The following is a 144179-nucleotide window of genomic DNA, read 5'->3' on the forward strand; positions in this document are numbered from 1 at the left end:
GAATGGTGTCACTTTTGGGTATTTTCAGCCATATAGACCCCTCAAACTGACTTCAAATGTGAGGTGGTCCCTAAAAAAAATGGTTTTGTAAATTTCGTTGTAAAAATGAGAAATCGCTGGTCAAATTTTAACCCTTATAACTTCCTAGCAAAAAAAAATTTTGTTTCCAAAATTGTGCTGATGTAAAGTATACATATGGGAAATGTTATTTATTAACTATTTTGTGTCACATAACTCTCTGGTTTAACAGAATAAAAATTCAAAATGTGAAAATTGCGAAATTTTCACAATTTTCGCCAAATTTCCGTTTTTATCACAAATAAACGCAGAATTTATTGACCTAAATTTACCACTAACATGAAGCCCAATATGTCACGAAAAAACAATCTCAGAACCGCTAGGATCCGTTGAAGCGTTCCTGAGTTATTACCTCATAAAGGGACACTGGTCAGAATTGCAAAAAACGGCAAGGTCTTTAAGGTCAAAATAGGCTGGGTCATGAAGGGGTTAATCTCCCACTATTTTTTTTTTTTCAGTGAGAATTTAAAAAAAAAACAAAAAAAAAAGGAACTGTCCTACAATTACTATCTCCCTGCAGTAATCTCAGCAAGGTATTGCAGGCAGCAATAACAAGGAGTGGACTGCTGCACAAATTAAATCAAAAGTGTGGACAAACAAACAAGATAGCTGTGCAGAAAGGACGGAACAACAGGATTTGTGCTTTGAAAAAAGCAGTTGGTTTGCACAGCGACGTACACACAGCAATGCAGCTATCAGGGAGCCTTCTAGGGCAGCCCAATGAGCTACAGCGCTGAGGAAAAAAAAATGTAGCCTCCGCTGTCCCTGCAAACAAAAGGTGATGTTGGACAGTGGAAATCGCTACAGCACAAGCGGTTTCGGGGTTAATGGACCCTGCCTAATGCTATCCCTGCTTCTGACAAAGCGGCAGCAACCTCTCCCTATGCTCAGATCAGCAGCAGTAAGATGGCGGTCGGCGGGAATGCCCCTTTATAGCCCCTGTGACGCCGCAGACAGCAAGCCAATCACTGCAATGCCCTTCTCTAAGATGGTGGGGACCAGGACCTATGTCATCACGCTGCCCACACTCTGCGTCCACCTTCATTGGCTGAGAAATGGCGCTTTTCACGTCATTGAAACGCGACTTTGGCGCAAAAGTCGCGTACCGCATGGCTGACCCCACACAGGGATCGGGTCAGGTTTCATGAAACCCGACTTTGCCAAAATTGGGCGACTTATGAAAATGAACGACCCGTTTCGCTCAACCCTAATCAGCAGTAGTCGGTCCCGTCAGACCTGAGGTGAACTCCCATGCTAATGAGTAGAGTTGAGCGACCTTGACCTTTTTAGAGTCGAGCCGGGTTTCGCGAAACCCGACTATCTCAAAAGTCGGGTCGAGTGAAATCGGCCGATTATGACGTAAAGTCGGGATCGACCGAAACACGAAACCCAATGCAAGTCAATGGGGCAGCATAGTCGGCAGTGAGTGGGGGCCAGGAAAACACCTGGAGTGCCCATTTTAATGTCAAAACCATCCATTCTTCTTAATGAAGCTTGTCAAGCGTAATTTACCTTATAATAATTGGAAGGCATTTGAAATTGGGGGTCATTTGGCTAAAGTTGTGGTGGGTAGGGCTGGTTCAAGTAATTAGTGGGCCCAGGAAATCTGGACCACGTCACGGCAGTGGAGCAGGGAGAGGTAAGTATTTCAACTTTGCAAGTGCTGTGAACCTGAGCAAGCAGGGGGGGCCCACTCGTTGGCATTGGCACTGGCACAGGGCCCCTCAAAGTACAGCGGTGTGTTTGCACGGCGGGGGTGCCTCCCACCGGCAGCAACACTTTTGCGTACTATGAGAGGCCCTGTGCCAGTGACGTCGCCAACTAGTATTCCTCCCCCCACCTGATGAAGGAACCTGCACTTTCATCTGCACCTTCCTCTTTGTCCCCGTGTAAGGTGGTATGGTATGCGGGAAGAGCAACCTGACTTTCAGCAGGGTCACAATGTTGTTGTGTAGCGTGCACGGGGAATGTTGCGTTATGGGTCAATGTACCAGCAGACTCATCTATCACTGGCTGGGCAATGGGCAGGATGAGGAGGAAACACAGATATAGGCCCAAAGAATAAAGTTGGCTAAATGCAGTTCAAAATTGGTAACACAGGAATAACCAGGGGGCATTGCAGTGGAGGACAACTGGAATGAGAGGCTGACACAGAGAGTAGGCCCAAATCAGTAAGTAGTCGAAATGCAGTTCAAAATTGGCAACAGTAGTAAACAGGCGGCACAGCTTTGTTCAGTGGAGGAGAACAGCAAGGAGTGGCAGACACCGATAGTAGGCCCCAACCCAACTAGTAGGCCAAATGCAGTCTAACATTAACAACTACTTAACGAGCGCCTGAAAACGGAATTTCAGGACAGGAAACCAGGAGAACAGCAAGGAGCGGCAGACACTGTTAGTAGGCCCCAAACCAACTAGTACGCCAAATGCAGTTGTTCCATTTAACCACAATTTAACGAGAGCCTGAAGATAGAAGCTCAGGAAAGGCAACCTGGAGAACACCTTGGAGTGGAACACACCATCTCTCTCCACCCCATACCCATTTTGTAGGCCTAATGCAGTGTAGTTTTCTACAACTACTAAACGAGAGTCGGAAGACCGAAGCAATGGCAAGGAAACCTGGGGAACACCTTGGAGTGTAACACACCATCTCTCTCCACCCGATACCCATTTTGTAGGCCTAATGCAGTGTAGTTTTCTACAACTACTAAATGAGAGTCGGAAGACCGAAGCAATGGCAAGGAAACCTGGGGAACACCTTGGAGTGTAACACACCATCTCTCTTCACCCGATACCCATTTTGTAGGCCTAATGCAGTGTAGTTTTCTACAACTACTAAACGAGAGTCGGAAGACCGAAGCAATGGCAAGGAAACCTGGGAAACACCTTGGAGTGTAACACACCACCTCTCTCCACCCGATACCCATTTTGTAGGCCTAATGCAGTGTAGTTTTCTACAACTACTAAACGAGAGTCGGAAGACCGAAGCAATGGCAAGGAACCCTGGGGAACACCTTGGAGTGTAACACACCATCTCTCTCCACCCCATACCCATTTTGTAGGCCTAATGCAGTGTAGTTTTCTACAACTACTAAACGAGAGTCGGAAGACCGAAGCAATGGCAAGGAAACCTGGGGAACACCTTGGAGTGTAACACACCATCTCTCTCCACCCGATACCCATTTTGTAGGCCTAATGCAGTGTAGTTTTCTACAACTACTAAACGAGAGTCGGAAGACCGAAGCAATGGCAAGGAAACCTGGGGAACACCTTGGAGTGTAACACACCATCTCTCTCCACCCGATACCCATTTTGTAGGCCTAATGCAGTGTAGTTTTCTACAACTACTAAACGAGAGTCGGAAGACCGAAGCAATGGCAAGGAACCCTGGGGAACACCTTGGAGTGTAACACACCATCTCTCTCCACCCCATACCCATTTTGTAGGCCTAATGCAGTGTAGTTTTCTACAACTACTAAACGAGAGTCTGAAGACCGAAGCAATGGCAAGGAAACCTGGGGAACACCTTGGAGTGTAACACACCATCTCTCTCCACCCGATACCCATTTTGTAGGCCTAATGCAGTGTAGTTTTCTACAACTACTAAACGAGAGTCGGAAGACCGAAGCAATGGCAAGGAAACCTGGGGAACACCTTGGAGTGTAACACACCATCTCTCTCCACCCGATACCCATTTTGTAGGCCTAATGCAGTGTAGTTTTCTACAACTACTAAACGAGAGTCGGAAGACCGAAGCTATGGCAAGGAAACCTGGGGAACACCTTGGAGTGTAACACACCATCTCTCTCCACCCCATACCCAATTTGTAGGCCTAATGCAGCCTACTTTCCGACAACTACTAAATGAGAGCATGAAGATCGAAGCTCAGGAAAGGCAACCTGGGGAACACCTTGGAGTGTAACACACCCTCTCTCTACACCACGGAAGGGCTGATTCTTAGGAAGGAAGGCTGTCGGAAAGAAGCAGGGCGCGTCCGAGGGTGATTATATTCTTATTAGGTATATACTCACCCTCGGACGCGCCCTGCTTCTTTATTTGTAATGAATGTTTATTTGCAATGTGGTTTTGACTTACTCTATTTTTTTGGTAAATAATGATTTTATTATTTTCATTGTTTTGCATCTTCTTGGCAATAATATAAAGAAGACGCGACAGGACAACACTCGGTGGATGCCATATCTGTGTTTTAAATTGAAAAAAACTTTCAGTTAACTACTTGCAGGAGAAAGTTATTGTAGCTGGTGGCCATTTTTAGTACTGTACCAGATTTTTGTTGTATGTGTTTGTTTTTAATGTTAAAATATCTGCATTTGATATCTCTCCAGTATTTTCTTTTTTATAAGCAAAATACTTATTTTTATATTTTCTGATGTTGGTTCAAGGGGTACACGGGCAGCAGTAGACAGGTCAGTGGAGGCCTAGTGGAAGGATGGACCGCAGACAGGCTTTGAAGGCCTAACATAATAAATTGGGCTGGCTGTAGGCAATTTAAAATTGGTTCCAGGGGAACACGGGCAGCAGTGGCCTGGTCAGTGTAGTAGTAGTGGAAAGAACGGGCCGCAGACAGGCTTCGAAGGCCTAACATAACAAAAATTGGGATGTAGGCAATTTACAATTGGTTCCAGGGGAACACGGACAGCAGTAGACAGGTCAGTGGAGGCCTAGTGGAAGGAGGGACCGCAGACAGGCTTCGAAGCCCTAACATAATAAATTGGGCTGGCTGTAGGCAATTCAAAATTGGTTCCAGGGGAACACGGGCGGCAGTAGACAGGTCAGTGGAGGCCTAGTGGAAGGAGGGACCGCAGACAGGCTTCGAAGCCCTAACATAATAAATTGGGCTGGCTGTAGGCAATTTAAAATTGGTTCCAGGGGAACACAGGCAGCAGTAGACAGGTCAGTGGAGGCCTAGTGGAAGGAGGGACCGCAGACAGGCTTCGAAGCCCTAACATAATAAATTGGGCTGGCTGTAGGCAATTTAAAATTGGTTCCAGGGGAACACGGGCAGCAGTAGACAGGTCAGTGGAGGCCTAGTGGAAGGAGGGACCGCAGACAGGCTTCGAAGCCCTAACATAATAAATTGGGCTGGCTGTAGGCAATTTAAAATTGGTTCCAGGGGAACACGGGCAGCAGTAGACAGGTCAGTGGAGGCCTAGTGGAAGGAGGGACCGCAGACAGGCTTCGAAGCCCTAACATAATAAATTGGGCTGGCTGTAGGCAATTTAAAATTGGTTCTAGGGGAACACGGGCCGCAGTAGACAGGTCAGTGGAGGCCTAGTGGAAGGATGGACCGCAGACAGGCTTCGAAGCCCTGACATAAAAAATTGGGCTGGCTGTAGGCAATTTAAAATTGGTTCCAGGGGAACACGGGCAGCAGTAGACAGGTCAGTGGAGGCCTAGTGGAAGGAGGGACCGCAGACAGGCTTCGAAGCCCTAACATAATAAATTGGGCTGGCTGTAGGCAATTTAAAATTGGTTCCAGGGGAACACGGGCAGCAGTAGACAGGTCAGTGGAGGCCTAGTGGAAGGAGGGACCGCAGACAGGCTTCGAAGCCCTAACATAATAAATTGGGCTGGCTGTAGGCAATTTAAAATTGGTTCCAGGGGAACACGGGCGGCAGTAGACAGGTCAGTGGAGGCCTAGTGGAAGGAGGGACCGCAGACAGGCTTCGAAGCCCTAACATAATAAATTGGGCTGGCTGTAGGCAATTTAAAATTGGTTCCAGGGGAACACGGGCAGCAGTAGACAGGTCAGTGGAGGCCTAGTGGAAGGAGGGACCGCAGACAGGCTTCGAAGCCCTAACATAATAAATTGGGCTGGCTGTAGGCAATTTAAAATTGGTTCCAGGGGAACACGGGCAGCAGTAGACAGGTCAGTGGAGGCCTAGTGGAAGGAGGGACCGCAGACAGGCTTCGAAGCCCTAACATAATAAATTGGACTGGCTGTAGGCAATTTAAAATTGGTTCCAGGGGAACACGGGCGGCAGTAGACAGGTCAGTGGAGGCCTAGTGGAAGGAGGGACCGCAGACAGGCTTCGAAGCCCTAACATAATAAATTGGGCTGGCTGTAGGCAATTTAAAATTGGTTCCAGGGGAACACGGGCGGCAGTAGACAGGTCAGTGGAGGCCTAGTGGAAGGAGGGACCGCAGACAGGCTTCGAAGCCCTAACATAATAAATTGGGCTGGCTGTAGGCAATTTAAAATTGGTTCCAGGGGAACACGGGCAGCAGTAGACAGGTCAGTGGAGGCCTAGTGGAAGGAGGGACCGCAGACAGGCTTCGAAGCCCTAACAAAATAAATTGGGCTGGCTGTAGGCAATTTAAAATTGGTTCCAGGGGAACACGGGCGGCAGTAGCCAGGTCAGTGTAGTAGTAGTGGAAAGAACGGGCCGCAGACAGGCTTCGAAGGCCTAACATAACAAAAATTGGGCTGTAGGCAATTTAAAATTGGTTCCAGGGGAACACGGGCGGCAGTAGACAGGTCAGTGGAGGCCTAGTGGAAGGAGGGACCGCAGACAGGCTTCGAAGCCCTAACATAATAAATTGGGCTGGCTGTAGGCAATTTAAAATTGGTTCCAGGGGAACACGGGCAGCAGTAGACAGGTCAGTGGAGGCCTAGTGGAAGGAGTGACCGCAGACAGGCTTCGAAGGCCTAACATAAGAAAAATGTCAATACAATGGTATTGACAGTGCCAGGCATTGAAGGATGTCAGCGCATAGACTAAACATTGGTGGAGCTGTGAGAGAAAATTTTGCAAGTCGTAGAGCACTGTTTGACCTGGGGGGGGGACTGTCTTGTGGCCGGCGGTACAGGCCCAGGGCTCCTCATATTACAACGGTGTGTCTGATGTTGGGTGCGCACCACCACCGCCAGACACTTTATTGTACTATGAGGGACCTAGTGGCAGTGCCGTCGACCAAAAGCGGGCACACCCACCTCTTCAGACAAACAGTACTCTCACGGGTGCTGGCGCCAAGTGGCGATACCACGGCCCCGTGTGGGGACTTTGGCCATTTAGGGAGGTGTTAACATGTCAGATGCTGGACAATCAGGTGCTGCAAATTACGAGATTGGAAAAGTCGTTCAGAATAGTCCACAGGCAAGACCTTTACATAGGAAAGCTAGGTGTCAGCCGGGCAAGGTGGGGCAAAAGATTTCGAAATCCAGTTGTGGTTCATTTTAATGAAGGTTAGATCATCTACATTTTGGGTAGCCAGACGAGTCCTTTTTTCTGTTAGTATTGAACCTGCAGCACTGAATACTCTTTCTGATTGGACACTAGCTGCCGGGCAAGCAAGCTCCTGCAATGCATATTCTGCCAATTCTGGCCAGGTGTCTAATTTTGATGCCCAGTAATCAAATGGGAATGACGGTTGAGGGAGAACGTCGATAAGGGATGAAAAATAGTTAGTAACCATACTGGACAAATGTTGTCTCCTGTCACTTTGAATTGATGCTGCAGTACCTGTCCTGTCTGCGGTCATAGCAAAATCACTCCACCACCTGGTCAGAAAACCCCTCTGGCTAACGCCACTTCTGATTTCTGCCCCTCTAACACCTCTGTTCTGCTGGCCCCTGCAGCTCGTGTTAGAACGATCACGGGCGCTGTGTGCAGGGAATGCCAGAAGCAAACGGTCAATAAGAGTTGATTGTTTGGTTGCTAATATTAGTTCCAAGTTCTCATGTGGCATTATATTTTGCAATTTGCCTTTATAGCGAGGATCAAGGAGGCAGGCCAACCAGTAATCGTCATCGTTCATCATTTTTGTTATGCGTGTGTCCCTTTTGAGGATACGTAAGGCATAATCCGCCATGTGGCCCAAAGTTCCAGTTCTCAAATCTGTGGTTGTGCTTGGTTGAGGGGCAGTTTCAGGCAAATCCACGTCACTTGTGTCCCTCCAAAAACCAGAACCCGGCCTTGCCGCGCCAACAATTTCCACTGGCCCCGGAAAAGCTTCCTCATTAAAAATATAATCATCCCCATCATCCTCCTCGTCCTCCTCCTCCTGTTCGCCCGCTACCTCGTCCTGTACACTGCCCTGGCCAGACAATGGCTGACTGTCATCAAGGCTTTCCTCTTCCTCAGCTGCAGACGCCTGATCCTTTATGTGCGTCAAACTTTGCATCAGCAGACGCATTAGGGGGATGCTCATGCTTATTATGGCGTTGTCTGCACTAACCAGCCGTGTGCATTCCTCAAAACACTGAAGGACTTGACACATGTCTTGAATCTTCGACCACTGCACACCTGACAACTCCATGTCTGCCATCCTACTGCCTGCCCGTGTATGTGTATCCTCCCACAAAAACATAACAGCCCGCCTCTGTTCACACAGTCTCTGAAGCATGTGCAGTGTTGAGTTCCACCTTGTTGCAACGTCTATGATTAGGCGATGCTGGGGAAGGTTCAAAGAACGCTGATAGGTCTGCATACGGCTGGAGTGTACGGGCGAACGGCGGATATGTGAGCAAAGTCCACGCACTTTGAGGAGCAGGTCGGATAACCCCGGATAACTTTTCAGGAAGCACTGCACCACCAGGTTTAAGGTGTGAGCCAGGCAAGGAATGTGTTTCAGTTGGGAAAGGGAGATGGCAGCCATGAAATTCCTTCAGTTATCACTCACTATTTTGCCTGCCTCAAGATCTACAGTGCCCAGCCACGACTGCGTTTCTTTCTGCAAGAACTCGGACAGAACTTCAGCGGTGTGTCTGTTGTCGCCCAAACACTTCATAGCCAATACAGCCTGCTGACGTTTTCCAGTAGCTGCCCCATAATGGGAGACCTGGTGTGCAACAGTGGCAGCTGCGGATGGAGTGGTTGTGCGACTGCGGTCTGTGGATGAGGTCTCGCTTCTGCAGGAGGACGAGGAGGAGGAGGAGGGGGTGCGAACGGCTACAGCCAACTGTTTCCTAGACCGTGGGCTAGGCAGAACTGTCCCAAACTTGCTGTCCCCTGTGGACCCTGCATCCACCACATTTACCCAGTGTGCCGTTATGGACACGTAACGTCCCTGGCCATGCCTACTGGTCCATGCATCTGTTGTCAGGTGCACCTTTGTGCTCACAGATTGCCTGAGTGCATGGACGATGCGCTCTTTAACATGCTGGTGGAGGGCTGGGATGGCTTTTCTGGAAAAAAAAGTGTCGACTGGGTAGCTCGTAGCGTGGTACAGCGTAGTCCATCAGGGCTTTGAAAGCTTCACTTTCAACTAACCGGTAGGGCATCATCTCTAACGAGTAGTGTTGAGCATTCCGATACCGCAAGTATTGGGTATCGGCCGATACTTGCGGTATCGGAATTCCGATACCGAGATCTGATACTTTTGTGGTATCGGGTATCGGTATCGGATACATAGAGATGTGTAAAATAAAGAATTAAAATAAAAAATATTGATATATTTACCTCTCCGGCGGCCCCTGGACTCAGCGCGGGTAACCGGCAGGCTTCGTTGTTCAAAATCAGCGCTTTTAGGACCTGAGAATCATGTCCCGGCTTCTGATTGGTCGCGGGCCGCCCATGTGACCGCCACGAGACCAATCACAAGCCGCGACGTCACCGCAAGCTATTAACGCGCTCATTTTTAAAAATGAGCGCGTTAATGGCTTTCAAAGACGTAGCGGCTTGTGATTGGTCGCGTGGCCGCGACCAATCACAAGCCGGACGTCACCGCAAGCTATTAACGCGCTCATTTTTAAAAATGAGCGCGTTAATAGCTTGCGGTGACGTCGCGGCTTGTGATTGGTCGCGTGGCCGCGACCAATCACAAGCCGCTACGTCTTTAAAAGTCATTAACGCGCTAATTTTTCAAAAATGAGCGCGCTAATAGCTTGCGGTGACGTCGCGGCTTGTGATTGGTCGCGTGGCGGTCACATGGGCGGCCCGCGACCAATCAGAAGCCGGGACGTGATTCTCAGGTCCTAAAAGCGCTGATTTTGAACAAAGAAGCCTGCCGGTTACCCGCGCTGAGTTCAGGGGCCGCCGGAGAGGTAAATATATCAATATTTTTTATTTTAATTCTTTATTTTACACATCCCTATGGATCCCAGGGCCTGAAGGAGAGTTTCCTCTCCTTCAGACCCTGGGAACCATGAGAATACCTTCCGATACTTGATGTCCCATTGACTTGTATTGGTATCGGATATCGGTATCGGCGATATCCGATATTTTTCGGGTATCGGCCGATACTATCCGATACCGATACTTTCAAGTATCGGACGGTATCGCTCAACACTACTAACGAGATTAGTCTAGCTATGTGGGCGTTCAAACCCTGTGTACGCAGATGCGAGGCTAAGTACTTCCTTTTTCTAACCATAGTCTCATGTAGGGTGAGCTGGACAGGAGAGCTGGAGATCGTGGAACTAGCGGGGGTGCCGGTGGACATGGCAGACTGAGAGACGGTGGGAGACGGTATTGTTGCCGCCGGTGCCCTAGATGCAGTGTTTCCTACTACGAAACTGGTGATTCCCTGACCCTGACTGCTTTGGCCTGGCAAAGAAACCTGCACAGATACTGCAGGTGGTGCAGAAAATGGTGGCCCTACACTGCCGGAAGGGATGTTGCGTTGATGACTAGCTTCATTGGCCGAGGGTGCTACAACCTTAACTCTGCTGTTCTGTTCGGTCTGGGGAGACCTATTTTGAACTTTGGTATTTTTTGGGGTGTTCAAGATGCGGTTCTGAAACTTGTGGTTGATTGACTTAAATGAGGATGGGTCGGTCGGCCACGGGTTTCAGAGCCGCATCTTGAATATTTTAAAGAATATTGAAGTTCAAGGTAGGTCATTTTTGGTAGTTAGTCCAAGCTTGCAAATGCATGGTGGTTAAATGTCTATGCATGCAACTTGTATTGAGACTTTTCAGATTCTGCCCTCTGCTTAAGGTAGTTGAACATTTTTGACAGATGACTTTGCGCTGATCAATTGGATGTTGTTTAAAAAAATGCCAGACTGCACTCTTTCCAGCATCGGATACCTTTTCAGGCATTGCAGACTGAGCTTTAACCGGATGGCCACGCTGTCCTCCAACAGGTTTTGACTTTGCCACGCGTTTTGGGCAAGATACGGGCCCGGCAGATGGAACCTGTTGCGATGTTGATGCCTGCTGCGGCCCCTCCTCCTCCGCTTCAGAACTGCTGCCGCCTGCACCCTGTTCCCCCAATGGCTGCCAATCGGGGTCAAGAACTGGGTCATCTATTACCTCTTCTTGTAGCTCGTGTTCAACTTCGTCTGTGTCACCGTGTCGGTCGGTGGTAGAGCATTCGTGATGGGGCAACATAGTCTCATCAGGGTCTGATTCTTGATCAGCACCCTGCGAGGGCAATGTTGTGGTCTGAGTCAAAGGACCAGCATAGTAGTCTTGCTGTGGCTGTGCATCAGTGCACTCCATGTCAGATTCAACTTGTAATGGGCATGGACTGTTAACTGCTTCACTTTCTAAGCCAGGGACGGTATGTGTAAAGAGCTCCATGGAGTAACCCGTTGTGTCGCCTGCTGCATTCTTCTCTGTTGTTGTTTTTGCTGAAGGGGACAAGGAAGCGACTTGTCCCTGACCGTGAACATCCACTAACGACGCGCTGCTTTTACTTTTACCAGTTTCACGAGAGGAGGCAAAAGAGATAGAGGCTGAGTCAGCAAGATAAGCCAAAACTTGCTCTTGCTGCTCCGGCTTTAAAAGCGGTTTTCCTACTCCCAGAAAAGGGAGCGTTCGAGGCCTTGTGTAGCCAGACGACGAACCTGGCTCCACAGCTCCAGACTTAGGTGCAATATTTTTTTTCCCACGACCACCTGATGCTCCAGCACTACCACTACCCTCATTACCAGCTGACAATGAACGCCCCCGGCCACGACCTCTTCCACCAGACTTCCTCATTGTTTTAAAAACGTTACAAAACTAACGGTATTTGTTGCTGTCACACAACTTACACGGTGAGCTATAACTTCAGTATGATTTAGCTACCCCTTTACAGGTGGGTGAGACCACAACGAAAATCAGGCACAATGTTACACACTCTGTTGTTGGTGGCAACAAATGAGAGAGATGCCACACACGCAGGACTGTCACTGAAGCGCAAATGTAAATATTAATCTCCCACTGATTTGTTTTTTTTTTTTTTTAAAGGGAGACTTTAGAAAAAAAAAATAATAAAAAAAAATGATTTTTTAAGGAAGAATTTATAAACCAAATAAAATGAAATGATTGTTTCAGGGAGAATTTAGAAAACAAATAAAAAAAAATAGGCTTTCTATGGCCCACTGAGTGAGAGAGGACGCACACAGGAGTCAGGAGTGGCACACAAGCCCAGAGGCCAATATTTATCTCCCACTGATTGATTTAGTGATTTTTTCAGGTAGATTTTGGAACCCAAATCAAGCAAAAAAATAAATAGGCTTTCTATGGCCCACTATTTGTGAGAGAGATGGCACGCTCAGGACTGGCACACAAGCCCAGAGGCCAATATTAATCTCCCACTTTTTTTTTTTTTTTCCAGGGAAAATTTATAAACCCAATAAAAAAAATAATAAATAGGCTTTCTATGGCCCACTATCTGAGAGAGAGAGATGGCACGCTTAGGACTGGCACACAAGCCCAAAGGCCAATATTAATCTCCCACTGATTGATTTATTGATTTTTTCAGGTAGAATTTAGAACCCAAATCAACCAAAAAAATAAATAGGCTTTCTATGGCCCACTATTTGTGAGAGAGATGGCACGCTCAGGACTGGCACACAAGCCCAGAGGCCAATATTAATCTCCCACTTTTTTTTTTTTTCCAGGGAAAATTTATAAACCCAATAAAAAAAATAATAAATAGGCTTTCTATGGCCCACTATCTGAGAGAGAGAGATGGCACGCTTAGGACTGGCACACAAGCCCAAAGGCCAATATTAATCTCCCACTGATTGATTTATTGATTTTTTCAGGTAGAATTTAGAACCCAAATCAAGCAAAAAAATTAATAGGCTTTCTATGGCCCACTGAGTGAGAGATGGCACACACAGGAGTCAGGAGTGGCACACATGCCCTGGGGCCAATATTTTTCTCCCACTGATTGATGTTGTGATTTTTTCAGGTAGATTTTGGAACCCAAATCAAGCAAAAAAATAAATAGGCTTTCTATGGCCCACTGAGTGAGAGATGGCACACACAGGAGTAAGGAGTGGCACACAAGCCCTGAGGCCAATATTTTTCTCCCACTGATTGATGTAGTGATTTTTTCAGGTAGATTTTAGAACCCAAATCAAGCAAAAAAATAAATAGGCTTTCTATGGCCCACTGAGTGAGAGATGACACAGACAGGGATGGCACTCTAGCAGAAATGCCAATCTTAATCTCCCACAAAAAAAAAAAAAAAAAAAAAAAAAAAAAAAAAGGAACTGTCCTTCAATTACGATCTCCCTGCAGTAATCTCAGCCAGGTATGGCAGGCAGCAATAAGGAGTGGACTGATGCACAAATTAAATAAAAAGTGTGGACAAACAAACAAGATAGCTGTGCAGAAAGGAAGGAACAAGAGGATTTGTGCTTTGAAAAAAGCAGTTGGTTTGCACAGCGGCGTACACACAGCAATGCAGCTATCAGGGAGCCTTCTAGGGCAGCCCAATGAGCTACAGCGCTGAGGAAAAAAAAAAAAAATGTAGCTTCCACTGTCCCTGCACACCGAAGGTGGTGTTGGGCTGTGGAAATCGCTACAGCACAAGCGGTTTGGTGGTTAATGGACCCTGCCTAACGCTATCCCTGCTTCTGATGAAGCGGCAGCAACCTCTCCCTAAGCTCAGATCAGCAGCAGTAACATGGCGGTTGGCGGGAACACCCATTTATAGCCCCTGTGACGCCGCGGACAGCAAGCCAATCACTGCAATGCCCTTCTCTAAGATGGTGGGGACCAGGACCTATGTCATCACGCTGCCCACACTCTGCGTTTACCTTCATTGGCTGAGAAATGGCGCTTTTCGCGTCATTGAAACGCGACTTTGGCGCGAAAGTCGCGTACCGCATGGCCGACCCCGCACAGGGGTCGGATCGTTGCCAAAAGTCGGCGACTTTTGAAAATGAACGACCCATTTCGCTCAACCCTACTAATGAGTTCTTGTCTGCACAAGCAGCTTTTCATTCATTCTTCTGTGGTTTACAGTTGGGGCGGAAGCATTAGTACTGCTCCCGCTTGTAAACTATTTAACCCCTTGAGATGGATTGCAGTGTGGGACTTGACTGTACAGCGGACAGGTATGGGATATTGTTGCTTTTTTATTTTTGATTTTTTACAGAAGAATGAGGGTTTTGCTTGGATTGAGAGTGTAATAAAAATGGTAAACCTGTGTGTTTGATTATTTCATTAAAAGACATTATTCTTAATGTGTGTGTATTTTTTTAAGCCATTCATACTATTGGATCAATAATAGTGTTGAGCGATACCTTCCGATATTTGAAAGTATCGGTATCGGATTGTATCGGCCGATATCCGAAAAATATCGAATATCGCCAATACCGATATCCGATACCAATACAAGTCAATGGGACGCAAGTATCGGAAGGTATCCTGTAATGGTTCCCAGGGTCTGAAGGAGAGGAAACTCTCCTTCAGGCCCTGGGATCCATATTCATGTAAAAAATAAAGAATAAAAATAAAAAAATATCGATATACTCACTCCTCCGATGGCCCCTGGCTATAAGCGGTGTAACCGGCAGCTAGGGTTGAGCGAAACGGGTCGTTCATTTTCAAAAGTCGCCGACTTTTGGCAAAGTCGGGTTTCATGAAACCCGATCCGACCCCTGTGCGGGGTCGGCCATGCGGTAAGCGACTTTCGCGCCAAAGTCGCGTTTCAATGACGCGAAAAGCGCCATTTCTCAGCCAATGAAGGTAAACGCAGAGTGTGGGCAGCGTGATGACATAGGTCCTGGTCCCCACCATCTTAGAGAAGGGCATTGCAGTGATTGGCTTGCTGTCCGCGGCGTCACAGGGGCTATAAAGGGGCGTTCCCGCCGACCGCCATGTTACTGCTGCTGATCTGAGCTTAGGGAGAGGTTGCTGCCGCTTCGTCAGAAGCAGGGATAGCGTTAGGCAGGGTCCATTAACCACCAAACCGCTTGTGCTGTAGCGATTTCCACAGCCCAACACCACCTTCGGTGTGCAGGGACAGTGGAAGCTACTTTTTTTTTTTTTTTCCTCAGCGCTGTAGCTCATTGGGCTGCCCTAGAAGGCTCCCTGATAGCTGCATTGCTGTGTGTACGCCGCTGTGCAAACCAACTGCTTTTTTCAAAGCACAAATCCTCTTGTTCCTTCCTTTCTGCACAGCTATCTTGTTTGTTTGTCCACACTTTTTATTTAATTTGTGCATCAGTCCACTCCTTATTGCTGCCTGCCATACCTGGCTGAGATTACTGCAGGGAGATAGTAATTGAAGGACAGTTCTTTTTTTTTTTTTTTTTGTGGGAGACTAAGATTGACATTTCTGCTAGAGCGCCATCCCTGTCTGTGTCATCTCTCACTCAGTGGGCCATAGAAAGCCTATTTATTTTTTTGCTTGATTTGGGTTCTAAAATCTACCTGAAAAAATCACTACATCAATCAGTGGGAGAAAAATATTGGCCTCAGGGCTTGTGTGCCACTCCTTACTCCTGTGTGTGCCATCTCTCACTCAGTGGGCCATAGAAAGCCTATTTATTTTTTTGCTTGATTTGGGTTCCAAAATCTACCTGAAAAAATCACAACATCAATCAGTGGGAGAAAAATATTGGCCTCAGGGCTTGTGTGCCACTCCTGACTCCTGTGTGTGCCATCTCTCACTCAGTGGGCCATAGAAAGCCTATTAATTTTTTTTGCTTGATTTGGGTTCTAAATTCTACCTGAAAAAATCAATAAATCAATCAGTGGGAGATTAATATTGGCCTTTGGGCTTGTGTGCCAGTCCTAAGCGTGCCATCTCTCTCTCTCAGATAGTGGGCCATAGAAAGCCTATTTATTATTTTTTTTATTGGGTTTATAAATTTTCCCTGGAAAAAAAAAAAAAGTGGGAGATTAATATTGGCCTCTGGGCTTGTGTGCCAGTCCTGAGCGTGCCATCTCTCTCACAAATAGTGGGCCATAGAAAGCCTATTTATTTTTTTGGTTGATTTGGGTTCTAAATTCTACCTGAAAAAATCAATAAATCAATCAGTGGGAGATTAATATTGGCCTTTGGGCTTGTGTGCCAGTCCTAAGCGTGCCATCTCTCTCTCTCAGATAGTGGGCCATAGAAAGCCTATTTATTATTTTTTTTATTGGGTTTATAAATTTTCTCTGGAAAAAAAAAAAAAAGTGGGAGATTAATATTGGCCTCTGGGCTTGTGTGCCAGTCCTGAGCGTGCCATCTCTCTCACAAATAGTGGGCCATAGAAAGCCTATTTATTTTTTGGGTTGATTTGGGTTCTAAATTCTACCTGAAAAAATCAATAAATCAATCAGTGGGAGATAAATATTGGCCTCTGGGCTTGTGTGCCACTCCTGACTCCTGTGTGCGTCATCCCTCACTCAGTGGGCCCTAGAAAGCCTATTTTTTGTTTTATTTGTTTTCTAAATTCTCCCTGAAAAAATCAATAAATCAATCAGTGGGAGATTAATATTGGCCTTTGGGCTTGTGTGCCAGTCCTAAGCGTGCCATCTCTCTCTCTCAGATAGTGGGCCATAGAAAGCCTATTTATTATTTTTTTTATTGGGTTTATAAATTTTCCCTGGAAAAAAAAAAAAGTGGGAGATTAATATTGGCCTCTGGGCTTGTGTGCCAGTCCTGAGCGTGCCATCTCTCTCACAAATAGTGGGCCATAGAAAGCCTATTTATTTTTTTGGTTGATTTGGGTTCTAAATTCTACCTGAAAAAATCAATAAATCAATCAGTGGGAGATTAATATTGGCCTTTGGGCTTGTGTGCCAGTCCTAAGCGTGCCATCTCTCTCTCTCAGATAGTGGGCCATAGAAAGCCTATTTATTATTTTTTTTATTGGGTTTATAAATTTTCTCTGGAAAAAAAAAAAAAAGTGGGAGATTAATATTGGCCTCTGGGCTTGTGTGCCAGTCCTGAGCGTGCCATCTCTCTCACAAATAGTGGGCCATAGAAAGCCTATTTATTTTTTGGGTTGATTTGGGTTCTAAATTCTACCTGAAAAAATCAATAAATCAATCAGTGGGAGATAAATATTGGCCTCTGGGCTTGTGTGCCACTCCTGACTCCTGTGTGCGTCATCTCTCACTCAGTGGGCCCTAGAAAGCCTATTTTTTGTTTTATTTGTTTTCTAAATTCTCCCTGAAAAAATCATTTTATTTTATTTGGTTTCTAAATTATTCCTGAAAAAATCACTTTTTTTGTATTTTTTTTTTCTAAAGTCTCCCTGAAAAAAAAAAAATTAAATCAGTGGGAGATTAATATTGCCCTTTCTGCTTGTGTGCCAGTCTTGACTCCTGGGTGTGCCATCTCTCTCTCTCCAATTGTGGGCCATAGAAAGCCTATTAATTTTTTTGCTTGATTTGGGTTCCAAAATCTACCTGAAAAAATCACTAAATCAATCAGTGGGAGATAAATATTGGCCTCTGGGCTTGTGTGCCACTCCTGACTCCTGTGTGCGTCCTCTCTCACTCAGTGGGCCCTACAAAGCCTATTTTTTTTTTATTTGTTTTCTAAATTCTCCCTGAAACAATCATTTTATTTTATTTTGTTTCTAAATTCTTCCTGAAAAATTCATTTTTTTGTATTTTTTTTTCTAAAGTCTCCCTGAAAAAAAAAAAAAACAAATCAGTGGGAGATTAATATTGCCCTTTCTGCTTGTGTGCCAGTCTTGACTCCTGGGTGTGCCATCTCTCTCTCTCTCTCCAATTGTGGGCCATAGAAAGCCTATTTATTTTTTTGCTTGATTTGGGTTCCAAAATCTACCTGAAAAAATCACTAAATCAATCAGTGGGAGATAAATATTGGCCTCTGGGCTTGTGTGCCACTCCTGACTCCTGTGTGCGTCATCTCTCACTCAGTGGGCCCTAGAAAGCCTATTTTTTGTTTTATTTGTTTTCTAAATTCTCCCTGAAAAAATCATTTTATTTTATTTGGTTTCTAAATTATTCCTGAAAAATTCATTTTTTTGTATTTTTTTTTCTAAAGTCTCCCTGAAAAAAAAAAAAAAACAAATCAGTGGGAGATTAATATTGCCCTTTCTGCTTGTGTGCCAGTCTTGACTCCTGGGTGTGCCATCTCTCTCTCTCTCTCCAATTGTGGGCCATAGAAAGCCTATTTATTTTTTTGCTTGATTTGGGTTCCAAAATCTACCTGAAAAAATCACTAAATCAATCAGTGGGAGATAAATATTGGCCTCTGGGCTTGTGTGCCACTCCTGACTCCTGTGTGCATCCTCTCTCACTCAGTGGGCCCTACAAAGCCTATTTTTTTTTTATTTGTTTTCTAAATTCTCCCTGAAACAATCATTTTATTTTATTTTGTTTCTAAATTCTTCCTGAAAAATTCATTTTTTTGTATTTTTTTTTCTAAAGTCTCCCTGAAAAAAAAAAAAAAATCAAATCAGTGGGAGATTAATATTGCCCTTTCTGCTTGTGTGCCAGTCTTGACTTCTGGGTGTGCCATCTCTATCTCTCTCCAATTGTGGGCCATAGAAAGCCTATTTATATTTTTGCTTGATTTGGGTTCCAAAATCTACCTGAAAAAATCACTAAATCAATCAGTGGGAGATAAATATTGGCCTCTGGGCTTGTGTGCCACCCCTGACTCCTGTGTGCGTCCTCTCTCACTCAGTGGGCCATAGAAAGCCTATTTTTTTTTTATTTGTTTTCTAAATTCTCCCTGAAACAATCATTTCATTTTATTTGGTTTATAAATTCTTCCTTAAAAAATCATTTTTTTTTATTATTTTTTTTTTTCTAAAGTCTCCCTTTTAAAAAAAAAAAAACAAATCAGTGGGAGATTAATATTTACATTTGCGCTTCAGTGACAGTCCTGCGTGTGTGGCATCTCTCTTATTTGTTGCCACCAACAACAGAGTGTGTAACATTGTGCCTGATTTTCGTTGTGGTCTCACCCACCTGTAAAGGGGTAGCTAAATCATACTGAAGTTATAGCTCACCGTGTAAGTTGTGTGACAGCAACAAATACCGTTAGTTTGGTAACGTTTTTAAAACAATGAGGAAGTCTGGTGGAAGAGGTCGTGGCCTGGGGAGTTCATTGTCAGCTGGTAATGAGGGTAGTGGTAGTGGTGGAGCATCAGGTGGTCGTGGGAAAAAAAATATTGCACCTAAGTCTGGAGCTGTGGAGCCAGGTTCGTCGTCTGGCTACACAAGGCCTCGAACGCTCCCTTTTCTGGGAGTAGGAAAACCGCTTTTAAAGCCGGAGCAGCAAGAGCAAGTTTTGGCTTATCTTGCTGACTCAGCCTCTAGCTCTTTTGCCTCCTCTCGTGAAACTGGTAAAAGTAAAAGCAGCGCGTCGTTAGTGGATGTTCACGGTCAGGGACAAGTCGCTTCCTTGTCCTCTTCAGCAAAAACAACAACAGAGAAGAATGCAGCAGGCGACACAACGGGTTACTCCATGGAGCTCTTTACACATACCGTCCCTGGCTTAGAAAGTGAAGCAGTTAACAGTCCATGCCCATTACAAGTTGAATCTGACATGGAGTGCACTGATGCACAGCCACAGCCAGACTACTATGCTGGTCCTTTGACTCAGACCACAACATTGCCCTCGCAGGGTGCTGATCAAGAATCAGACCCTGATGAGACTATGTTGCCCCATCATGAACGCTATACCACCGACCGACACGGTGACACAGACGAAGTTGCACACGAGCTACAAGAAGAGGTAATAGATGACCCAGTTCTTGACCCCGATTGGCAGCCATTGGGGGAACAGGGTGCAGGCGGCAGCAGTTCTGAAGCGGAGGAGGAGGGGCCGCAGCAGGCATCAACATCGCAACAGGTTCCATCTGCTGGGCCCGTATCTTTCCCAAAACGCGTGGCAAAGTCAAAACCTGTTGGAGGACAGCGTGGCCATCCGGTTAAAGCTCAGTCTGCAATGCCTGAAAAGGTATCCGATGCTAGAAAGAGTGCAGTCTGGCATTTTTTTAAACAACATCCAATTGATCAGCGCAAAGTCATCTGTCAAAAATGTTCAACTACCTTAAGCAGAGGGCAGAATCTGAAAAGTCTCAATACAAGTTGCATGCATAGACATTTAACCACCATGCATTTGCAAGCTTGGACTAACTACCAAACGTCCCTTAAGGTTGTAGCACCCTCGGCCAATGAAGCTAGTCATCAACGCAACATCCCTTCCGGCAGTGTAGGCCACCATTTTCTGCACCACCTGCAGTATCTGTGCAGGTTTCTTTGCCAGGCCAAAGCAGTCAGGGTCAGGGAATCACCAGTTTCGTAGTAGGAAACACTGCATCTAGGGCACCGGCGGCAACAATACCATTTCCCACCGTCTCTCAGTCTGCCAGTCTGCCATGTCCACCGGCACCCCCGCTAGTTCCACGATCTCCAGCTCTCCAGTCCAGCTCACCCTACATGAGACTATGGTTAGAAAAAGGAAGTACTTAGCCTCGCATCCGCGTACACAGGGTTTGAACGCACACATAGCTAGACTAATCTCGTTAGAGATGATGCCCTACCGGTTAGTTGAAAGCGAAGCTTTCAAAGCCCTGATGGACTACGCTGTACCACGCTACGAGCTACCCAGTCGACACTTTTTTTCCAGAAAAGCCATCCCAGCCCTCCACCAGCAAGTTTGGGACAGTTCTGCCTAGCCCACGGTCTAGGAAACAGTTGGCTGTAGCCGTTCGCACCCCCTCCTCCTCCTCCTCGTCCTCCTGCAGAAGCGAGACCTCGTCCACAGACCGCAGTCGCACAACCACTCCATCCGCAGCTGCCACTGTTGCACACCAGGTCTCCCATTATGGGGCAGCTACTGGCAAACGTCAGCAGGCTGTATTGGCTATGAAGTGTTTGGGCGACAACAGACACACCGCTGAAGTTCTGTCCGAGTTCTTGCAGAAAGAAACGCAGTCGTGGCTGTGCACTGTAGATCTTGAGGCAGGCAAGGTAGTGAGTGATAACGGAAGGAATTTCATGGCTGCCATCTCCCTTTCCCAACTGAAACACATTCCTTGCCTGGCTCACACCTTAAACCTGGTGGTGCAGTGCTTCCTGAAAAGTTATCCGGGGTTATCCGACCTGCTCCTCAAAGTGCGTGGACTTTGCTCACATATCCGCCGTTCGCCCGTACACTCCAGCCGTATGCAGACCTATCAGCGTTCTTTGAACCTTCCCCAGCATCGCCTAATCATAGACGTTGCAACAAGGTGGAACTCAACACTGCACATGCTTCAGAGACTGTGTGAACAGAGGCGGGCTGTTATGTTTTTGTGGGAGGATACACATACACGGACAGGCAGTAGGATGGCAGACATGGAGTTGTCAGGTGTGCAGTGGTCGAAGATTCAAGACATGTGTCAAGTCCTTCAGTGTTTTGAGGAATGCACACGGCTGGTTAGTGCAGACAACGCCATAATAAGCATGAGCATCCCCCTAATGCGTCTGCTGATGCAAAGTTTGACGCACATAAAGGATCAGGCGTCTGCAGCTGAGGAAGAGGAAAGCCTTGATGACAGTCAGCCATTGTCTGGCCAGGGCAGTGTACAGGACGAGGTAGCGGGCGAACAGGAGGAGGAGGACGAGGAGGATGATGGGGATGATTATATTTTTAATGAGGAAGCTTTTCCGGGGCCAGTGGAAATTGTTGGCGCGGCAAGGCCGGGTTCTGGTTTTTGGAGGGACACAAGTGACGTGGATTTGCCTGAAACTGCCCCTCAACCAAGCACAACCACAGATTTGAGAACTGGAACTTTGGGCCACATGGCGGATTATGCCTTACGTATCCTCAAAAGGGACACACGCATAACAAAAATGATGAACGATGACGATTACTGGTTGGCCTGCCTCCTTGATCCTCGCTATAAAGGCAAATTGCAAAATATAATGCCACATGAGAACTTGGAACTAATATTAGCAACCAAACAATCAACTCTTATTGACCGTTTGCTTCTGGCATTCCCTGCACACAGCGCCCGTGATCGTTCTAACACGAGCTGCAGGGGCCAGCAGACCAGAGGTGTTAGAGGGGCAGAAATCAGAAGTGGCGTTGGCCAGAGGGGTTTTCTGACCAGGTTGTGGAGTGATTTTGCTATGACCGCAGACAGGACAGGTACTGCAGCATCAATTCAAAGTGACAGGAGACAACATTTGTCCAGTATGGTTACTAACTATTTTTCATCCCTTATCGACGTTGCAGGAGCTTGCTTCCCCGGCAGCTAGTGTCCTATCAGAAAGAGTATTCAGTGCTGCAGGTTCAATACTAACAGAAAAAAGGACTCGTCTGGCTACCCAAAATGTAGATGATCTAACCTTCATTAAAATGAACCATAACTGGATTTCGAAATCTTTTGCCCCACCTTGCCCGGCTGACACCTAGCTTTCCTATGTAAAGGTCTTGCCTGTGGACTATTCTGAACGACTTTTCCAATCTCGTAATTTGCAGCACCTGATTGTCCAGCATCCGACATGTTAACACCTCCCTAAATGGCCAAAGTCCCCACACGGGGCCGTGGTATCGCCACTTGGCGCCAGCACCCGTGAGAGTACTGTTTGTCTGAAGAGGTGGGTGTGCCCGCTTTTGGTCGACGGCACTGCCACTAGGTCCCTCATAGTACAATAAAGTGTCTGGCGGTGGTGGTGCGCACCCAACGTCAGACACACCGTTGTAATATGAGGGGCCCTGGGCCTGTACCGCCGGCCACAAGACAGTCCCCCCCCCCAGGTCAAACAGTGCTCTACGACTTGCAAAATTTTCTCTCACAGCTCCACCAATGTTTAGTCTATGCGCTGACATCCTTCAATGCCTGGCACTGTCAATACCATTGTATTGACATTTTTCTTATGTTAGGCCTTCGAAGCCTGTCTGCGGTCACTCCTTCCACTAGGCCTCCACTGACCTGTCTACTGCTGCCCGTGTTCCCCTGGAACCAATTTTAAATTGCCTACAGCCAGCCCAATTTATTATGTTAGGGCTTCGAAGCCTGTCTGCGGTCCCTCCTTCCACTAGGCCTCCACTGACCTGTCTACTGCTGCCCGTGTACCCCTTGAACCAACATCAGAAAATATAAAAATAAGTATTTTGCTTATAAAAAAGAAAATACTGGAGAGATATCAAATGCAGACATTTTAACATTAAAAACAAACACATACAACAAGAATCTGGTACAGTACTAAAAATGGCCACCAGCTACAATAACTTTCTCCTGCAAGTAGTTAACTGAAAGTTTTTTTTCAATTTAAAACACAGATATGGCATCCACCGAGTGTTGTCCTGTCGCGTCTTCTTTATATTATTGCCAAGAAGATGCAAAACAATGAAAATAATAAAATCATTATTTACCAAAAAAATAGAGTAAGTCAAAACCACATTGCAAATAAACATTCATTACAAATAAAGAAGCAGGGCGCGTCCGAGGGTGAGTATATACCTAATAAGAATATAATCACCCTCGGACGCGCCCTGCTTCTTTCCGACAGCCTTCCTTCCTAAGAATCAGCCCTTCCGTGGTGTAGAGCGAGGGTGTGTTACACTCCAAGGTGTTCCCCAGGTTGCCTTTCCTGAGCTTCGATCTTCATGCTCTCGTTTAGTAGTTGTCGGAAAGTAGGCTGCATTAGGCCTACAAATTGGGTATGGGGTGGAGAGAGATGGTGTGTTACACTCCAAGGTGTTCCCCAGGTTTCCTTGCCATTGCTTCGGTCTTCCGACTCTCGTTTAGTAGTTGTAGAAAACTACACTGCATTAGGCCTACAAAATGGGTATCGGGTGGAGAGAGATGGTGTGTTACACTCCAAGGTGTTCCCCAGGTTTCCTTGCCATTGCTTCGGTCTTCCGACTCTCGTTTAGTAGTTGTAGAAAACTACACTGCATTAGGCCTACAAAATGGGTATGGGGTGGAGAGAGATGGTGTGTTCCACTCCAAGGTGTTCTCCAGGTTGCCTTTCCTGAGCTTCTATCTTCAGGCTCTCGTTAAATTGTGGTTAAATGGAACAACTGCATTTGGCGTACTAGTTGGTTTGGGGCCTACTAACAGTGTCTGCCGCTCCTTGCTGTTCTCCTGGTTTCCTGTCCTGAAATTCCGTTTTCAGGCGCTCGTTAAGTAGTTGTTAATGTTAGACTGCATTTGGCCTACTAGTTGGGTTGGGGCCTACTATCGGTGTCTGCCACTCCTTGCTGTTCTCCTCCACTGAACAAAGCTGTGCCGCCTGTTTACTACGGTTGCCAATTTTGAACTGCATTTCGACTACTTACTGATTTGGGCCTACTCTCTGTGTCAGCCTCTCATTCCAGTTGTCCTCCACTGCAATGCCCCCTGGTTATTCCTGTGTTACCAATTTTGAACTGCATTTAGCCAACTTTATTCTTTGGGCCTATATCTGTGTTTCCTCCTCATCCTGCCCATTGCCCAGCCAGTGATAGATGAGTCTGCTGGTACATTGACCCATAACGCTACATTCCCCGTGCACGCTACACAACAACATTGTGACCCTGCTGAAAGTCAGGTTGCTCTTCCCGCATACCATACCACCTTACACGGGGACAAACAGGAAGGTGCAGATGAAAGTGCAGGTTCCTTCATCAGGTGGGGGGAGGAATACTAGTTGGCGACGTCACTGGCACAGGGCCTCTCATAGTACGCAAAAGTGTTGCTGCCGGTGGGAGGCGCCCCCGCCGTGCAAACACACCGCTGTACTTTGAGGGGCCCTGTGCCAGTGCCAATGCCAACGAGTGGGCCCCCCCTGCTTGCTCAGGTTCACAGCACTTGCAAAGTTGAAATACTTACCTCTCCCTGCTCCACTGCCGTGACGTGGTCCAGATTTCCTGGGCCCACTAATTACTTGAACCAGCCCTACCCACCACAACTTTAGCCAAATGACCCCCAATTTCAAATGCCTTCCAATTATTATAAGGTAAATTACGCTTGACAAGCTTCATTAAGAAGAATGGATGGTTTTGACATTAAAATGGGCACTCTAGGTGTTTTCCTGGCCCCCACTCACTGCCGACTATGCTGCCCCATTGACTTGCATTGGGTTTCGTGTTTCGGTCGATCCCGACTTTACGTCATAATCGGCCGATTTCACTCGACCCGACTTTTGAGATAGTCGGGTTTCGCGAAACCCGGCTCGACTCTAAAAAGGTCAAGGTCGCTCAACTCTACCGGCAGCCTCTGTTCCTAAGAATGCAGGGTGAAGGACCTTCGATGACGTCGCAGCTTGTGATTGGTCGCATGACCGCTCATGTGACCGCTCACGTGACCAAACACAAGCCGCGACGTCATCGCAGGACCTTGACTCGCTCATTCTTAGGAGGGGAGACTGCCGGTTACAGCGGTTTCAACCAGGGCACGTCCGAGGGTGAGTATATCAATATTTTTTATTTTTATTCTTTATTTTACACATGAATATGGATCCCGATTCCTGATATCGCAAAAATATCGGAACTCGGTATCGGAATTCCGATACCGCAAATATCGGCCGATACCCGATGCTTGCGGTATCGGAATGCTCAACACTAATCAATAATGGATAGGTGTCTTATTGACACCTCTCCATTATTAATCAGGATTAATGTCCCCTTACAATAGCAAGATGAAATTAACCCCTTATCACCCCATATGCCACCACTACAGGGCAATGGGAAAAGAGAGGCTAAGTGCTGGAATAGGTGCATCTTACAGATGTGCCTTTTCTGGGGTGGCTGGGGGCAGATGTTTTTAGCTGGGGGGCAATAACCATGGTCCCTCTCTAGGCTATTAATATCTGCCCTCACTCACTGGCTTTCCCTCTCTGGGGCAGAAAATTGTCACGTCATTTTTATCCGCGAAAACATTCTTTTATTAAGCACATACAGATCCCAAACTTTACACACATACTACTGATAGTATTAGTCTCTGACATCTATAAATCAAACTGTTCTGCAATGCTTTACTGTATGTCAACCATGTCTCCTATGCTGTCGGCTTCTGCAATGATTATGCAGAAGCTGACAAATGAATTATCGGCCATTCTGCTATCTATCTCTCTATGAAATATTAAGATATATATATGTGTGTGTCACTGACATTATATATATATATATATATATATATATATATATATATATATATATATGTAATAGTATACAGGTACTAAGTATGTCACCATGGAACAGACAGACCAACAGTTGAGGGGTTTAATAACAGGAATCAGGTTCTCCTCGCAGGGAGGAAGCAGTTGGAAATAACTAGCAATAAAACAGTGCAAAAATATGGGAGTCAAACGATGTAAGCAAGATTTCTTGAGAAAAGAACACTTATAAGTCTGATGAGGACTTGCTTGAAGGGTCGTCTTCTCCAACGTAGGTCCCGAGAAACAGCAGCACTTGTCATCCCTCTGTTGTCCGTGGGCTGAGTAGTCTCCAGGAGGATGCTGCCTGGGGTTTCGGGAGTTAAAGTGGTATACACAGGCTCTGAGTCTTTAGCTTTTACAGCACAGCCAGGAATCAGGGGCTCTGCACTGTTAAGTCTCTGTACCAGGAATCACAGACTCTGTACTGATACCGTGGAGACCAGGGGATAGAAGTCTCTTCTCTGTCTCCTGGAAACTGGAAACTACGGGGTTAAGCCTCTGCAGCCTGTTCTCCCTGTGCAGCTGGAAGCAGGAAGTCACACAGCCACTCTGCTGCAAGTCTCTGGATTTCAGGCCGACAGTCTCTCTCTCTGCAGCACGAACACACACACACACTGAGCAGTTTCCTTAGTCACACCCAGGGGTCCTGGCTTGTCAGTGCGGTAACTGGGGCTGCGCGCTTAGGTCACTGTAGGGGGGATACATCGTCTCAGATTTAGGAGGCTTCCAAGTACCCACTCTCACTCCAGCCTTAGTGCCCTCACGGGGAGCACTCTGTCATCGGGAGCATGGCGCTTCAGCCTGCTTTCTCTCTGTGCATCTGTCCCCTCTGTCTGGCGCGCTCTGCTCTCCTGCACTTTTCTGACTACACCCCCGTCTCTTCCTCCCTGCCCCAACCATCACATGGTCTCTTCTGTCCAGGGCAGAAAGTCTTCACCCTGACAACCCAGCTGTCTGACTAAGTGGTTCCAGGTAAGGAGCAGGGAAAGCAACCTCCTTACATTCCCCCTCTCTTGAATCTCGCCATTCCACGGGCGAGGACTCTTCGTGCTTCTCTTTGTTTTTTTGAGTGGAGTCAGATACCTGCGATTCTCGCATCTCCTTCTGCCTTTCTTCTTGTACATACTCCCAAACTAAATGGTTTAGGAGCTGCTCATCAGTCAGGTTGAGATATGCTTTCTCTGCTTTGTCAATAACTGCTGTCCTCTTCTTCTTTTTCTTCTTCTTAGCCTTGCCAGTAGCAGGTGCTTGCGTAGGGGCTTCTTGCTCGAGTTCCTCAGTCTGGGGGCTTAGTACAGGTATTTCTTCTCTATAGCTCCCCCTCTCTTTGACAGGAGCATTCTTGTCAAAACTAGAATTGGATGAAATAAGATGATGCAGGTCGGGTTCTTCGTCATCGGTGCTGAGCTCCGCGGGCATCACTTCACAGGGCTTCTCAGCCACACGCCCCGACTCACACAGCTGTTCCATTTCCGCTGTCCAATCAGGATCTTGGGAGGTGACAGCCAGCACACTCTTCACCTCAGGGGATGATATTAGTGGTTCCTCCTTCTCATCGATGAGGCCCTCGAAAACGAGCGTTGCAGGAGCACTTGGCACTTTCTCTCCTTCTTCGGGAACTCGTACGGGGCAAGGTAGTAAAGCACTTTGGTGGTCTTCTCGAGTGGACGTCCCTTTCTTCCCTCTGGGCTGAGTCTCACAGACAAAACCTTCAGACCCAGGCTGGAGTTCCACCAGGCTCGCCTTCATGCTTTGGCACAGCGCAGTCATTCCACCGGAGATGCTCCTCTCCTTTGCATCCAACATTGTGGTACTGTCTTGCCTTAGGTGGAACTCTTCTCTTCCTGCCGTACCATTCTCTCCTGGGGTGACGTTCCGTCCAGTTAGCAGGACCCTCAGAGGGGTGAGCAGATCTCTGCCACCGCTCTTCTCGGGTAGGGCAATTTCTGGACATGTGTCCCACCCTTCTGCACGACCAGCACTCACGTCTGCATCTGTATGGAGGGTGATTCAGTCTGGACCGTCGACCTCGGCGGGGAACATCTCTTATCTGCGGTTGCTCTTCACCCCAGGATACGGAGTTACATTCTGGGGCCACCACTGAAGCCTTCTTCATGCTGCGCACCTCTCCTCTATCTCTTCCTGGCGGCTTCCGCACGTTACCTCAGGGTATGCCGCTGGTCCCCAAAATGGCAGTAAGGGCTTTCCCCAGATTCTCAATCTCCTCCCAGATTCTTCTTATCTTCAGCTGGGAATCTCGGGTCCACATTGCCTCCTCTTCATTTTGACTGGGTGCTCCGCAATTGTAGTGTTGAGGGAGGATCTAAAGTGATCCTTCACGGTTTACTCAGTGATTTCCAAATTAATCTAAAGGGCGTTGCCGGCAACTGAAAATGACCAGACGGAGACTCGTGCCTCTGTGTGGGGGATCGAGCAGATCTCTGGGCCCCCGTTTATTGTGTATGAGTTTTCATAGTCATAGAAATTATACTTCAACCAATCAGCATAAGAATACGCTCACAATTCTTAACCTATAAGAATACAGGAAAAACTTAACCCATGAGGATACAGGAAAAATGGAAACTACAGATATGGTCATGTCTTTTTGGCATAGAAAAACATATTAACAGATGCCTCAGTCTTGTATAGCAATACACCCACGAGTCTCTTATCTGGCTCACTCGAGTTAGAATACTCAAGGTCTTTATACCAATTATGAACCATAGACTAGCTGAATAACAAAATGTTATCTTCGTGAGAAACAGGACAGAGTTATTTCATAGCAGCTGTAACCTTCTACCTAAGTAAATAACAGAATTTACCTTTAACCAACAACAAAATGGAGTCAAAGCGCAAAATGGAGAATCTTTCATAATTTGTTCCTTCACATTCCCCCCTAGATAAATTTTGTTAATTAATGTCCAGCATCAGAGGTACTATCCCAAGCTATAAGCTTGAGGGGTACTGGTCTTCACATGACTGGTTTTATGTTACCAGCCATGGCTGTTGCGGCGTACCCGTCCCCCCTGTATACTAGAATTTACAAATAACAATTATTGATGACGGTGGTGGGGATCTTTTGAAGATAGCCATACGCTTGGCTTCAACATTTTCATCAGGTAACTTTGTGAAATCGGTGTAGAGAAGAGCAGGGGTGGCAACGCTTTTGGTTTCATCACGGTTTCTGAGGGATGTTATTCTGGATTATCTCAATGAGAATAACTGTTTAACTCCATATCAGCATGGGTTTATGAGAAATCGCTCCTGTCAAACCAATCTAATCAGTTTTTATGAAGAGGTAAGCTATAGACTGGACCACGGTGAGTCATTGGACGTGGTATATCTCGATTTTTCCAAAGCGTTTGATACCGTGCCGCACAAGAGGTTGGTACACAAAATGAGAATGCTTGGTCTGGGGGAAAATGTGTGTAAATGGGTTAGTAACTGGCTTAGTGATAGAAAGCAGAGGGTGGTTATAAATGGTATAGTCTCTAACTGGGTCGCTGTGACCAGTGGGGTACCGCAGGGGTCAGTATTGGGACCTGTTCTCTTCAACATATTCATTAATGATCTGGTAGAAGGTTTACACAGTAAAATATCGATATTTGCAGATGATACAAAACTATGTAAAGCAGTTAATACAAGAGAAGATAGTATTCTGCTACAGATGGATCTGGATAAGTTGGAAACTTGGGCTGAAAGGTGGCAGATGAGGTTTAACAATGATAAATGTAAGGTTATACACATGGGAAGAGGGAATCAATATCACCATTACACACTGAACGGGAAACCACTGGGTAAATCTGACAGGGAGAAGGACTTGGGGATCCTAGTTAATGATAAACTTACCTGGAGCAGCCAGTGCCAGGCAGCAGCTGCCAAGGCAAACAGGATCATGGGGTGCATTAAAAGAGGTCTGGATACACATGATGAGAGCATTATACTGCCTCTGTACAAATCCCTAGTTAGACCGCACATGGAGTACTGTGTCCAGTTTTGGGCACCAGTGCTCAGGAAGGATATAATGGAACTAGAGAGAGTACAAAGGAGGGCAACAAAATTAATAAAGGGGATGGGAGAACTACAATACCCAGATAGATTAGCGAAATTAGGATTATTTAGTCTAGAAAAAAGACGACTGAGGGGCAATCTAATAACCATGTATAAGTATATAAGGGGACAATACAAATATCTCGCTGAGGATCTGTTTATACCAAGGAAGGTGACGGGCACAAGGGGGCATTCTTTGCGTCTGGAGGAGAGAAGGTTTTTCCACCAACATAGAAGAGGATTCTTTACTGTTAGGGCAGTGAGAATCTGGAATTGCTTGCCTGAGGAGGTGGTGATGGCGAACTCAGTCGAGGGGTTCAAGAGAGGCCTGGATGTCTTCCTGGAGCAGAACAATATTGTATCATACAATTATTAGGTTCTGTAGAAGGACGTAGATCTGGATATTTATTATGATGGAATATAGGCTGAACTGGATGGACAAATGTCTTTTTTCGGCCTTACTAACTATGTTACTATGTTACTATGTTATTAGTTGTCTTAGTGCAGAATTTCCTAATACATACAGAAATACACCAAAGAACAAATTTTAGTATTACATACATGACAAGGATAAAGGCAGCGATGTGTAACAAACTTTGCAAGATTCCAGCTATCCAGCCGCAAGTCCCTCAAACCAATTGGCTGGATCAAGAAAGGAGAAGGTGTCTGCCCACCAACTGTCCTTATTACAGTCATTGTCTTTATCATATTGATCTCTGACTTTTTGAATATCTTCTAACTTTAACTTTAGAGTACTATTGGGATCTGTATAATAACAGCATGCGGGTCCAATAATCTGACACATACCACCGTGTGCTGCTGTTAAGTAGTCCAGTACTACAGTATATTGATTAGTGACTATGATAAGTTGGTTTTGGACAGCAACAGTAGTATAAAGTATATCCAATATATCCCAAATTTGATCATCTAGATAGTCTGTAGCCCTAAGCAATTTATCCCACCTTTGTGTAATCATAGGGTAAATGAAAATAGAACTGAATTTTATTGGCTACACCCATCTGTACTACTAATCTTTCATGATATTGTACAAACTTATTATTCAAGGATGTTGGAGAATTTAGGCTGTCCCATTCGGTTATCAATATTATTATATGGAAATACGAAAAACCAAAACATCATGTCCCCTTATTTGCCACTTGTCTGTTTGACCAGCTTGCAGTGCGATACGTGGATCCACGTCGGCCTTCCTTCCAGCTTTACTGACATAGGAATAATGAGGAGGACTTGGTAGGGACCATCATACAAGGGTTCTAGTCCGTGTTTTCTGACATAGCTTTTCATGACCATAAAACCATCAGGCTTCAAATTGTGACAAGTGTCGGTTTCTGCTGAATCTGGAAGGGAAGAAGAAACTAAAACATGGGTGTTAGCAACATTTTTACTAAGCTGAATAACATATTGAACAGCACGGACAGTTTCTTCTGATAACTACTGAGGCTGGAAATTTGTAACTGAGAACCTAGCGCCAAACAATATCTCATATAGGGACAGGCCATGTTTTGCAATAGGGGTAGTACGGATGTGTAAAAGCCCTGGCCATGGAGCCGTAGTCTCCTGCATCATTTTGGTCAATTGTCCCTTCAGTGTGCCGTTCAGCCTCTCAACTTTCCCACTGGATTGTGGATGGTACGGAGTATGGAGGGCTACAGTGGATCCAAGCATTGTCAGAACCTCCTGATACACATGAGAAGAAAAGTCCGGGCCTTGGTCACTTTCATCAACTTCTGGAACACCATATCTGCATATAACTTCCATCACCAGTTTCTATGCTGTGGTTTTTGCAGTCATGTTGGTAACGGGGAATGCTTCTGGCCAACTGGAGAACATGTCGACAACCACCAGACAATATTCATACCTTCCAGACTTAGGCAACCTGATGTGGTCCACCTGGAGCCTTTGGAAAGGATAGTCGGGCTTAGCAAGATACTTTGGGGGTACACGTTGAAGTTGAACGGGATTACAGGTCTGACAGATATTACATGCACGGTTGAGTGCTGTCAGGACTGTAGAAATACCTGAAGTCCAGTAGAATTTTTGTACCAGGGCTAGGGCCTGTTTTTTTTTTTCCTCGATGTGTGGGCCCATGTGCCCACGTGGCAATAGCAGGGTACATCCGCTTAGGGAGACACACAAGTTGGTCCTTTTTTCAGTGACCATTGTCCATACATGCTGCATCAGCTTCCACTGCTTCACTTCTTCCTTTGGAAACATTCTCTGCATCGTCATTAAGCGGTCTCGCAGGTTCCGGCAGAAAACCTCAGTCTGGCATAGATCATCAGGTTCCTGTAGAGTCAGTGTTTCTTGTAACTGTTTACGCTGAGAGCGTGTGGTCACCATAGCTGGTATGGGCGGTTCAACGGGTAGGAGAGCAGCAGCTTTTGCTTGCATATCCGCAAAGGTGTTACCAACAGTCTGTGGACTGTTCCATAGTACCATGCTCCTTAACTTTGATAATGGCCACCTGGGTAGGTAATTTGAATGAGTCCATGAGGGTTTTAACAGCTTCAGCATTCTTCACTGGAGTCCTGGCAGTAGTAACAAACCCTCGATTGGCCCATAGGGCTCTGAAATCATGAGCAATACCAAATGCATACTGTGAGTCCGTGTATATATTAGCCCCCCTGTCTTTGGCCAGAACACATGCAGTAGACAGAGCCTGAAATTATGCTTCTTGTGCAGACAGTGAGGGAGTGCAGCTGCGTGCAATACAGTGTCTTCCGTAGTAACAGCGTATCCGGTGTGGAATCTGCCAAAATCATCACCATATCTTGAACCGTCTTTCAGGGCATTGTAGAGGGGTAGCATTATGCGGGATACGTCCGGTATCCACTGACAACAATAAGTGCATGGTCCAAGAAAACGCTGGAGTTCAGTCTCATCTTTTGGAAATGGAAGGGAGCTGACGGCTATTTTTCTTTTTTCTTCTGTGAGGTGTCTGGCACCCTGAAGGAGACAGTGACCCAAAAATATCACTTGACCAAGGCAGAACTGAAGTTTCGAGGCCGAAACCCGACAGTTCAGATCTGCCAGATACTTGCGAAGGCTAACAGTGGCAACAATGGCTTCCTGCTCTGTCTGTGCACACAACAAAGATTACCCACATACTGAAGCAACGTGACATAGGGATATTCTAACTGCCAGGGTAAAGACACTCGCCCATATTTTTTTTTTTTTTTTTTGCAAACTGATCGGGACTGTTTTGGGCCCCTTGTGGCATAACTGTCCACATCAATTGTCATCCCTGATAAGTGAATGCAAACAGAAACTGGCAATCTGGGTGTAATGGAATGCTGAAGAAGGCATTGGCGAGGTCGATAACTGTGAACCAAGCAGCATCCTGAGGTATCTGGGACAAGAGTATGTGGATTAGGCACCACTGGAGTTTCTAGAACAGTGGCTGCATTAACTGCCCGTAGATCTTGTACCAGCCGGTACACAGGGGGTTGGCCGGGTGGGGTCTTTTTCTTAACGGGAAACAAGGGCGTGTTACATGGAGAAACACAGGGTACCAGGGCACCATTATCGAGTAACGTTTGTATTTGCCCCTTGGGGCCCTGCTCCTGATCATATTTCAAAGGGTACTGATGGACTTTGGGAAAAGGGGCACCAGGTTTGAGAAACACTTTTACTGGTTTTACAGGCATTATTGGGGGTGGATCTGGGCCTATCAGGGCCATCATCACTGTGGAAAGGGCATGTAAGATACAGATCTCATTGTGTTCATCTGCATAGGGGTTATATAACGTAAATACCATTTGACCATCATCTTGGAATTGTATTCTGGAGCGGAACTGTGATAATAAATCTGCCCCCCGTAAATTTACCGGACATGAGGGAGAGATTACAAACTGAGCAGTAACTTCAGGGAAAGGTCCCACAGGGATGGGTTTTGTGAGAGTATATTTATTGGGTCTGCCATCTACTCTAATTAAAACAAGCTCTTGATCTGAGAATTGACATGGCGGGGCTTGGGAGGGAGATTCCCAGACATAGGGTTAAAATGGATATTGGAGTATGGGACTGGATTTGTGTAAGGTGGGAGGAGGGCAGGAGCTGGAGTCTGGTGGGCCACTGATAAGGAACCAGCTGCGTCCTTGCAGCTGTGGGGGGGGGCTGAGATTGGAGCAGAAATCGCTGCAGCTACTGATTTAACCCTTGATCTCACTGTTGATGCAGAGCGGGTTAAGTTCTTCTGAAAACTTTGTACTACTTTTTTTTTTTCAATGCATCGTCCAGAATGGAAGTCTCAGTATCGGGTCTCATTGACATTATTGCCTCTTTCAATTCAGATTTAAGGCCGGACATCAAAGCTACTGCAAAAAGGTGTGAATGGGCTTTATTATACAGTGAAAACCCCAAATATTTAAGTACTACCATAAGACATAGTAACATAGTAACATAGTTAGTAAGGCCGAAAAAAGACATTTGTCCATCCAGTTCAGCCTATATTCCATCATAATAAATCCCCAGATCTACGTCCTTCTACAGACCTTCTACAGACGCCCATAGAACTTCTCGGCAGTCTCCCCCTTGTCCTGTGTGACATCTGTGAGGGAGGTTGCTTGGTCCGCTAGTCTATCTAATGCCCAAACCTTTAAAGCATTACAGAAATCAACATCACTCTCATAGGTTCCCCGTTCACATTATACATTATGCCACCCTCAATAATTGGAAAATACCCCTCTCCAGCCTTCACATGGAGTAAGTGTAACAGATCTTTCCGGGAAATGGAATAAATCTCTCGATTCGCTGCTATTTGTCTATAGAAGGCCATGGGGGATGTTTCTGAATCGGATAACTAAAATAGGAGGGGGTGGATACTCATAACCACTAGCAATACGAAGCATAGCAGGGACTGGTGCTGGCGGTGGCTGATAATAAGTGCCGTCAGCATTTAGCAAGGGAAAGGTGGTGGCTACAACTCCGGGTCTTCTTGCTTCACAATTGTAACAGACCTGTCTCCACTGAGAATTAGTAACTCTGCACACATCACATATCCACCCAGCAGGATCATAGGGTGGGGGCGCACTGAGTTTTGGCAACCCAGGATATATTGGAGCTTTGGGGTTAAGGGGCACAGAGCTTACAGTCGGGAGAAGAGGCTTGATTTCCTGGGGAGGGACCTTATCATCTAGAAGGGAGACCCCCTGTTCCAGATCATCATTTTTAATTGTTTGTCTTTCTAACACATTACCCTTAATCACTTTCTCAGTTCCTTCTTGCACCACAAACATCCAGTTTTTGTCATAGTAATAGACAACTTTCCTTTTTCAACGTAACAAAAACAAATCAGAATTCACTTTCTCTGTTAATCCTTAATTTGCTATATATCAACCACTCAACTTGAAGCAGGTGAATCTTTTACCAATCTTTCAATTACACTGATAACCAAACAATCTCTTTCAAGTTTCCTTCTAAAACTAGGTGCCATTTTTTACTTTAAACTTACAATATTTCTTTCTACTTCAATACAATATTGTACTATTGCTTTAAATAAAGCACAGATCTTCCAGTACATATTATTATTATTATTATTATTATTTATTATTATTTATTATTATAGCGCCATTTATTCCATGGCGCTTTACATGTGAGGAGGGGTATACATAATAAAACAAGTACAATAATCTTGAAAAATACAAGTCACAACTGGTACAGGAGGAGAGAGGACCCTGCCCGCGAGGGCTCACAATCTACAAGGGATGGGTGAGGATACAGTAGGTGAGGGTAGAGCTGGCCGTGCAGCGGTTTGGTCAATTGGTGGTTACTGCAGGTTGTAGGCTTGTCGGAAGAGGTGGGTCTTCAGGTTCTTTTTGAAGGTTTCGATGGTAGGCGAGAGTCTGATATGTTGTGGTAGAGCATTCCAGAGTAGGGGGGATGCACGAGAGAAATCTTGTATGCGATTGTGGGAAGAGGAGATAATAGGGGAGTAGAGAAGGAGATCTTGTGAGGATCGGAGGTTGCGTGCAGGAAAGTACCGGGAGACGAGGTCACAGATGTATGGAGGAGACAGGTTGTGGATGGCTTTATATGTCATGGTTAGGCTTTTGTACTGGAGTCTCTGGGTGATGGGGAGCCAGTGCAGGGATTAACAGAGGGGAGAGGCCGGGGAATAGCGGGGGGACAGGTGGATTAGTCGGGCAGCAGAGTTTAGAATAGATTGGAGGGGTGCAAGAGTGTTAGAGGGGAGGCCACAGAGCAGGAGGTTACAGTAGTCAAGGCGGGAGATGATGAGGGCATGGACTAGGGTTTTTGCAGATTCTTGGTTTAGGAATGTGCGGATCCGTGAAATATTTTTGAGTTGGAGGCGGCAGGAAGTGGAAAGGGTTTGGATATGTGGTTTAAAGGAGAGATCAGTGTCAAGGATTACCCCAAGACAGCGGGCTTGTGGGACTGGGGAGAGTGGGCAGCCGTTTACTGTAATGGATAGGTTCGTTGGGGAGATCGCGTGAGATGGAGGAAAGATGATGAATTCTGTTTTGTCCATGTTAAGTTTTAGAAATCTAGTGGAGAAGAAGGATGAAATAGCAGACAGACATTGAGGGATTCTGGTTAGTAGGGAGGTGATATCTGGTCCAGAGATGTAGATCTGTGTGTCGTCAGCATAGAGATGATACTGAAAGCCGTGAGATTCTATGAGCTGTCCCAGGCCAAAGGTGTAGATGGAGAAGAGCAGGGGTCCTAGAACTGAACCTTGCGGGACTCCGACAGATAGGGGGCGAGGTGAGGAGGTGGTGTGTGAGTGGGAGACGCTGAATGTACGGTCAGTTAGGTATGATGAGATCCAGGATAGGGCCAATTCTCTGATGCCAAGGGATGAGAGGGTCTGCAGCAGCAGGGAATGGTCCACTGTGTCAAAGGCAGAGGACAGGTCCAGGAGGAGGAGGACAGAGTAGTGTCGCTTGCTCTTGGCGGTTAATAGGTCATTGGTGACCTTAGTTAGGGCAGTTTCAGTGGAGTGGTGTGACCGGAAGCCTGATTGAAAGCGGTCGAAGAAGGAGCAGGAAGATAGATGGGAGGACAGTTCAATATGGACATGTTGTTCCAGTAGTTTTGAGGCAAAGGGGAGAAGTGATATAGGGCGATAGCTAGATACAGAGGATGGGTCAAGAGAGGGCTTTTTGAGGATAGGTGTGATTGTGGCATGTTTTATATTACATGTTTGGCATGTTTTATATTACACAAGGATAGAAAATTCAGAGAGGACGCAGCATCGTGCCCCCTCCATACCAGAAACACAGAGCAGATAAGAACATCACAGCATTCCTCAACACAAAAGAAAGCAATAGCGCAGCTGTTTGACTCCCTCCCATCGGATATTTTGGAAATCTATACACAGAAACAGAATACAGCAGTTCTCAGACTTAATTAATTTCTACAAAACCTTCATCACACAATTCATATGCCAGAACACCTTAGAAAAACCAATGATTGAGAATATTTTCCTCATCTTTGGGCTAACAATATCAGATTCAACACACAAATTCAAAGTCTTCTCTTACTTCCATGGAAACATGATTCTCCTTTAGAGCTAAATATCCTTACCTAGTTGTGCACAATACCGAGAGGCCTTTACGGTTTGTTCCACTGGGTCTCTCTGTCCCCCGCTGGGACAACCCAAAAACGCGGTACTCAGTGAAAGGAGGAGGGCGTCTTAGACTTCCCTCCGAATACCTCTGGATATATATAATGTATACTTCTATATATTCCTGAGTTACGTATCCTACCCAATCTTCGATCACCTCACCGCGCCTGATTCTAACAATGATCAGGAATTCAGGATATTTTGACTATAAAGAGAATTACATCACTGGTCAATCCGGGGTGTCCGTCCCTTATGAGGTACGGTTCGATCACTGGGCTCCCAACGGAACTACACCTCTATATGATTCCACCCAAAAATCACCCCACCATCGGGGACAAACCTCAGATCCTCTTTGCAGCAACAAACACAGGAAAACCACACCAAACGGTCAGTCTGGACAGTATAACTGCCAACTTACCGTGGTTGTTGTGGGGGATGATCAGTCCCAATTTTCCAGTGCCTGTGTCCGGACCGAGGGTCCTTTGTCTTGTTGTCCTCCGGGGGGCAGAGGCGTTCCTGTTTGAGGCCCCACATTTTCGGGCGCCAAGCTGTTGAGGGAGGATCTAAAGTGATCCGACTCAGTGATTTCCAAATTAATCTAAAGGGCGTTGCCGGCAACTGAAAATGACCAGACGGAGACTCGTGCCTCTGTGTGGGGGATCGAGCAGATCTCTGGGCCCCCGTTTATTGTGTATGAGTTTTCATAGTCATAGAAATTATACTTCAACCAATCAGCATAAGAATATGCTCACAATTCTTAACCTATAAGAATACAGGAAAAACTTAACCCATGAGGATACAGGAAAAATGGAAACTACAGATATGGTCATGTCTTTTTGGCATAGAAAAACATATTAACAGATGCCTCAGTCTTGTATAGCGATATACCCACGAGTCTCTTATCTGGCTCACTCGAGTTAGAATACTCAAGGTCTTTATACCAATTATGAACCATAGACTAGCTGAATAACAAAATGTTATCTTCGTGAGAAACAGGACAGAGTTATTTCATAGCAGCTGTAACCTTCTACCTAAGTAAATAACAGAATTTATCTTTAACCCCTTCCCGACCCATGACGCCACGTAGGCGTCATGAAAGTCGGTGCCAATCCGACCCATGACGCCTATGCGGCGTCATGGAAAGATCGCGTCCCTGCAGATCCGGTGAAAGGGTTAACTCCCATTTCACCCGATCTGCAGGGACAGGGGGAGGGGTAGTTTAGCCCAGGGGGGGTGGCTTCACCCCCTCGTGGCTACGATCGCTCTGATTGGCTGTTGAAAGTGAAACTGCCAATCAGAGCGATTTGTAATATTTCACCTATTATAACTGGTGAAATATTACAATCCAGCCATGGCCGATGCTGAAATATCATCGGCCATGGCTGGAAATACTAATGTGCCCCCACCCCACCGATCGCCCACCCAGCCCCCCGATCTGGCCGGTACACTGCTCCGGCTCCCCTCCGTCCAGTGCTCCGCTCCCCCCCGTGCTCTTGTCCGCTCCCCCCGTGCTCCAATCACCCCCCCGTGCTCCAATCACCCCCCCTGCACTCCGATCCACCCCCCCCGGTGCTCCGTTCCACCCCCCCGTGCTCCATTCCAGCCCCCCCGTGCTCCGTTCCACGCCCCCCGTGCTCCGTTCCACCCCTCCCGCGCTCCGATTCCCCCCCCCGTGCTCCGATCCCCCCCCGTGGTCCCCCCCCACCCCATCATACTTACCGATCCAGCCGGGGTCTCGTCCGTCTTCTCCCTGGGCGCCGCCATCTTCCAAAATGGCGGGCGCATGCGCAGTGCGCTCGCCGAATCTGCCGGCCGGCAGATTCGTTCCAAAGTGCATTTTGATCACTGAGATAGATTATATCTCAGTGATCAAAATAAAAAAAATAATAAATGACCCCCCCCTTTGTCACCTCCATAGGTAGGGACAATAAAAAAATATAGAAATTTTTTTTTTCCACTAATGTTAGAATAGGGTTAGGGTTAGGGGTAGGGTTAGGGGTAGGGTTAGGGGTAGGGGTAGGGTTAGGGGTAGGGGTAGGGTTAGGGGTAGGGTTAGGGTTAGGGTTAGGGTTAGGTCTAGGGTTAGGGGTAGGGTTAGGGGTAGGGTTAGGGTTAGGGGTAGGGTTAGGGTTAGGGGTAGGGTTAGGGTTAGGGTTTCGGTATGTGCACACGTATTCTGGTTCTCTGCGGATTGTTCCGCTGCGGATTTGATAAATCCGCAGTGCTAAACCGCTGCGGATTTACCGCGTTTTTTTCTGCGCATTTCACTGCGGTTTTACAACTGCGATTTTCTATTGGAGCAGTTGTAAAACCGCTGCGGAATCCGCACAAAGAAGTGACATGCTGCGAAATGTAAACCGCTGCGTTTCCGTGCAGTTTTTCCGCAGCATGTGTACAGCGATTTTTGTTTCCCGTAGGTTTACATTGAACTGTAAACTCATGGGAAACTGCTGCGGATCCGCAGCGTTTTCCGCAGCGTGTGCACATACCTTTAGAATTAGGCTATGTGCCCACACTGCGGATTGGCCGCTGCGGATTCGCAGCAGTGTTCCATCAGGTTTACAGTACCATGTAAACATATGAAAAACCAAATCCGCTGTGCCCATGGTGCGGAAAATACCGAGCGGAAACGCTGCGTTGTATTTTCCGCAGCATGTCAATTCTTTGTGCGGATTCCGCAGCGTTTTACACCTGTTCCTCAATAGGAATCCGCAGGTGAAATCCGCACAAAAAACACTGGAAATCCGCGGAAAATCCACAGGTAAAACGCAGTGCCTTTTACCCGCGGATTTTTCAAAAATGGTGCGGAAATCTCTCACACGAATCCGCAACGTGGGCACATAGCCTTAGGGTTAGGGTTGGAATTAGGGTTGTGGTTAGGGGTGTGATTAGGATTATGGCTACAGTTGGGATTAGGGTTAGGGGTGTGGGGGGGTTAGTGTTGGAGGTAGAATTGAGGGGTTACCACTGTTTAGGCACATCAGGGGTCTCCAAACGCAACATGACGCCACCATTGATTCCAGCCAATCTCGTATTCAAAAAGTCAAATGGTGCTCCCTCACTTCCGAGCCCTGACGTGTGCCCAAACAGTGGTTTACCCCCACATATGGGGTACCAGCATACTCAGGACAAACTGCGCAACAATTACTGGGGTCCAATTTCTCCTGTTACCCTTGTGAATCTAAAAAAATGCTTGCTAAAACATAATTTTTGAGGAAAGAAAAATGATTTTTTATTTTCACGGCTCTGCGTTGTAAACGTCTGTGAAGCACTTGGGGGTTCAAAGTGCTCACCACATATCTAGATAAGTTCCTTGGGGGTCTAGTTTCTAAAATGGGGTCACTTGTGGGGGTTTCTACTGTTTAGGCACACCAGGGGCTCTGCAAACGCAACGTGACACCCGCAGACCATTCCATCAAAGTCTGCATTTCAAAAGTCACTACTTCCCTTCTGAGCCCCGACGTGTGCCCAAACAGTGGTTTACCCCCACATATGGGGTATCACCGTACTCAGGAGAAACTGGACAACAAATATTGGGGTCAAATTTCTCCTGTTACCCTTGGGAAAATTAAAAAATTCTGGGCTAAATAATTATTTTTGAGGAAAGAAAACGTATTTATTATTTTCACGGCTCTGCATTATAAACTTCTATGAAGCGCTTGGGGGTTCAAAGTGCTCACCACACATCTAGATAAGTTCCTTTCGGGGTCTAGTTTCCAAAATGGGGTCACTTGTGGGGGGTTTCTACTGTTTAGGCACATCAGGGGCTCTGCAAACGCAACGTGACGCCCACAGAGCATTCCATCAAAGTCTGCATTTCAAAACGTCACTACTTCACTTCCAAGCCTCGGCATGTGCCCAAACAGTGGTTTACCCCCACATATGGGGTATCAGCGTACTCAGGAGAAACTGGACAACAACTTTTGGGGTCCAATTTCTTCTGTAACCCTTGGGAAAATAAAAAATTCTGGGCTAAATAATTATTTTTGAGGAAAGAAAACGTATTTATTATTTTCACAGCTCTGCATTATAAACTTCTATGAAGCACTTGGGGGTTCAAAGTGCTCACCACACATCTAGATAAGTTCCTTTGGGGGTCTAGTTTCCAAAATGGGGTCACTTGTGGGGGGTTTCTACTGTTAAACCACATCAGGGGCTCTGCAAACGCAACGTGACGCCCACAGAGCAGTCCATCAAAGTCTGCATTTCAAAACGTCACTACTTCACTTCCGAGCCCCGGCATGTGCCCAAACAGTGATTTACCCCCACATATGGGGTATCAGCGTACTCAGGAGAAACTGGACAACAACTTTTGGGGTCAAATTTCTCCTGTTACCCTTGGGAAAATAAAAAATTGCAGGCTAAAAGATCATTTTTGAGAAAATATTTTTTTTTTTTTATTTTCATGGCTCTGCGTTATAAACTTTTGTGAAGCACTTGGGGGTTCAAAGTCCTCACCACACATCTAGATTAGTTCCTTTGGGGGTCTAGTTTCCAAAATGGTGTCATTTCTGGGGGATCTCCAATGTTTAGGCACACAGGGGCTCTCCAAACGTGATATGGTGTCCGCTAATGATTGGAGCTAATTTTCCATTTAAAAAGCCAAATGGCGTGCCATCCCTTCCGAGCCCTGCCGTGCGCCCAAACAGTGGTTTACCCCCACATATGGGGTATCAGCGTACTCAGGACAAACTTGACAACAATATTTGTGGTCCAATTTCTCCTATTATCCTTGGCAAAATAGGAAATTCCAGGCTAAAAAATCATTTTTGAGGAAAGAAAAATTATTTTTTATTTTCATGGCTCTGCGTTATAAACTTCTGTGAAGCACCTGGGGGTTTAAAGTGCTCAATATGCATCTAGATAAGTTCCTTGGGGGGTCTAGTTTCCAAAATGGGGTCACTTGTGGGGGAGCTCTAATGTTTAGGCACACAGGGGCTCTCCAAACGCGACATGGTGTCCGCTAACAATTGGAGCTAATTTTCCATTCAAAAAGTCAAATGGCGCGCCTTCCCTTCCGAGCCCTGCCGAGTGCCCAAACAGTGGTTTACCCCCACATGTGAGGTATCGACGTACTCGGGAGAAATTGCCCAACAAATTTTATGATCCATTTTATCCTACTGCCCATGTGAAAATGAAAAAATTGAGGCGAAAAGAATTTTTTTGTGAAAAAAAAGTACTTTTTCATTTTTACAGATCAATTTGTGAAGCACCTGAGGGTTTAAAGTGCTCACTAGGCATCTAAATAAGTTCCTTGGGGGGTCTAGTTTCCAAAATGGGGTCACTTGTGGGGGAGCGCCAATGTTTAGGCACACAGGAGCTATCCAAACGCGACATGGTGTCCGCTAACGATGGAAATAATTTTTCATTCAAAAAGTCAAATGGCGCTCCTTCCCTTCCGAGCCTTACCATGTGCCCAAACAGTGGTTTACCCCCACATGTGAGGTATTGGTGTACTCAGGAGAAATTGCCCAACACATTTTAGGATCCATTTTATCCTGTTGCCCATGTGAAAATGAAAAAATTGAGGCTAAAAGAATTTTTTTGTGAAAAAAAAGTACTTTTTCATTTTTACGGATCAATTTGTGAAGCACCTGGGGGTTCAAAGTGCTCACTATGCATTTAGATAAGTTCCTTAGGGCGTCTAGTTTCCAAAATGGGGTCACTTGTGGGGGAGCTCCAATTTTTAGGCACACGGGGGCTCTCCAAACGGGACATGGTGTCCGCTAAAGAGTGGAGCCAATTTTTGATTCAAAAAGTCAAATGGCGCTCCTTCCCTTCCAAGCCCTGCCGTGCGCCCAAACAGTGGTTTACCCCCACATATGAGGTATCAGCGTACTCAGGACAAATTGGACAACAACTTTTGTGGTTCAGTTTCTCCTTTTACCATTGGGAAAATAAAAAAATTGTTGCTAAAAGATAATTTTTGTGACTAAAAAGTTAAATGTTAATTTTTTCCTTCCATGTTGCTTCTGCTGCTGTGAAGCACCTGAAGGGTTAATAAACTTCTTGAATGTGGTTTTGAGTACCTTGAGGGGTGCAGTTTTTAGAGTGGTGTCACTTTTGGGTATTTTCAGCCATATAGACCCCTCAAACTGACTTCAAATGTGAGGTGGTCCCTAAAAAAAATGGTTTTGTAAATTTCGTTGTAAAAATGACAAATCGCTGGTCAAATTTTAACCCTTATAACTTCCTAACAAAAAAAAATTTTGTTTCCAAAATTGTGCTGATGTAAAGTAAACATGTGGGAAATGTTATTTATTAACTATTTTGTGTCACATATCTCTCTGGTTTAACAGAATAAGAATTCAAAATGTGAAAATTGCGAAATTTTCAAAATTTTCGCCAAATTTCCGTTTTTATCACAAATAAACACAGAATTTATTGACCTAAATTTACCACTAACATGAAGCCCAATATGTCACGAAAAAACAATCTCAGAACCGCTAGGATCCGTTGAAGCGTTCCTGAGTTATTACCTCATAAAGGGACACTGGTCAGAATTGCAAAAAACGGCAAGGTCTTTAAGGTCAAAATAGGCTGGGTCATGAAGGGGTTAACCAACAACAAAATGGAGTCAAAGCACAAAATGGAGACTCTTTCATAATTTGTTCCTTCACAGTAGCATCTAGGCAGTCTTCTTCGCCAGGCGGCACTAGTCTCACTTTGGGGGCTTGTATCTCTTTCTCGCACCGGAGGGCTGTACTCTGCAGCAGGGGTTTTCTTATATTCAGCTACTTCCTCATGGACTCACTTAACCTCCTTCTTCAAGTCTTCAACCCATTGAGGAGCAGTTACCTCCCCGCTCCATACCTTTCCCACTGGCACTATCACCCCTTGCTCTTGCTCGCGTGCCTCACTCCCGACCTCAGAGAAGGTCATATCTGGCTTTACGCGCATGCGCTCTCACAGGGCCTGTTTCATCAACACATCTTGCACGCCTGTCACCAGTTGGTCTCGCAGCACAATGTCAACTGACCCCACACCTGTGCCGTCCTTCCGTATAATGGCAGTATGAAGTTCCTGCAGTGCGTTCATATATTGCATCACAGTCTCCCCCTCTCTTTGTACCCGGCGGAACAGTCGCATGCGCAGCTCCCCTACGTCAGTGGGGTCCCCATGCGTCTCCTCAAGTATGCGTAATACTTTGTCCAGGGTATCTCTCGCCTGGGGGGGTCTGAGCATAACAGAGTCCCGTGCATCCCCCTCTAGGGCCATCACCGCTATTTCCGCCTGCAGAGCCGGTGTCATAGGATGCATCCGCATCATCCCTCGGATGCGCTCCATCCAACCCCACAACATGACATCGCTCCCCGAGAATTTTGGCAGGTTAACCAACATGGCTCCCAGGGAGATGCTAGACCTGGGGCCTCCCCCAACTGCTTGGTCTGCCCCTTCCGCGCTACTGTGTGACATCCTGCCGACTATGCCAAGTGTAATAGTTTGCAGGTACTGAGTATGTCACCACGGAACAGACAGACCAACAGTTGAGGGGTTTAATAACAGGAATCAGGTTCTCCTCGCAGGGAGGAAGCAGTGGGAAATAACTAGCAATAAAACAGTGCAAAAATATGGGAGTCAAACAATGTAACAGGAGTAAGCAAGATTTCTTGAGAAAAGAACACTTATAAGTCTGATGAGGACTTGCTTGAAGGGTCGTCTTCTCCAACGTAGGTCCAGAGAAACAGCGGCACTTGTCGTCCCTCTGTTGTCCGTGGGCTGAGTAGTCTCTAGGAGCCTGCTGCCTGGGGTTTCGGGAGTTAATGTGGTATGCACAGGCTCTGAGTCTTTAGCTTTTAAAGCACAGCCAGGAATCAGGGGCTCTGCACTGTTAAGTCTCTGTACCAGGAATCACAGTCTCTGTACTGATACCGCAGAGACCTGGGGATAGAAGTCTCTTCTCTGTCTCCTGGAAACTGGAAACTACGGGGTTAAGCCTTTGCAGCCTGTTCTCCCTGTGCAGCTGGAAGCAGGAAGTCACACAGCCACTCTGCTGCGAGTCTCTGGATATCAGGCAGACCGTCTCTCTCTCTGCAGCACGAACACACACACACACTGAGCAGTTTCCTTAGTCACACTCAGGGGTCCTGTCATGGGGAGCGCGGTGCTCAGCCTGCTTTCTCTCTGTGCATCTGTCCCCTCTGTCTGGCGCGCTCTGCTCTCCCGCACTTTTCTGACCACACCCCCGTCTCTTCCTCTCTGCCCCAGCCATCACATGGTCCCTTCTGTCCAGGGCAGAAAGTCTTCATCCCGACAACCCAGCTGTCTGACTAAGTGGTTCCAGGTAAGGAGCAGGGAAAGCAACCTCCTTACATATATATACTGCTAAAAAACAATAAAGGTAACACTAGAATCCCACATCCTAGATATCACTGAATGAAATATTCCAGTTGTAAATCTTTATTCATTATATAGTGGAATGCGTTGAGAACAGTAAAACCTAAAATTGATCAATGTAAATCACAACTAATATCCCATGGAGGTCTGGAGTTGAAATGATGCTCAAAATCAAAGTGAAAAATCAAATTGCAGGCTGATCCAACTTCAGTGGAAATGCCTCAAAACAAGGAAATGATGCTCAGTAGTGTGTGTGGCCTCCACGTGCCTGTAAGACCTCCCTACAATGCCTGGGCATGCTCCTGATGAGGCGGTGGATGGTCTCATGAGGGATCTCCTCCCAGACCTGGACTATAGCACCTGCCAACTACTGGAGTCTGTGGTGCAATCTGACATTGGTGGATGGAGCGAGACATGTCCCAGATGTGTTCAATTGGATTCAGGTCTGGGGAACGGGAGGGCCAGTCCATAGCTTCAATGCCTTCATCTTGCAGGAACTGCTGACACACTCTAGGCTCATGAGTTCTAGCATTGTCCTGCATTAGGAGGAACCAAGGGCCAACCGCACCAGCATTCGGTCTTACAAGGGGTCTGAGGATCTCATCTCGGGACCTAATGACAGTCAGGCTACCTATGGCGAGCACATGCAGGTCTGTGCAGCCCTCCAAAGAAATGCCACACCACACCATTACTGACCCACTGACAAACTGGTCATGCTGAAGGATGTTGCAGGCAGCAGATCGCTCTCCATGGCCTCTCCAGACTCTGTCATGTCTGTCCATGTGCTCAGTGTGAACCTGCTTCATCTGTGAAAAGCACAGGGCGCCAGTGGCAAATTTGTCAATCCTGGAGTTCTGTGGCAAATGCCAAGCATCCTGCACAGTGTTGGGCTGTGAGCACAACCCCATCTGTGGACGTTGGGCACTCAGACCATCTTCATGGAGTCGGGTTCTAACAATTTTTGCAGACACATGCACATTTGTGGCCTGTTGGAGGTCATTTTGCAGGGCTTTGGCAGTGCTCTTCCTGCTCCTCCTTGCACTAAAGCTGAGGTAGCGGTCCTGCGGTTGGATTGTTGCCCTCCTACGGCTCCCTCCACATCTCCTGACCTGTCTCCAGGTAGCGCCTCCAGACTCTGGACACTACGCTGACAGACACAGCAAACCGTCTTGCCACAGCTCGCATTGATGTTCATCCTGGATGAGCTGCACTACCTGAGCCACTTGTGTGGGCTATAGTGTCCGTCTCATGCTACCACGAGTGTGAAAGCACAACCAACATTCAAAAGTGACCAAACCACCAGCCAGAAAGCAGTGGTACTGAGATGTGGTCTGTGGTCCCCACCTGCAGAACCACTCAATTCGAAAAGCACTCGCATGGTGTGAATGCTGAGCGATAGTGTTGAGCGATACCGTCCGATACTTGAAAGTATCGGTATCGGATAGTATCGGCCGATACCCGAAAAGTATCGGATATCGCCGATACCGATACCCGATACCAATACAAGTCAATGGGACACCAAGTATCGAAAGGTATCCTGATGGTTCCCAGGGTCTGAAGGAGAGGAAACTCTCCTTCAGGCCCTGAGATCCATATTAATGTGTAAAATAAAAAATTAAAATAAAAAATATTGATATACTTACCTCTCCGGAGGCCCCTGGACATCACCGCTGGTAACCGGCAGCCTTCTTTGCTTAAAATGAGTGCGTTTAGGGCCTTCCATGATGTCATGGCTTCTGATTGGCCGCGTGCCGCTCATGTGACCGCCACGCGACCAATCACAAGCTGTGACATCATTCCCAGGTCCTAAATTCCTAGAATGAGGAGTTTAGGGCCTGAGAATGGCGTCGCGGCTTGTGATTGGTCGCGTGGCTAAGCAGAGACTGCTCAGTTTTCATATAACAAGCAGTAGCGTGCTTTTGCCCTGGAGCTCTGCAGCGCATAGAATCAGGGACACTGCTGCTTCAGAATGTGTTTTCCATAGGATTCAAGCTGCCTGCTTGCTGGGAGTGATCATGGATCCAGTAACTGTTTAACTTGGGGATCTAAGGAATCATTTACCATAGGTATGATTAGCAGCAGGAAGGCTACACTACGTCACAGCAGAGAAACAGAACTCTTACCATGCAGGCCTGACTAAAACCCTGCATGTGAATTGTATGGAAGCTTCTGGATCTATATGCAGAACTTCATTAAAAAGATACAAACTGATAATTACTCTGTCTAATGCTGATTATTCTCTGCTGCACCATTACTACTCCAACTTCTCCAAGTTACCTTCAGTTGCGGTGAGGCGCCCTCTGCTGGATGTCCTCATATGAACTCGAGCGTGTGAAAATATTCTGAAAAGTTCCCAGGCTCGAGTTCATATGAGGACATCCAGCAGAGGGCGCATCGCCGCAACTGAAGGTAACTACAGGTCATTGACCTACATTCCATTCATTCACTGGGGTTTTACTTGCATGAGCACAGCTGCATTAGCAGAGCTCCTGCTTGTAAAATTAGTTAACCCCTTCAGATGGATTTACAGCGTGGGACGAGACTGATCATCAGAAGGTATGGGATATTGTTGTTTTTTATTTTACCTTTTTTACAGAGCGAGGGTCTTCAGGTGGATTACCAGTATAATAAATTATTTCATTAAAAGACTTTGTAATAATGTGTGTGTGTTTTAACCATTTCATACTATTGGATTAATAATGGATAGGTGTCATTAATGACGCCTCTCCATTATTTAATCTGGCTTAATGTCACCTTACAATAGCAAGGTGACATTAACCTTTCATTACCCCATATCCCACCACTACACGGGAATGGGAAGAGAGTGGCCAAGTGCCAGAATAGGCGCATCTTCCAGATGTGCCTTTTCTGGGGTGGCTGGGGGCAGATGTTTTTAGCCGGGGGGGGGGGGGTAAATAACCATGGACCCTCTCCAGGCTATTAATATCTGCCCTCAGTCACTGGCTTTACCATTCTGGCGGAGAAAATTGGGCGGGAGCCCACGCCAATTTTTTCAGCGATTTAACCCTTTAAATTAATAGCTAGAGCGCACAAATTTTGCACATACACACTACTAACATTAGTAGTGTGGAATATGCAAAAAAAAAGGGATATGAGATGGTTTACTGTATGTAAACCATGTCTCATATCATCTCGGGTTTGGGAAGGAGATAGCAAAGCCGGCAATTGAATTACTGGCTTTTAAACTATCTAGCGCTGTATTAAATATTAATATATATACATATATGCGTCTCACTGACATACAGTGGGGCAAAAAAGTATTTAGTCAGTCAGCAATAGTGCAAGTTCCACCACTTAAAAAGATGAGAGGCGTCTGTAATTTACATCATAGGTAGACCTCAACTATGGGAGACAAACTGAGAAAAAAAAATCCAGAAAATCACATTGTCTGTTTTTTTAACATTTTATTTGCATATTATGGTGGAAAATAAGTATTTGGTCAGAAACAAACAATCAAGATTTCTGGCTCTCACAGACCTGTAACTTCTTCTTTAAGAGTCTCCTCTTTCCTCCACTCATTACCTGTAGTAATGGCACCTGTTTAAACTTGTTATCAGTATAAAAAGACACCTGTGCACACCCTCAAACAGTCTGACTCCAAACTCCACTATGGTGAAGACCAAAGAGCTGTCAAAGGACACCAGAAACAAAATTGTAGCCCTGCACCAGGCTGGGAAGACTGAATCTGCAATAGCCAACCAGCTTGGAGTGAAGAAATCAATAGTGGGAGCAATAATTAGAAAATGGAAGACATACAAGACCACTGATAATCTCCCTCGATCTGGGGCTCCATGCAAAATCCCACCCCGTGGGGTCAGAATGATCACAAGAACGGTGAGCAAAAATCCCAGAACCACGCGGGGGGACCTAGTGAATGAACTGCAGAGAGCTGGGACCAATGTAACAAGGCCTACCATAAGTAACACACTACGCCACCATGGACTCAGATCCTGCAGTGCCAGACGTGTTCCACTGCTTAAGCCAGTACATGTCCGGGCCCGTCTGAAGTTTGCTAGAGAGCATTTGGATGATCCAGAGGAGTTTTGGGAGAATGTCCTATGGTCTGATGAAACCAAACTGGAACTGTTTGGTAGAAACACAACTTGTTGTGTTTGGGGGAAAAAGAATACTGAGTTGCATCCATCAAACACCATACCTACTGTAAAGCATGGTGTTGGAAACATCATGCTTTGGGGTTGTTTCTCTGCAAAGGGGCCAGGACGACTGATCCGGGTACATGAAAGAATGAATGGGGCCATGTATCGTGAGATTTTGAGTGCAAACCTCCTTCCATCAGCAAGGGCATTGAAGATGAAACGTGGCTGGGTCTTTCAACATGACAATGATCCAAAGCACACCACCAGGGCAACAAAGGAGTGGCTTCGTAAGAAGCATTTCAAGGTCCTGGAGTGGCCTAGCCAGTCTCCAGATCTCAACCCTATAGAAAACCTTTGGAGGGAGTTGAAAGTCCATGTTGCCAAGCGAAAAGCCAAAAACATCACTGCTCTAGAGGAGATCTGCATGGAGGAATGGGCCAACATACCAACAACAGTGTGTGGCAACCTTGTGAAGACTTACAGAAAACGTTTGACCTCTGTCATTGCCAACAAAGGATATATTACAAAGTATTGAGATGAAATTTTGTTTCTGACCAAATACTTATTTTCCACCATAATATGCAAATAAAATGTTAAAAAAACAGAAAATGTGATTTTCTGGATTTTTTTTCTCAGTTTGTCTCCCATAGTTGAGGTCTACCTATGATGTAAATTACAGACGCCTCTCATCTTTTTAAGTGGTGGAACTTGCACTATTGCTGACTGACTAAATACTTTTTTGCCCCACTGTATATATATATATATATATATATATATATATACATATATATATATATATATACACCCCTATACTATGCGTAGACATTTATTTTAGCTATTCTATTGTAACCTGTCAGTGTGATTTTACTGTACATCACACTGAATTGCCGGCTTTTCTATAGAACACCGCTGCGCATTTCTCGCAAGTCACACAGCTGGTCTGTGTGTAATCCGTATTTTTCTGGCCCCCATAGACTTTCATTGGCATATTTTTTGCGCAATACGGTGACAAACGCAGCATGCTGCGATTTTCTACGGCCGTAGAAGACCGTATAATACGGATCAGTAAAATAAGGCTGATAGGAGCTGGGACATAGAGAAGCATTGTACCGTATGCAATCCGTATTTTCAGCACCTCTCTTATGTCCGTAAAAAACGCTAGTGTGAGACCAGACTAATACACTGTTTTTTATAATATGCATTGTGTTCAATGTGAGTTTTTCTGCTATTCAACAGACACAGGACTATGGTCCACTAAACCAGCACAATGGTATCTCAGAGAACTCCTTTAGGCCGGCGTCACACCCAGTGTATAAAAATACGGTCCGTAATTTCCGGCCATAATACGCAGAAAAGTCCCCAAAATAGTGGTCCGTATCTCCTCCGCAGGCAGGGTGTATCAGCGTATTTTGCGCATGGCATCCTCCGTATGTAATCCGTATGGCATCCGTACTGCGTGATTTTCTCGCAGGCTTGCAAAACCGACATACGGACATACAATGGATCCATGTTCTCAAAAAATCGTAACAACATATATACTGTCTCTCTCTCTCTATATATATATATATATGTCAGTAGACACATATATGTATATATATTAATATGTCATCAAGAGCGAGATAGCTTAAAAGTCAGTAATTCTATTGCCGGCTTTTGCTATCTCCTTCCTAAACCCGACATGATATGAGACATGGTTTACGTACAGTAAACCATGTCATATCCCCATTTTTTTGCATATTCCACACTACTAATGTTAGTAGTGTGTATGTGCAAAATTTGGGCGCTCTAGCTATTAAATTAAAGGGTTAAATGGCGGAAAAAATTGGCGTGGGCTCCCGCGCAATTTTCTCCACCAGAGTAAAGCCAGTGACTGAGGGCAGATATTAATAGCCTGGAGAGGGTCCATGGTTATTGCCCCCCGCATGGCTAAAAACATCTGCCCCCAGCCACCACAGAAAAGGCACATCTGGAAGATGCACCTATTCTGGCACTTGGCCACTCTCTTCCCACTCCCGTGTAGCGGTGGGATATGGGGTAACACAAACACATTATTACAAAGTCTTTTAATTAAATAAAAACACAGGTTGTTGGAATATTTTATTATCCTGGTAATCCACCTGAAGACCCTCGCTCTGTAACAAAGGAAAAATAAAAAAACAACAATATCTCATACCTTCCGATGATCTGTCATGTCCCACGATGTAAATCCATCTGAAGGGGTTAATTTTTTTTTACAGGCAGGAGCTCTGCTATAATTCAGCTGTGCTCCTGCCTGTAAAACCCCAGCGAATGAAGGTAAAGTAGGTTAATGACCTGTAATTACCTTCATTCGTGGTGATGCGCCCTCTGCTGGATGGCCCTCGAGCGTGGGAAAAAATCAGAAAAGTTCCCAGCCTCGAGTTCATATGAGGACAACCAGCAGAGGGCGCATCACCGTGAATGAAGGTAACTACAGGTCATTGACCTACTTTACATTCATTCGCTGGGGTTTTACAGGCAGGAGCACAGCAGGAGCATTGTGGAATATGCAAAAAAAATGAGGATATGACATGGTTTAGGAAGGAGATAGCAAAGCCGGCAATTGAATTACTGGCTTTTAAACTATCTAGCGCTGGATGAAATATTAATATATATACATATACAGTATGTGTCTCACTGACATATATATATATATATATATATGTATATATACCTATTCTATGTGTACACATTTATTCTACCTATTCTATTCTAACCTGTCAGTGTGATTTTACTGTACACCGCACTGAATTGCCGGCTTTTCTATAGAACACCGCTGCGTATTTCTCGCAAGTCATACTGCTGGTCCATGTGTAATCCGTATTTTTCTGGCCCCCATAGACTTTCATTGGCGTATTTTTTGCGCAATACGGTGACAAACGCAGCATGCTGCGATTTTCTACGGCCGTAGAAGACCGTATAATACGGATCAGTAAAATATGGCTGATAGGAGCTGGGGCATAGAGAAGCATTGTACCGTATGCTTATCCGTATTTTCAGCACCTCTCTTACGTCCGTAAAACTCGCTAGTGTGAGGCCAGCCTTAGCTGTGCACAGAGCATGAGTATTACATTCTAAATCTATCCCCAGTGATTTTTAAAAAATATATCTTATTATCAGAAGTGGCATAAAGATTGCCTTGCACAGGCGTGTACTACGGAGGACAGAGAATGAACTTCAATCCAATATTGCAGCCAGCATGCAGCCAGCGGGTAAGGAAAGGGTGAATCAAAAACACAAAAACCCCACCTCCATGTCTGAAGATTGTTCCCTCCAAATTCAGGTGACAGTGTCCCTTTAAGATTTTGCTCTGCATAGCGGAATCCCACAAACCGAAAGTTCGAATTTGACTTTTACTGTACTAGAAAGCTGGTTCCTCTAGGTGGGCATTAGTGACTCTTATGGACACTTTTGATAACAATTCATTTTTTAGAAAAAGCATCAGTCTGTCCTCACTGATTTCTGAAATAAAAAGTGCAGGCACAGACTGGGGATAGGCTCTTTTTAAATACAGAGTTAAACATTCATACTCATTAAATCTTAGAAGCTTGTGAGTCTATATCATGAGTTTTTAGACAAGATTTTCCATTCTAATAAGGCTTCTTTCACATTCCGTCGCTACGCGGCAATCGCTAAGCGTCGGCGCGACGTACCAACGGACGTTGTGAAAATTCGGCACATCGTGGGTAGCGGATGCAGTTTTTCAACGCATCTGCTGCCCATTCTAAAGTCCCGGGGAGGAGTTCCGGCTGTGCATGCGCGGTAGGAATTGCAGGACCTGAGCAACGAAAAAACATCCCCTTGAACGTTTTTTCGCTACGACGGTCCGCCAAATACCGACGCATCCAGTGCACGACGGAAGCGACGTATGGCCATACGTCGCGATCCGTCGGCAATACAAATCTACAGGAAAAAAACGCATCCTGCGGGCACATTTGCAGGATGCGTTTTTTTCCAAAAACGACGCATTGTGACGGATCAATAAAGACGGAAGTGTGAAAGTAGCCTAATAGTCAACCTCAGCCGTGTAACACTGCCTTTCCTTTTTAATGATGTGCGTACAGCTGTTCCTGTGAGAAAAATGCACACGGACAGTTTTGGTTACTAAACTGCTCTGAGGCAACCAAAGTGCTCTAGCATAAGTCACTATTCATCCTGCCCTGGATCGGCTGCTGCTATCACATAGAAAATATGACAATGACGTTCTAAATGTCACTCTTTGCCAGTCTGGGGATGTAATAGAGACGCACTGTGAGACTTTTATTAGCTTGTTCTAGTCATAATAGGCAAAATACTGAAAGATCACCCAAAATAAATATTACAAGAGAGGCTTAAGTTTTCTTAGGTGATTACATGTGCCCTTGAAAATTATGCTATGGGAAACAAATGCAGAGTGGTCCAGTCATCCATTTCTTCAGTGAGCTTCTTGCATTCTCCATTACTGTGGGAATATTGCTTTTCATCTGGCATCTGGGCAGCAGCACAAGGCTGTGACTGCTAAACAATAAAAAGGGCCATGGAGCTAATATTAGCACTATAAGGCCATGTTCACATGTTCCTGATTTCCCTGCTGTTTTTTCTGCACTAAAAACCGCAGCTCTTGGCAGAAAACGCAGGTGCATTTTTTGGTGCGTTTTTGGTGCGTTTTTTGGTGTTTTTTGATGCGGTTTTTAGTGCGGTTTTTTATGCAGTTTTCTCTGCAGATTGTCTGTGTTTGACACAAATAAAGCTTACTGCAGTGGGGGAAAAAAAAATAAAATGATGTAATTTCCTTGTCCAACCCTTTTCTTCTTCCATCCTCCATTTTGGGACTTAACACACCAAAATGAGTGGACGTGTTTTTAATGACAGCGCTCTGCAGAGTGCTGAGCGTAGGCCAAATCAAAACCCCCGGATCCAGCTCCGCACGCCACACCGGATTGCGATCCTGGGGTTGCTGCTTCTAATCCTGAATCTTCATACACGTCAGGTAAGCAGATGTCTGTTTGTTTTATATATTGGGTTATGGGTACATGTCCACGTGTTCCTTGCAGAGAAGCTGCGGCTCCGCAAGGAATAAAACAGGGCCCTATGCGTGGGGTGCGATGATGCCGAATTTGTACAATGAACACATCTGGCATTATTGCGTCCCAGAAGGGGGTGGGGCTTTGCACATAGCGGCTTTGGCGCTCCGACGATAACGACGGCCATCCTGAACGTGGACACGTACCCTTACATATTCCGCATTGCTTTCCAGGCATGTTTGATATATTTTTCTCATCGTTGTGTTTTACAAAATATATATATATATTTTTTTTATTTTAGAGGCAGCGGCGGCAGAGAAAGCGTGCACAGAAAAGAATGTGGGTGCACCCTCTTGTAGCAGAGCGCACAGAGAAGGGGCACTTTTATGTCCTTTACAATGATTTGAGGAGGTAAGTTGAAATATATTGAACGACAAATTTACCTTTTTTTGCTAACAATGTAACTTGTGAAGTAACCCTTTTTTGTGTGTCTTTTTCAATTTTCAGATATCCGGACAAATTTCTATCTTTTTGTCGGCTATCGATTCTGGCATTCGACAGACTGCTCACCATCCTGGCACCCCATTTGACATTGCAAGACACAGTGATGAGGAAGGCCATCTCTGCAGAGGAAAGGCTGCTCATCACCTTGCGGTAAGTAACAATTTTTTTGTGGGAATGTCGTTAGGTCTCTATTTTACACGTCTCTGTGTCCAGTATGTGTGATTAAACCCACCCACCCCTCTTGTTGGATGGGGGAGCACACATACACACACACACACGTGAGATACGGCCGAGTGTTGCATGGTAATCCCCGGCCCTGCCGCCTGCACTCTGGAGCGGAGTGTGCACCCACATGCCAATACATGGAGCCGCACGCTCCACAACGGAGTGCATGCAGCAGGTCCGGGGATTACTTTACAATTTAGAGTTGGTAAATCTACCATCTCTAACATTGTGAGGTGTACATGTACCGTCATCTGGCAGAAGTTGCAGCCTATAGTGATGCCTTCCCCAACCGAGGAGACTTGGCTGCAGGTTGCAGCAGGCTTTCAGTCTGTGGCCAATTTCCCAAACTGCATAGGTGCAGTCGATGGTAAACATGTAAGGGTTCAGAAGCCACCACGATCAGGATCACGCTTCTTTAATTATAAGAAGTATTTTTCAGTGGTCCTGATGGCGGTGGCTGATGCCCATTACAAATTTGTTGCCATTGATGTTGGTGCCTATGGTAGTACTGGGGATTCTCGGGTGTTGCGAACGTCACAGATTGGGATGCAAATTCTTCAAGATGGCGGAACGCTCCCAGCCCCAAGACCTTTGCCGGGTTCCACACATCCAGTACCCTTTGTGATGGTATCGGATGAGGCCTTTCCCTTAACGACAACCCTGCTGCGCTCATACCCACGAAGGGGACTAGATGCCCGACGGAGGATTTTTAATTATCGGCTCGGTCGTGCACGCAGATATGTGGAATGCACCTTTGGGATCATGACCAGTCAGTGGAGGATCTTTCACACTGCCATTCAGTTGGACACAGACACCGTTGATGCTGAGATAAAGGCTTGCTGTGTACTCCACAACTATGCTCGTGAGTACAACACTGACGTAGATGTGGAGTACCAGCAGCCAGTATTTAATCCAGTGGTCAACGCGGGTCTGGGCAGGCCGTCCAAATCTGGTGTGCGTGTGAGAGAATCCTTCACTGACTACTTTATGAGTCCTGAAGGTGCCGTGCACTGGCAATACTCCTGTGCTGGTGTTGGGCAGCCTGACCAGCAGAGAAGGATGCATCTACACTGACCCTCCCTAAAAAGTTGCCGACATCGCTGCGAACTGTTGTGAAAAGATCCCGAAGAATCTGAATCGACAACAATCAACACAATTGTGCTTAAAAAAATTTTTTGGTCATGTTACCCCCCAAAAAAAATGTTGGTTGTAATTTAAATAAAAAAAAATTTTGGGCTTAATTTCTTTTGTTTCTTTGTAGCTCCAAAAAATGGGGGGTGTTTTCATAAATTAACTATTCTATATCTCATACTGCAGTGAACACATAACAGTAATACAACCCCCAAACCAATAATCGATTGCCCATATACCCCGGACAGCGTCCGACACAGAGGCCTTGCCCCATTGTCTAAAGACAAGAGAATAATTTTTGAAAAAAAAATTTATTTTAACAAACTCAAAATATTTGTAAATTTTATAATTGATTTTTCAATTTGAAACAAATTAAACAGCCCCTTACAAAGCCAACGTGCAACTGGGGCTAGAAACAAAAGCTCAGGTACGGACACCATACTCATAGATTGGTCTTGTCACAGATTGACAAAACTAAATGGAATGTTACTAAGAGATACTTCCCATTATATAGAAAACCACAAGAAAAACGAAGTACTTTATCTCAGATAATCCGTAAAATTGTCAGTGTATTTCAAATATTTAAAATGAACAAAATATAATATAAGAGAAAAACCGTATTAATACAGAGATATTCGAATAATAGGGAACGGGTGCACCACAACATCCACTATCACATAACAGGAGGGGAGAAGGACATGAGTTGTCAAAGGAGTAATAATGAGTCCCTGTACATCTCTATTGAGACCTCCAGTGCCAGTACTCAGTTATATTTTTTGCTCCTTTGACAACTCATGTCCTTCTCCCCTCCTGTTATGTGATAGTGGATGTTGTGGTGCACCCGTTCCCTATTATTCAAATATCTCTGTATTAATATGGTTTTTCTGTTATATTATATTTTGTTCATTTTTAATTTTTGAAATAAACTGATAATTTTACCAATTATCAGATATAATGTACTTTGTTTTTCTTGTGGTTTTCTGTGCAACTGGAGCTGTAGCCCATTTTCCTTTTAATGCAGATAGGTGTACTCGGGAGAATACATGTAATTTGTAGCCTCTGTTTGAGAACTTGGTCCCAGTTGCTGAGAACTTCCTCTATCTGCATAACTGCCTTGACTGCTGCCCAAATACTGTGGTCCTGCAGGTGTGTCCGGTGTTCTGTGTCGGGGCCTGAACAGTCCCAACACCCCCATCAGAACCTCGTTATATGGCAAAATTGGAGCAGGGTCCTCCAGAGCAGTGAGGGACATCTGGACCAGAGACATAATAAGAGACTGCCTATCCGGTGGCAGTGAGCGGGTCTTTCTTGCGACAGTAAATGAAAAAGAATCGCAATGGTCGTCGCAAGAAGATTTTTAAAAAAAATCAAGGGTGTCCGAGGCAATTTGCACCGTTTGGTCCTCATTGTTCTTCTTTGATTTTTTTTTTCTTTTCTCTGCTGCCACCGGATAGGCAGCTCTCTTCTCCACTCTCACAGCTTCTGCGGAATCAGATGCTTCAGCAGCTGCTGAAGCAGATGTGGATGCAGCAGCTGCTGAAGTGGATGTGGATTCAGCAGAAGCTGTGGGAATGGATGGAGAGATGGTCCCTCCCGCTCCAGAGGAACTGCCTGCTCCATCCTCAGTGTCGCTTTCATCCACATCAGCTGCTGACATGTTTCCTTCCGTCCTGTTGGGGGAAAAAAAGATCATTAATAAAATTTTTATAGGCTGCAAAGGATCAAATTTTTACATGCAGCAAATAGGCTGCTACTTAAACATTTAGGTCCACTATTTTGCTTGTGTAGTGATAATGCGTGTTTTCATGTAAGTCATGCATTATCACCACATATTATATATAAATAATCTTGTGGAGTGGATTGTAAATTACCTTCGCAATGTCCGGCTGGTGACAATGAATTGGAGCTCTTTGCTAAATGGAAAGGTTTTTTTACTCGGCGACGAGCCACTCTTAGCACAGTCATTAATAAACTTAGTAAATCTGTCCCTGATGGAGCGCCACCGTTGCCTCACATCTTTATCTACAAAAAAAAGATTCCAAAAAACAACAACAATTTTTTAGAGATCTAAACAAAGGATATTTTTAATAAAATCAAGGTTTGCTAACTAAATTTAATTATAATTACCAATTTGCTGTTGTGTTGCCACTGGATACTTGTCCCATTCCGGGAACATGTCACGCACGATTTTTTGTCCATGCTAGCTCACGGTAATATTTGTCTTTGTACGAGTCATCAGAAGGGTCCCACAGGGCCGGATAAACATGAACCTACAATGAATACAATAGTGTCATTTCATACTCTATAGAACGACCAAGTAATGCTACAGAAATGGTTTTCAAAAGTTGGAATATATTTAAAAGTAACCCACATAAATGAACCCAAGGACAAACCAAAAACACAAACACCAATAAACACGTTCATGTGCAGTTGTTTAAAAACTAGCTCTGGCGCCGTCAATCCTGAGCGGCCCGTGCGGCAACATGTGTTGCTGGGTGGGCTCACAATAAGCTCGGAATTGCCGGTGCCACTGCTTGTTTGCAACCTGCAAGACACTCTACACTCAAGCTTTCAAAACCATAATCCTAATCTGTACACCAACACTAATAACAGTGTTTTTGTCCCCCTATATTTTAAGGCCAGAAAGGCTACGCAGACAGCCGTGGGCTTATATTCATAGCCTAGGAAAGGGGCCATGGATATTTGCCCCCCCCTGGCTACAAATAGAAGCCCGCAGCCGCCCCAGAAAGGGCGCATCCAAAAGATGCGCCAATTTCGGCACTTAGCCCCTCTCTTCCCACACCCGCAATATAGGGCGCCCACATAATACAGCCAGGGGCGCCATACTGTGCCTAGATAATACAGCCAGGGGGCCCCATACTGCGCCCACATAATACAGCCAGGGGACGCCATACTGTGCCTAGATAATACAGCCTAACCCTAACCCTAACTTTTTCAACGTAGAATTGGCTGGAATTGAGATCGGACACCATGTCGCATTTGGAGAGCTCCTGATGTGCCAAAACAGTGGAAACCCCCAATTCTAACTGAAACCCTAACCCAAACACACCCCTAATCCCAACCTCACCTCTAACCCCAACCCTAACCACACCCCTAACTGTATTCCCAACTATAACTCTAACCACACCCCTAACCCTGACACACTCCTAACCCTAATCCCAACCATAAATGTAATCCAAACCCTAAACCTAGCCCCAACCCTAACCCTAACCCAAACCCTAAAGGGATCCTAACCCTATCCCTAACCCTACCCCTAACCCTAAAGGGATCCTAACCCTAACCCTAACCCTACCCCTAACCCTAAAGGGATCCTAACCCTACCCCTAACCCTAAAAGGATCCTAACCCTATCCCTAACCCTACCCCTAACCCTAAAGGGATCCTAACCCTATCCCTAACCCTACCCCTAACCCTAACGGGATCCTAACCCTATCCCTAACCGTACCCCTAACCCTACCCCTAAAGGGATCCTAACCCTAACCCTACCCCTAACCCTAACCCTAAAGGGATCCTAACCCTATCCCTAACCCTACCCCTAACCCTACCCCTAAAGGGATCCTAACCATAACCCTAAAGGGATCCTAACCCTAACCCTAAAGGGATCCTAACCCTATCCCTAACCCTAGCCCTAAAGGGATCCTAACCCTATCCCTAACCCTACCCCTAAAGGGATCCTAACCCTATCCCTAACCCTACCCCTAAAGGGATCCTAACCCTATCCCTAACCGTACCCCTAACGCTACCCCTAAAGGGATCCTAACCCTAACCCTACCCCTAACCCTAACCCTAAAGGGATCCTAACCCTATCCCTAACCCTACCCCTAACCCTACCCCTAAAGGGATCCTAACCATAACCCTAAAGGGATCCTAACCCTAACCCTAAAGGGATCCTAACCCTATCCCTAACCCTAGCCCTAAAGGGATCCTAACCCTATCCCTAACCCTACCCCTAAAGGGATCCTAACCCTACCCCTAACCCTAACGGGATCCTAACCCTATCCCTAACCCTAAAGGGATCCTAACCATAACCCTAACCCTACCCCTAACCCTAATCCCTTTATGGGGTATTGAGGGGTTAATGCCACCTTGCTATTGTAAGGTGGCATTAAGCCCGGTTAATAATGGAGAGGCGTCTGTTGTGAATTCTGTGGTCAAGCTCCCTCCTGTGGTCATGAGTGGTACTTCGGCTGGTTCTGTCTATGAGCTTCCTCTGGTGGATGTGAGTGAGGCTGCGGCTTCTGAGTTTCATTCCTCAGGTGATGAGGTTAAGTCGTTAGGTGCTGCTCTATTTAACTCCACCTAGTTCTTTGTTCCTGGCCTCCAGTCAATGCTCCAGTATTGGTCTTGCTTTCTCCTGGATCGTTCTTGTGTCCTGTCTGCCCTGCATAAGCTAAGTTTCGCTTGTGTTACTTTTGTTTGCTATATTTTCTGTCCAGCTTGCTATATTGGTTTTTCTTGCTTGCTGGAAGCTTTGAGACGCAGAGGGAGCACCTCCGTACCGTTAGTCGGTGCGGAGGGTCTTTTTGCCCCTCTGCGTGGTTGTTTGTAGGTTTTTGTGCTGACCGAAAAGCTATCTTTCCTATCCTCGGTCTATTCAGTAAGTCGGGCCTCACTTTGCTAAAATCTATTTAATCTCTGTGTTTGTATTTTCATCTTAACTCACAGTCATTATATGTGGGGGCTGCCTTTTCCTTTGGGGAATTTCTCTGAGGCAAGGTAGGCTTATTTTTCTATCTTCAGGGCTAGCTAGTTTCTCAGGCTGTGCCGAGTTGCATAGGGAGCGTTAGGCGCAATCCACGGCTACCTCTAGTGTGGTATGATAGGATTAGGGATTGCGGTCAGCAGAGTTCCCACGTCTCAGAGCTCGTCCTATGTTAGTAACTATCAGGTCACTTTGTGTGCTCTTAACTAGGGTTGAGCAAAACGGGTCGAAATTGTTCAAAAGTCGCCGACTTTTGGCAAGGTCGGGTTTCATGAAACCCGACCCGACCCCAGTGGGGGGTCGGCCATGAAGTCGGCGATCTTTTGAATCTGGAATCGGAATTCCGATCCCGATTCCCGATATGTTTAAGATATCGGGAATTGGTATCGGAATTCAGATTAAAGTGTAAAATATAGAATTAAAATAAAAAATATTGCAATACTTACCCTCTGACGCGCCCTGGTACTAACCGGCAGCCTTCCTCCTTCGAATCCGCGCTTCTAGGACCTTGCCGTGACGTCGCGGTGACGTCGCGGCTTGTGATTGGCCGCGCGGCCGCCCATGTGACCGCTCGCGCGGCCAATCACAAGCCGCGACGTCACCCGCGACGTCACCGAAGGTCCTGGAAGGGCTTATGCTTAGGAAGGAAGGCTGTCGGAAGGAAGCAGGGCGCTTCCGAGGGTGAGTATATACCTAATAGGAATATACTCACCCTCGGAAGCGCCCTGCTTCCTTCCGACAGCCTTCCTTCCTAAGAATCAGCCCTTCCAGGACCTTCGGTGACGTCGCGGCTTGTGATTGGCCGCGCGAGTGGTCACATGGGCGGTCGCGCGGCCAATCACAAGCCACGACGTCACCCGCGACGTCACCGAAGGTCCTGGAAGGCTGATTCTAAGGAAGGAAGGTTCCCGGTTAGTACCAGGGCGCGTCAGAGGGTAAGTATAAGGATATTTTTTATTTTAATTCTATATTTTACACTTAAATATGGATTCCAGGGCCTGAAGGAGAGTTTCCGCTCCTTCAGACCCTGGGAACCATGGAAACCCAATGCACTGCATTGGGTTTCGAGTTTCGGCCGACCCCGACCCCGACTTTTTTATAGGATCGGCCGATTTCACTCGACCCGACTTTTCCAAAAGTCGGGTTTCGTGAAACCCGACCCGATCCTATAAAAGTGAAGGTCGCTCAACCCTACTCTTAACCACTAGGTCCATTGTGGTTCTGAATCACCTGTTCATAACAGTACTGGAGGCCACAAGTACTAATGCTTCTCAATAGAGGGAAAAAAGAAGTTCTGAGACCATTTTTTTTCTCTGTACTGTGTTTTGTCTTTCTTTTCCCCTAGACATTTGGATGGTTCAGGACACAGGTGTAGTGATGGACATTAAAGATCTGTCTTCTTGTGTGGATCATCTCACTGCAAGAGTACAAGATATTCAAGACTTTGTGGTTCAGAATTCTATGTTAGAGCCAAGAATTCCTATTCCTGATTTGTTTTCTGGAGATAGAGCTAAGTTTCTGAGTTTTAAGAATAATTGTAAACTGTTTCTGGCTTTGAAACCCCGCTCCTCTGGTGACCCAGTTCAACAAGTTAAGATCATTATTTCTTTATTACGTGGCGACCCTCAGGACTGGGCATTTTCCCTTGCGCCAGGAGATCCTGCATTATGTAATATTGATGCGTTTTTTCTGGCGCTCGGATTGCTGTATGATGAACCTAATTCAGTGGATCAGGCAGAGAAAAATTTGCTGGCTCTGTCTCAGGGTCAGGATGAGGTAGAGATATATTGTCAGAAGTTTAGGAAGTGGTCTGTGCTCACTCAATGGAATGAATGTGCGCTGGCAGCAATTTTCAGAAAAGGTCTCTGTGAAGCCCTTAAGGATGTCATGGTGGGATTTCCTATTCCTGCTGGTCTGAATGAGTCTATGTCTTTGGCCATTCAGATCGGTCGACGCTTGCGTGAGCGTAAAACTGTGCACCATTTGGCGGTATTATCTGAGCATGGACCTGAGCCTATGCAGTGCGATAGGACTTTGACCAGAGCTGAACGGCAAGAACACAGACGTCAGAATGGGCTGTGTTTTTACTGTGGTGATTCCACTCATGCTATCTCCGATTGTCCTAAGCGCACTAAGCGGTTCGCTAGGTCTGCCACCATTGGTACGGTACAGTCGAAATTTCTTTTGTCCGTTACTTTGATCTGCTCTTTGTCATCCTATTCTGTCATGGCATTTGTGGATTCAGGCGCTGCCCTGAATTTGATGGACTTGGAGTATGCTAGGCGCTGTGGGTTTTTCTTGGAGCCCTTGCAGTATCCTATTCCATTGAGAGTAATTGATGCTACGCCTTTCGCCAAGAATAAGCCTCAGTACTGGACCCAGCTGACCATGTGCATGGCTCCTGCGCATCAGGAGGATATTCGCTTTTTGGAGTTGCATAATCTGCATGATGTGGTCGTGTTGGGGTTGCCATGGCTACAAGTCCATAACCCAGTATTGTATTGGAAATCAATGTCTGTGTCCAGCTGGGGTTGTCAGGGGGTACATGGTGATGTTCCATTTCTGTCTATTTCATCCTCCACCCCTTCTGAGGTCCCAGAGTTCTTGTCGGATTACCGGGATGTGTTTGATGAGCCCAAGTCCAGTGCCCTACCTCCGCATAGGGATTGTGATTGTGCTATCGATTTGATTCCTGGTAGTAAATTTCCTAAAGGTCGACTGTTTAATTTGTCTGTGCCTGAACACGCCGCTATGCAGAGTTACGTAAAGGAATCCTTGGAGAAGGGTCATATTCGCCCGTCGTCGTCGCCATTGGGAGCAGGGTTCTTTTTTGTGGCCAAGAAGGATGGTTTGCTGAGACCTTGTATTGATTACTGCCTTCTAAATAAAATCACGGTCAAATTTCAGTACCCCTTGCCGCTGCTGTCTGATTTGTTTGCTTGGATTAAGGGGGCTAGTTGGTTCACCAAGATAGATCTTCGTGGTGCGTATAATCTTGTGCGTATTAAACAGGGCGATGAATGGAAAACAGCATTTAATACGCCCGAGGGCCATTTTGAGTACCTGGTTATGCCATTCGGGCTTTCTAATGCTCCATCAGTGTTTCAGTCCTTTATGCATGACATCTTCCGAGAGTACCTGGATAAATTCCTGATTGTATACTTGGATGATATTTTGGTCTTCTCGGATGATTGGGAGTCTCACGTGAAGCAGGTCAGAATGGTGTTCCAGGTTCTGCGTGCGAATTCTTTGTTTGTGAAGGGGTCAAAGTGTCTTTTTGGTGTTCAGAAGGTTTCATTTTTGGGGTTCATTTTTTCCCCTTCTACTATCGAGATGGACCTTGTTAAAGTTCAGGCCATTTATGATTGGACTCAGCCGACATCTCTGAAAAGTCTGCAAAAGTTCCTGGGCTTTGCTAATTTTTATCGTCACTTCATCAATAATTTTTCTAGTATTGCTAAACCGTTGACTGAGTTAACCAAGAAGGGTGCTGATGTGGTCAATTGGTCTTCTGCTGCTGTGGAAGCTTTTCAAGAGTTGAAGCGTCGTTTTTCTTCTGCCCCTGTGTTGTGCCAACCAGATGTTTCGCTCCCGATCCAGGTCGAGGTTGATGCTTCTGAGATTGGAGAAGGGGCTGTTTTGTCGCAAAGAAGTTCTGATGGCTCGGTGATGAAACCATGCGCCTTCTTTTCCAGGAAGTTTTCGCCTGCTGAGCGTAATTATGATGTTGGCAATCGAGAGTTGCTGGCCATGAAGTGGGCATTCGAGGAGTGGCGTCATTGGCTTGAAGGAGCTGAGCATCGCGTGGTGGTCTTGACTGATCACAAGAACTTGACTTATCTCGAGTCTGCCAAACGGTTGAATCCTAGACAGGCTCGTTGGTCGCTGTTTTTCTCCCGTTTTGACTTTGTGGTTTCGTACCTTCCGGGCTCTAAAAATGTGAAGGCAGATGCCCTATCTAGGAGTTTTGTGCCCGACTCTCCGGGTTTGTCTGAGCCGGCGGGTATTCTCAAAGAGGGGGTAATTTTGTCTGCCATCTCCCCTGATTTGCGGCGGGTGCTGCAAAAATTTCAGGCTAATAGACCTGACCGTTGCACAGCGGAGAAACTGTTTGTCCCTGATAAATGGACGAGTAGAGTTATCTCTGAGGTTCATTGTTCGGTGTTGGCTGGTCATCCTGGAATCTTTGGTACCAGAGATTTGGTGGCTAGATCCTTTTGGTGGCCGTCTCTGTCGCGGGATGTGCGTTCATTTGTGCAGTCCTGTGGGATTTGTGCTCGGGCTAAGCCCTGCTGTTCTCGTGCCAGTGGGTTGCTTTTGCCCTTGCCAGTCCCGAAGAGGCCCTGGACACATATCTCTATGGATTTTATTTCGGATCTCCCCGTCTCTCAAAAAATATCGGTCATTTGGGTTGTTTGTGATCGCTTCTCTAAGATGGTCCATTTGGTACCCTTGTCTAAATTGCCTTCCTCCTCTGATTTGGTGCCATTGTTCTTCCAGTATGTGGTCCGTTTACATGGCATTCCGGAGAACATCGTTTCTGACAGAGGTTCCCATTTTGTTTCGAGGTTTTGGCGAGCCTTTTGTGCTAGGATGGGCATTGATTTGTCTTTTTCCTCGGCTTTCCATCCTCAGACAAATGGCCAGACTGAACGAACCAATGAGACCTTGGAAACATATCTGAGATGTTTTGTTTCTGCCGATCAGGATGATTGGGTGTCCTTTTTGCCTTTGCCTGAGTTCGCCCTTAATAATCGGGCCAGCTCGGCTACTTTGGTTTCGCCGTTTTTCTGCAATTCTGGTTTCCATCCTCGTTTCTCTTCAGGGCAGGTTGAGTCTTCTGACTGTCCTGTGTGGATACTGTGGTGGATAGTTGCAGCAGATTTGGACTCATTTGGTGGACAATTTGACATTGTCTCAGGAGAAGGCTCAACGTTTCGCTAACCGCCGGCGCTGTGTGGGTCCCCGACTTCGTGTTGGGGATTTGGTTTGGTTGTCATCTCGTTATATTCCTATGAAAGTTTCCTCTCCTAAGTTTAAGCCTCGTTTCATTGGTCCGTATAGGATTTCTGAGGTTCTTAATCCTGTGTATTTTCGTTTGACCCTTCCAGCTTCTTTTTCCATCTATAACGTATTCCATAGGTCATTGTTGCGGAGATACGTGGCACCTGTGGTTCCATCCGTTGATCCTCCTGCCCCGGTTTTGGTTGAGGGGGAGTTGGAGTATATAGTGGAGAAGATTTTGGATTCTCGTATTTCGAGACGGAAACTCCAGTACCTGGTTAAGTGGAAGGCTTATGGTCAAGAAGATAATTCCTGGGTCTTTGCCTCTGATGTTCATGCTGCCGATCTGGTTCGTGCCTTTCATTTGGCTCATCCTGGTCGGCCTGGGGGCTCTGGTGAGGGTTCGGTGACCCCTCCTCAAGGGGGGGTACTGTTGTGAATTCTGTGGTCAAGCTCCCTCCTGTGGTCATGAGTGGTACTTCGGCTGGTTCTGTCTATGAGCTTCCTCTGGTGGATGTGAGTGGGGCTGCGGCTTCTGAGTTTCCTTCCTCAGGTGACGAGGTTAAGTTGTTAGGTGCTGCTCTTTTTAACTCCACCTAGTTCTTTGTTCCTGGCCTCCAGTCAATGTTCCAGTATTGGTCTTGCTTTCTCCTGGATCGTTGTTGTGGCCTGTCTGCCCTGCATAAGCTAAGTTTCGCTTAGGTTACTTTTGTTTGCTATATTTTCTGTCCAGCTTGCTATATTGGTTTTTCTTGCTTGCTGGAAGCTCTGAGACGCAGAGGGAGCACCTCCGTACCGTTAGTCGGTGTGGAGGGTCTTTTTGCCCCTCTGCGTGGTTGTTTGCAGGTTTTTGTGCTGACTGCAAAGCTATCTTTCCTATCCTCGGTCTATTCAGTAAGTCGGGCCTCACTTTGCTAAAATCTATTTCATCTCTGTGTTTGTATTTTCATCTTAACTCACAGTCATTATATGTGGGGGGCTGCCTTTTCCTTTGGGGAATTTCTCTGAGGCAAGGTAGGCTTATTTTTCTATCTTCAGGGCTAGCTAGTTTCTCAGGCTGTGCCGAGTTGCATAGGGAGCGTTAGGCGCAATCCACGGCTACCTCTAGTGTGGTATGATAGGATTAGGGATTGCGGTCAGCAGAGTTACCACATCTCAGAGCTCGTCCTATGTTAGTAACTATCAGGTCACTTTGTGTGCTCTTAACCACTAGGTCCATTGTGGTTCTGAATCACCTGTTCATAACAGGCGTCAATAAGACGCCTATCCATTATTAATCCTATGAAAGGGTTACAATAATATATGGGGACCCCCGAAAAAAAATGACATAGGGTCCCCCTATATTTTTAGGCAAGAAAGGCTAGACAGACAGCCGTGGGCCATTATTTGTGGCCTGGGAAAGGGTTAAAATACCCATGGCTGTTCCCAGGCCATGAATATAAGCCCACAGCTGTCTGCGTAGCCTTTCTGGCACTAAAATATAGGGGGCCCCTAAACAACTCCCGTGTAGCGGTGGGATATGGGGTAATGAGGGGTTAATGCCACCTTGCTATTGTAAGGTGGCATTAAGCCCGGTTAATAATGGAGAGGCGTCAATAAGATGCCTATCCATTATTAATCCTATGAAAGGGTTAAAAAAACCCACAAACACTAGAAAAATTTTTTTTAATGAAGTAAAGACACCCACTTTTTGACAAACCCTTTATTGTACGCTCAATCCATCCTGAAGACCCTCGAACCTGATAAAGATGTAACATAAAAAAACAAATTCATACTCCCTGGCCCTGTCCGCAGAAATCCATCGAGGGTCCCACGAAGATCTGCCATGGAGAACAGACACATCCAGAGATATGTCTGCTCTCCATGGCTGCAGCAACACACTGACAGGAGCCATAGCTCCTGTCGGTGTGTCACTGCGCATGCGCGAGCGAGTTTACCGGCATTCATTGACCCCGGTACTCTCGCTTAACGGCAGTGCTGCGTGGGAAAGTTCAACGCAGCTGTACTGCCGTTAACCGAGATGCCGGAGCCATTGAACTCCGGAACAGTACGCGATACACTGCCAGGAGCTTTGCTCCTGGCAGTGTATCGCCGGAGAGCAGACGATCGGCGTGGGACACTCGTTTTATGGATTCTGCGGACAGGGAGTATGGATTTGCTTTTTTATTTTGGGATTTTTTCTAGGGGATCGAGGGCTTCGCGTACCAGTGTGCTGTTGGTGAGTATATACTCTGTGTTATATGTACTGTGTGTCATGTATGTGTATTGTGTGTGTTTTGTGTTACTTTACAATTGTGCTAAGTCACCGGACACAGGGACAACTCTCCCATCCTAATACCGGATGGGAGTAGTAGTCCCATACGGCGACTTAGCACAATGGTGGCACTATCGTCGCATGGGGACACGCACACACACACACACACACAGACACACACACACACACATACACACACATACATACCAAATCTATCAAACGACCGACATCGATCCCCATGCGACGATATGCCTCCATGAGTCTCTTCGGGATCCCAGACCACACTCCGCCCACGCACTTCCGTGCACCAACTTCCTCCCGCTTCCCCGCACTTCCTGCTGCAGCGGTTTCTCCACCCATAACCGCATAAAACCCGCAGATATTTTTTGATCTGCGGGTTGTCATGATCCAGTTCTGAGATTATGTTCAGCTCTCTTGTCTCTGGACTGGTCATGTGGGAGTTAATCCTCTCTGCCTCACCCTGGAGCTGGCTGTGCTATTTAAGTCCTCTGCAGCCATTGGGCCAGTGTCAGCTATAGTTCATGCTGCACGGTTTGAGCTCCTGACCTGATCCCTGTTATTGTGTTCCTGTTTGCCTCTGACTGCCTACACCCGTTTATGACTTGTTCTGACCTCTGGCCTGTACCCCGACTCCATCTCCGTCTCACGTTTTGGTTACCACGTTCCCGGTAGGTTCTGACGTCTTGCTTGTCCCCGACGATTCTCTGCTCGCCCCTTCTGTACCGCGCTGCTATCTCCGTGTATGACCTTGGCTTGTTTCATGTCCCTTTCATTACCTGTGACACATGTGTTGTTGCTCAGTGTTGCTGTGATGTGTGTGCAGCCTCCTTTCCTTATCCAGCACCCCCTGGTGGAGATTGCTCTATACTGCACTGCAGCAGCACATTACACGGGTTTTACTGCGGGTTTGACCCTCACAATGGAGGTCTATGGGTGCAGAACCGCTGCAGTTCCGCACAAAGAAGTGACATGGTCCTTCTTTTTTACCGCAGCAATTCAGCGCGGTTTTTTTAGTGAATTTCTGCAATCTGGGCACAGCGGTTCTTGTTTTCCATAGGGTAACATTGTACTGTACCCTGCATGGAAAACAGCTGCAGACCTGCAGCGGCAAAATCGCTGCAGTTCCGCAGTAAAAAACGCATAGTGTGAACATGAATAAATCACATATTCCATCGTGGGGTACCACAACAGAAACAGAAGTGAAGAGAAGGGGGATGATATTTAAAAAGTAATAATTTTGTTGAAACAAAAATATTGACAGTAAAATGAGACATAAAACATGGGGAGAAAAAAGGAAAAGAAAGGGAGGGGGGGTTTAAACCACCAGACTAGAGAGAACGAGACTGCACTGTACCAAAAAGGGGTTTGAACAAAAATACCCAATAATGGTAATATATGATGGTAATAAGAACAACAAAGTAGAGCAAACTAGATAACCTAATGCAGATATATCTTAATGTAATATAAGTAGTGTTGAGCGATACCTTCCGATATCGGAAAGTATCGGTATCGGTTTGGATCGGCCGATATTCAAAAAATATCGGATATCGCCGATACCGATACCCGATCCCAATGCAAGTCAATGGGACCAAAATATCGGAATTAAAATAAACCCTTTCTTTCCTTGTAGGTTCATTCTACCTGAAGGAAAACAACTAAGAATAATGTAGGATGTATGGGGGAGGTGGCGGAGACATTAAAGGCAATGAGGATTAGTCCAATCAAATAGAATAGCATGTTTTTTTTTTTTTTTTAAAGAAGTTCGGATTGAAAAAGATATTGAGTATGTAAATTTTTTTTATTTTGTCAGATATTGATGTTTCACTATTCCACGCCCTTCCCCTTCTTTTTTTTCTTTTTTTTTTTTTCTTTTCCCACACTTTCATCTTCATCATCATCAGCATCCTTGACATCAACTTCTTCACCTTATTCATCTTCTTCTTCATCTTCTACCTATTTTTTTTTTTATTACATTCTTCATATTCATTTTCTTCAACTATTATTATTCTTCCTATTCTACATATTCTTTTTATTCCACTGTTATTATTCTTCCTATTCTACTTCTTCATCATATTCTCATTTGTGACAGGCATTCCCGTAGTTGTTATCTATAAAAGTTGGAAGATTACACCTTCCGTTCTGCCAGTCACAAAAGTTACATTTGTCCGCGTTCAGTTTGGCCTGCAGCATCAGGCTTTATCCAGGGGCACCACGAGGAGGAACGGACTCACCCCCATACACTGCTTAGTCTTCTTCTGCATATAATTTAGATAATATCTTTTGCTCTGATATTAAGTCTTATGCTTAATGTTCTTCTGCTCTTTGTTCTGCAGCCTCTTGTTCTTCTGCTTCTCGGTCTTCCATGTTGTCGTCTCCAGGGTCTTCGTCTCCAGTGTCGTCATCTCCGCCGTCGTCGTCTCAGCCGTCGTCGTCTCCGCCGTCGTCGTCGTCGTCGTCATCGGGGTGGTCTTCCGGGTCGTCGTCATCGGGGTGGTCTTCCGGGTTGTCGACGTTAGGGTCTTCAACTTGGAAATGTAGCAGAAGGTACAAGAAGGCTGAGAAAATGCCAAGAACCAGCTGATGGAACTGGAACTCGGATGGCTACCCGAAGGTTCAAGAGCCTATGGAACTACCGAGGACCAGCTGACGTTACTGGAACCCGGTTACTAAGCAGGAGGTACCCGTGCTAAAAAGCACTACCAAGGACCGCCTGACGTTGGCGGAACTCGGATACCCAGAAGGAGGCACCTAAGCCAAAGGCTCTGCCCGGAACCAGATGACGTTACTGGAACCAGGATGGGGAGCAGAAGGTACAAGAGCAAAAGACACTGCCGAGAACCAGCTGACGGTACTGGAACCCGGATGGGTAGCCGAATGTCCAAGAGCCAATGGAACTACCAAGGACCAGCTGACGTTACTGGAACCCGGTTACTAAGCAGGAGGTACCCGTGCCTGAAAGCACTACCAAGGACCACCTGACATTGGTGGAACTTGGATACCCAGAAGGAGGCACCTAAGCCAAAGGCTCTGCCCGGAACCAGCTGACGGTACTGGAACCAGGATGGGGAGCAGAAGGTACAAGAGCAAAAGACACTGCCGAGAACCAGCTGACGGTGCTGGAACCAGGTGGTGGACCCGAAGGCCCACAGGAGAGGAGAGAACAGCTAGGCCGCGAGGCAGCCGCAGTTACCGAACCCCAACAGTCCTACAGGGGGAGCTGGGCCTACTGGCACTACAGAACCAGCCTTGACTACCAGTTCACGCAGCCCACATAGGAAGCTCCTAAACTGGAGGCACCCTGGAGTTGGCTAACTCGACCGCCCCACGACGGGGCAAGCATAGGCGTCTCAGTGAAGTTGACACAACCCGGAAACAGCTGACGGTGCTGAAACCAGGCTTGGCACGAGGGAGTACCTGTGACAAGAACACTGCCGAGAACCAGCTGGCGGTGCTGGAACCCGGATGCGTTGCCCCAGTGTGCAAGAGCCAATGGCACGACCGAGGACCAGCTGACGGTGCTGGAACCCGGTTACTAAGCTGTAGGTTCCCGCGCTTAAAAGCACTACCAAGGACCGCCTGGCGTTGGCGGAACTCGGATACCCAGGAGGAGGCACCTTAGCCAAAGGCTCGGCCCGGAACCAGCTGACGGTGCTGGAACCAGGTGGTGGACCCGAAGGCCCACAGGAGAGGAGAGAACAGCTAGGCCGTGAGGCAGCCGCAGTTACCGAACCCCAACAGTCCTACAGGGGGAGCTGGGCCTACTGGCACTACAGAACCAGCCTTGACTACCAGTTCACGCAGCCCACATAGGAAGCTCCTAAACTGGAGGCACCCTGGAGTTGGCTAACTCGACCGCCCCACGACGGGGCAAGCATAGGCGTCTCAGTGAAGTTGACACAACCCGGAAACAGCTGACGGTGCTGAAACCAGGCTTGGCACGAGGGAGTACCTGTGACAAGAACACTGCCGAGAACCAGCTGGCGGTACTGGAACCCGGATGCGTTGCCCCAGTGTGCAAGAGCCAATGGCACGACCGAGGACCAGCTGACGGTGCTGGAACCCGGTTACTAAGCTGTAGGTGCCCGCGCTTAAAAGCACTACCAAGGACCGCCTGGCGTTGGCGGAACTCGGATACCCAGGAGGAGGCACCTTAGCCAAAGGCTCGGCCCGGAACCAGCTGACGGTGCTGGAACCAGGTGGTGGACCCGAAGGCCCACAGGAGAGGAGAGAACAGCTAGGCCGCGAGGCAGCCGCAGTTACCGAACCCCAACAGTCCTACAGGGGGAGCTGGGCCTACTGGCACTACAGAACCAGCCTTGACTACCAGTTCACGCAGCCCACATAGGAAGCTCCTAAACTGGAGGCACCCTGGAGTTGGCTAACTCGACCGCCCCACGACGGGGCAAGCATAGGCGTCTCAGTGAAGTTGACACAACCCGGAAACAGCTGACGGTGCTGAAACCAGGCTTGGCACGAGGGAGTACCTGTGACAAGAACACTGCCGAGAACCAGCTGGCGGTGCTGGAACCCGGATGCGTTGCCCCAGTGTGCAAGAGCCAATGGCACGACCGAGGACCAGCTGACGGTGCTGGAACCCGGTTACTAAGCTGTAGGTGCCCGCGCTTAAAAGCACTACCAAGGACCGCCTGGCGTTGGCGGAACTCGGATACCCAGGAGGAGGCACCTTAGCCAAAGGCTCGGCCCGGAACCAGCTGACGGTGCTGGAACCAGGTGGTGGACCCGAAGGCCCACAGGAGAGGAGAGAACAGCTAGGCCGCGAGGCAGCCGCAGTTACCGAACCCCAACAGTCCTACAGGGGGAGCTGGGCCTACTGGCACTACAGAACCAGCCTTGACTACCAGTTCACGCAGCCCACATAGGAAGCTCCTAAACTGGAGGCACCCTGGAGTTGGCTAACTCGACCGCCCCACGACGGGGCAAGCATAGGCGTCTCAGTGAAGTTGACACAACCCGGAAACAGCTGACGGTGCTGAAACCAGGCTTGGCACGAGGGAGTACCTGTGACAAGAACACTGCCGAGAACCAGCTGGCGGTGCTGGAACCCGGATGCGTTGCCCCAGTGTGCAAGAGCCAATGGCACGACCGAGGACCAGCTGACGGTGCTGGAACCCGGTTACTAAGCTGTAGGTGCCCGCGCTTAAAAGCACTACCAAGGACCGCCTGGCGTTGGCGGAACTCGGATACCCAGGAGGAGGCACCTTAGCCAAAGGCTCGGCCCGGAACCAGCTGACGGTGCTGGAACCAGGTGGTGGACCCGAAGGCCCACAGGAGAGGAGAGAACAGCTAGGCCGCGAGGCAGCCGCAGTTACCGAACCCCAACAGTCCTACAGGGGGAGCTGGGCCTACTGGCACTACAGAACCAGCCTTGACTACCAGTTCACGCAGCCCACATAGGAAGCTCCTAAACTGGAGGCACCCTGGAGTTGGCTAACTCGACCGCCCCACGACGGGGCAAGCATAGGCGTCTCAGTGAAGTTGACACAACCCGGAAACAGCTGACGGTGCTGAAACCAGGCTTGGCACGAGGGAGTACCTGTGACAAGAACACTGCCGAGAACCAGCTGGCGGTGCTGGAACCCGGATGCGTTGCCCCAGTGTGCAAGAGCCAATGGCACGACCGAGGACCAGCTGACGGTGCTGGAACCCGGTTACTAAGCTGTAGGTGCCCGCGCTTAAAAGCACTACCAAGGACCGCCTGGCGTTGGCGGAACTCGGATACCCAGGAGGAGGCACCTTAGCCAAAGGCTCGGCCCGGAACCAGCTGACGGTGCTGGAACCAGGTGGTGGACCCGAAGGCCCACAGGAGAGGAGAGAACAGCTAGGCCGCGAGGCAGCCGCAGTTACCGAACCCCAACAGTCCTACAGGGGGAGCTGGGCCTACTGGCACTACAGAACCAGCCTTGACTACCAGTTCACGCAGCCCACATAGGAAGCTCCTAAACTGGAGGCACCCTGGAGTTGGCTAACTCGACCGCCCCACGACGGGGCAAGCATAGGCGTCTCAGTGAAGTTGACACAACCCGGAAACAGCTGACGGTGCTGAAACCAGGCTTGGCACGAGGGAGTACCTGTGACAAGAACACTGCCGAGAACCAGCTGGCGGTGCTGGAACCCGGATGCGTTGCCCCAGTGTGCAAGAGCCAATGGCACGACCGAGGACCAGCTGACGGTGCTGGAACCCGGTTACTAAGCTGTAGGTGCCCGCGCTTAAAAGCACTACCAAGGACCGCCTGGCGTTGGCGGAACTCGGATACCCAGGAGGAGGCACCTAAGCCAAAGGCTCGGCCCGGAACCAGCTGACGGTGCTGGAACCAGGTGGTGGACCCCAAGGCCCACAGGAGAGGAGAGAACAGCTAGGCCGCGAGGCAGCCGCAGTTACCGAACCCCAACAGTCCTACAGGGGGAGCTGGGCCTACTGGCACTACAGAACCAGCCTTGACTACCAGTTCACGCAGCCCACATAGGAAGCTCCTAAACTGGAGGCACCCTGGAGTTGGCTAACTCGACCGCCCCACGACGGGGCAAGCATAGGCGTCTCAGTGAAGTTGACACAACCCGGAAACAGCTGACGGTGCTGAAACCAGGCTTGGCACGAGGGAGTACCTGTGACAAGAACACTGCCGAGAACCAGCTGGCGGTGCTGGAACCCGGATGCGTTGCCCCAGTGTGCAAGAGCCAATGGCACGACCGAGGACCAGCTGACGGTGCTGGAACCCGGTTACTAAGCTGTAGGTGCCCGCGCTTAAAAGCACTACCAAGGACCGCCTGGCGTTGGCGGAACTCGGATACCCAGGAGGAGGCACCTTAGCCAAAGGCTCGGCCCGGAACCAGCTGACGGTGCTGGAACCAGGTGGTGGACCCGAAGGCCCACAGGAGAGGAGAGAACAGCTAGGCCGCGAGGCAGCCGCAGTTACCGAACCCCAACAGTCCTACAGGGGGAGCTGGGCCTACTGGCACTACAGAACCAGCCTTGACTACCAGTTCACGCAGCCCACATAGGAAGCTCCTAAACTGGAGGCACCCTGGAGTTGGCTAACTCGACCGCCCCACGACGGGGCAAGCATAGGCGTCTCAGTGAAGTTGACACAACCCGGAAACAGCTGACGGTGCTGAAACCAGGCTTGGCACGAGGGAGTACCTGTGACAAGAACACTGCCGAGAACCAGCTGGCGGTGCTGGAACCCGGATGCGTTGCCCCAGTGTGCAAGAGCCAATGGCACGACCGAGGACCAGCTGACGGTGCTGGAACCCGGTTACTAAGCTGTAGGTGCCCGCGCTTAAAAGCACTACCAAGGACCGCCTGGCGTTGGCGGAACTCGGATACCCAGGAGGAGGCACCTAAGCCAAAGGCTCGGCCCGGAACCAGCTGACGGTGCTGGAACCAGGTGGTGGACCCCAAGGCCCACAGGAGAGGAGAGAACAGCTAGGCCGCGAGGCAGCCGCAGTTACCGAACCCCAACAGTCCTACAGGGGGAGCTGGGCCTACTGGCACTACAGAACCAGCCTTGACTACCAGTTCACGCAGCCCACATAGGAAGCTCCTAAACTGGAGGCACCCTGGAGTTGGCTAACTCGAACGCCCCACGACGGGGCAAGCATAGGCGTCTCAGTGAAGTTGACACAACCCGGAAACAGCTGACGGTGCTGAAACCAGGCTTGGCACGAGGGAGTACCTGTGACAAGAACACTGCCGAGAACCAGCTGGCGGTGCTGGAACCCGGATGCGTTGCCTTGCCTATTAAAGATTGTCTTCCTAGAGCCCCAACTAGCGGTGTTGGAGCAAAGGGTAAGCAGGGGGAGATGAGTGTAGGCCGAAGCCTGCACTGGAGGCAGCTTTGTGTCTGCGTTGCGTTTGCAGGACACTTTGCCGGCTACACACTGGGGGAACAGCTGGCGTTGCTGAACCCCACTAACACAATGGCGTGTGTTTTTATCTGTGCAGCTAGCACTTGCGGGCAAAAACTTGCGATGTTAGAGCCCGTGTTGAAGCAGGAGGAGGAGGAGAGGAGCAGAGTGTAGGCCGAAGCCTAGTTGAACCAATTTCAAAGGAAACCTTTAACCCCCCCCTCAGGTGTTACAAAGTACAAGAGACACACCTTGTGCAGTATTAATGCTGCACAAGTGAAAGGTTGCTCTATTTCATTCTACTTGCACACGCTGAATGAAAGACATACACAATTTACCCCATTCTACAGTAAAACTGTAGTGGATGCGTGACTTGGTTTTTTGATGAGACGCAGCACAGGTGTCCAAAATAACGCCTTGGTGCTTGGCGCAGCTTCCTGAGCGTTGTTATTTGCTGTACAGGAGTCTGCGCTCTTGTGTTATCCCTTGGCAATGCCCTGTTAGCGCTGCCCATCTTATGACCTCATTTCATGTTGGCCGGTGCGGTTAACGATGGCCATAAATCCCAGACCCACAGTGGCTTTTCCTAAAGTCACACTGCGGTGCTGGGATTCGTGGCCTTGAGCAGTAAATATTTTGGCCGCTCACACACGTCCTTACACCTGCTTCAGACTGGGCGGCCTCTGCTGATCCCTTCTCGCATGCCGCGGCCATGAGTCTGCACAGTCTGAAGAAGGCGGAAGGAGATGAGTTAAGACAGGCGAAGATATGCACTGCTCGTGCCCATCAATCACACCCTCGCAGTCAAAATAATTAAGACAACGAGGAGCATTTTATTCAGGCAGGGCGGACGAACAGGCGCAAGTAGCCAACCAATGATGTCAGAAGACGGGAAGCGCTACCAAGGGGGGTGCTGCGTATCATTAGAAAGGAAAGTCACACCTCAGGGACAGTGGAATGGTCTCAAAGAGACACATTTTGTACGTGTTGAGTTCCACGTGGGCAAGGAGAAAACGTCAGCCACCTTGTACAAATGCAGCAGTACTGCTGTACAAGGTGGCTGATATACATAGAAACACCTGTGGGTGGGGGGCAGGCTCCCTTCAATTTCAGTTCATGTTCCTGCGTGGCGTTTGCAGGTCACGTTGCAAGCTACACAGCAGGGGAACAGCTGGCGTTGCTGAACCCCACTGACACATTGACTGGTGTTTTTCTCTGTGCAGATTGCATGTCCGGGCAAAAACTAGCGGTGTTAGAGCCCAGGGTCAGCAGGAGGAGGAGGAGAGGAGCAAAGTGTAGGCCGAAGCCTGCACTGGTGGCAGCTTTTGGTCGGTTGTGCCAGCGTGGCTTGTGCTGGACACGATGCCGGCTACACAGCGGGGGAACAGCTGGCGGTGCTGAACCACACTAACACATTGGCTGGTGTTTTTCTCTGTGCAGCTAGCATGTCCGGGCAGAAACTGGCGTTGTTTGAGCCCAGGGTCAGCAGGAGGAGGAGAGGAGCAAAGTGTAGGCCGAAGCCTGCACTGGTGGCAGCTTTTGTTCTGTTGTGCCAGCGTGGCTTGTGCTGGACACGTTGCCGACTACACAGCAGGGGAACAGCTGGCGGTGCTGAACCCCACTAACACATTGGCTGGTGTTTTTCTCTGTGCAGCTAGCATTTCCGGGCAAAAACTAGCGGTGTTTGAGCCCAGGGTCAGCAGGAGGAGTAGAGGAGCAGAGTGTAGGCCGAAGCCTAGTTGAACCAATTTCAAAGGTTACCTTTAACCCCCCCCTCAGGTGTTGCAAGGTACAAGAGCCACACCTTGAACAGCATTAATGATGCACAAGTCAAAGGTTGCTCTATTTAATTTTGCTCCTTGCACACGCTGAATTAAACACGTACACTATTTAGCCCATTATACTGTCAAACAGTTGTGGAGGCGTGACTTGTCTTTTTAACGAGACGCAGCACAGGTGTCAAAATTTGCACCTAGGTACTGGGCGCAGATTCCTGAGCGTTGTTATTTGCTGTACAGGAGTCTGCGCTCTTGTGTTATCCCTTGGCAATACCCTGTTAGTGCAGGCCGTCTCATGACCTCATTTCATGTTGGCCGGTGCGGTTAACGATGGCCATAAATCCCAGACCCACAGTGGCTTTTCCTAAAGTCACACTGCGGTGCTGGGATTCGTGGCCTTGTGCAGTAAATATGTTCGCCGCTCACACATGTCCTTACACCTGCTTCAGACTGGGCGGCCTCAGCTGATCCCTTATCGCATGCCGCGGCCATGAGGCCGCACAGTCAGAAGAAGGCGGAAGGAGGGGAGTGAAAACAGGGGAACATATGCACTGCTCGTGCCCATCAATCACACCCTCGCAGTCAAAATATATGAGACAACGGGGGGCGTTGTGTCGGGCAGGGGGGACGCACAGGCACAGCCAGCCAACCAATGATGTCAGGAGACGGGCAGCGCTAACAATGGGGGTGCTGCGTGTCATTACAAAGGAAAGTCACACCTCAGGGACATTGTAATGGTCTCTAATGAGACACATTTTTTACGTGTTGAGTTCCACGTGGGCAAGGAGAAAAAGTCAGCCACCTCGTACAAATGCAGCAGTACTGCTGTACAAGGTGGCTGATATACATAGAAACACCTGTGGGTGGGGGGCAGGCTCCCTTCAATTTCAGTTCATGTGCCTGCGTGGCGTTTGCAGGTCACGTTGCAAGCTGCACAGCAGGGGAACAGCTGGCGGTGCTGAACCCCACTAACACATTGGCTGGTGTTTTTCTCTGTGCAGCTAGCATGTCCGGGCAGAAACTGGCGTTGTTTGAGCCCAGGGTCAGCAGGAGGAGGAGAGGAGCAAAGTGTAGGCCGAAGCCTGCACTGGTGGCAGCTTTTGTTCTGTTGTGCCAGCGTGGCTTGTGCTGGACACGTTGCCGACTACACAGCAGGGGAACAGCTGGCGGTGCTGAACCCCACTAACACATTGGCTGGTGTTTTTCTCTGTGCAGCTAGCATTTCCGGGCAAAAACTAGCGGTGTTTGAGCCCAGGGTCAGCAGGAGGAGTAGAGGAGCAGAGTGTTGGCCAAAGCCTAGTTGAACCAATTTCAAAGGTTACCTTTAACCCCCCCCTCAGGTGTTGCAAGGTACAAGAGCCACACCTTGAACAGCATTATTGATGCACAAGTCAAAGGTTGCTCTATTTAATTTTGCTCCTTGCACACGCTGAATTAAACACGTACACTATTTAGCCCATTATACTGTCAAACAGTAGTGGAGGCGTGACTACTAGTCTTTTTAAGGAGACGCAGCACAGGTGTACAAATTTACACCTAGGTGCTGTGCGCAGATTCCTTACCGTTGTTATTTCCAGTACAGGAAACTGCGCTCTTGTGTTATCCCTTGGCAATACCCTGTTAGTGCAGGCCGTCTCATGACCTCATTTCATGTTGGCCGGTGCGGTTAACGATGGCCATAAATCCCAGACCCACAGTGGCTTTTCCTAAAGTCACACTGCGGTGCTGGGATTCGTGGCCTTGTGCAGTAAATATGTTCGCCGCTCACACATGTCCTTACACCTGCTTCAGACTGGGCGGCCTCAGCTGATCCCTTATCGCATGCCGCGGCCATGAGGCCGCACAGTCAGAAGAAGGCGGAAGGAGGGGAGTGAAAACAGGGGAACATATGCACTGCTCGTGCCCATCAATCACACCCTCGCAGTCAAAATATATGAGACAACGGGGGGCGTTGTGTCGGGCAGGGGGGACGCACAGGCACAGCCAGCCAACCAATGATGTCAGGAGACGGGCAGCGCTAACAATGGGGGTGCTGCGTGTCATTAAAAAGGAAAGTCACACCTCAGGGACATTGTAATGGTCTGTAATGAGACACATTTTGTACTTGTTGAGTTCCACGTGTGCAAGGAGAAAAAGTCAGCCACCTTGTCCAAATGCAGCAGTACTGCTGTACAAGGTGGCTGTTATACATAGAAACACCTGGGGGGGTGGGGGGCAGGCTCCCTTCAATTTCAGTTCATGTGCCTGCGTGGCGTTTGCAGGTCACGTTGCAAGCTACACAGCAGGGGAACAGCTGGCGTTGCTGAACCCCACTGACACATTGACTGGTGTTTTTCTCTGTGCAGATTGCATGTCCGGGCAAAAACTAGCGGTGTTAGAGCCCAGGGTCAGCAGGAGGAGGAGGAGAGGATCAAAGTGTAGGCCGAAGCCTGCACTGGTGGCAGCTTTTGGTCGGTTGTGCCAGCGTGGCTTGTGCTGGACACGATGCCGGCTACACAGCGGGGGAACAGCTGGCGGTGCTGAACCACACTAACACATTGGCTGGTGTTTTTCTCTGTGCAGCTAGCATGTCCGGGCAGAAACTGGCGTTGTTTGAGCCCAGGGTCAGCAGGAGGAGGAGAGGAGCAAAGTGTAGGCCGAAGCCTGCACTGGTGGCAGCTTTTGGTCGGTTGTGCCAGCGTGGCTTGTGCTGGACACGTTGCCGACTACACAGCAGGGGAACAGCTGGCGGTGCTGAACCCCACTAACACATTGGCTGGTGTTTTTCTCTGTGCAGCTAGCATTTCCGGGCAAAAACTAGCGGTGTTTGAGCCCAGGGTCAGCAGGAGGAGGAGAGGAGCAGAGTGTAGGCCGAAGCCTAGTTGAACCAATTTCAAAGGTTACCTTTAACCCCCCCCTCAGGTGTTGCAAGGTACAAGAGCCACACCTTGAACAGCATTAATGATGCACAAGTCAAAGGTTGCTCTATTTAATTTTGCTCCTTGCACACGCTGAATTAAACACGTACACTATTTAGCCCATTATACTGTCAAACAGTTGTGGAGGCGTGACTTGTCTTTTTAACGAGACGCAGCACAGGTGTCAAAATTTGCACCTAGGTACTGGGCGCAGATTCCTGAGCGTTGTTATTTGCTGTACAGGAGTCTGCGCTATTGTGATCCCTTGGCCATGCGCTGTGAGCGCTTCCTGTCTTCTGACCTCATTTCATGTCGGCCGTTGCGGTTAGCGATGGACATGAATCCCAGACCCACAGTGTGTTTTTAAAAAATCACACTGCGGTGCTGGGATTCGTGCCCTGGTGCACTAAATAGGTTTGCCGCTCACACATGTCCTTACACCTGCTTCAGACTGGGCGGCCTCATCTGATCCCTTATCGCCTGCCGCGGCCATGAGGACACCCAGTCTGAAGAAGGCGGAAGGAGATGAGTGAACACAGGCAAACATATGCACTGCACATGCCCATCAATCACACCCTCGCTGTCCAAAAAAATAAGACACCGAGGGCCGTTGTTTCGAGCAGGGGAGATGCACAGGCGCAGCCAGCTAACCAATGATGTCAAAAGACGGGCAGCGCTAACAAGGGTGGTGCTGCGTGTCATTACAAAGGAAAGTCACACCTCAGGGACATTGTAATGGTCTCTAATGAGACACATTTTGTACGTGTTGAGTTCCACGTGGGCAAGGAGAAAAAGTCAGCCACCTCGTACAAATGCAGCAGTACTGCTGTACAAGGTGGCTGATATACATAGAAACACCTGTGGGTGGGGGGCAGGCTCCCTTCAATTTCAGTTCATGTGCCTGCGTGGCGTTTGCAGGTCACGTTGCAAGCTACACAGCAGGGGAACAGCTGGCGTTGCTGAACCCCACTGACACATTGACTGGTGTTTTTCTCTGTGCAGCTAGCATGTCCGGGCAGAAACTGGCGTTGTTTGAGCCCAGGGTCAGCAGGAGGAGGAGAGGAGCAAAGTGTAGGCCGAAGCCTGCACTGGTGGCAGCTTTTGTTCTGTTGTGCCAGCGTGGCTTGTGCTGGACACGTTGCCGACTACACAGCAGGGGAACAGCTGGCGGTGCTGAACCCCACTAACACATTGGCTGGTGTTTTTCTCTGTGCAGCTAGCATTTCCGGGCAAAAACTAGCGGTGTTTGAGCCCAGGGTCAGCAGGAGGAGGAGAGGAGCAGAGTGTAGGCCGAAGCCTAGTTGAACCAATTTCAAAGGTTACCTTTAACCCCCCCCTCAGGTGTTGCAAGGTACAAGAGCCACACCTTGAACAGCATTAATGATGCACAAGTCAAAGGTTGCTCTATTTAATTTTGCTCCTTGCACACGCTGAATTAAACACGTACACTATTTAGCCCATTATACTGTCAAACAGTAGTGGAGGCGTGACTACTAGTCTTTTTAAGGAGACGCAGCACAGGTGTACAAATTTACACCTAGGTGCTGTGCGCAGATTCCTTACCGTTGTTATTTCCAGTACAGGAAACTGCGCTCTTGTGTTATCCCTTGGCAATACCCTGTTAGTGCAGGCCGTCTCATGACCTCATTTCATGTTGGCCGGTGCGGTTAACGATGGCCATAAATCCCAGACCCACAGTGGCTTTTCCTAAAGTCACACTGCGGTGCTGGGATTCGTGGCCTTGTGCAGTAAATATGTTCGCCGCTCACACATGTCCTTACACCTGCTTCAGACTGGGCGGCCTCAGCTGATCCCTTATCGCCTGCCGCGGCCATGAGGACACCCAGTCTGAAGAAGGCGGAAGGAGATGAGTGAACACAGGCAAACATATGCACTGCACATGCCCATCAATCACACCCTCGCTGTCCAAAAAAATAAGACACCGAGGGCCGTTGTTTCGAGCAGGGGAGATGCACAGGCGCAGCCAGCTAACCAATGATGTCAAAAGACGGGCAGCGCTAACAAGGGTGGTGCTGCGTGTCATTACAAAGGAAAGTCACACCTCAGGGACATTGTAATGGTCTCTAATGAGACACATTTTGTACGTGTTGAGTTCCACGTGGGCAAGGAGAAAAAGTCAGCCACCTCGTACAAATGCAGCAGTACTGCTGTACAAGGTGGCTGATATACATAGAAACACCTGTGGGTGGGGGGCAGGCTCCCTTCAATTTCAGTTCATGTGCCTGCGTGGCGTTTGCAGGTCACGTTGCAAGCTACACAGCAGGGGAACAGCTGGCGTTGCTGAACCCCACTGACACATTGACTGGTGTTTTTCTCTGTGCAGCTAGCATGTCCGGGCAGAAACTGGCGTTGTTTGAGCCCAGGGTCAGCAGGAGGAGGAGAGGAGCAAAGTGTAGGCCGAAGCCTGCACTGGTGGCAGCTTTTGTTCTGTTGTGCCAGCGTGGCTTGTGCTGGACACGTTGCCGACTACACAGCAGGGGAACAGCTGGCGGTGCTGAACCCCACTAACACATTGGCTGGTGTTTTTCTCTGTGCAGCTAGCATGTCCGGGCAGAAACTGGCGTTGTTTGAGCCCAGGGTCAGCAGGAGGAGGAGAGGAGCAAAGTGTAGGCCGAAGCCTGCACTGGTGGCAGCTTTTGGTCGGTTGTGCCAGCGTGGCTTGTGCTGGACACGTTGCCGACTACACAGCAGGGGAACAGCTGGCGGTGCTGAACCCCACTAACACATTGGCTGGTGTTTTTCTCTGTGCAGCTAGCATTTCCGGGCAAAAACTAGCGGTGTTTGAGCCCAGGGTCAGCAGGAGGAGGAGAGGAGCAGAGTGTAGGCCGAAGCCTAGTTGAACCAATTTCAAAGGTTACCTTTAACCCCCCCCTCAGGTGTTGCAAGGTACAAGAGCCACACCTTGTGCAGCATTAATGATGCACAAGTCAAAGGTTGCTCTATTTAATTTTGCTCCTTGCACACGCTGAATTAAACACGTACACTATTTAGCCCATTATACTGTCAAACAGTTGTGGAGGCGTGACTTGTCTTTTTAACGAGACGCAGCACAGGTGTCAAAATTTGCACCTAGGTACTGGGCGCAGATTCCTGAGCGTTGTTATTTGCTGTACAGGAGTCTGCGCTATTGTGATCCCTTGGCCATGCGCTGTGAGCGCTTCCTGTCTTCTGACCTCATTTCATGTCGGCCGTTGCGGTTAGCGATGGACATGAATCCCAGACCCACAGTGTGTTTTCACAAAAATCACACTGCGTGGCTGGGATTCGTGGCCTTGTGCAGTAAATAGGTTTGCCGCTTACACATGTCCTTACACCTGCTCCAGACTGGGCGGCCTCAGCTGATCCCTTATCGCCTACCACGGCCAGGAGGCCGCACAGTCTGAAGAAGGCGGAAGGAGATGAGTTAAGACAGGCGAACATATGCACTGCTCGTGCCCATAAACCACACCCTCGCTGACAAAATAAATATGACAACGAGGGGCGTTGTTTCTAGCAGGGCGGATGCACAGGCGCAGCCAGCTAACCATGATGACAAAAGACGGGAAACGCTACCAAGGGGGGTGCTGCGTATCATTACAAAGGAAAGTCACACCTCAGGGACAGTGGAATGGTCTCAATGAGACACATTTTGTACGTGTTGAGTTCCACGTGGGCAAGGAGAAAAAGTCAGCCACCTTGTACAAATGCAGCAGTACTGCTGTACTAGGTGGCTGTTATACATAGAAACACCTGGGGGGGTGGGGCCAGGTTCCCTTTTAATTTCAGTTCCTGTGCCTGCATGGCGTTTGCAGGTCACGTTGCCGGCTACACAGCAGGGGAACAGCTGGCGTTGCTGAACCCCACTAACACATTGGCTGGTGTTTTTCTCTGTGCAGCTAGCACTTCCGGGCAAAAACTAGCGGTGTTTGAGCCCAGGGTCAGCAGGAGGAGGAGAGGAGCAGAGTGTAGGCCGAAGCCTGCACTGGTGGCAGCTTTTGTTCTGTTGTGCCAGCGTGGCTTGTGCTGGACACGTTGCCGACTACACAGCAGGGGAACAGCTGGCGGTGCTGAACCCCACTGACACATCACCTAGTGTTTTTTTCTGTGTAGACAACACTTCCAGGTGGCAACTGACAGTGTTGAAACCCAGGGAATCAAAGAGGAGCAGAGTGTAGGCCGAAGCCTGCAGTGGAGCAAGTTGAAAGGGAACCTTTAACCCCCCCCCCCAGGCATTTGTTGCTGAAAGAGCCATCTTGTACAGCAGTAATACTGCACATGGAAAATGGTGGCTCCGAAAATTATGCTCCTTGCAAACGCTGAAGTACACACTCATATAATGTGTCCCCTCACACCGTCAAACCATCCCGGAAGTGGGACTTTCCTTTGTAATGTGACACAGCACAGCCGTCATTCCAACCCCCTTGGTGCCGGGCACCACCTCCTCAACGTTGTTTGGTTCTGTCACGGAGCCCGCACTGTAATGTTATCCCTTGGCCATGCACAGTTAGCGGTGCCCGTCTTCTGACATCATGTAGGTGTCAGGCTGGCAGTGCCTGTGCGTCCAAGCTGCCCGAGATCCAACCTTGCAGTGTCATCTAATGTAGTCCCACTGCGGGCCAGGGATCCATGGGCATGCGCAGTGCATATCATCGCCTCTCACTCACCTCCTTCCTGCTTCTTCAGACTGTGCGGCGTCACGGCCGTGGCATGCTATTAGGGATCAGCTGACGCCGCCTAGTCTGAAGAAGCGTGAAGAAGGGGAGTGAGAGGCTAGTATATGCACTGCGCATGGCCATGGATACCAGGCCCACTGTGGGATCACATTAGACGACACTGCGAGGTGTGATTTCGGGCAGCGTGGACGCACAGGCGCAGCCAGGACGACAACAAATGATGTCAGAGGACGGGCAGCGCAAACTGTGCATGGCCAAGGGATAACATAACAGCGCAGGGTCCATGACGGAATCAAACAACGCTAAGGAGGCAGCGCACGGTGCCAAGGGGGTAGCAATGACGGCTGTGCTGCGTCACATTACAAAGGAAAGTCCCACCTCCAGGACGGTTGGACGGTGTGAGGGGACACATTACATGAGTGTGTAGTTCAGCGTTTGCAAGGAGCATAATTTCAAGAGCGACCTTTCCCTTGTGCAGTATTAGTGCTGCACATGGTGGCTCTTTCAGTAACAAACGCCTAGGGGGGGGGGGGGACAGGTCCCCTTACATTTTAGTTGTGCCAGCGTGGCGGTCGCATGACACGTTGCCGGATACACAGCTGGGGATCAGCTGACGTTACTGAACCCCAATAACAGAGGAGCGACTGTTGACTGTGCACACAGCACTTCCAGGCACCAACTGGCGGTGTTAGAGCCCAGGGACAGCAGGAGGAGCAGATTGGAGGTATTGCCGCACACACAGCTGGGGATCAGCTGACGTTACTGAACCCCAATAACAGAGGAGCGACTGTTGACTGTGCACACAGCACTTCCAGGCACCAACTGGCGGTGTTAGAGCCCAGGGACAGCAGGAGGAGCAGAGGAACAGAGTGTAGGCCGAAGCCTGATTGGAGCAAGTTGAAAGGAAACCTTTAACCCCCCCCCCCAAGACGTTTGTAGCTGAAAGAGCCATGTTGTGCAGCACTAAGGATGCAAAAGGAAAAGGTTGCTCTTTTAATTATGCTCCTTGCAAACACCGAAGTAAACACTAAAAATGTGTCCCTTTATACCGTTAAACCGTTCCGGAGGTGCGAATTTCCTTCGTAATGGGACACAGCACAGCTGTCATTCCTATCCCCTTGATGCCGTGCGCTGCCTCCTCAGCGTTGTTTTAAGCTGCCACGGAGCCTGCGCTGTTCTGTTAGCCCTTGGCCATGCCCAATTAGCGCTGCCTGTCTTCTGACATAATTTGGTGTCAGGCTGTCAGTGCCTGTGCGTCCACGCTGCTCCAGATCCCACCTCGCAGTCTCATCTAACGTAATCCCACTGCGGGCCTTGGAACCATGGGCATGCACAGTGCATAACCTCGACTCTCACTCCCCTCCTTCCCTCTTCTTCAGACTGTGCGGTGTCACGGCCGTGGCATGCTAGGGATCAGCTGACGGCGCACAGTCTAAAGAAGGCGGAGGGAAATGAGCGAGAGCCCGAGGGGAAGATATGCACTGCGCATGCCCATGGATCCCAGGCCCGCAGTGTGACTCAATCAGAAGACACTGCGAGGCGGGATCTCGGGCACCGCGGCCGCACAGGCGCAGCCAGCCTGACACCAAATTATGTCAGAAGACAGGCAGCGCAAATAGGGCATGCCCAAGGGATAACAGAACAGCGCAGGCTCCGTGACAGCTTAAAACAACGCTGAGGAGGCAGCGCATGGCACCAAGGGGGTAGGAATGACGGCTGTGCTGCGTCACATTACGAAGGAAAGTCCCAGCTCCGGGACGGTATAACGGTATCAGTGAACACATTTTATAAGTGTTAAGTTCTGCGTGTGCAAAGAGCTAAAAAAAAAGAGCTACCTTTTCCTTGTGCAGCATTACTGCTGCACAAGATGGCTCTTTCAGTAACAAACGACGGGGGGGGGGGGGGGGACAGGTTCCCTTACATTTAGGTTGTTGTGCCAGCGTGGCGGTCGCAGGACACATTGCCGGCTACACAGCTGGGGATCAGCTGACGTTACTGAAACCCAATAACACTGGGTCGTATGTTTTTACTGTGCAGCCTGCACTTCTGAGCCGCAACTGGCGGTGTTGGAGCCCAGGAATAGCAGTTCAGGTGGTAGAAAGATGAACACAGCAGGAGACCTGGATGACACCCAATTACTTAATCAGGCAGAGGAGTGGCAAATTCCTGCGAGATCCAGGCCTGGTTCATTTTCAGGAAAGTAAGCCGGTCAACGTTATCGGAGGATAGTCGCATGCGACGGTCTGTTAGTACACCACCTGCGGCACTAAAGACACGTTCCGATAAGACACTAGCCGCAGGGCAAGCCAGCACCTCCAATGCATACTGGCTTAGCTCTGGCCATGTATCCAGCTTAGAGACCCAAAACTTGAACGGGGAAGAGCCGTCTGGGAGTACAGTAAGAGGGCAAGCCATGTAGTCTGTCACCATCTGACGGAACCGTTGCCTCCTGCTGACTGGAGCCGCCGGTGATGGTGTAGACATTTGGGGCGGGCACACAAAAGTGTGCCAGAGTTGTGCCATACTGGGCTTGCCTTGGGCAGAGGCACTGCTTCTGCTCCCTCTTTGGGCAGAGCCTCCCCCACTGCCTCGACGCACTGAGCTGCTTTGTAAAGCACTAGCAGCACTCCTCTCAGTTGGACAGGAGAAGATGATGGAATTCACCAGTGTGTCGTGGTACTCCCGCAATTTACGCTCCCGGGTCAACGCAGGGATGAGGTTTTGGACGTTGTCCCGGTAGCGAGGATCGAGGAGGGTGAACACCCAATAATCAGGCATGTTGAGAATGTGGTCGATGCGGCGGTCGTTTCTCAGGCACTGCAGCATGAAATCCACCATGTGCTGCAGAGTGCCAACCGGCCCAGAAACGCTGTCCCCTGCTTGAGACATGATCTCTGCCCGCTCGTCATCACCCCACCCTCGCTGTACACACTGACCACTGGACAATTGTGTCGCTCCCTCCTCTGGACGGAGCTCTTCCTCCTCCATTGACTCCTCCTCATCCTCCTCACAAATTGGCCCCTGCGTACCCCTTTGTGAGGAACCACGTGGCGCTGACTCTCCAGAAGCTGATGGAAAAGGTGACTCCTCATCCTCCACCTCTTCCACCACATCATCCCTTAACCCTTGCAAAGTTTGCTGAAGCAGGCAGATAAGGGGGACAGTCATGCTGACTAGTGCATCATCTGCACTTGCCATCCGCGTGGAATAATCAAAAGGACGCAAAACCTGGCAGACGTCCTTCATAGTGGCCCACTCTGTGGTTGTGAAGTCTGATCGGCGCTGACTGCGACTTCTTTGCGCCTGATGCAGCTGGTACTCCATAACTGCTTGCTGCTGCTCACACAACCGCTCCAACATATGTAACGTGGAATTCCACCGGGTAGGTAGGTCACATATGATGCGGTGTTCCGGAAGGCGGAATCGGCGCTGCAGAGCAGCAATGCGGGATCTGGCCAAGCTGGAACGCCGCAAGTGAGCACACTCTAGGCGGACCTTGTGCAGCAGGGCATCAAGATCCGGATAGTCCCTCAGAAAACTCTGCACAACCAAATTGAGCACATGTGCCAGACATGGGATGTGAGTGAGGTTGCCAAGGGCCAAAGCTGCCACCAGATTTCGGCCATTGTCACACACTACCATGCCTGGCTGGAGATTCGCTGGCAGTAACCACACATCGCTCTCCTGCTTTATAGCATTCCAGAGCTCCTGCGCTGTGTGGCTTCGATGCCCCAATGAAACTAGTTTCAAGACGGCCTGCTGACGTTTGGCCACGGCTGTGCTCATGTCGGTCATAGGTAAACGTTCACGGGTCCATGTGGGGGTGGACTGTGACGGATCCTGCAGAGAGGAATCAGAGGAACTGGTGTAAGAGGAGGAGTCGATGCGTACAGACTGGATTCCTGCAATCCTTGGAGTGGGCAGGACACGTCCTGCGCCACTCGCACGATCTGTACCTGGCTCAACAACATTAACCCAATGGGCAGTGAGGGAAACATATCGCCCCTGTCCATGCTGACTGGTCCACGCATCGGTGGTGAGGTGGACCTTGCTACTGACGGCGTTCAGTAGCGCATGTTTTATGTTTGCCTCAACATGCCTGTGCAGGGCAGGGACAGCCTGCCTGCTGAAGTAAAAGCGGCTAGGCACCTTGTACTGTGGGACTGCCAATGCCATCAAGTCACGGAAGCTGTCAGTCTCCACCAGCCTGAACGAGAGCATTTCCAGGGACAACAGTTTGGCAATGCCTGCATTCAGAGCCTGTGCTCGGGGGTGGTTGGCCGAGAATGCCCGCCTTTTCTCCCATGCCTGTACTACCGATGGCTGTAGAGTAGACTGGGAGTGTGAGGATGATTGGGAAGGTGGTGCTGTGGGTGGAATTACACAAGGTCTCTGGGAGGAAGCCAAACCAGCTGTGCGTGAGCTGGAGGAAGAGGCAACACGAGCTGAAGAGGTGGTAGCTGCCGCTGTTGGTTGGCCTACATCTTCAGTGTGTTTCTGTAACTCCACCGCGTGCCTGGTCCGCACATGTTTCCACATATTTGTGGTATTGAGGTTGCTGACATTTTTCCCTCTTTTTACTTTATGATGACACAGCTTGCATTTGACAAAACAAATGTCATCTGCAACTGTGTCAAAAAAGGACCAGGCACTGCAAGTCTTGGGAGCGCCCTTTTTGGCTTTGGAAAGAGACAGGCTCCTAACGGGTGCCAAAGTGGAGGCTACAGGCTCCGCAGTCTTCCCCCTCCCTCTCCCTCTTTGGCCCGTAAGAGGAAGCTCTTCCTCTGAGCTGCTCCCACCACCTTCCTGTTCCTCACGCCACGATGGGTCAAGGACCTCATCATCTCCACTACCCTCTGCCACCAACTGCTCCTCCTGGGTAGTCTCAGCAGCACAGTACGCACGAGAAAGCGGCACCTGAGTTTCATCATCAGATGCGTACTGCGCTGTGGTCACCGGAGGCACTGGCCCACCTGCCTCTTCAGAGTCAGAGAGAAAAAGGTGTTGGGCATCACTGCACACTGCCTCTTCTTCCATTTCTCCAATGCTGCTTGGCTGGCCCCCTGTTTCCAAGCCAAGAGATTCAGAGAACAGAAGTAGAGACGGCTCCTGTCCTGGGCTCTCTGACTGCCTGGCCAATTTGGCAGGTGGTGAAGAGACAGATGGCTGCTCTCCAGTGCTCTGTGCCTGAGAGGATGTGGCACTAACTGAAGTCGATGCCGAGGCGTTAGCTGCCATCCACCCGACAACGGCTTCAATTTGGTCTTCACGCAGCAGCGGTGCACGGCGCTCTCCGACAAAGCTGCGCATGAAGGACTGTTCCCTGCTGAAACTGAGTGACGACGAGTCACCGGCGCCCGCAGCAGGCACAGAATCACCACGTCCTCTCCCTGCTCCTCTCCCTGCTCCGCGCCCACGCCCACGTGCCTTACTCCCTGCCCTCTTCATCTTGGTTGACAGATAAAGATAAGCAGAAAAGTACTAAGGCCTTAGTGTGCTTATTCCTGTAATGCTCCTCCTAACAGGTGTAAGAAACACTAATGTTGTAAATTGTGGACTAAACTTTATTATTTTGCAAATGTGGCCTACACAAGTGTAAGTTGTGTTTGGTGAACTTAACCTTTTTTTTGGTGCAGATCGGGCTACAGAGCTAGTTTAAATCACACGGAGACCGTGCAGACAGCCGTAAACGGCGCTGCAAGGCCAAGAAACCCTCCTCTCGGTTATCCTATATAGTGTTTTTCCACTATTTAGCTGGATACGAGTGGAAAGACACTAATAGGAATTTTTTTTTTCAAATTTTAAACTGGCTGCACTATTTGAAAAAAAGGAAATTGTTTTTCAAGGTATGAGGCAGTAACGCACCCTGAGCTGAATCCAACCGGCTATGGCTGCACACAGACTACAGGGCGAGCTGCGCTCACACAGAGACCGTGCAGACAGCCGTAAACGGCGCTGCAAGGCCAAAAAACCCTCCTCTAGGTTATCCTATATAGTGTTTTTCCACTATTTAGCTGGATACGAGTGGAAAGACACTAATAGGAATTTTTTTTTTCAAATTTTAAACAGGCTGCACTATTTGAAAAAAAGGAAAATTTTTCTCAAGGTATGAGCCAGTAACGAACCCTGAGCTGAATCCAACCGGCTATGGCTGCACACAGACTACAGGGCGAGCTGGGCTCACACGGAGACCGTGCAGACAGCCGTAAACGGCGCTGCAAGGCCAAAAAACCCTCCTCTCGGTTATCCTATATAGTGTTTTTCCACTATTTAGCTGGATACGAGTGGAAAGACACTAATAGGAATTTTTTTTTTCAGATTTTAAACAGGCTGCACTATTTGAAAAAAAGGGAAATTTTTCTCAAGGTATGAGCCAGTAACGAACCCTGAGCTGAATCCAACCGGCTATGGCTGCACACAGACTACAGGGCGAGCTGGGCTCACACGGAGACCGTGCAGACAGCCGTAAACGGCGCTGCAAGGCCAAAAAACCCTCCTCTAGGTTATCCTATATAGTGTTTTTCCACTATTTAGCTGGATACGAGTGGAAAGACACTAATAGGAATTTTTTTTTTCAAATTTTAAACAGGCTGCACTATTTGAAAAAAAGGGAAATTTTTCTCAAGGTATGAGCCAGTAACGAACCCTGAGCTGAATCCAACCGGCTATGGCTGCACACAGACTACAGGGCGAGCTGGGCTCACACGGAGACCGTGCAGACAGCCGTAAACGGCGCTGCAAGGCCCAAAAACCCCCCTCTAGGTTATCCTATGTAGTGTTTTTCCACAATAGAGCTGGAGACTGGTGGAAAAACACTAATAGGAAATTTGAGAAAAAATGTGCAGCAGGCTGCACTAAGAGCAAAAAAGAACAACTGTGTGAGGCAGTGTGAACCCCCCCTGAGCTGAATACAACCGGGTATATGGCTGCACACAGACTACAGAGTGAGCTGCACACACACACACACACACACAGAGACCTTGCAGAACGCTGTTAAAACAGCGCTGCAAGGCAAGAGCAAGGTGAACAGTGAAGAACACACAGCGTTTTGCTAAATTAGCCTTTGGAAAGGAAAATAAAGCAATTAGCTAGCTCGACTGGCCCTCAGTTAGAACACAGCGTCCTGTCCCTAACTGAAATCACAGCAGAGTGAGCGCAAAATGGCGGCAGCGCTTTTTTATAGTGCAGAGTGACATCATTTCAGCAGCCAATCCCAGCCTTGCCAGTACTTACATGCCCACCATGCTAAACAGGATGTGCCCACACTTTCATTCATTCCTCATTGGCTGCTGCGTTCAATTTGAATTCTGGGAACTTCCGATTCCGGTATCCGATACGCGGGAAGTATCGGAATTCAGTATCGGAATTCCGATACCGCAAATATCGGCCGATACCCGATACTTGCGGTATCGGAATGCTCAACACTAAATATAAGGTATGGCCCCCTAAGGCATAAAAGTATCCTATTGATAGGTACAATAACCAGGCACCAGGTTAGTATCTGTCTATCCTAAATACAAGGCAAGAAAGAGACCTGCTAATTGTAAAGGCGAGTACTACCACTATGAGGTGCAGCAATGGAAACCTATCACAATAGGGTTAAATAGCCAGGGAATAAATTACCTGTGATCAGATGCGGCGGTATCTAGTGCAGAGGAATAGTGCAGCCACGGTTCCCATGCGCCCGACAAGTGCTGTTTCGCCGTAGCTTCTTCAATGGGGGCGAGGACAGGGTTCAGGAGGTGTGGGGGGCTTTTATAGTGTAAGAGAGTGGCGCTGATTAAACCAGAAGTGTACTGCGCAGCTTCAAATTGCGCGCGTTATGGGGCCGTCCCACCAAAGCCAAAGGGACTTCCGAGTCTGCGCACCGTGACACGCAGTGGAACGCACTGCGGTCACGTGATCGCGCCCCTCGGAAGTCAGAGGTGGGGTACGGACCCCGCGCGTGCGCAGTGCCGCCAGGAACCAAGAACGATGGAAGGGGAGGTAGGGCAAATGTTCTGGGAGGGTTGTGGCTGCGCGCGCATACAGGGGCCGTCCCACCAAACCAAAGGGGACTCCCGAGCATGCGCACCGTGGCACGCAGTGGAACGCACTGCGGTCACGTGATTAGCGCCTCTACGGAGTCAGGGGGAGAGCGCGGACCCTGCACGTGCGCAGTACCACTCCCAGGTACATCAAAGAAAGGGGGACTGGGCATGTGTATTTAGACCGGCGTGAGTATTCCTGTTGGGACCGGAAAAAGAGATTTAAGGTAAGATAAGTTGTGCTAGGCAGTAATAAAGGACTGGGAAGAAAAAGTGCTAAAAACTGAAAGAATGAAAAAATGGAATACGGGAAAACAAATTATATTGTAAGAAAAGGAGCACCGTAAGGGCAAGATAGGTGGAGCTGATTAAATAATAATAAAACTGGATTATATACCTATGTGTAAAGCAGGGGCTGACTGGCCCAGGTGGCAAAGAGGCAAATGCCCCCCGGGCCACTCCCCCAGCAGCTGTTATGGGCCGACTGCCTGGTGGTGACTACAGCAACACAGCAAATTGTGCGCAGCCATGTCCGCTGTACTGTGACGCGGCAGGCAGCAGACACAGCCGCATCACAGTTAGCGCACACGTCTGCACTGTGGCCGGGAGCTATGCTTGGCTGTCACCTTGTCAGCTGCACAGTTTCTGCTCCCTTCATGTTCTCTGTACTTCCAGGTTAGGTGTCGGGCATGCGCGATGGCATCCTCATGCACGCGCTGACATGTCCCGAATACTAGAAGCAGAGAGGTGCTGCAGGGGAGCGACTGGTAAGGTAAGCATGAAAAACTTTTTTGTTTTCTTTATAAAATAAATTTAATGGTGGGTAACTGCAAGTGATTAAGTGGGGAGGTGTAAGGAGACTGCACATGATGGAATTTGGGGGTTAAAGGAGACTGCACATGATGAAGTGAGGGGATCAGTGGGGCTGCACATGATGAAGGGGGAGTGGGGCTGGACATGATGGAGTTTAGTGGATAAAGGAGACTGCACATGATGAAGTGGGGAGAGTGGGGCTGTACATTGTGGAATGGGGTCGCACATGATGATGTGGGGGTAAGGGGGATTGCGCATGATGAAGGGAGAGTGGGGCTGCACATGAAGTGGGGGGTAAGGGGGACTGCACATGATGAAGTGAGAGGGAGTAAGGGGGACTGCACATGAGGAAATGGGGGAGTGGGGCTGCACATGATGAAGTGGGGGGTAAGGGGGACTGCATATGATGAATTGGGGGTTAAGGCGGACTGCACATGATGAAGTGGGGAGAGTGGGGCTGTACATTGTGGAATGGGGCTGCACATGATGATGTGGGGGTAAGGAAGATTGCGCATGATGAAGGGAGAGTGGGGCTGCACATGAAGTGGGGGGTAAGGGGGACTGCACATGATGAAGTGGGAGGGAGTAAGAGGGACTGCACATGATGAAATGGGGGAGTGGGGCTGCACATGATGAAGTGGGGGTAAGGGGGACTGTACATGATGAAGTGGGGGGTAAGGTGAACTACACATGAAGTGGGGGGTAATGGGGACTGCTCATGATAAAGCGGGGGGTAAGATGGACTGCACATGAAGTGGGGGCTAAGGGTGACTGCACATGATGAAGTGGGGGGTAAGGGTACTGCACATGATGAAGTGGGTGGGTAATGGGGACTGCACATGATGAAGTGGAGGGAAGGGGACTGCAAGACTGCACATGATGAAGTGTGTCTGAAGTGGGACTGCTCATGATAAAATGGAAGGGGGATAGGGGGCTGCAAATGATGAAGGGGCACTGCAGGTGAAGTGAGGGGTGATAGGGGACTGCAATGAATGAAGTAAGGGGACTTCAAATTAAAGTGGGGGGACTGCAAATTATGAATTCAGTGTGAGGGACATGGGACAGCAATTTAATTGAAGGTGGTGGTGGGGAGAGCAAATGATCAATTGAAGAGGGGGTGGGGAGAGCAAATGATGATCTAGGGGAAGAACAAATAATGAATTTTAAGGGTGTGTGAGTAAATGATGTATTGAATGTGGGGTAGAGCAGTTGATAATGAATAGAGGGTGGGAGAGCAAGACATGACAATGAATTGGGGCGGGAGGGGCATGTAACTATAATAAATCAGGGTTAGGGTTAGAGTGGTAGGTACATAGTGGGGGGCGTTGAGGATGAAGTGACTGGTAATGAATTGGGGGAAGAGTACAGGTGCTAATTAATTTATATATTAAATTGGGAAAGTGGCTATTTATAGTTAGTGGGTGCACAGTGGTGGATTATAATTTATATTTTTGAATGGTGGGTTAATAATAATAATTATAATTTATTTCTATAGTGCCAACTAGAGTTGAGCGACCTTGACCTTTTTAGAGTCGAGCCGTGTTTTGCGAAACCCGACCATCTCAAAAGTCGAGTCGAGTGGAATCGGCCGATTATCGCGAAAAGTCGGGGATCGACCGAAACACGAAACCCAATGCAAGTCAATGGGGGAGCATAGTCGGCAGTGAGTAGAGGCCAGGAAAACATGTACAGAGCTCATTGCATTGGCAAAAACATCCATTCTTGCTACTGAAGCTTGTCAATCGTAATTTAGCTTATAATAATTGGAAGGCATTTGAAATTGGGGGTCATTTGGCTAAAGTTGTGGGGGGTAGGGCTGGTTCAAGTAATTAGTGTGCCCAGTAAATCTGGACCACGTCACGGCAGTGGAGCAGGGAGAGGTAAGTATTTCAACTTTGCTAGTGCTGTGATCCTGAGCAAGCAGGGGGGCCTGTCATGATCCCAATGGCAGGGGATCACAAAAGGACAAGCACAAAAACAAAACAAGCTCTAGGGTGATGGAACCTGAGCTGACCGCGATCCTGAACCTAAACACACAACTAGCAGTAGCCGGGGAACGTGCCTACGATGATTCCTAGACGTCTCGCTCCAGCCGAAGGATTAACTTCCCCTATTAGAAGAAACACAGACCTCACTTGCCTCCAGAGAAGCACCCCACAGAAATAGCAGCCCCCCACATGTAATAACGGTGAAATGAGAGGAAAGCACATACGTAGTTATGAAAATAGAATCAGCAAAAATGAGGCCCGCTAAAGCTAGATAGCAGAGGATACAAAAGTGAACTGCGCGGTCAGCGAAAAACCCTTCAAAAAACCATCCTGAAATTACTTGAACTCATGTGCCAACTCATGGAACATGAGGAGTAATTTCAGCCCACTAGAGCAACCAGCAGCAAGGAATCACATATCTGCAAGCTGGACTAAGACAAAAATTAAGCAAAACGTGGAACAGGAAAATCAAAACTTAGCTTGTCCTGAAGATAACAGACGCAGGGAGCAGAGGTAAAAAGACACGCTGATTACATTGATAGCCGGCGAGGAAATGACAAAAAGGCCAGGTTAAATAGGAAACTCCCATAACCTGATGGAACAGGTGGACACCAGAGACTGCAGAGAACACAAGTCACCCAGTACCATCAGTAACCACCAGAGGGAGCCCAAAAGCAGAACTCACAACAGTACCCCCCCCTTGAGGAGGGGTCACCGAACCCTCACGAGAACCACCAGGGCGACCAGGATGAGCCCTATGAAAAGCACGGACCAAATCGGCAGCATGAACATCAGAGGCAATCACCCAAGAATTATCCTCCTGACCATAACCCTTCCACTTGACCAAATACTGGAGTTTCCATCTGGAAACATGAGAATCCAAGATCTTCTCCACAACATACTCCAATTCACCCTCCACCAGCACCGGAGCAGGAGGCTCAAGCGAAGGAACGACAGGTACCTCATACTTCCGCAACAACGACCGATGGAACACATTATGAATAGCAAACGATGCCGGGAGATCCAAACGAAACGACACAGGGTTAAGAATTTCCAAGATCCTATAGGGACCGATGAACCGAGGCTTGAACTTAGGAGAAGAGACCTTCATAGGAACAAAACGAGAAGACAACCACACCAAGTCCCCAACAAGAAGTCGAGGACCCACGCGGCGACGACGATTAGCAAACTGCTGAGCCCTCTCCTGGGACAACTTCAAATTGTCCACCACATGACTCCAAATCCGATGCAACCTATCCACCACCATGTCCACTCCAGGACAATCAGAAGGCTCTACCTGACCAGAGGAAAAACGAGGATGAAACCCCGAATTACAAAAGAAAGGAGAAACCAAGGTAGCAGAACTAGCCCGATTATTAAGGGCAAACTCGGCAAGCGGCAAAAAGGAAACCCAGTCATCTTGATCAGCAGAAACAAAACACCTTAAATAAGTTTCTAAAGTCTGATTAGTTCGTTCCGTCTGGCCATTCGTCTGGGGATGGAATGCAGACGAAAAGGACAAATCAATGCCCATCTTAGCACAGAACGTCCGCCAAAATCTAGACACAAACTGGGATCCCCTGTCAGAAACGATGTTCTCCGGAATGCCATGCAAACGGACCACGTTTTGAAAAAACAGAGGGACCAACTCAGAGGAGGAAGGTAACTTAGGCAAGGGTACCAGATGAACCATCTTAGAAAAGCGGTCACACACAACCCATATGACGGACATTTTTTGAGAGACAGGGAGATCCAAAATAAAGTCCATGGAAATGTGCGTCCAAGGCCTCTTCGGGATAGGCAAAGTGACAACAATCCACTGGCCCGAGAACAGCAAGGCTTAGCCTGAGCGCAAACTCCACAAGACTGCACGAAAGAACGCACATCCCTCGACAAGGAAGGCCACCAAAAAGACCTGGCCACCAAGTCTCTAGTACCAAATATTCCAGGATGACCTGCCAACACAGAAGAATGGACCTCGGAGATGACTCTACTGGTCCAATTATCCGGAACAAACAGTCTTTCCGGCGGACAACGATCAGGTTTATCCGCCTGAAACTCCTGCAAAGCACGTCGCAAGTCTGGGGAGACAGCCGACAAAATCACCCCATCCCTAAGGATACCAGTGGGCTCAGAATATCCAGGGGAGTCAGGCACAAAACTCCTAGAAAGAGCATCCGCCTTCACATTCTTAGAACCTGGCAGGTATGAAACCACAAAATTGAAACGGGAGAAAAACAGTGACCAACGAGCCTGTCTAGGATTCAGACGCTTGGCAGACTCAAGGTACATCAGATTTTTGTGATCAGTCAAGACCACCACACGATGTCTAGCACCCTCAAGCCAATGACGCCACTCCTCAAATGCCCACTTCATGGCCAAAAGCTCCCGATTACCAACATCATAATTCCGTTCAGCGGGCGAAAATTTTCTAGAAAAGAACGCACATGGCTTCATCACTGAGCCATCGGAGCTTCTCTGTGACAAAACCGCCCCCGCTCCGATCTCGGAAGCATCAACCTCAACCTGAAAAGGAAGCGACGTATCTGGCTGACGCAACACAGGAGCAGAAGAAAACCGGCGCTTAAGTTCCTGAAAGGCCTCCACAGCCGCAGGAGACCAATCAGTAACATCAGCACCCTTTTTAGTCAAATCCGTCAAAGGCTTAACAACACTAGAAAAATTAGTTATGAAGCGACGATAAAAATTAGCAAAGCCCAAGAACTTCTGTAGACTCTTAAGAGATGTAGGCTGCGTCCAGTCACAAATAGCCTGAACCTTGACGGGATCCATCTCAATAGTAGAAGGGGAAAAAGTATACCCCAAAAAAGAAATCTTCTGGACTCCAAAGAGACATTTAGAACCCTTTACAAACAAAGAATTGGCCCGCAGGACCTGAAACACCTTCCTGACCTGCTGAACATGAGACTCCCAGTCATCAGAAAAAACCAAAACATCATCCAAATACACGATAATAAATTTATCCAGATATTCACGGAATATATCGTGCATAAAAGACTGGAAGACAGAAGGAGCATTAGAAAGTCCAAAAGGCATCACCAAATACTCGAAATGGCCCTCAGGCGTATTAAATGCGGTTTTCCACTCATCACCCTGCCTTATCCGCACAAGATTATACGCACCCCGAAGATCAATCCTAGTGAACCATTTAGCCCCCTTAATGCGAGCGAACAAATCAGTCAACAATGGCAAAGGATACTGATATTTGACTGTAATCTTATTCAAAAGACGATAATCTATGCAAGGCCTCAAGGAACCATCTTTTTTGGCCACAAAAAAAAAACCTGCTCCCAAAGGGGACAAAGATGGACGGATATGTCCCTTTTCCAAGGACTCCTTAACATAATTCCGCATAGCAGTATGCTCTGGCACTGACAGATTGAACAAACGACCTTTAGGGAATTTACTGCCAGGAATCAAATCTATAGCACAATCGCAATCCCTGTGAGGAGGAAGCGAACTGAGCTTAGGCTCCTCAAAAACCTCCCGATAATCAGACAAAAATACCGGAACCTCAGAAGGAGTAGATGAAGCGATAGAAATCGGAGATGCATCATCGTGAACCCCCTGACATCCCCAGCTTAACACAGACATTGTTTTCCAGTCCAGGACTGGGTTATGAGTTTGTAACCATGGCAGACCAAGCACTAAGACATCATGTAAATTATACAGTACCAGGAAGCGAATCACCTCCTGATGAACGGGAGTCATACGCATGGTCACTTGTGTCCAGTACTGAGGTTTATTCATAGCCAAAGGTGTAGAGTCAATTCCTTTCAAAGGAATAGGAAATTCCAGAGGTTCCAGACTAAACCCACAGCGATTGGCAAATGACCAATCCATAAGACTCAGGGCAGCGCCTGAATCCACATAGGCATCGACGGAAATGGATGATAATGAACAAATCAGCGTCACAGACAGAATGAACTTAGACTGTAAAGTACCAATGGCAACAGACTTATCAACCTTTTTTGTGCGTTTAGAGCATGCTGATATAACATGAGCTGAATCACCACAATAAAAACACAATCCATTTTTCCGCCTATAATTTTGCCGTTCACTTCTGGACTGAATTCTATCACATTGCATTATCTCAGGTGCCTGTTCAGAAGACACCGCCAAATGGTGCACAGGTTTGCGCTCCCGTAAACGCCGATCAATCTGAATAGCCATAGTCATGGACTCATTCAGACCTGTAGGCACCGGGAACCCCACCATAACATCTTTAATGGCCTCAGAAAGGCCATCTCTGAATTTTGCAGCCAGAGCGCACTCATTCCACTGAGTAAGCACCGACCATTTCCGAAATTTCTGACAATATATTTCTGCTTCATCTTGCCCCTGAGAGAGAGCCAATAAAGCTTTTTCAGCCTGAATCTCTAGGTTAGGTTCCTCATAGAGCAAGCCCAATGCCAGAAAAAACGCATCCACATTGAGCAACGCAGGATCCCCTGGTGCCAATGCAAATGCCCAATTCTGAGGGTCACCCTGCAGGAAAGATATAACAATCTTGACCTGCTGAGCAGGGTCTCCAGAGGAGCGAGATTTCAAGGAAAGAAACAACTTGCAATTGTTCCTAAAATTCAGAAAACTAGATCCATCTCCAGAAAAAAACTCTGGGATAGGAATTCTAGGTTCAGACATAGGCGTATGTACAACAAAATCTTGTATATTTTGAACCTTAGCAGCAAGATTATTCAGGCTGGAAGCCAAACTCTGGACGTCCATGATAAACAGCTGAGGTCAGAGCCATTCAAGGATTAAGAGGAGGAAAGAAGCAGTCAAGCTGCAAAAAAAAAAAAAAAAAAAAACTTCCTCAGACTACTTTTCCTCCTACTTCAGCCAAAACGATGACCAATTTTTTTTTGGCCGGCTATACTGTCATGATCCCAATGGCAGGGGATCACAAAAGGACAAGCACAAAAACAAAACAAGCTCTAGGGTGATGAAACCTGAGCTGACCGCGATCCTGAACCTAAACACACAACTAGCAGTAGCTGGGGAACGTGCCTACGATGATTCCTAGACGTCTCGCGCCAGCCGAAGGATTAACTTCCCCTATTAGAAGAAACACAGACCTCACTTGCCTCCAGAGAAACACCCCACAGAAATAGCAGCCCCCCACATGTAATAACGGTGAAATGAGAGGAAAGCACATTCCTAGTTATGAAAATAGAATCAGCAAAAATGAGGCCCGCTAAAGCTAGATAGCAGAGGATACAAAAGTGAACTGCGCGGTCAGCGAAAAACCCTTCAAAAAACAATCCTGAAATTACTTGAACTCATGTGCCAACTCATGGAACATGAGGAGTAATTTCAGCCCACTAGAGCAACCAGCAGCAAGGAATCACATATCTGCAAGCTGGACTAAGACAAAAATTAAGCAAAACGTGGAACAGGAAAATCAAAACTTAGCTTGTCCTGAAGATAACAGACGCAGGGAGCAGAGGTAAAAAGACATGCTGATTACATTGATAGCCGGCGAGGAAATGACAAAAAAGCGAGGTTAAATAGGAAACTCCCATAACCTGATGGAACAGGTGGACACCAGAGACTGCAGAGAACACAAGTCACCCAGTACCATCAGTAACCACCAGAGGGAGCCCAAAAACAGAACTCACAACAGGGGCCCACTCGTTGGCATTGGCACTGGCACAGGGCCCCTCAAAGTACAGCGGTGTGTTTGCACGGCGGGGGCACCTCCCACCGGCAGCAACACTTTTGCGTACTATGAGAGGCACTGTGCCAGTGACGTCGCCAACGAGTATTCCTCCCCCCACCTGATGATGGAACCTGCACCTTCATCTGCACCTTCCTCTTTGTCCCCGTGTAATGTGGTATGGTATGCGGGAAGGGGGACCTGACTTTCAGCAGGGTCACAATCTTGCAGTGTAGCGTGTACGGGGAATGTTGCGTTATGGGTCAATGTACCAGCAGACTCATCTATCACTGGCTGGGCAATGGGCAGGATGAGGGGGAAACAGATATGGGCCCAAAGAATAAAGTGGGCTAAATGCAGTTCAAAATTGGTAACAGGACTAAACAGGGGGCATTGCTTTGTTCAGTGGAGGACAACTGGAATGAGAGGCTGACACAGAGAGTAGGCCCAAATCAGTAAGTATTCTAAATGCAGTTCAAAATTGGCAACAGTAGTAAACCGGCGGCACAGCTTTGTTCACTGGAGGAGAACAGCAAGGAGCGGCAGAAACAGATAGAAGGCCCCAACCCAACTAGTAGGCCTAATGCAGTGTAGTTTTCAACAACTACTAAACGAGAGTCGGAAGACCCAAGCAATGGAGAGGAAACCTGGGGAACACCTTGAAGTGGAACATACCGTCTCTACACCCCATACCCAATTTTAGGCCTAATGCAGTGTAGTTTTCAACAACTACTAAACGAGAGTCGGAAGACCGAAGCAATGGAGAGGAAACCTGGGGAACACCTTGGAGTGGAACACACCGTCTCTACACCCCATACCCAATTTGTAGGCCTAATGCAGTGTAGTTTTCAACAACTACTAAACGAGAGTCGGAAGACCGAAGCAATGGAGAGGAAACCTGGGGAACACCTTGGAGTGGAACACACCGTCTCTACACCCCATACCCAATTTGTAGGCCTAATGCAGTGTAGTTTTCAACAACTACTAAACGAGAGTCGGAAGATCGAAGCAATGTGGACGAAACCTGGGGAACAACTTGGAGTGTAACACACCGTCTCTACACCCCATACCCAATTTGTAGGCCTAATGCAGTGTAGTTTTCAACAACTACTAAACGAGAGTCGGAAGACCGAAGCAATAGAGAGGAAACCTGGGGAACACCTTGGAGTGGAACACACCGTCTCTACACCCCATACCCAATTTGTAGGCCTAATGCAGTGTAGTTTTCAACAACTACTAAACGAGAGTCGGAAGACCGAAGCAATGTAGAATAAACCTGGGGAACACCTTGGAGTGGAACACACCGTCTCTACACCCCATACCCGATTTGTAGGCCTAATGCAGTGTAGTAGAGGAAACCTGGGGAACACCTTGGAGTGGAACACACTGTCTCTACACCCCATACCCAATTTGTAGGCCTAATGCAGTGTAGTTTTCAACAACTACTAAACGAGAGTGTGAAGACCGAAGCAATGGAGAGGAAACCTGGGGAACACCTTGGAGTGGAACACACCGTCTCTACACCCCATACCCAGTTTGTAGGCCTAATGCAGTGTAGTAGAGGAAACCTGGGGCACACCTTGGAGCGGCAGACACCGTTAGTAGGCCCTACCAAAGTAGTAGCCCCAATGCAGTTTTCAAATTCCTAGAGGCTGAAAACAAGACTATTGACGCTCTGCTTTTTTCAAAGGAGGACAGCTGTATTGAGTGGCGCAGACAGACACAGGTAGTAGGCCTTAAACCAAAAATGTGGCTCACTGCAGTTTAAAAAAGGTTACAGGGGTACACAGGCAGCAATGCTCTGGTCAGTGGAGGACAATTTCAATAGTGGACCGCAGACAGACTTTGTACGCCTACTATTAAAAAAAGGATGATCTATGCAATTAAAAATAGGTTCCAGGGGTCCATGGGCAGCAGTGGTGTGGTCAGTGGAAGAGTATTGGAAGGAGGGACCGCAGACAGGCGTAGTAGGCCTAACATAACAAAATTAGGCTGTAGGCACTTTAAAATTGGTTCCAGGGGTACACGGGCAGCAGTGGTGTGGTCAGCGGAGGACAATTTGAATTAGGGACTGCAGACAGACTTTGTAGGCTGTCCCCTGTGGACCATGCATCCAACACATTAACCCAGTGCGCCGTAATGGACACGTAACTTTTTGTGGACATGCCTACTGGTCCATGCGTCTCTTGTCAGGTGCACCTTTCTACCGTTTGATTGCCTGAGTGCTATGACAATGCAGACTTTTTCATGCCGGTGGAGGGCTGGGATGGCTTTTCTCGCAAAAGAAATGTCGACTGGGTAGCTTGAACCATGGTACAGCGTAGTTCATCTGGGCTTTCTAAATATAAAACAAAGAAAAAAAGGAGGCTCCATGCACTTTCAGCTGGGTTCCAGGGGTAAGTTCAAGGGAATGGAGCACACTCAGCAAATCAGGTGGTGCAGGCTGTACTTGGGAAGAACCCAATACCAGTCAAATAAACGATAAAACAGCCGCACTCTCTTGGGTTATAGCTTGCAAAGTGGTGTATTTATTCACATGTGTTTGACATTCAAATATATGTACACATACAGCAGGATAAGAAAAAAAGTGATGTTTCGACCCAATTCCGGGTCTTTCTCAAACTCCTCTAAGTGTGGCGCTGGGGTATCCTGCTTCCTGGAAGTGTGGGTTCCAGGGGTACACGGCCAGCATTGGTCTGGTCAGTGGAGAACTATTGGAAGGAGGGACCGCAGACAGGCTTCGAAGGCCTAACATAATAAAATTGGGCTGTAGGCACTTTATAATTTGATCCAGGGGTACACGGGCAGCAGTAGACAGGTCAGTGTAGGCCTAGTGGAAGGAGGGACCGCAGACAGGCTTCGAAGGCCTAACATAATAAAATTGGGCTGTAGGCACTTTATAATTGGTTCCAGGGGTACACGGGCAGCAGTAGACAGGTCAGTGGAGGCCTAGTGGAAGGAGGGACCGCAGACAGGCTTCGAAGGCCTAACATAATAAAATTGGGCTGTAGGCACTTTAACATTGGTTCCAGGGGTACACGGGCAGCAGTAGACAGGTCAGTGGAGGCCTAGTGGAAGGAGGGACCGCAGACAGGCTTCGAAGGCCTAACATAATAAAATTAGGCTGTAGGCACTTTAAAATTGGTTCCAGGGGAACACGGGCAGCAGTAGACAGGTCAGTGGAGGCCTAGTGGAAGGAGGGACCGCAGACAGGCTTCGAAGGCCTAACATAATAAATTAGGGCTGTAGGCACTTTAACATTGGTTCCAGGGGTACACGGGCAGCAGTAGACAGGTCAGTGGAGACCTAGTGGAAGGAGGGACCGCAGACAGGCTTCGAAGGCCTAACATAATAAATTTGGGCTGCAGGCACTTTGAATTCTCTTGCAGGGGTACACAGGCAGTGGGCACCATTGGTGTTGTCAGCGGCGGCCGATTGTAATGAGTGTCTGCCAGTTAGTAGTCCCAAAAAATAAATACATGTTAATGTCTCGCATTACAACAAAAAGAAAAACCAAAAGGGTGCAATCATTAGGTACAGGGGTGGGCTCCTCTGCGAAGTTTCAGACCTAGTAATTTGGCACAAAGTAATTTGGCACAAAATTTGTTAAGTACCATCATACATGTCAACACAATGGTATTGTCAGTGGCAGGAATTTACGGATGTCAGCGCATAGACTAAACATAGGTGGAACTGTGAGAGATAATTGTGCAAGTGGTAGAGCAATGTTTGAGCTGGGGGTGGGGGAACTCTCTTGTGGCATGCCCAGGGCCCCTCATGTTACAACAGTGTGTCTGACGTTGGGTGCGCACCACCACCGCCAGAGACACTTTATTGTACTATGAGGGACCCAGTGGCAGTGCCGTAGACCAAAAGCGGGCACACCCACCTCTTCAGACAAACAGCACTCTCACGGGTGCTTGCGCCAAGTGGCGATACCACGGCCCCGTGTGGGGAGTTTGGCCATTTAGGGAGGTGTAAACATGTTGTATGCTGGACAATCAGCTGCTGCAAATTACGAGATTGGTAAAGTCATTCAGAGTAGTCCACAGGCAATACCTTTTCATAGGAAAGCTAGGTGTCGGTCGGGCAAGGTGGGGCAAAAGAATTCGAAATCCAGTTGTGGTTCATTTTAATGAAGGTTAGATCATCAACATTTTGGGTAGCCAGACGAGTCCTTTTTTCGGTTAATATTGAACCTGCAGCACTGAATTCTCTTTCTGATAGGACACTAGCTGCCGGGCAAGCAAGCTCCTGCAATGCATATTCTGCCAATTCTGGCCTGGTGTCTAATTTGGATGCCCAGTAATCAAATGGGAATAACGGTTGAGGTAGAACATCGATAAGGGATGAAAAATAGTTAGTAACCATACTGGACAAATGTTGTCTCCTGTCACTTTGAATTGATGCAGCAGTACCTGTCCTGTCTGCGGTCATAGCAAAATCACTCCACAACCTGGTCAGAAAACCCCTCTGTCCAACGCCACTTCGGATTTCTGCACCTCTAACACTTCTGGTCTGCTGCCCCCTGCTGCTTGTGTGAGAACGATCACGGGCGCTGTGTGCTGGGAATGCCTGAAGCAAACGGTCAACAAGAGTTGATTGTTTGGTTGCTAATATTAGTTCCAAGTTGTCATGTGGCATAATATTTTGCAATTTGCCTTTATAGCGAGGATCAAGGAGGCAGGCCAAACAGTAATCGTCATCGTTCATCATTTTCGTAATGCGTGTGTCCCTTTTGAGGATACGTAAGGCATAATCCGCCATGTGTGCCAAAGTTCCAGTTGTCAAATCTGCGGCTGTGCTTGGTTGAGGGGCAGTTTCAGACAAATCTACGTCACTTGTGTCCCTCAGAAACCCAGAACCCGGCTGTTAGGAGTCGAGTTTCCTCTGCTGCACAGGGGGAATCTCGATCCGTCTCCGCTGCGGTCTCCCATTCTCCTCCAGCCGCAGTGGAGCCTGCTCAGCAGGGACGTCGATCCCAGCGTCTCGCTCAGTCTGACTCTGTGAGAAGAGTTACTGCTGCTTCTCCAGCTTCTGCCTTTAAAGCCAATACTGGTCAGCAGCGAGTGGACTTCTCTGGGACTAAGTCCTTGTCTGCGCACACTGAGCATGCCCAGGGCAAGATCTCCCGTTGGAGATCGAGGGTCATGTGCTCAGACTCTGCAGCGCATTCTATTGGTCCTCTTGGCAGGTCTTGGAAGGGCAAAGTTTCTGTGGCCGCTTCCTGTCCTGCAGCTATATAAACTGCGCATGACCGCACGGCCATGCGCTAGTGTACAACTTTATACGTGTGTTTGTTGTGAGTGCAAGTCGTCCTTTAAATACCCCTACCCTACTGTATGATTGTTCGCGTATGGTGTATGGCTGCTATCTAGCGCCCGACTTAACACTCAACGTGTCACACACGTGTCAGCGTCCTCTGCTGTGACCGCCAGTGCGGCGCCACGCGCCTGTGTGCGCTTCCTGACCCATGTCTGGGTACTTAGTGGTGCCTGCAAGCACGGCACAGTTTGCACTTCGGTGCCTCTATTGTATATACTTTTCACACCCAGTTGTGGTGTAGTGCCAGCAAGGGTCTAATCGGACTACTATCCCTGTTGGGGTCTAGTTCGCTGTCCACTTGCTCGCGCACTATGTGCGGTACCGCGATCCTGTGACGCAACAGGATCGCTTTCTTCACGCTGGGTGAGGTTTAACCCACGCGTGTATACTTATGAGTACCGCCATATCGTCTGTCATGTCCTAGCAGCAGGTTTCACCTGCACGGTGGACCCCGGACTGCGAACGCATCCATTACATCTCTCTTGGTGCGTTCCGCCAGTCCTAACATTACACTAGCGCCAGGGTCTGGCTAGTGATGACAGACATACAGCAATCTCTGCGGCATATCCAGCAGCTGGAGGGTAGGTTTTCGGCTCTCGAGAGCGCGACCTCAGCTGTGGATGTTACTGCAGTAGCTGTACAGGCTGCCAGCGTGGCTGCAGCTACTATGTCCATTGCCACCCCTGTTCCGACATTATCTCACCTCCCGCTGCCAGAGAAATTTTCTGGTGATAGCAAGTTTTGTAGGGGATTTGTGAGTCAGTGCTCTATTCATCTCGAGCTCCTGGCTACACGTTTTCCCACAGAGCGGGCTAAGGTGGGATTTATTTTGTCTCTATTGTCGGACAGGGCGTTGGAATGGGCTACGCCGCTGTGGGAGCGTGGCGATCATGTGGTGCAGAGTGCTCCGCTGTTTCTGAGCGCTCTGAAACAGGTCTTTTTAGGACCTCAAGTCACCCATGATACTGCGCTCCAATTGCTGGCATTAACTCAGGGTGAGTCCTTGGTCAGTCATTTTGCCGTCCAATTCCGCACCTTAGCATCTGAGCTGGATTGGTCGGATAAAGCTCTTATCCCCATATTTTGGAGGGGCTTGGCTGACCACGTAAAGGACGCTCTGGCCACTAGGGAGATTCCTGCCACACTGGAGGAGTTAATAACTGTCTCCACTCGAATTGACCTCCGTTTTAACGAGCGGAGGTTAGAGCGAGCCCAGTGTAGGCAGAGGTTTCGGCTGGCTCCTACTTTTGCCAAACCTCTTGAATTTCCAGTCCTGGTTCCTGAGTCACATGAGGCCAGGGAGGTGTCACAAGCAGGATCTAAGTCCCGGACCGCTTGTGCACTCAGGGTCTGTCATGTTTGCCAGCAGTCAGGACATCTAGCCACCAGATGTCCTCAGCGGTCGAGGAAACGTCAGCGTCTAGTGGTAGTTGGTGGAGGTACACTAGACACGGCGACGTTTGCCTCTAAGTTGTCCTTTAAGGGGACAATTACTATTGGCTCATTTTCCCACTCGGTAGAGCTCTGCGTGGATTCCGGGGCGGAGGGCAACTTTATGTCTTCTGCCTTCGCCCAACGTCACGCAATACCCTTGGTTATGCTTGCTCAACCAGTAACGGTGCGAGTGGTGAATGGGTCGACATTGCCCTCACAGATAACACACCAGACCATCCCTTTTACTCTGTCCATGTCGCCATCTCATCAGGAGATAATTTCTCTGCTCGTCATTCCGGAAGGAATTGATGAGATCCTGTTGGGAATACCTTGGCTACGGTACCACTCTCCTCATATCGAGTGGTCCTCAGGCAGAATTCTGGGTTGGGGTGAATCTTGTGGGGGTAGGTGTCAGAGGGAGTGCGTTCAGGTTGCTACTACTGAGGTATCCGCAGATCTATCCTCTCTCCCCAAGCAGTATTGGTCATATGCAGACGTATTCTCCAAAAAGGCGGCGGAGACCCTTCCGCCCCATCGCCCCTATGACTGTCCTATTGACCTCTTGCCTGGTGCTGAGCCTCCCCGGGGTCGAGTCTATCCGCTATCTCTCCCGGAGACGGAGGCAATGTCACAGTACATACAGGAAAATCTGGCAAGAGGGTTCATCAGGAAGTCAGTGTCACCTGCTGGGGCAGGATTCTTCTTCGTGCAGAAGAAGAGTGGGGAATTGCGTCCATGCATAGACTACAGGGGTCTTAACGCCATCACCGTTAAGAATAAATACCCTTTGCCTTTGATATCTGAACTGTTCGATAGGCTTCGGGGAGCAAGGGTATTTACTAAATTAGATCTGCGGGGTGCTTACAACCTGATTCGCATCCGTGAGGGGGACGAATGGAAGACGGCTTTTAACACCAGGGATGGGCACTATGAATATCTGGTGATGCCCTTTGGGCTCTGTAATGCCCCAGCCGTTTTCCAAGACTTTGTGAACGATATCTTCCGGGATATGCTTTCCACCTCGGTCGTAGTCTATCTGGATGATATTCTCATCTACTCTCCAGATATTGACTCCCACCGGAGAGATGTTTGCAAAGTCTTCGACCTCCTACGGGCAAACTCCCTCTATGCCAAGTTGGAGAAGTGCATGTTTGAGCAGGAGTCCTTACCTTTCCTAGGCTACATCATCTCAGCCCAGGGATTGGCTATGGATCCTGCCAAACTACAGGCTGTGATGGACTGGCAGGAACCTCATTCTCTTAAAGCGGTGCAGCGCTTTATGGGGTTCATCAATTATTATCGCCAGTTCATCCCGCATTTCTCAACTTTGGTAGCTCCCTTGGTTGCCCTCACCAAGAAGGGGGCAAATCCTAAATTGTGGTCTGAGGAGGTCTCCAAGGCCTTTATCTCTATAAAGTCACACTTCGCTAGCGCTCCCATACTTCATCGCCCCGATGTTGATAAGCCATTTATCATGGAGGTGGATGCCTCTTCTGTTGGTGCTGGAGCAGTCCTCTTCCAAAAGGATGCTCAAGGTCGGAAGCATCCTTGCTTCTTTTTCTCCAAGACCTTCGCACCAGCAGAGAGGAATTATTCCATCGGGGACAGGGAGTTGCTAGCCATGAAGTTGGCTTTCTCGGAGTGGAGACATCTCTTGGAGGGAGCACGTTTTCCCTTCCAAGTCTTCACAGATCACAAAAATTTGGTGTATCTGCAGACAGCTCAGCGGTTGAATTCTCGCCAGGCCAGATGGTCCTTGTTCTTCTCCCGGTTTCATTTCACCCTCCATTTCCTTTCTGGGGAGAAGAACATTCGGGCCGATGCTCTCTCTCGCTCCGTTGTGTCATCTGCGGAGGAGGAGGAGGAGCCTCGGCTTATTGTCCCCACCGAGAGTTTGAGAACCGTGGCCCCGGTTTCGCTGGAGTCTGTGCCCCCGGGCAAGACTTTTGTTCCATCTAGTTTGCGGCCAGAGGTTCTCTCTTGGGCGCACTCGTCCAGGGTGGGTGGACATTTTGGTACTAAAAGGACATCTGAGTTACTGGCGAGGACATACTGGTGGCCGCATATGGCTCGTGATGTCGCGGAGTACGTTCGGGCGTGTGTTTCTTGCGCCAGGAACAAGACTCCTCGGCAACGGCCAGCTGGTTTGCTTTACCCTCTGCCCGTGGCTGACAGGCCCTGGGAGATGGTCGGGATGGACTTTGTGGTGGGCTTACCGAAGTCTCGTAATTGCACCATTATCTGGGTGATCACCGACCATTTCTCCAAAATGGTGCATTTGGTGCCTCTTCCACGGCTACCATCTGCACGGGCGTTGGCTGTCTTGTTTATCAAGCATATCTTTCGCTTACACGGTATGCCAGACAAAATTGTTAGTGACCGGGGTCCCCACTTTGCGTCTCGATTCTGGAGGGAGCTATGTCGTTTACTCAGTATTGAGTTAAATCTCTCTTCGGCATATCATCCCGAGACGAATGGGTTGGTAGAAAGGGCCAACCAGACCTTGGTCACATATCTGCGACATTTTGTTTCTGCCAGACAGGATGACTGGGCATCCTTGCTACCGTGGGCAGAGTTTGCACTTAACAATGCCGTAGCCGACTCCACCGGTCAGACTCCATTCCTCTTAAATTACGGCCAGCATCCGCGTGTTCCAGTGCCCATGCCTGTGTCTTCCGCTGATCCCAGGGTGGCAGACTGGGCTGTGGAGGCACGGGACATTTGGGATCGCACGCAGGATGCCATTCGGGCCTCCAAGGAGAGAATGAGGTCCTCCGCCAATGTTCATCGGCGCCCTGCTCCGACTTTTGTCCCTGGCGACTTGGTGTGGCTCTCCGCCCGTAACATCAGGCTGCGAGTTGAGTCCACTAAGTTTGCTCCTCGCTACTTGGGTCCCTTCAAGGTTCTCGAACAGGTTAATCCTGTGGTCTACCGCCTGGCTCTTCCTCCACGCTTGGGTATCACCGACACCTTTCATGTGTCCCTCTTGAAACCCGTATACATGTCCCGGTTTTCCGAGTCATCTGCCGGGACATCGGGTTCGTCTACGGACGATTACGAGGTGAACGCTATTTTGGGGTGTAAGGTGGTACGCGGCAAAAAGTTCTATCTGGTGGATTGGAAGGGTTATGGTCCAGAGAACAGGTCATGGGAGCCTGCTGAAAACATTCGGGCCCCACAGCTCATTGCTGCCTTCGAACGTAGCGAGGCCCAAGGAGGGGGGGGCCCTAGGAGGGGGGGTAATGTTAGGAGTCGAGTTTCCTCTGCTGCACAGGGGGAATCTCGATCCGTCTCCGCTGCGGTCTCCCATTCTCCTCCAGCCGCAGTGGAGCCTGCTCAGCAGGGACGTCGATCCCAGCGTCTCGCTCAGTCTGACTCTGTGAGAAGAGTTACTGCTGCTTCTCCAGCTTCTGCCTTTAAAGCCAATACTGGTCAGCAGCGAGTGGACTTCTCTGGGACTAAGTCCTTGTCTGCGCACACTGAGCATGCCCAGGGCAAGATCTCCCGTTGGAGATCGAGGGTCATGTGCTCAGACTCTGCAGCGCATTCTATTGGTCCTCTTGGCAGGTCTTGGAAGGGCAAAGTTTCTGTGGCCGCTTCCTGTCCTGCAGCTATATAAACTGCGCATGACCGCACGGCCATGCGCTAGTGTACAACTTTATACGTGTGTTTGTTGTGAGTGCAAGTCGTCCTTTAAATACCCCTACCCTACTGTATGATTGTTCGCGTATGGTGTATGGCTGCTATCTAGCGCCCGACTTAACACTCAACGTGTCACACACGTGTCAGCGTCCTCTGCTGTGACCGCCAGTGCGGCGCCACGCGCCTGTGTGCGCTTCCTGACCCATGTCTGGGTACTTAGTGGTGCCTGCAAGCACGGCACAGTTTGCATTTCGGTGCCTCTATTGTATATACTTTTCACACCCAGTTGTGGTGTAGTGCCAGCAAGGGTCTAATCGGACTACTATCCCTGTTGGGGTCTAGTTCGCTGACCACTTGCTCGCGCACTATGTGCGGTACCGCGATCCTGTGACGCAACAGGATCGCTTTCTTCACGCTGGGTGAGGTTTAACCCACGCGTGTATACTTATGAGTACCGCCATATCGTCTGTCATGTCCTAGCAGCAGGTTTCACCTGCACGGTGGACCCCGGACTGCGAACGCATCCATTACATCTCTCTTGGTGCGTTCCGCCAGTCCTAACACCGGCCTTGCCACGCCACCAATTTCCAGTGGCCCCGGAGAAGCTTCCTCATTAAAAAAATACTCATCCCCATCATCCTCCTCGTCCTCCTTCTCCTGTTCGCCCGCTACCTCGTCCTGTACACTGCCCTGACCAGACAATGGCTGACTGTCGTCAAGGCTTTCCTCTTCCTCGGCTGCAGATGCCTGCTCCTTTAAGTGCATCAAACTTTGCATCAGCAGACGCATTAGGGGGATGTTCATGCTTATTATGGCGTTGTCTGCACTAACCAGCCGTGTGCATTCCTCACAACACTGAAGGACTTGACACATGTCTTGTATCTTCGACCACTGCACACCTGACAACTTCATGTCTGCCATCCTACTGCCTGCCCGTGTATGTGTATCCTCCCACAAAAACATAACAGCCCGCCTCTGTTCGCACAGTTCCTGAAGCATGTGCAGTGTTGAGTTCCACCTTGTTGCCACGTCTATGATTAGGCGATTCTGGGGAAGGTTCAAAGACTGCTGATAGGTCTGCATACGGCTGGAGTGTACGGGCGAACGGCGGATATGTGAGCAAAGTCTGCGCACTTTGAGGAGCAGGTCGGAAAACCCCGGATAACTTTTCAGGAAGCACTGCACCACCAGGTTTAAGGTGTGAGCCAGGCAAGGAATGTGTTTCACTTGGGAAAGGGAGATGGCAGCCATGAAATTCCTTCCGTTATCACTCACTACCTTGCCTGCCTCAAAATCTACTGTGCCCAGCCACGACTGCGTTTCTCTCTGCAAGAACTCGGACAGAACTTCCGCGGTGTGTCTGTTGTCGCCCAAACACTTCATAGCCAATACAGCCTGCTGACGCTTGCCAGTAGCTGCCCCATAATGGGACAACTGGTGTGCAACAGTGCCAGCTGCGGATGGAGTGGTTTGGCGACTGCGGTCTGTGGACGAGCTCTCGCTTCTGCAGAAGGACGAAGAGGAGGAGGAGGAGGAGGGGGTGCGAACACCTACAGCCAACTGTTTCCTAGACCGTGGGCTAGACAGAACTGTCCCGAAATTGATGTCCCCTGTGGACCCTGCATCCACCACATTCACCCATTGTGCCGTGATGGACACGTAACATCAATGGCCATGCCTACTGGTCCATGCATCTGTTGTCAGGTGCACCTTTGTACTCTCAGATTGCCTGAGTGCATGGACGATGCGCTCTTTAACATGCTATTGGAGGGCTGGGATGGCTTTTCTCGAAAAGAATTGTTGACTGGGTAGCTCGTAGCGTGTTACAGCGTAGTCCATCAGGGCTTTGAAAGCTTCACTTTCAACTAACCGGTAGGGCATCATCTCTAACGAGATTAGTCTAGCTATGTGGGCGTTCAAACCCTGTGTACGCGGATGCGAGGATAAGTACTTCCTTTTTCTAACCAGAGTCTCATGTAGGGTGAGCTGGACTGGAGAGCTGGAGATCGTGGAACTAGCGGGTGTGACGGTAGACATGGCAGACTGAGAGACGGTTGGAGACGGTATTGTTTCCGCCTGTGCCCTAGATGCAGTGTTTCCTACTACGAAACTGGTGATTCCCTGACCCTGACTGCTTTGGCCTGGCAAAGAAACCTGCACAGATACTGCAGGTGGTGCGGAAAATGGTGGCCTTACAGTGACGGCAGGGATGTAGTGTTGCTTACTAGCTTCATTGGCCGAGGGTGCTACAACCTTAAGGGACGTTTGGTAGTTAGTCCAGGCTTGCAAATGCATGGTGGTTAAATGTCTATGCATGCAACTTGTATTGAGACTTTTCAGATTCTGACCTCTGCTTAAGGTAGTTGAACATTTTTGACAGATGACTTTGCGCTGATCAATTGGATGTTGTTTAAAAAAATGCCAGACTGCACTCTTTCGAGCCTCGGATCCCTTTTCAGGCATTGCAGACTGAGCTTTAACCGGATGGCCACGCTGTCCTCCAACAGTTTTTGGCTTTGCCACGTGTTTTGTCCCATCTACGGGCCCGGCAGATGGAACTTGTTGTGATGTTGATGCCTGCTGCGGCCCCTCCTCCTCCGCTTCAGAACTACTGCCGCCTGCACCCTGTTCCCCCAATGGCTGCCAATCGGGGTCAACAACTGGGTCATCTATAGCCTCCTCTTCTAGCTCGTGCGCAACTTCATCTGTGTCACCGTGTAAGTCGGTGGTAGAGCGTTCGTGACGGGCAACATAGTCTCATCAGGGTCTGATTCTGGATCAGTACCCTGCGAGGGCAATGTTGTGCATCAGTGCACTCCATGTCAGATTCAACTTGTAATGGGCATGGCCTGTTAACTGCTTCACTTTCTAAGCCAGGGACGGTATGTGTAAAGAGCTCCATGGAGTAACCCGTTGTGTCGCCTGCTGCATCCTTCTCTGTTGTTGTTTTTGCTGAAGAGGACAAGGAAGCGACTTGTCCCTGACCGTTAACATCCACTAACGACGTGCTGCTTTTACATTTACCAGTTTCAAAAGAGGAGGCAAAAGAGCTAGAGGCTGAGTCTGCAAGGTAAGCCAAAACTTGCTCTTGCTGCTCCGGCATTAAAAGCGGTTTTCCTACTCCCAGAAAAGGGAGCGTTCGAGGCCTTCTGTAGCCAGACGACGAACCTGGCTCCACAGCTCCAGACTTAGGTGCAATATTTTTTTTCCCACGACCACCTGATGCTCCACTACCACTACCATCATTACCAGCTGACAATGAACGCCCACGGCCACGACCTCTTCCACCAGACTTCCTCATCGTTTTAAAAACTTAACCAAAGTAACGGTATTTGTTGCTGTAAAACAACTTATACGGTGAGCTATAACTTCAGTATGATTTAGATATCCCTTTACAGGTGGGTGAGACCGCAAGGAAATTCAGGTACAATGTTACACACTCTGTTTTTGGTGGCACCAAATGAGAGAGATGCCACACACGCAGGACTGTCACTCAAGCACAAATGTCAATATTGATCTCCCACTTTTTTTTTTTTTTTTTTTCAGGGAGAATTTAGAAACCAAATAAAAAAAATGATTTTTTCAAGGAGAATTTAGAAACCAAATTAAAAAAATGACTTTTTCAGGGAGAATTTAGAAACCAAATTAAAAAAAATGATTTTTTCAGGGAGAATTTAGAAACCAAATTAAAAAAATGATTTTTTCAGGGAGAATTTAGAAACCAAATAAAAAAAAATGATTTTTTTCAGGGAGAATTTAGAAACCAAATAAAAAAAAATAGGCTTTCTATGGCCCACTATTTGAGAGAGAGAGATGGCACACCCAGGAGTCAAGACTGGCACACAAGCAGAAAGGGCAATATTAATCTCCCACTGATTTTTTTTATTTTTTCAGGGAGACTTTAGAAACCAAATTAAAAAAATGATTTTTTCAGGGAGAATTTAGAAACTAAATAAAAAAAATGATTTTTTCAGGGAGAATTTAGAAACCAAATAAAAAAAAAAAATAGGCTTTCTATGGCCCACTATTTGAGAGAGAGAGATGGCACACCCAGGAGTCAAGACTGGCACACAAGCAGAAAGGGCAATATTAATCTGCCACTGATTTTTTTTTATTTTTTCAGGGAGAAATTAGAAAATCAATAAAATAAATAGGCTTTCTATGGCCCACTATTTGAGAGAGCGAGATGGCACACCCAAGAGTCAGGAGTGGCACACAAGCAGAAAGGGCAATATTAATCTCACACTGATTGTTTTTTATTTTTTCAGGGAGAATTTAGAAACCCAATCAAAAAAATATAGGCTTTCTATGGCCCACTATTTGAGAGAGAGAGATGGCACACCCAGGAGTCAAGACTGGCACAAAAGCAGAAAGGGCAATATTAATCTCCCACTGATTTTTTTTTATTTTTTCAGGGAGACTGTAGAAACCAAATTAAAAAAATGTTTTTTTCAGGGAGAATTTAGAAACCAAATTAAAAAAAATGATTTTTTCAGGGAGAATTTAGAAACCAAATTAAAAAAAAAATAGGCTTTCTATGGCCCACTATTTGAGAGAGAGAGAGATGGCACACCCAGGAGTCAAGACTGGCACACAAGCAGAAAGGGCAATATTAATCTCCCACTGATTTCTTTTATTTTTTCAGGGAAAAATTAGAAACCCAATAAAAAAAAAAAGGCTTTCTATGGCCCACTATTTGAGAGAGAGAGCTGGCACACCCAGGAGTCAGGAGTGGCACACAAGCAGAAAGGGCAATGTTAATCTCCCACTGATTTTTTTTATTTTTTCAGGGAGAATTTAGAAACCAAATAAAAAAAAATAGGCTTTCTATGGCCCACTATTTGAGAGAGAGATGGCACACCCAGGAGTCAAGACTGGCACACAAGCAGAAAGGGCAATATTAATCTCCCACTGATTTTTTTTTATTTTTTCAGGGAGACTTTAGAAACCAAATAAAAAAAATGATTTTTTCAGGGAGATTTTAGAAACCAAATTAAAAAAAATGATTTTTTCAGGGAGAATTTAGAAACCAAATAAAAAAAAAATAGGCTTTCTATGGCCCACTATTAGAGAGAGAGAGATGGCACACCCAGGAGTCAGGAGTGGCACACAAGCAGAAAGGGCAATATTAATCTCCCACTGATTTTTTTTTATTTTTTCAGGGAGAATTTAGAAACTCAATAAAAAAAAAGGCTTTCTATGGCCCACTATTTGAGAGAGAGAGATGGCACACCCAGGAGTCAAGACTGGCACACAAGCAGAAAGGGCAATATTAATCTCCCACTGATTTTTTTTAATTTTTTCAGGGAGACTTTAGAAACCAAATAAAAAAAAATGATTTTTTCAGGGAGAATTTAGAAACCAAATAAAAAAAATGATTTTTTCAGGGAGAATTTAGAAACTAAATAAAAAAAAAGGCTTTCTATGGCCCACTATTTGAGAGAGAGAGATGGCACACCCAGGAGTCGAGACTGGCACACAAGCAGAAAGGGCAATATTAATCTCCCACTGATTTTTTTTTTTTTTCAGGGAGACTTTAGAAACCAAATTAAAAAAATGATTTTTTCAGGGAGAATTTAGAAACTAAATAAAAAAAATGATTTTTTCAGGGAGAATTTAGAAACCAAATAAAAAAAAAATAGGCTTTCTATGGCCCACTATTTGAGAGAGAGAGATGGCACACCCAGGAGTCAAGACTGGCACACAAGCAGAAAGGGCAATATTAATCTGCCACTGATTTTTTTTTATTTTTTCAGGGAGAAATTAGAAAATCAATAAAAAAAATAGGCTTTCTATGGCCCACTATTTGAGAGAGAGAGATGGCACACCCAAGAGTCAGGAGTGGCACACAAGCAGAAAGGGCAATATTAATCTCACACTGATTGTTTTTTATTTTTTCAGGGAGAATTTAGAAACCAAATAAAAAAAAATAATTTTTTCAGGGAGAATTTAGAAACCCAACAAAAAAAAATAGGCTTTCTATGGCCCACTATTTGAGAGAGAGAGATGGCACACCCAGGAGTCAGGAGTGGCACACAAGCAGAAAGGGCAATATTAATCTCCCACTGATTTTTTTTTAAATTTTTCAGTGAGACATTATGTTAGGGCTAGCGGAACGCACCAAATACTAAGACAGATAGAGTATGGTGCGTTCGCAGCCCGGGGTCCACCGTGCAGAGATGGAACCTGCTGCCAAGTAACGACGGACTATATGGCGGTACTCATAAATATACACACCTGGGTTAAACTTCACCCAGCGTGAAGGAAGCGATCCTGTTGCGTCACAGGATCGCGGTACCGCACATAGAGCGCGAGCAAGTAGTCAGCGAACTCAACCCCAACTAGGATTGAAGTCCGATTAGACCCTTGCTGGCACAACACCGCAACTGGGTGTGTAAGGAAGCTAAATAACAATATTAGGGCACAAGAGTGCATGCGGTGCCACACTGACGAACGCCACTAACCACCCAGGCTTGGGTAAGGAAAGCACAGAGGAAGTGCACGGCACCGTACTGGCGGTCACAGCAACTGGACGCTGTAATGTGTGATTCGTGCTGTAGGATAAGTCGGGCGCTAGATAGCAACCATACACCTTCCGCGAACAGACATTCAATAGGAAAGGGGTATTCAAGGACGACTTGCACTCACAACAAACACACGTATGCAAATGTACACTAGCGCATGGCCGTGCGGTCATGCGCAGTTTATATAGTTGCAGCACAGGAAGTGGCCACAGAAACTTTGCCCTTCCAAGACCTGCCAAGAGGACCAATGGAATGTGCTGCAGGGCCTGAGCACATGACCCTCGATCTCCAACGGGAGATCTTGCCCTGGGCATGCTCAGTGTGTGCAGACAAGGACTTAGTCCCAGAGAAGTCTGCTCGCTGCTTACCATCACTGGCTTTAATGGCAGAAGCTGAAGAAGCAGCAGTAACTCTCTGTACAGAGTGAGACTGAGCAAGACGCTGGGACCGACGTCCCTGCTGAGCAGACTCCACTGCGGCTGGGTAAGAATGGGAGACCGCAGCGGAGATGGCTCGAGATTCCCCCTGTGCAGAAGCGGGAACTCGAGACCTAACATTACCCTCCCTCCTAGGGCCCCCCCCCTCCTTGGGCCTCGCTACGCTCGAAGGCAGCAATGAGCTGTTGGGCCCGAATGTTTTCAGCAGGCTCCCATGACCTGTCCTCTGGGCCATAACCCTTCCAATCCACCAGATAGAACTTTTTGCCGCATACCACCTTGCACCCCAAAATAGCGTTCACCTCGTAATCGTCCGTAGACTAACCCGATGTCCCGGCAGATGACTCGGAAAACCGGGACATGTATACGGGTTTCAAGAGGGACACATGAAAGGTGTCGGTGATACCCAAGCGTGGAGGAAGAGCCAAACGGTAGACCACAGGATTAACCTGTTCGAGAACCTTGAAGGGACCCAAGTAGCGAGGAGCAAACTTAGTGGACTCAACTCGCAGCCTGATGTTACGGGCGGAGAGCCACACCAAGTCGCCAGGAGCAAAGGTCGGAGCGGGGCGCCGATGAACATCGGCGGAGGACCTCATTCTCTCCTTGGAGGCCCGAATGGCATCCTGCGTGCGGTCCCAAATGTCCCGTGCCTCCACAGCCCAGTCTGCCACCCTGGAGTCAGCAGAAGACACAGGCATGGGCACAGGAACACGCGGATGCTGGCCGTAATTTAGGAGGAACGGGGTCTGACCGGTGGAGTCGGCTACGGCATTGTTAAGTCAAACTGTGCCCACGGTAGCAAGGATGCCCAGTCATCCTGCCTGGCAGAAACAAAATGTCGTAAATATGTGACCAAGGTCTGGTTGGCCCTCTCTACCAACCCATTCGTCTCGGGATGATATGCCGAAGAGAGATTCAACTCAATACTGAGTAGACGACAAAGCTCTCTCCAGAATCGAGACGCAAACTGGGGACCCCGGTCACTAACAATTTTGTCTGGCATACCGTGTAGGCGAAAGATATGCTTGACGAACAAGACAGCCAACGCCCGTGCAGAAGGTAGCCGTGGAAGAGGCACCAAGTGCACCATTTTGGAAAAATGGTCGGTGATCACCCAGATAATGGTGCAGTTACGAGACTTGGGTAAGCCCACCACAAAGTCCATCCCAACCATCTCCCAGGGCCTGTCCGCCACCGGCAGAGGATAAAGCAAACCAGCTGGCCGTTGCCGAGGAGTCTTGTTCTTGGCGCAAGAGACACACGCCCGAACATACTCTGCGACATCACGAGCCATATGCGGCCACCAGTATGTCCTTGCCAGTAACTCAGATGTCCTTTTGGTACCAAAATGTCCACCCACCCTGGACGAGTGTGCCCAAGAGAGAACCTCCGGTCGCAAACTGGATGGTTCAAAAGTCTTGCCCGGAGGCACAGACTCTAGCGAAACCGGGGCCACAGTTCTCAAGCTCTCGGTGGGGACAATAGGCCGAGGCTCCTCCTCCTCCTCCGCAGATGACACAACGGAGCGTGGGAGAGAGCGTCGGCCCGAATGTTCTTCTCCCCAGAAAGAAAATGGAGGGTTAAATGAAACCGGGAGAAGAATAAGGACCATCTGGCCTGGCGAGAATTCAACCGCTGGGCTGTCTGCAGGTACACCAAATTTTTATGGTCTGTGAAGACTTGGAAGGGAAAACGTGCTCCCTCCAAGAGATGTCTCCACTCCGAGAAAGCCAACTTCATGGCTAGCAACTCCCTGTCCCCGATGGAATAATTCCTCTCTGCTGGTGAGAAGGTCTTGGAGAAAAAGAAGCAAGGATGCTTCCGACCTTGAGCATCCTTTTGGAAGAGGACTGCTCCAGCACCAACAGAAGAGGCATCCACCTCAATGATAAATGGCTTATCAACATTGGGGCGATGTAGGATGGGAGCGCTAGCGAAGTGTGACTTTATAGAGTTAAAGGCCTTGGAGACCTCCTCAGACCACAATTTGGGATTCGCCCCCTTCTTGGTGAGGGCAACCAAGGGAGCTACCAAAGTTGAGAAGTGCGGAATGAACTGGCGATAATAATGAACCCCATAAAGCGCTGCACCGCTTTAAGAGAATGGGGTTCCTGCCAGTCCATCACCGCCTGTAGTTTGGCAGGATCCATAGCCAATCCCTGGGCAGAGATGATGTAGCCTAGGAAAGGTAAGGACTCCTGCTCAAACATACACTTCTCCTACTTGGCATAGAGGGAGTTTGCCCGTAGGAGGTCGAAGACTTTGCAAACATCTCTCCGGTGGGAGTCAATATCTGGAGAGTAGATGAGAATATCATCCAGATAGACTACGACCGAGGTGGAAAGCATATCCCGAAAGATATCGTTCACAAAGTCTTGGAAAACGGCTGGGGCATTACAGAGCCCGAAGGGCATCACCAGATATTCATAGTGCCCATCCCTGGTGTTAAAAGCCGTCTTCCATTCGTCCTCCTCACGGATGCGAATCAGGTTGTAAGCACCCCGCAGATCTAGTGTAGTAAATAGCCTTGCTCCCCGAAGCCTATCGAAGAGCTCAGATATCAATGGCAAAGGATACTTATTTTTAACGGTGATGGCATTAAGACCCCTGTAGTCTATGCATGGACGCAATTCCCCATTCTTCTTCTGCACGAAGAAGAACCCTGCCCCAGCAGGTGACACTGACTTCCTAATGAATCCTCTTGCCAGATTTTCCGGAATGTAATGTGACATGGCCTCCGTCTCCGGGAGAGATAGCGGATAGACCCGACCCCGGGGAGGCTCAGCACCAGGCAAGAGATCAATAGGACAGTCATAGGGGCGATGGAGCGGAAGGATCTCCGCCGCCTTTTTGGAGAACACGTCTGCATAAGACCAATACTGCTTGGGGAGAGAGGAAAGATCTGCGGGTACCTCTGTAGTAGCAACCTGAACGCACTCCCTCTGACACCTACCCCCACAAGATTCGCCCCATCCCAGGATTCTGCCAGAGGACCACTCGATATGAGGAGAGTGGTACCGTAGCCAAGGTATTCCCAACAGGACCTCATCAATTCCCTCAGGAATGACGAGCAGAGATATAATCTCCTGATCAGATGGCGACATGGACAGAGTAAAAGGGATGGTCTGGTGTGTTATCTGTGAGGGCAGTGTCGACCCATTCACCACTCGTACCGTTACTGGTTGAGCTAGCATAACCAGGGGTATTGCGTGACGTTGGGCGAAGGCAGAAGACATAAAATTGCCCTCCGCCCCAGAATCCACGCAGAGCTCTACCGAGTGGGAGAATGAGCCTATAGTAATTGTCCCCTTAAAGGACAATTTAGAGGCAAACGTCGCCGTGTCTAGTGTACCTCCACCTACTACCACTAGACGCTGACATTTCCTCGACCGCTGAGAACATCTGGTGGCTAGATGTCCTGACTGCTGGCAAACATGACAGACCTTGAGTGCACAATCGGTCCGGGACTTAGATCCCGCTTGTGACACTTCCCTGGCCTCATGTGACTCAGGAACCAGGACCGGAGATTCCAGAGGTTTGGCGAAGGTAGGAGCCAGCCGAAACCTCTGCCTACACTGGGCTCGCTCTAACCTCCGCTCGTTAAAACGGAGGTCAATTCGAGTGGAGACAGTTATTAACTCCTCCAGTGTGGCAGGAATCTCCCTAGTGGCCAGAGCGTCCTTAACTTGGTCAGCTGTTGTGAATTCTGTGGCTGAATTCACTTCTGTGGTCACAAGTGGTATTGCAGTCTCTGGGCTTCCTCCCTCAGGTGTTTTGGTGAGCTCGTTGGCTGCCTTGCTATTTAGCTCCACCTGAGTCTGTCTTCCTTGCTCCTTGTCAATGTTCCAGTGTTGGATCTGAGCTACTGCATCTTTCCTTGGGCCTGCTGCTCTGCTAGATAAGTGCTTCTAGTTTGTTTTCTGTTTTTTCTGTCCAGCTTGCTATTAACTTTTGCTGGAAGCTCTGAGAAGCAAAGGGGTGCACCGACGTGCTGTTAGTTCGGCACGGTGGGTCTTTTTGACCCTTTGCGTGGTTTTCGTTTTAGGGTTTTTTGTAGACTGCATAGTTCTCTTTGCTATCCTCGCTCTGTCTAGAATATCGGGCCTCACTTTGCTGAATCTATTTCATTCCTACGTTTGTCTTTTCATCTTGCTAACAGTCATTATATGTGGGGGGCTGCCTATTCCTTTGGGGTATTTCTCTGAGGTAAGTCAGGCTTGTATTTCTATCTTCAGGCTAGTCAGCTCCTCAGGCAGTGCCGAGTTGCATAGGTAGTGATAGGCGCAATCCACTGCTGCTTATAGTTGTGTGAGGATAGATCAGGTACTGCAGTCTACAGAGATTCCACGTCTCAGAGCTCGTCCTATTGTTTTTGGTTATTGCCAGATCTCTGTATGTGCGCTGATTACTGCACGCTGTGTTGCCTGATTGCCAGCCATAACAGTACAAGGAGCCCCCCAATGATTCCCAATAGAGGGAAAAAAGAAATCCTGACATCATTTTTTTTTCTTAGCTCTGTCTTCAGTCTTTTTTTTCCCCTAGACATTAGAGTGCTTCAGGACACAGCTGTGGACATGGATATTCAGGCTCTGTGCTCCTCAATGGATAATCTCGTTGTAAATGTACAAAAGATTCAAGATACTATTGATCAGAAATCGATGCTAGAACCAAGAATTCCGATTCCTGATTTGTTTTTTGGTGACAGAACTAAATTCCTGAGCTTCAGAAATAATTGTAAGCTATTTTTGGCCTTGAAACCTCATTCTTCTGGTAATCCTATTCAACAGGTTTTGATTATTATTTCTTTTTTGCGCGGCGACCCACAGGACTGGGCGTTTTCTCTTGCACCAGGAGATTCTGCATTGAGTAATGTTGATGCATTTTTCCAGGCGCTGGGATTGCTTTACGATGAGCCTAATTCAGTGGATCAGGCTGAGAAAAATCTGCTGGCTTTATGCCAGGGTCAGGATGATGTAGAAGTATATTGTCAGAAATTTAGGAAGTGGTCAGTACTCACTCTGTGGAATGAATCTGCACTAGCGGCTTTGTTCAGAAAGGGTCTCTCTGAAGCTCTTAAGGATGTAATGGTGGGATTTCCTATGCCTGCTGGTTTGAATGAGTCTATGTCCTTGGCCATTCAGATCGGTCGTCGCTTGCGCGAGCGTAAATCTGTGCACCATCTGGCGGTATTGTCTGAGAGTAAACCTGAGCCTATGCAGTGTGACAGGACTATGACTAAAGTAGAACGGCAAGAACACAGACGTCTGAACAGACTGTGTTTCTATTGTGGTGATTCTACTCATGCTATTTCTAATTGTCCTAAACGCACTAGGCGGTTCGATAGCTCTGCCGTTATTGGTACTGTACAGTCCAAATTCCTTTTGTCCATTACCTTAATGTGCTCTTTGTCATCGTATTCTGTCATGGCGTTTGTGGATTCAGGCGCTGCCCTGAATCTGATGGATTTGGATTATGCTAAACGTTGTGGATTTTTCTTGGAGCCTTTGCGGTGTCCTATTCCGCTGAGAGGAATTGATGCTACACCTTTGGCCAAGAATAAGCCTCAGTACTGGGCCCAGCTGACCATGTGCATTGCTCCTGCACATCAGGAAGTTATTCGCTTTCTGGTACTGCATAATTTGCATGATGTGGTCGTGTTGGGGTTGCCATGGCTACAAACCCATAATCCAGTATTGGATTGGAACTCTATGTCGGTAACCAGCTGGGGTTGTCAGGGAGTACATGGTGATGTTCCATTTTTGTCTATTTCGTCATCCATTCCTTCTGACATCCCAGAGTTCTTGTCGGACTTTCAGGATGTATTTGAAGAGTCCAAGTCTGATGCCCTACCTCCGCATAGGAATTGTGATTGTGCTATCGATTTGATTCCTGGTAGTAAATTCCCTAAGGGTCGTTTATTTAATTTGTCGGTACCTGAACACACCGCTATGCGTAGTTATGTGAAGGAGTCCCTGGAGAAGGGACATATTCGCCCATCGTCGTCACCATTGGGAGCAGGGTTTTTTTTTGTAGCCAAGAAGGATGGTTCGCTAAGACCGTGTATTGATTACCGCCTTCTTAATAAGATCACTGTTAAGTTTCAGTATCCCTTGCCATTGATTTCTGACTTGTTTGCTCGGATTAAGGGGGCTAGTTGGTTTACTAAGATTGATCTTCGTGGTGCGTATAATCTGGTGAGAATCAGGCAGGGAGATGAATGGAAAACGGCATTTAATACGCCCGAGGGTCATTTTGAGTATCTGGTGATGCCGTTCGGACTTGCCAATGCTCCATCTGTTTTTCAGTCTTTTATGCATGACATTTTCCGTGAGTATCTGGATAAATTCTTGATTGTTTACTTGGATGACATTTTGATCTTCTCAGATGATTGGGAGTCTCATGTGAAGCAAGTCAGAATGGTTTTCCAGGTACTGCGTGCTAATTCCTTGTTCGTGAAGGGATCAAAGTGTCTCTTCGGTGTGCAGAAAGTTTCATTTTTGGGGTTCATCTTTTCCCCTTCTACTATCGAGATGGATCCGGTTAAGGTTCAGGCCATCCAGGATTGGACTCAGCCGACATCTCTAAAAAGTCTGCAGAAATTCCTGGGCTTTGCTAATTTTTATCGTCGCTTCATCTGTAATTTTTCTAGCATTGCCAGACCATTGACCGATTTGACCAAGAAGGGTGCTGATTTGGTTAATTGGTCTTCTGCTGCCGTGGAAGCTTTTCAGGAGTTGAAGCGTCGTTTTTGCTGTGCCCCTGTGTTGTGTCAACCTGATGTTTCTCTTCCGTTCCAGGTCGAGGTTGATGCTTCTGAGATTGGTGCAGGGGCGGTTTTGTCACAGAGAGGTTCTGGTTGCTCAGTGTTCAAACCATGTGCTTTCTTTTCCAGGAAATTTTCTGCTGCTGAGCGTAATTATGATGTGGGCAACCGAGAGTTGCTGGCCATGAAGTGGGCATTCGAGGAGTGGCGTCATTGGCTTGAGGGTGCTAAGCATCGCGTGGTGGTTTTGACTGATCATAAGAACCTTACTTATCTTGAGTCTGCCAAGCGCTTGAATCCTAGACAGGCCCGTTGGTCGTTATTTTTTGCTCGTTTTGATTTTGTGATTTCATACCTTCCAGGCTCTAAAAATGTGAAGGCGGATGCTCTGTCTAGGAGTTTTGTGCCCGACTCTCCGGGGTTATCTGAGCCGGCGAGTATCCTCAAGGAAGGAGTCATTGTGTCTGCCATCTCCCCTGATTTGCGGAGAGTGTTGTAGAAATTTCAGGCTAATAAACCTGATCGTTGTCCGGCCGAGAAACTGTTCGTCCCTGATAGGTGGACTAGTAAAGTTATCTCTGAACTTCATTGTTCGGTGTTGGCCGGTCATCCAGGAATCTTTGGTACCAGGGAGTTGGTTGCTAGATCCTTCTGGTGGCCATCTCTGTCGCGGGATGTGCGTGCTTTTGTGCAGTCCTGTGGAATTTGTGCTAGGGCTAAGCCCTGCTGTTCACGTGCCAGTGGGTTGCTTTTGCCCTTGCCGGTCCCGAAGAGGCCTTGGACACATATTTCGATGGATTTCATTTCTGACCTTCCCGTTTCTCAAAAAATGTCGGTCATTTGGGTGGTCTGTGATCGCTTTTCTAAAATGGTCCATCTGGTGCCTTTGGTTAAATTGCCTTCCTCCTCTGATTTGGTGCCTTTGTTCTTCCAGCATGTGGTTCGTTTACATGGCATTCCTGAGAATATTGTTTCTGACAGAGGTTCCATCCTCGTTTCTCTTCAGGACAGGTTGAGTCTTCGGACTGTCCTGGTGTGGATTCTGTGGTGGACAGGTTGCAGCAGATCTGGACTCAGGTAGTGGACAATTTGACCTTGTCCCAGGAGAAGGCTCAGCTTTTCGCTAATCGCAGACGCCGTGTGGGACCCCGACTTTGTGTTGGGGATCTGGTTTGGTTATCTTCTCGTCATATTCCTATGAAGGTTTCCTCTCCTAAATTTAAACCTCGTTTTATTGGTCCGTATAGGATTTCTGAGATTCTCAATCCGGTGTCTTTTCGTCTGATCCTCCCAGACTCCTTTTCCATACATAATGTATTCCATAGGTCGTTGTTGAGGAGATACGTGGCACCTATGGTTCCATCTGTGGAGCCTCCTGCCCCTGTTTTGGTGGAGGGGGAATTGGAGTATATTGTGGAGAAGATTTTGGATTCTCGTGTCTCTAGACGGAAACTCCAGTATCTGGTCAAATGGAAGGGTTATGCTCAGGAAGATAATTCCTGGGTTTTTGCCTCTGATGTCCATGCCCCAGATCTTGTTCGTGCCTTTCATGTGGCTCATCCTGGTCGGCCTGGGGGTTCTGGTGAGGGTTCGGTGACCCCTCCTCAAGGGGGGGGTACTGTTGTGAATTCTGTGGCTGAATTCACTTCTGTGGTCACAAGTGGTATTGCAGTCTCTGGGCTTCCTCCCTCAGGTGTTTTGGTGAGCTCGTTGGCTGCCTTGCTATTTAGCTCCACCTGAGTCTGTCTTCCTTGCTCCTTGTCAATGTTCCAGTGTTGGATCTGAGCTACTGCATCTTTCCTTGGGCCTGCTGCTCTGCTAGATAAGTGCATCTAGTTTGTTTTCTGTTTTTTCTGTCCAGCTTGCTATTAACTTTTGCTGGAAGCTCTGAGAAGCAAAGGGGTGCACCGCCGTGCTGTTAGTTCGGCACGGTGGGTCTTTTTGCCCCTTTGCGTGGTTTTCGTTTTAGGGTTTTTTGTAGACTGCATAGTTCTCTTTGCTATCCTCGCTCTGTCTAGAATATCGGGCCTCACTTTGCTGAATCTATTTCATTCCTACGTTTGTCTTTTCATCTTGCTAACAGTCATTATATGTGGGGGGCTGCCTATTCCTTTGGGGTATTTCTCTGAGGTAAGTCAGGCTTGTATTTCTATCTTCAGGCTAGTCAGCTCCTCAGGCAGTGCCGAGTTGCATAGGTAGTGATAGGCGCAATCCACTGCTGCTTATAGTTGTGTGAGGATAGATCAGGTACTGCAGTCTACAGAGATTCCACGTCTCAGAGCTCGTCCTATTGTTTTTGGTTATTGCCAGATCTCTGTATGTGCGCTGATTATTGCACGCTGTGTTGCCTGATTGCCAGCCATAACAGTCAGCCAGGCCCCTCCAAAATATGGGGATAAGAGCTTTATCCGACCAATCCAGCTCAGAGGCTAAAGTGCGGAATTGGACGGCAAAACGACTGACCAAGGACTCACCCTGAGTTAATGCCAGCAGTTGGAGCGCAGTATCATGGGTGACTTGAGGTCCCAAAAAGACCTGTTTCAGAGTGCTCAGAAACAGCGGAGCACTCTGCACCACATGATCGCCACGCTCCCACAGCGGCGTAGCCCATTCCAACGCCCTGTCCGACAAGAGAGACACTATAAATCCCACCTTAGCCCGCTCTGTGGGAAAACGTGCAGCCAGGAGCTCGAGGTGAATAGAGCACTGACTCACAAATCCCCTACAAAATTTGCTATCACCAGAAAATTTTTCTGGCAGCGGGAGGCGAGAAAATGTCGGAGCAGGGTTGGCAATGGACAGGGTTGCTGCAGCCACGCTAGCAGCCTGTACAGCAACTGCGGTAACATCCACAGCTGAGGTTGCGCTCTCAAGAGCCGCCAACCTACCCTCCAGCTGCTGGATATACCGCAAGGATTGCTGTTTGTCCGTCATTACTAGCCAGACCCTGGCGCTAGTGTAATGTTAGGGCTAGCGGAACGCACCAAATACTAAGACAGATAGAGTATGGTGCGTTCGCAGCCCGGGGTCCACCGTGCAGAGATGGAACCTGCTGCCAAGTAACGACGGACTATATGGCGGTACTCATAAGTATACACACGTGGGTTAAACTTCACCCAGCGTGAAGGAAGCGATCCTGTTGCGTCACAGGATCGCGGTACCGCACATAGAGCGCGAGCAAGTAGTCAGCGAACTCAACCCCAACTAGGATTGAAGTCCGATTAGACCCTTGCTGGCACAACACCGCAACTGGGTGTGTAAGGAAGCTAAATAACAATATTAGGGCACAAGAGTGCATGCGGTGCCACACTGACGAACGCCACTAACCACCCAGGCTTGGGTAAGGAAAGCACAGAGGAAGTGCACGGCGCCGTACTGGCGGTCACAGCAACTGGACGCTGTAATGTGTGATTCGTGCTGTAGGATAAGTCGGGCGCTAGATAGCAACCATACACCTTCCGCGAACAGACATTCAATAGGGAAGGGGTATCCAAGGACGACTTGCACTCACAACAAACACACGTATGCAAATGTACACTAGCGCATGGCCGTGCGGTCATGCGCAGTTTATATAGTTGCAGCACAGGAAGTAGCCACAGAAACTTTGCCCTTCCAAGACCTGCCAAGAGGACCAATGGAATGTGCTGCAGGGCCTGAGCACATGACCCTCGATCTCCAACGGGAGATCTTGCCCTGGGCATGCTCAGTGTGTGCAGACAAGGACTTAGTCCCAGAGAAGTCTGCTCGCTGCTGACCAGCACTGGCTTTAATGGCAGAAGCTGAAGAAGCAGCAGTAACTCTCTGTACAGAGTGAGACTGAGCAAGACGCTGGGACCGACGTCCCTGCTGAGCAGACTCCACTGCGGCTGGGTAAGAATGGGAAACCGCAGCGGAGATGGCTCGAGATTCCCCCTGTGCAGAAGCGGGAACTCGAGACCAAACACCTTAGAAACCAAATTTAAAAAATGGTTTTTTCAGGGAGAATTTAGAAACCAAATTAAAAAAAATGATTTTTCAGGGAGAATTTAGAAACCAAATAAAAAAAAAAATAGGCTTTCTATGGCCCACTATTAGAGAGAGAGAGATGGCACACCCAGGAGTCAGGAGTGGCACACAAGCAGAAAGGGCAATATTAATCTCCCACTGATTTTTTTTTATTTTTTCAGGGAGAATTTAGAAACCAAATAAAAAAAAATAGGCTTTCTATGGCCCACTATTTGAGAGAGAGATGGCACACCCAGGAGTCAAGACTGGCACACAAGCAGAAAGGGCAATATTAATCTCCCACTGATTTTTTTTTATTTTTTCAGGGAGAATTTAGAAACCAAATAAAAAAATAAAAAAAAGGCTTTCTATGGCCCACTATTTGAGAGAGAGAGATGGCAAACCCAGGAGTCAAGACTGGCACACAAGCAGAAAGGGCAACAATAATCTCCCACTTAATTTTTTTCATTTTTTCAGGGAGACTTTAGAAACCAAATAAAAAAAATGATTTTTTCAGGGAGAATTTAGAAACCAAATTAAAAAAAATAGGCTTTCTATGGCCCACTATTTGAGAGATAGAGATTGCACACCCAGGAGTCAAGACTGGCACACAAGCAGAAAGGGCAATATTAATCTCCCACTGATTTTTTTTTATTTTTTCAGGGAGAATTTCGAAACCTAATAAAAAAAAAATAGGCTTTCTATGGCCCACTATTTGAGAGAGAGAGATGGCACACCCAGGAGTCAGGAGTGGCACACAAGCAGAAAGGGCAATATTTATCTCCCACGGATTTTTTTTCATTTTTTCAGGGAGAATTTAGAAACCAAACCAAATAAAAAAATAGGCTTTCTATGGCCCACTATTTGAGAGAGAGAGATGGCACACCCAGGAGTCAGGAGTGGCACACAAGCAGAAAGGGCAATATTAATCTCACACTGATTTTTTTTTATTTTTTCAGGGAGAATTTAGAAACCCAATAAAAAAAAAATAGGCTTTCTATGGCCCACTATTTGAGAGAGAGAGATGGCACACCCAGGAGTCAAGACTGACACACAAGCAGAAAGGGCAATATTAATCTCCCACTGATTTTTTTTTATTTTTTCAGGGAGAATTTAGAAACCAAATAAAAAAAAATGATTTTTTCAGTGAGAATTTAGAAACCAAATAAAAAAAAAATAGGCTTTCTATGGCCCACTATTTGAGAGAGAGAGATGGCACACTCAGGAGTCAAGACTGGCACACAAGCAGAAAGGACAATATTAATCTCCCACTGATTTTTTTTTATTTTTTCTGGGAGAAATTAGAAACCCAATAAAAAAAATAGGCTTTCTATGGCCCACTATTTGAGAGAGAGAGATGGCACACCCAGGAGTCAGGAGTGGCACACAAGCAGAAAGGGCAATATTAATCTCCCACTGATTTTTTTTTATTTTTTCAGGGAGACTTTAGAAACCAAATTAAAAAAATGATTTTTTTCAGGGAGAATTTAGAAACCAAATTAAAAAAAATGATTTTTTCAGGGAGAATTTAGAAACCCAATAAAAAAAATAGGCTTTCTATGGCCCACTATTTGAGAGAGAGAGATGGCACACCCAGGAGTCAAGACTGGCACACAAGCAGAAAGGGCAATATTAATCTGTTAGGTCTCGAGTTCCCGCTTCTGCACAGGGGGAATCTTGAGCCATCTCCGCTGCGGTCTCCCATTCTTACCCAGCCGCAGTGGAGTCTGCTCAGCAGGGACGTCGGTCCCAGCGTCTTGCTCAGTCTCACTCTGTACAGAGAGTTACTGCTGCTTCTTCAGCTTCTGCCATTAAAGCCAGTGCTGGTCAGCAGCGAGCAGACTTCTCTGGGACTAAGTCCTTGTCTGCACACACTGAGCATGCCCAGGGCAAGATCTCCCGTTGGAGATCGAGGGTCATGTGCTCAGGCCCTGCAGCACATTCCATTGGTCCTCTTGGCAGGTCTTGGAAGGGCAAAGTTTCTGTGGCCACTTCCTGTGCTGCAACTATATAAACTGCGCATGACCGCACGGCCATGCGCTAGTGTACATTTGCATACGTGTGTTTGTTGTGAGTGCAAGTCGTCTTTGGATACCCCTTCCCTATTGAATGTCTGTTCACGGAAGGTGTATGGTTGCTATCTAGCGCCCGACTTATCCTACAGCACGAATCACACATTACAGCGTCCAGTTGCTGTGACCGCCATTACGGCGCCGTGCACTTCCTCTGTGCTTTCCTTACCCAAGCCTGGGTGGTTAGTGGCGTTCGTCAGTGCGGCACCGCATGCACTCTTGTGCCCTAATATTGTTATTTAGCTTCCTTACACACCCAGTTGCGGTGTTGTGCCAGCAAGGGTCTAATCGGACTTCAATCCTAGTTGGGGTTGAGTTCGCTGACTACTTGCTCGCGCTCTATGTGCGGTACCGCGATCCTGTGACGCAACAGGATCGCTTCCTTCACGCTGGGTGAAGTTTAACCCACGTGTGTATACTTATGAGTACCGCCATATAGTCCGTCGTTACTTGGCAGCAGGTTCCATCTCTGCACGGTGGACCCCGGGCTGCGAACGCACCATACTCTATCTGTCTTAGTATTTGGTGCGTTCCGCTAGCCCTAACAAATCTCCCACTGATTTTTTTTTATTTTTTCAGGGAGACTTTAGAAACCAAATTAAAAAAATGATTTTTTCAGGGGGAATTTAGAAACCAAATTAAAAAAAATGATTTTTTCAGGGAGAATTTAGAAACCAAATAAAAAAAAAAATAGGCTTTCTATGGCCCACTATTAGAGAGAGAGAGATGGCACACCCAGGATTCAGGAGTGGCACACAAGCAGAAAAGGCAATATTAATCTCCCACTGATTTTTTTTGATTTTTTCAGGGAGAATTTATAAACCAAATAAAAATTTTTAAAAAAGGCTTTCTATGGCCCACTATTTGAGAGAGAGATGGCACACCCAGGAGTCAAGACTGGCACACAAGCAGAAAGGGCAATATTAATCTCCCACTTATTTTTTTTTTTTTTTTCAGGGAGACTTTAGAAACCAAATTAAAAAAAAATGATTATTTCAGGGAGAATTTAGAAACCAAATTAAAAAAAATAATTTTTTCAGGGAGAATTTAGAAACCAAATAAAAAAAAAATAGGCTTTCTATGGCCCACTATTTGAGAGAGAGAGATTGCACACCCAGGAGTCAAGACTGGCACACAAGCAGAAAGGGCAATATTAATCTCCCACTGATTTTTTTTTATTTTTTCAGGGAGAATTTAGAAACCTAATAAAAAAAAATAGGCTTTCTATGGCCCACTATTTGAGAGAGAGAGATGGCACACCCAGGAGTCAGGAGTGGCACACAAGCAGAAAGGGCAATGTTAATCTCCCACTGATTTTTTTTGATTTTTTCAGGGAGAAGTTAGAAACCAAATAAAAAAAAAATAGGCTTTCTATGGCCCTCTATTTGAGAGAGAGATGGCACACCCTGGAGTCAAGACTGGCACACAAGCAGAAAGGGCAATATTAATATCCCACTGATTTTTTTTTTTTTTTCAGGGAGACTTTAGAAACCAAATTAATAAAAATGATTTTTTCAGGGAGAATTTAGAAACCAAATAAAAAAAAATGATTTTTTTCAGGGAGAATTTAGAAACCCAATAAAAAAAAATAGGCTTTCTATGGCCCACTATTTGAGAGAGAGAGATGGCACACCCAGGACTCAAGACTGGCACACAAGCAGAAAGGGCAATATTAATCTCCCACTGATTTTTTTTTATTTTTTCAGGGAGACTTTAGAAACCAAATTAAAAAACATGATTTTTTCAGGGAGAATGTAGAAAGCAAATAAAAAAATTGATTTTTTTCAGGGAGAATTTAGAAACCAAATAAAAAAAAAAAGGCTTTCTATGGCCCACTATGTTAGGGCTAGCGGTGTTAGGGGTCGAGTTCCCGCTTCTGCACAGGGGGAATCTCGAGCCACTTCCGCTGCGGTCTCCCATTCTTGTCCAGCCGCAGTGGAGCCTGCTCAGCAAGGACGTCGGTCCCAGCGTCTTGCTCATTCTCACTCTGTTCTGAGAGTTAGTGCTGCTTCTCCAGTCTCTGCCATTAAAGTCAGTGCTGGTCAGCAGCGAGCGGACTTCTCTGGGACTAAGTCCTTGTCTGCATGTACTGAGCATGCCCAGCGTAAGGTCTCCCGTTGGAGATCGAGGGTCATGTGCTCAGGCTCTGCAGCACATTCCATTGGTCCTCTTGGCAGGTCCTAGAAGGGCAAAAGTGCTGTGGCCACTTCCTGTGCTGCTGCTATATAAACTGCGCATGACCGCATGGCCATGCGCTAGTATTGTCAAACGATTGCTAATGTGTGTATGTTGTGAGTGCAAGTCGTCCTTGGAAACCCCTACCCTATTGAATGTCTGTTCGCGGAAGGTGTATGGCTGCTACCTAGCGCCCGACTTAGCCTACAGCACTAAACACACATCTCAGCGTCCTGTAGCTGTGCCTGCCAGTACGGCGCCGTGCGCCTGCCTTGCGCTTTCCATACCCGAGTCTGGGTGGTTAGTGGCGTCCGTTAGTGCGGCATCGCTCGCACTCTTGTGCACTTATATTTCTTAAGGTTCTCTACACACCCAGTTGCGGTGTTTCGCCAGCAAGGGTCTAATCGGGCTCCAATCCCTTCTGGGGTTAAGTCCGCTGACCACTTGCTCGCGCACTAGTGCGGTACTGCGGTCCTGTGAATTAACAGGATCGCTTTCTTCACGCTGGGTGAGGTTTAACCCACGCGTGTATCCTTTAGTGTACCGCCATATTGTCCGTCTTGCTAGCTGCAGGGTCTTTTACCTGCACGGTGGACCTCGGACTGCGAACGCACCTAGTTTCCTACCATCTATACTTGGTGCGTTCCGCCAGTCCTTAATATAATACTAGCGCCAAGGTCTGGCTAGTATGGCGGACATTCAGCAATCTTTGCGGTATATCCAGCAGTTGGAGGGTAGGTTGAAGGTTCTCGAGAACTCAACCTCAGCTGTGGATGTTACCGCAGTTGCTGTAAAGGCTGCTGGCGTGGCGGCAGCAACCTTGTCCACTGCCACCCCTGTTCCGACATTATCCCGCCTCCCGTTGCCAGAAAAATTTTCTGGAGATTGCAAAACTTGTAGGGGATTCGTGAGTCAGTGCTCTATCCACCTCGAGCTCCTGGCTGCATGTTTTCCTACAGAGCGGGCTAAGGTGGGATTTATTGTCTCGCTGTTGTCGGACAGGGCGTTGGAGTGGGCTACGCCGCTGTGGGAGCGTGATGATCATGTGGTGCAGAGTGCTCCGTTGTTTCTGGGCACGCTGAAAAAGGTCTTTCTAGGACCTCAACTCACCCATGATACAGCGCTCCAACTACTGGCATTAACTCAGGGTGAGTCCTTGGTCAGCCATTTTTCCGTCCGATTCCGTACTTTAGCTTCCGAGCTGGAGTGGTCGGATAAAGCCCTTATCCCCATATTCTGGAGGGGCCTGGCTGACCATGTTAAGGACGCTCTGGCCACTAGGGAGATTCCTGCCACACTGGAGGAGTTAATATCTATTTCTACTCGTATAGACCTCCGTTTTAACGAGCGGAGGTTGGAACGAGCCCAGTGTAGGCAGAGGTTTCGGCTGGCTCCTACCTTCGCCAAACCTTTGGAATCCCCAGTCCAGGCATCTGAGTCACATGAGACCTTGGAGGTGACACGAGCGGGATCTAAGTCTCAGTCCGCTCGTGCACATAAGGTCCGTCATGTTTGCCAGCAGTCAGGACGTCTTGCCTCCAAGAGTCCTCAGCGGTCGGGGAGACGTCAGCGTCTAGTGGCAGTTGGAGGAGGTACACTAGACACGGCGACGTTTGCCTCAAAGTTGTCCTTCAAGGGGACAATTACCATAGGCCCATCCACTCTTACGGTCGAGCTATGCTTGGATTCTGGGGCAGAGGGTAACTTTATGTCCTCCGCCTTTGCCCAGCGTCACGCAATACCCTTGGTGATGCTCGCCCAGCCAGTGACCGTTCGAGTGGTAAATGGGTCAACACTACCTTCACAGATTACCCACCAAACCATTCCTTTCACGCTATCTGTGTCTCCATCACATCAGGAGATAATCTCCCTATTAGTCATTCCTGAGGGAATTGATGAGGTCCTGTTGGGGATGCCATGGCTTCGCTACCATTCTCCTCATATTGAGTGGTCCTCTGGGAGAATTTTGGGATGGAGTAAATCCTGTGAGGGTAGATGTCAGAGGGAGTGCGTTCAGGTTGCTACTACACAGGTACCCGCAGATCTTTCCTCTCTCCCCAAGCACTATTGGTCCCATGCAGACGTGTTCTCCAAAAGAGCTGCGGAGACTCTTCCGCCTCACCGCCCCTATGACTGTCCTATTGACCTCTTGCCTGGTGCTGAGCCTCCCCGGGGTCGAGTCTACCCGTTATCTCTCCCGGAGACGGAGGCAATGTCCCAGTATATTCAGGAGAATCTGGCAAGAGGATTCATTAGGAAGTCAGTGTCACCGGCAGGGGCTGGGTTCTTCTTCGTACAGAAGAAGACTGGAGACTTACGTCCATGCATAGACTACAGGGGTCTTAACGCCATTACCGTTAAGAACAAGTACCCATTACCCCTGATATCTGAGCTCTTTAATAGGCTACGGGGAGCAAAGGTATTTACAAAGTTAGATCTGCGGGGTGCTTACAACCTGATTCGCATCCGTGAGGGGGATGAATGGAAGACGGCTTTTAACACCAGGGATGGGCACTATGAATATCTAGTGATGCCCTTTGGGCTCTGTAATGCCCCAGCCGTTTTCCAAGACTTTGTGAACGACATCTTTCGGGATATGCTCACCACCTCGGTCGTAGTCTATCTGGATGACATTCTCATCTACTCTCCAGATATAGACTCCCATCGGAGAGATGTTCGCAAAGTCTTCGACCTCTTACGGGCAAACTCCCTCTACGCTAAGTTGGAGAAGTGTGTGTTTGAGCAGGAGTCCTTGCCTTTCCTTGGTTATATCATTTCTGCCCAGGGTTTGGCTATGGATCCTGCCAAGCTACAGGCTGTAATGGACTGGCAGGAACCCCATTCTCTTAAAGCGGTGCAGCGCTTTATGGGGTTCATTAATTACTATTGCCAGTTCATTCCACACTTCTCAACTTTGGTAGCTCCCTTGGTCGCCCTCACCAAGAAGGGAGCAAATCCCAAGTTGTGGTCAGAGGAGGTCTCCAAGGCCTTTCTCTCGATTAAGTCACACTTCGCTAGCGCTCCCATCCTACATCGCCCCGATGTAGATAAACCATTCATCTTGGAGGTGGATGCCTCATCCGTTGGTGCTGGAGCAGTCCTTTTCCAAAAGGATGCTCAAGGTCGGAAGCATCCTTGCTTCTTCTTCTCCAAAACTTTCACACCAGCGGAGAGGAATTATTCCATCGGGGACAGGGAGTTGCTAGCCATGAAGTTGGCTTTTTCAGAGTGGAGACACCTCTTGGAGGGAGCTCACTTTCCCTTCCAAGTCTTCACTGACCACAAGAACTTGGTGTATATACAGACGGCCCAGCGGCTAAATTCTCGCCAGGCTAGATGGTCCCTGTTTTTCTCCCGGTTCCATTTTACCCTCCATTTTCTCTCCAGGGAGAAGAACGTTCGTGCCGACGCTCTCTCCCGCTCCGTAGTGTCATCTGAGGAGGAGGAGGAGGAGCCTCGGCTTATTGTCCCGCCTGAGAGCTTGAGAACTGTAGCTCCGGTTTCGCTGGAGTCTGTGCCCCCGGGCAAGACTTTCGTGCCAGCTAACTTGCGACCGGAGGTTCTCTCTTGGGCTCACTCCTCCAGAGTGGGTGGGCATTTTGGGACCAAGAGGACTTCTGAGCTTTTGGCGAGAACATATTGGTGGCCGCATATGGTCCGAGATGTCAAGGACTATATTCAGGCGTGCGTTTCTTGCGCCCAGAATCGGTCTCCTCGGCAACGGCCTGCTGGGTTGCTTTACCCTCTACCGGTGGCAGACAGGCCCTGGGAGATGGTCGGTATGGACTTTGTGGTGGGCTTACCCAAGTCGCGTGGCTGCTCCATTATTTGGGTTGTCACCGACCATTTCTCTAAGATGGTACATTTGGTACCGCTTCCTCGGTTACCCTCAGCACGGGCCTTGGCGGTGTTGTTCATGAAGCATGTTTTCCGATTGCATGGTATGCCTGATAAGATTGTCAGCGATCGGGGTCCCCAGTTCGCGTCTCGGTTTTGGAGAGAGCTCTGCCGTTTGCTCAGCATAGAGTTAAACCTCTCCTCTGCATATCATCCCGAGACGAATGGGTTGGTGGAGAGAACCAACCAGACTCTGGTGACATATTTGCGACATTTCGTCTCCGCTAGGCAGGATGACTGGGCATCTTTGCTACCTTGGGCGGAATTTGCCTTGAACAACGCCGTAGCCGATTCCACTGGCCAAACTCCTTTTCTCCTTAATTATGGCCAGCATCCGCGTGTTCCTGTGCCCATGCCCGTGTCATCCACCGATTCTAGGGTGGCAGACTGGGCGGTGGAGGCACGGGACATCTGGGACCGCACACAGGATGCCATTCGGGCCTCCAAGGAGAGAATGAGGGTTTCGGCTGATACACACCGGCGTCCCGCTCCGGCCTTTGCTCCCGGTGACTTAGTGTGGCTCTCTGCCCGTAACATCAGGCTGCGAGTTGAGTCCACTAAGTTTGCTCCTCGCTACATTGGCCCGTTTAAAGTTCTGGAACAGGTCAACCCTGTAGTTTACCGTTTGGCCATTCCTCCACGCCTTGGTATCACCGATACCTTTCACGTTTCCCTCTTAAAGCCCGTTCGTTTGTCTCGGTTTTCTGAGTTATCTGCTGGGACATCGGGTTCATCCACGGATGAGTTTGAGGTGAATGCTATTGTGGGAAGCAAGGTGGTACGTGGCAAAAAATTTTATTTGGTGGATTGGAAGGGTCATGGTCCAGAGGATAGAACCTGGGAGCCTGTGGAGCACATTCGGGCTCCGCAGCTCATTGCTGCCTTCGAACGTAGCGAGGCCCAAGGAGGGGGGGGCCCTAGGAGGGGGGGGTAATGTTAGGGGTCGAGTTCCCGCTTCTGCACAGGGGGAATCTCGAGCCACTTCCGCTGCGGTCTCCCATTCTTGTCCAGCCGCAGTGGAGCCTGCTCAGCAAGGACGTCGGTCCCAGCGTCTTGCTCATTCTCACTCTGTTCTGAGAGTTAGTGCTGCTTCTCCAGTCTCTGCCATTAAAGTCAGTGCTGGTCAGCAGCGAGCGGACTTCTCTGGGACTAAGTCCTTGTCTGCATGTACTGAGCATGCCCAGCGTAAGGTCTCCCGTTGGAGATCGAGGGTCATGTGCTCAGGCTCTGCAGCACATTCCATTGGTCCTCTTGGCAGGTCCTAGAAGGGCAAAAGTGCTGTGGCCACTTCCTGTGCTGCTGCTATATAAACTGCGCATGACCGCACGGCCATGCGCTAGTATTGTCAAACCATTGCTAATGTGTGTATGTTGTGAGTGCAAGTCGTCCTTGGAAACCCCTACCCTATTGAATGTCTGTTCGCGGAAGGTGTATGGCTGCTACCTAGTGCCCGACTTAGCCTACAGCACTAAACACACATCTCAGCGTCCTGTAGCTGTGCCTGCCAGTACGGCGCCGTGCGCCTGCCTTGCGCTTTCCATACCCGAGTCTGGGTGGTTAGTGGCGTCCGTTAGTGCGGCATCGCTCGCACTCTTGTGCACTTATATTTCTTAAGGTTCTCTACACACCCAGTTGCGGTGTTACGCCAGCAAGGGTCTAATCGGGCTCCAATCCCTTCTGGGGTTAAGTCCGCTGACCACTTGCTCGCGCACTAGTGCGGTACTGCGGTCCTGTGAATTAACAGGATCGCTTTCTTCACGCTGGGTGAGGTTTAACCCACGCGTGTATCCTTTAGTGTACCGCCATATTGTCCGTCTTGCTAGCTGCAGGGTCTTTTACCTGCACGGTGGACCTCGGACTGCGAACGCACCTAGTTTCCTACCATCTATACTTGGTGCGTTCCGCCAGTCCTTAATAAGCGGAACGCACCAAATAATGAGACAGAGTATGGTGCGTTCGCAGCCTGGGGTCCACCGTGCAGAGATGGAACCTGCTGCCAAGTAATGACGGACTATATGGCGGTACTCATAAGTATACACACGTGGGTTAGATATGCCGAAGAGAGATTCAACTCAATACTGAGTAGACGACAAAGCTCTCTCCAGAATCGAGACGCAAACTGGGGACCCCGGTCACTAACAATTTTGTCTGGCATACCGTGTAGGCGAAAGATATGCTTGACGAACAAGACAGCCAACGCCCGTGCAGAAGGTAGCTGTGGAAGAGGCACCAAGTGCACCATTTTGGAAAAATGGTCGGTGATCACCCAGATAATGGTGCAGTTACGAGACTTGGGTAAGCCCACCACAAAGTTCATCCCGACCATCTCCCAGGGCCTGTCCGCCACCGGCAGAGCATAAAGCAAACCAGCTGGCCGTTGCTGAGGAGTCTTGTTCTTGGCGCAAGAGACACACGCCCGAACATACTCTGCGACATCACGAGCCATATGCGGCCACCAGTATGTCCTCGCCAGTAACTCAGATGTCCTTTTGGTACCAAAATGTCCACCCACCCTGGACGAGTGTGCCCAAGAGAGAACCTCCGGTCGCAAACTGGATGATACAAAAGTCTTGCCCGGAGGCACAGACTCTAGCGAAACCGGGGCCACAGTTCTCAAGCTCTCGGTGGGGACAATAAGCCGAGGCTCCTCCTCCTCCGCAGATGACACAACAGAGCGAGAGAGAGCGTCGGCCCGAATGTTCTTCTCCCCAGAAAGAAAATGGAGGGTGAAATGAAACCGGGAGAAGAATAAGGACCATCTGGCCTGGCGAGAATTCAACCGCTGGGCTGTCTGCAGGTACACCAAATTTTTATGGTCTGTGAAGACTTGGAAGGGAAAACGTGCTCCCTCCAAGAGATGTCTCCACTCCGAGAAAGCCAACTTCATGGCTAGCAACTCCCTGTCCCCGATGGAATAATTCCTCTCTGCTGGTGAGAAGGTCTTGGAGAAAAAGAAGCAAGGATGCTTCCGACCTTGAGCTTCCTTTTGGAAGAGGACTGCTCCAGCACCAACAGAAGAGGCATCCACCTCCATGATAAATGGCTTATCAACATCGGGGCGATGTAGGATGGGAGCGCTAGCGAAGTGTGACTTTATAGAGTTAAAGGCCTTGGAGACCTCCTCAGACCACAATTTGGGATTCGCCCCCTTCTTGGTGAGGGCAAGCAAGGGAGCTACCAAAGTTGTGAAGTGCGGAATGAACTGGCGATAATAATTAATGAACCCCATAAAGCGCTGCACCGCTTTAAGAGAATGGGGTTCCTGCCAGTCCATCACAGCCTGTAGTTTGGCAGGATCCATAGCCAATCCCTGGGCAGAGATGATGTAGCGTAGGAAAGGTAAGGACTCCTGCTCAAACATACACTTCTCCAACTTGGCATAGAGGGAGTTTGCCCGTAGGAGGTCGAAGACTTTGCAAACATCTCTCCGGTGGGAGTCAATATCTGGAGAGTAGATGAGAATATCATCCAGATAGACTACGATCGAGGTGGAAAGCATATCCCGGAAGATATCGTTCACAAAGTCTTGGAAAACGGCTGGGGCATTACAGAGCCCAAAGGGCATCACCAGATATTCATAGTGCCCATCCCTGGTGTTAAAAGCCGTCTTCCATTCGTCCCCCTCACGGATGCGAATCAGGTTGTAAGCACCCCGCAGATCTAGTTTAGTAAATACCCTTGCTCCCCAAAGCCTATCGAAGAGCTCAGATATCAAGGGCAAAGGATACTTATTTTTAACGGTGATGGCGTTAAGACCCCCGTAGTCTATGCATGGACGCAATTCTCCATTCTTCTTCTGCACGAAGAAGAACCCTGCCCCAGAAGGTGACACTGACTTCCTAATGAATCCTCTTGCCAGATTTTCCTGGATGTACTGTGACATTGCCTCCGTCTCCGGGAGAGATAGCGGATAGACTCGACCCCGGGGAGGCTCAGCACCAGACAAGAGATCAATAGGACAGTCATAGGGGCGATGGGGCGGAAGGATCTCCGCCGCCTTTTTGGAGAACACGTCTGCATAAGACCAATACTGCTTGGGGAGAGAGGAAAGATCTGCGGGTACCTCTGTAGTAGCAACCTGAACGCACTCCCTCTGACACCTACCCCCACAAGATTCGCCCCATCCCAGGATTCTGCCAGAGGACCACTCGATATGAGGAGAGTGGTACCGTAGCCAAGGTATTCCCAACAGGACCTCATCAATTCCCTCAGGAATGACGAGCAGAGATATAATCTCCTGATGAGATGGCGACATGGACAGAGTAAAAGGGATGGTCTGGTGTGTTATCTGTGAGGGCAGTGTCGACCCATTCACCACTCGTACCGTTACTGGTTGAGCTAGCATAACCAGGGGTATTGCGTGACGTTGGGCGAAGGCAGAAGACATAAAATTGCCCTCCGCCCCAGAATCCACGCAGAGCTCTACCGAGTGGGAGAATGAGCCTATAGTAATTGTCCCCTTAAAGGATAATTTAGAGGCAAACGTTGCCGTGTCTAGTGTACCTCCACCTACTACCACTAGACGCTGACGTTTCCTCGACCGCTGAGAACATCAGGTGGCTAGATGTCCTGACTGCTGGCAAACATGACAGACCTTGAGTGCACAAGCGGTCCGGGACTTAGATCCCGCTTGTGACACTTCCCTGGCCTTATGTGACTCAGGAACCAGGACCGGAGATTCCAGAGGTTTGGCGAAGGTAGGAGGAAGCCGAAACCTCTGCCTACACTGGGCTCGCTCTAACCTCCGCTCGTTAAAACGGAGGTCAATTTGAGTGGAGACAGTTATTAACTCCTCCAGTGTGGCAGGAATCTCCTTAGTGGCCAGAGCGTCCTTAACGTGGTCAGCCAGGTCCCTTCAAAATATGGGGATAAGAGCTTTATCCGACCA

This window comes from Ranitomeya imitator, chromosome 5, assembly GCF_032444005.1.
Source record: "Ranitomeya imitator isolate aRanImi1 chromosome 5, aRanImi1.pri, whole genome shotgun sequence".
Lineage (NCBI taxonomy): Eukaryota > Metazoa > Chordata > Amphibia > Anura > Dendrobatidae > Ranitomeya > Ranitomeya imitator.